The sequence below is a fragment of the Elgaria multicarinata genome, chromosome 23 (genome assembly GCF_023053635.1).
Source record: "Elgaria multicarinata webbii isolate HBS135686 ecotype San Diego chromosome 23, rElgMul1.1.pri, whole genome shotgun sequence".
NCBI lineage: Eukaryota > Metazoa > Chordata > Lepidosauria > Squamata > Anguidae > Elgaria > Elgaria multicarinata.
In genome coordinates this window covers 2,824,297-2,965,468 of record NC_086193.1, presented here as the reverse complement: position 1 = coordinate 2,965,468, position 141,172 = coordinate 2,824,297, and the positions used below count along the sequence as shown (strand labels likewise).

At 48.8% G+C, this 141,172-nt stretch overlaps 4 protein-coding genes across 6 annotated transcripts; 2 read left to right on the top strand and 2 right to left on the bottom strand.

Annotated features, from left to right (window-relative positions):
- Positions 1-1,686: 1,686 nt before the first annotated feature.
- On the bottom strand, positions 1,687-25,745 carry STAP2 (signal transducing adaptor family member 2). Of its 2 annotated transcripts, XM_063147075.1 has the most exons (13): positions 25,625-25,745; positions 23,196-23,267; positions 19,757-19,888; positions 15,806-15,862; positions 14,032-14,162; positions 11,605-11,736; positions 10,464-10,533; positions 8,172-8,274; positions 7,259-7,342; positions 6,308-6,481; positions 5,839-5,874; positions 5,155-5,271; positions 1,687-3,879 (listed from the first exon to the last, which is right to left on the bottom strand). In XM_063147075.1, exons 1-13 carry the CDS (start codon positions 25,718-25,720, stop codon positions 3,821-3,823), a joined length of 1,263 nt encoding a protein of 420 aa, XP_063003145.1. In that variant the 5' UTR covers positions 25,721-25,745; the 3' UTR covers positions 1,687-3,820. The 2 variants fall into 2 exon arrangements, with proteins under 2 accessions (XP_063003145.1, XP_063003146.1); XM_063147076.1 differs by lacking the exon at positions 5,155-5,271.
- A 6,696-nt stretch (positions 25,746-32,441) lies between these two features.
- Positions 32,442-49,294, top strand: MPND (MPN domain containing). The gene is made up of 13 exons (XM_063147308.1): positions 32,442-32,484; positions 34,495-34,706; positions 36,269-36,499; positions 37,395-37,515; positions 38,824-38,899; positions 40,158-40,254; positions 41,189-41,261; positions 43,401-43,477; positions 44,078-44,246; positions 44,655-44,725; positions 47,066-47,155; positions 48,356-48,448; positions 49,208-49,294. The coding sequence occupies exons 1-13, from the start codon at positions 32,475-32,477 to the stop codon at positions 49,292-49,294; spliced, it is 1,407 nt and encodes a 468-aa protein (XP_063003378.1). The 5' UTR covers positions 32,442-32,474.
- A 3,258-nt stretch (positions 49,295-52,552) lies between these two features.
- On the bottom strand, positions 52,553-99,655 carry SH3GL1 (SH3 domain containing GRB2 like 1, endophilin A2). 2 transcript variants are annotated; one of them, XM_063146927.1, is made up of 10 exons: positions 99,036-99,652; positions 69,912-69,980; positions 68,270-68,342; positions 65,168-65,311; positions 64,326-64,459; positions 63,142-63,300; positions 61,646-61,749; positions 59,081-59,205; positions 55,274-55,327; positions 52,553-54,410 (listed from the first exon to the last, which is right to left on the bottom strand). In XM_063146927.1, exons 1-10 carry the CDS (start codon positions 99,078-99,080, stop codon positions 54,214-54,216), a joined length of 1,104 nt encoding a protein of 367 aa, XP_063002997.1. In that variant the 5' UTR covers positions 99,081-99,652; the 3' UTR covers positions 52,553-54,213. The 2 variants fall into 2 exon arrangements, with proteins under 2 accessions (XP_063002997.1, XP_063002998.1); XM_063146928.1 differs by lacking the exon at positions 55,274-55,327 and having other exon boundaries at positions 99,036-99,655.
- Positions 99,656-103,440: 3,785 nt separating this feature from the next.
- CHAF1A (chromatin assembly factor 1 subunit A) lies at positions 103,441-139,361 on the top strand. The gene is made up of 15 exons (XM_063147054.1): positions 103,441-103,488; positions 105,575-105,625; positions 108,651-109,426; positions 118,381-118,437; positions 121,154-121,383; positions 123,116-123,176; positions 124,367-124,435; positions 125,699-125,925; positions 129,831-129,999; positions 131,601-131,681; positions 132,625-132,717; positions 135,051-135,312; positions 136,958-137,445; positions 138,095-138,185; positions 139,024-139,361. The coding sequence occupies exons 2-15, from the start codon at positions 105,577-105,579 to the stop codon at positions 139,092-139,094; spliced, it is 2,724 nt and encodes a 907-aa protein (XP_063003124.1). The 5' UTR covers positions 103,441-103,488; positions 105,575-105,576; the 3' UTR covers positions 139,095-139,361.
- Positions 139,362-141,172: the final 1,811 nt, after the last annotated feature.

Here is a 141,172-nt window from a genome sequence, read left to right as displayed (position 1 = left end):
TTGCGGCAACCCTACGGTCCTTTACCAAGGAGCAATCCCTGTTTACTTGTGAGTAAACCTGCTTCGGGGTGGACCTCTGCTTTCATCTTCACCTCCATCTTTGGAGATGGCAGTAGGACCCTTGCTCTTCCTCTGGCCGTATTTTCCCAACCATTAGGGATAGAAGTGTACATTTTATTTTACACGAAACACTGAGATGTTCAGGAGGTCGCAATTGGTGCCTGGTTCTGCATTCTGCCTGTTTGGAGGGATACACACAGCCCTGCTTTGACACAGGACCTGCAACACTGGGACCACGGCTCAAGCAGTTTTCTTTCTCTTCTTTCTCTTTGCTCTCGGGGCAGTAATGCAAGAAACCGGCAAGGTCCCAAGAAGTCTCCGCTCTTTTTCGTCAACATTGAGATAACGTTGCCAAGATCTGCTTGTAGAATTGGGCGTTGCTGTCCTTTAATGTCTCACCACTTCGCAGCCAGCTTCCGGCCTTAATAATAAATTTTAGGTTTCTGCAAAACCCTCACAACATCTGTGTCTGTCTGAAGATTTCTTAGGTGGGAATTGGGAGCAAGCTAAAACACGAGTTTAGGTGAATTTTTGTTTTATTTATGTGTTTATTACATTTCTCTACTAGGGCTGTGCACTGCCTCAGACCGAATCCCCTGAATCTGAGGCTCCCGAGGCCGAAGCAGACTGGCGCCCAAGGAGGACATGCTGCAATGCACAAGGCTGGCCGTGAGTGCTGGTGAGCCCTTTGGACTCACTGGACTCGCTACCCTCCCCCTTCCAACCCTCCCCAGTCTCCTGACACCAAGATGTACCTGCAACCGCGTCGTCCTCCTGAGATCCAGGCCGCGATTTCAAGTTATTGAGGGGGCTCTTTACTTTTAGTATATCTATGCTCACGAACTATGGAGGCTGTAAAGGGGAAGTGTCATGTGTGATCCTCTCCTCCTCTCCACTTTCTCCTCACAACAGCCCTGCAAGGTAGGTCAGTCTGAGTATTGGTGGGGTCTAGAACCCATATCGCCCAAGTCCCAGTCCACCACTTGAACCACTACACCAGACCAGCTGTCTTATGACGGCTCAGTGGAACCTCATTGCCTTAGATATCTTAGAATTGTGGAGCTGGAGGGGTCTTAGAGGGCATCTAGTCCAACCCCCTGCTCAGTGCAGGAAATCCAAAGCTAGCACAGCCCCAACAGAAGGCTGTCCGTCCTCTCCTTGAATATTTCCAACCTTCTATGTAACGGGTCCCTCAGTCAAGCGGCTGTGGCCACCATGACGCTTCTCCTAATGTCCAACCGAAATCTGCCCTCCTGTAACTTCAGGCCCTTCCTTTCAATTCGTTTTTGATTGGGATTTTACCCACTTCGCACCTTCCGGACCGAACCGGGACTCGGGGGCGAATCTGCGGTCGAAGTCCATGCATTTTCACGCTTGAAGCGCATTTCGCAAACCAAGGACAAAGGCATTCTATGGCAGCGTGCCTCCCGTTGTAAAATGGGCACGATTCCACTTTAAACAGTGGGAGAAGAATGGGTACATTTCAAAGGTCAGAACAAGTTCTGAAATGGAATTCAGAGAACAGATTCGCACACCTCTACCTCTCTCCCCCCATTCTAAAAAAATTGAACGCCTCTTCAAAGGTTTAGTTCATGACAGTAAGAACTTGTTTTGTTGTTCGTTTTTTATTATTTATTAAAAGGTTTTTTTATTTTATGTTTAACAACAGAAGAAACCCTCTTCCTTCCTTCCTTATTTATTTATTTACAGAATTTATATACCGCTCCACATCTAAACAAATTCCGGAGCAGCGAATAACAACAGATAAAATGATAGAAAGATCAAAGCAGTAAAACACCATCTTAAAAATTGATATATTTTTTTTTAAAAAAACAGCGTAACAATAAAAAAAAATGTGGCAGGTCAGTCAAGGAAGGCTTCAAAAAATGTCTTCAAGAGGCACCGGGAATAGCACAGTGTTGGGCAAACCTGCCTGACCTCCAGTGGTAGGGAGTTCCATAGAGAAATGGGGCCACCACGGTGTAGGCAATTCTCCTGGTGGACTCTTAATTGTTCCATAGGTCCACTAATGACCTCAGTAACCAGGCAGGTTGGTAAGGGAGAAGGCACTCCTTCAGGTATCCTAATCCCAAATTTTATTTATTTATTTATTTATTACATTTTTATACCGCCCAATAGCCGAAGCTCTCTGGGCGGTTCACAGAAATTATGAAATTTTATGGCTTTATACACTAGTACCAAAACCTTAAATCTGCCCTCGAGGCGAATAGGCAGTCCCTTCCTTCCCAAGTTCAGAATATTACAATTTTAAACTGTTTACAATTATCGCTTTCCTTTCGGCTCATTTGCCTACGACGGTATTGCTTTTTTGCATATATATATATATATGTTTTTCGAAAAAGGAGGAAAATAAAAAATGAAGGAAAGGAAGGATCTGAAAAGAAAGAAGAAGAGAAGAAAATGATGTTCAATGCGCGGAAAAGTGGGCCGTGCGTGAGGAGGGGGAACGTATCCCCCGCCCCCTCGGTCTGCCGTTACATGGCGGGTTTTATCTCCTTCTTTTGACGTCCAGGGTTGGCCCATGAGCAGTGAAGAGGTATTTTGCCCATCGGGGTACAACGTTGTGGCTTTCCATCTCTGCGGTACGATGCATTTGGCGGTGAGTTTAGACCCTGGAAAACCAGGCCCGTTCTTCGACAGATATGTCCAGGGTGCAGGTTCTGGAGGGCCCTTGATCAAGACAGCCTCAGTGGACTCCCTTGAGTCTACATTCTCATCGCCATGGTCAACAGCTCCTCTTCCTCCTCCTCCTCTTCTTCCTCCTCATGGCTCCCATGTGCTTGCTGGACATGCAGGGAGCAAGTAGGCCTCAACGTCTCCTGTGCTTCCGTCTGACCACCAGAGCGAGAACTCTTACGCCTGGAAAAAACAGCTGTCTACATCCTTCTTCAACTCCAGTGCCCAGAACTGGACACTGGCCCGTCCGCCTTCCCTTGGCCCTTCATATCCAGAGGCTGTCTACTTCTGAAGCCTGTTTGGGAGGGGGCAACAGCAGAGTAGGACTCGCTGTCCTCCCAGTGGGCTTCTTGCTTTGGCATCCGGCAGGGCACTGTCAGAAACAGTACTTTGGGTTTCACTGGCCTTTAATTTGATCCTGAGTTCCTTCTGGCCTGACACAACGAAGCTGGGCACCCCGTCGCCCAGGCTCGGGGCCGCCATTTTGCGACAAACGGTGAGACAACCGTCTCTGGGATCTCCCATTTCTCTCCACTTCAGGGCCGTGTTGGTCATCTGTGTTCCCCAAGTCAGTCGGAGAACAAGAGGGGATAACCTTCAGTCAGACTCTTCTCTCTTCCGGGCACTAGGTAGGATGAGGTGATGGCCTCAGGCGGCAGATGCTGGGGACGGCTGTTTCCTCCTCAACTTCCTGTCTGTTGGAGGAGAGAGCTATATATGTCACACAGCCTGTCCTGGGTCCTCTAAACTGGCCTTTTGGCTTGGTTGTGGTGGAGGATGCTATCCCATAATCACGATTGAAATGAGCTTCAACTGCCATCACAACACGGGACGGACCCATCTTGGCTGTCAACTCAGGCGGCAAACAATCTTGATTCAGCCCTTTGAGTGGGAAGAGGAGCCCTTTTGAAATATAAAGTCGTAATGGTGTCACTGAAGATGGGCAGGGGAGACTGGCTGGCGGGAATTCCAGGTGAAGTTTTGGCCAGCAACGTTCCGCTGGGCCACTTAAACCAGCCTTCCCTTACTCTTGGTCAGTGTTTTGGTGAAGGACGCGGCCTCCTCAGTCTTCCAGTGTAGCTCTCCGTTCTTGCAGCTTCCGTTTCAGTTCCTCAGTCATCCCTGCAAGGGGAACATCAACAGAGCTGCTGTGAAATTTCGCACCCAGATTCAAGTACAGCTTTTAGAAAATGGCAGTGATTTGCCCCTCAAAAACGTTATTTTCAGGGTTACTTAAAAACAACAACACAACTCTCAATGCATTAAGTTCAAAATTTGTTCCAGTTCTAGATTTCTTATAGCTCTAGATCAGGAAGTTCTGAGTTCGAATCTCACCTCAACCATAGAGTCACTACGTGGCCTTTTTCTCTGCCTCATTCCTTGGCCACCCACCCACCATCTGCAATATGGGGAATAATAATATTGACTTTCATGTTGCAGGGTTGTTTGTAAGATTTACGGCTAGATAATGTATGTTAAATACTTTGTATACTTGAAAGCACTATACAAGTGAATTATTATTATCCTTCTTTTCTCTCATGGTGGTTTTTCTAGATGGACGTGATGGGCTTTGACGACTCATGCTGTCCTTTACTGACTCAGAAACTTCTTTACTATTGAACATTTTTGAGTATGACTGCTTTCTGGATGTTGGTGCGGATGTATTTTCATAGAATCATAGAATCATAGAATAGCAGAGTTGGAAGGGGCCTACAAGGCCATCGAGTCCAACCCCCTGCTCAATGCAGGAATCCACCCTAAAGCATCCCTGACAGATGGTTGTCCAGCTGCCTCTTGAAGGCCTCTAGGGTGGGAGAGCCCACCACCTCCCTAGGTAACTGGTTCCATTGTTGTACTGCTCTAACAGTCAGGAAGTTTTTCCTGATGTCCATTTTGGTAGGACCAGTTTCTGAAGGTTTTCTGTATAGTTTTTTGATGTGATGCCTGTGACTGATGTGACTAAGGGAATAATTGTGACCTTTTCCAGTTTCTATAGTTCTTTAATTTCCATGGCCAGTGGCATATATTTTTCACTCTTTTCCTCTTCCTTTTCTACAACATTTTTGTCATTAGGTATTGCTATGTCGATGAGGTAAGTGTTTCCCCCACTTTTTGTCTATAACTGTTATGTTTGGTCAATTGCAAGGTATTTCTTGTCTGTTGATGTTGTTATTATTATTATTATTGTTATTATTATTAACAAGTCAGGCATCCACAAAATCTTCAGCTTTTATTTGAATAGAACCAACCCTACTGAATATTATTATTATTAACAAGTCAGGCATCCATAAAATCTTCAGCTTTTATTTGAATAGGACCAACCCTATTGAATAGGACCAACCCTATAGGACCAACAAGTCAGGCATCCTTAAAATCTTCAGCTTTTGGCTGACTTACCACTGCAATGGTTTCTGGGTAAAGACATCGCTAGGCGGGTGGGGGCACCATCCGTCTTTTTCCGGAGGCCAAAACCGCTGGCAGGCTTGCTAGGGGGTGTAGGGACGCCTTTAAATTCTGGAAAGCGAGAAATGCAAAGATGGATCCACTGAGGACTGGATGGCGCTGGGACAGCCCTTGCCCATATGGGGACAGGTTTGACCGAGTGAATTTGAAAAAATATAGTGTGACCCGCGACAAATCTCCCCAACCCAAAGAAGAAGCTCATGGAGGCATCAGCCACGGCCATACGAATGGCTCACTTCTGGGGAAGAACATTGGAAGAATGGCTGGCTATCGCTAACACTTCATTATAAGGAGAGGCAGTATGGTAGAATGGTTGGAACGTTGGAACGGGACTGGAGAGATCTGGGTTTTGGTCCCAACTCATCCATTGAGCTCATTGGGGGACTTTTTCAATGACAAAATTTGTGTAAAGTTCCGGAAAGTAAAATCAAAAAACAGACTGTAAGTCCGTGGAACCCCCGAGATTCATGAAAAAACAATCAGCTACCAATTCCCTGAGTTGGATTCATAGACATCCAAACCCATTTGATTCCATGGCAGATTCCTCGCACTCGTGGCCTGGCCGTTTCGCAGCGGCTTGATTCTGCGCAGCGCCCCCAACCTGCACTCGCTGCTTACCTCTGGATGGCCTGGTCTGTCTCATCTCCGCCACGTCTGAAAGAAAAGCAAGCGAGAACATCAAAGACACGGAGAGACGAAGAGGGGATCTCTGTTCGCCTGTAGCCTTGAAAAACGGGGGACCAAAATCCTGGCAGCTAAGTGTGAAAACCGGGTTTCCAACATAGGCGTGAGCAGCACATTCCATTAGGGCAGCCTTCCTCAACTTGGGGCGCTCCAGATGTGTTGGACTGCATCTCCCAGAATTAAAAAATGATTAGAGAATTGGATTTCTCTTCAAATCCTTGCTCAGCCGCAATACTTGTGGAGTGATTTGGGGCTAGTCTCTCTGTCTCTCTGTCTGTCTCAGCCTAGCCTACCTCGTAGGGTTGTTGTGCAGACAACTGAGGGAGGTTGAACCCAAAGCTTTTTTTAAAAAAAGGAGGTTAATGACATTGCAAGTCAGATCAATATGCCTCCCTCAACGTACCTTCGTCGTTCACATATGTCTGTTCCAGGACATCCTCCTCTTCGTAGACTCTCTCGGGTGTGGCGGTGGCTGATCCCGGGACTGGGGGCTTAACCGGAAAAATTGGCGGAAGACGAGCAGGGGGCTTTTGACCCCTAGGGCTCACGAAGGGCTTCTCTCCCCGGGGGGCAGTTGCTATGCAGATAGAAGGGCAAAATTGGGACAGAGAGCTGATTCAAGCCAAATCAAGGTGACGAATTTTGGGGGCGGGGTTCAAAGAAAAGCTCCTGTAGAGTTTTGGCTGGTTCTCAGTGAACCCCAGAATTTATTTATTTATTTATTTATTTATTTTATTACATTTATATACCGCCCCACAGCCGAAGCTCTCTGGGCGGTTTACAACAATTAAAAATAGTAAACATTAAAAGTATACAAAATTTTTTAAAAAAACATTAAAACAGTATAAAAACAACAGTATCCATTTAAAAACAACAATTCTGGGGTCCATTAAAAACAAATTCATGGATTCGTGCCCCCCCCACCGAAATTGGAGCCACCAGCTGCCACTGGGTGCCATGACCAAAAAGTCCTTCTCCTTAGCTCTGGAACTCCCTGCCGAGAGAGGCTGGGTCAGTCCTCCTCTGCTATCTTTCTGCTGGCAGGGAAAGACCTTTATATTCAGGCAAACTGGAATATAAGTTCACGTGTGTTTTTAATGGCTTGCGTTCGTTCTATTTCTTTCATCGTTTTGTGTTTTTAATTGGTTTTTACGTCAGGTATTAATTCAGGTTTGGCGTCAATCTCTATTTTATGATCGTTGGCACTACTTGGGGGTATAAAAGGAGGGATGTAAGTTAAACAAACGAATAAAACTGGGTGGTAGCATTCTAAGCTTCTGTCCCTCAGTGAGTCAGATGAAGGAAAGTTAGCACAAATTCAGCCTCGGAATTTAGCACTAGCGAAATAAAGTACCTTTTGGAGGCCACCGGGATTCAGCGGACATCTGGGTGGGTATTGAGGTACTCTCTCCACTTTCTTTATCTGTCTCCATGATCTCTGCAAAATAAAGGAGGCCTCCCGATTAGAATTAGCATATGCAGATATTATGCAAACATGATGAAACGTGGGTTGTTGTTGAAACATGGGTTATCGTGTTGTCTGAACCCAACCGCAAGCAGCCCATGAACGGAACCCACGGTTTGCTGTTGGGTTGTGAACCGTGGGTTGTCCGTGCTTAACAAACCATGGTTTGTTAGCGTGGCTGGGCTCAGATGTCACAATAACACATGCGTTAGCGTTCGTGAAGAACAATGGGTTTACCTTTCAAGGTAAGGGACCGCATTGTTCTAAGTCACTTTTCCCCCTGGTTTATTGCGAAAAGTATTATTATTTTTTTGCATTTCTATACCGCCCACTAGCCAAAGCTATTATGGGTTCGAAATCCTTTCGCATTTAATTTGGACTCTAGGGGTGGTGCTGATATGCAAAAAGACGACCTTATTGAGTTGCAGAGCAAAGCCTTGGTCAAGCAAAATTCCTTCCATCAAAATCTTGATGAATTTTGGTGCTCTCAAATGGATGCATATCCTGTTCTGACAAAGAAAGCTATTTCATTATTAATTGTGGGCTCTCCCACACTAGAGGCCTTCAAGAGGCAGCTGGACAACCCTCTGTCAGGGATGCTTTAGAGTGGATTCCTGCACTGAGCAGGGGGTTGGACTAGATGGCCTTGTAGGCCCCTTCCAACTCTGCTATTCTATGATTCTATGATTCTAAACGCAACAGACCCAAGCAAAGGTGTAGACCAGGAAAGGAGCAATTTTAACACGTTGAAATAACTGTGCCTTTCTGCATCCTCACTACCGCAACGGAGTCACAGACTTACCCAAAGTCATGGCGTAGCTCTCGTCAAGAGCGAGCGGGACGAGGACGCGCTTGCTGTTGGTGACGAAAAATTCCACCACGTCCGCAAGTGAACAGCAGCGGTACTGGTGAGGAGGGAAAGCGGAGGGGGAATAATTGGGAAAGGTGCATTGTTCAGGCTTTTATGTTGAGCCCCAAATTCTTCAAGTCCCTCACCACAGTACTAACCTGGTGCCCTCTAGATGCCTCAGACTACAGCTCCCATCGTCCCCATCCAACATGGCTGATGCACAGCCCGACGCATCTGGAAGGCTGGGTTACGCCAACGTCAACCCCCCCCCCCCAAAAAAAACATTGCCAATATGGGAAAGGCAACAACTTTTCTAGCGTAGTCCTTGCTGCAGGTGATAGACGCGCTGGTCCTTTCCTTCCAGGAAAAGTAAGTTTCTAGTCCTCATGGCTCAAAATAAAGGGCTGGTTGGGATAGGAAGATGGAGACCTGCTTCAACTGAGTCACGTTTGTCCCCAATACTGTCTACTCCGTATGGTAGAATCCATGACCATGTCTATATGGGTACAGAAACCCATATCCAGCCCTCTGGGGTTTCTGAGATGGCCCCTCCCCTTTTCTTTGGCTCCTCCCCTTTCACTGAAAACCAATCATTTCATGTTTTCCCGGCTTCCGTGTGGTTTTCCCCTCCCATTCTAAAATGACTTCCCTAAGGATTGGTGAGAGCCCCAAGCGCTTTGATCCCCAAACAGGCTGATATGGCTCCGCCCACCTTCGAAATGCGGCCCCTGAGAATTCCTCCAAGATAATAATAATAATAATAATAATAATAATAATAATAATAATTTCTTACCCGCCTCTCCCTTTGGATCGAGGCGGGGAACAACATTAGAACAGGAGTCAATACATCTTTAAAATTCTTGATTTTACATTGATCTGGATAGGCCGGCCGGAAAAGGCTAGTCTTTAAAGCGGCCTTAAAATCACACAGAGAGTTAATTTTACGAATCTCCTCCTGCAGGCCATTCCACGATCTGGGGGCAACAGAAGAAAAGGTCCTCTGGGAAACTGATGTCAACCTAGTTTTAGCTGACTGAAGTAAGTTCACCCCAGAGGACCTGAGTGTGCGGGGCAGACTATATGGGAGAAGGCGATCCCGCAGGTAACCTGGACCCAAACCATTTAGGGCTTTAAAGGTAATGACCCACACTTTGTACTTTGCCCGGAAACTAATCGGCAGCCAGTGGAGTGAGTTTAATGTCGGGGTAATATGCTCACCCCTAGATGTACCGGTGACCAACCTGGCTGCCGTATTTTGAACTAGTTGAAGTTTCTGAACTAGGTACAACGGCAGCCCTATGTGGAGCGCATTGCAGAAGTCAAGCCTTGAAGTTACCAGCGCATGCACGACCATCTTTAGGTCTTCTGACTCTAGGAAGGGGCGCAGCTGGCGTATCAGCCGAAGCAGATAGTAGGCACCCTTGGCTGTCGTGTTTATCCGGGCTGTCATTTGGAGCGACGGATCCAGGAGCATCCCCCAAACTGCGAACCCAGTCTTTCAGGGGGAGTGTAGCCCCATCCAGAACTGGCTGACACACCTCCAAACCTACGTCAGAGCCCTTGACAGCAAGCACCTCTGTTTTGTCTGGGTTCAGCTTCAGTTTGCTTTTCCTCCTCCAGCCCATTACCGCCTCCAAGCATCCATTCAGAGGAGACACACTGTCCTTTGCTGATGCTGTTGTCGAAGGCATAGAGAATATATATTTGGGTGTCATCAGCATACTGGTAGCACCCCACCCCATGCCTCCGGATGACCTCTCCCAGCGGTTGGAATTGGAATTGGGCCCTCGGGCTTAAAGAGTTTCCCCACCCCTGTTCTGTGACAACCAGCAGCGGCTTTTCCCTTTGCCTTTTCAAACTGGAGACGCCCAGGAATTGAACCCAGGACTTTCTCCATGCAATAAGGGTGTTCGTCAATTGGAAGTCCGGTCCTTTGGGGGCTCGACAGACTTCCGCTGCCCACCCGACTCAGCTTGCGTCTGTGAGTCAAGCTGTGGGTTTTCCCTGAACCCCGGGGACCTTTCCCATTTGCAGTTGGTGCAAATGGAGATTAGCGCAAATTGTGGGCAAAGTCTGCGCAAATTGCAACAGGACTTTGCACGCATGCTGCAAATTGGCGCAAAAGTTGTTCGTGCAAATAAAAGACCGGGGAAGATCCGCTAACCGACATCCCTGCTATGCAAAGAGTGAACTTGATCACCGAACGAAATCCCTGCCACGGCAGTCTGAGCGCATCCACTTTACCGGCTCTTCCACGTCAATGACGTATTCTCCACCAACCACATAGATTTTGTAGTGTTTTGTAGCCACGGTTCTGCAGTGGAGAAGAAAATGGAATTATAAGCACAGGCTTTTATTCCTTTGATATAAAGACTAGAAATATTGTGGCTATGGATTCTTCTTTGGGCGTGGCCATGGATTCTCCTTGGGGGCAAGGCCATGGATTCTCTGTGGGGAAAGGTGGCCATGGATTCTCCTGGGGGCATGGTCATGGATTCTCTTGGGGGCATGGCCATGGAATTTCCTGGGGGCATGGTCATAGATTCCCCTGAGGCCACGGCCATAGATTTTCCTGGGGGCATGGTCATGGATTCTCCTGGGGGCATGGTCATGGATTCTCCTGGGGACATGGTCATGGATTCTCCTGGGGGCATGGCCATAGATTTTCCGGGGGCATGGTCATGGATTCTCCTGGGGGCATGGCCATGGATTTTCCTGGGGACGTGACCACAGATTCTCCTTGTGGAAGGGTGGCCATGAATTCTCCTGGGCTGTGTGGCCGTAGATTCTCTTGGAGGACACAGCCATGGGTTCTCGGAGTGTATGACCATCGGTTCTCCTCATGGGGGCATGGTCTTGGATATTCCTTGGGGGCCATGGTCATAGATTTTCCTGGGGGTATGGTCATGGATTCTCCTGGAGATGTGGCCATGGATTTTCCTGGGGGCGTGACCACAGATTCTCCTTGGGGAAGGGTGGCCATGGATTCTCCTGGGCTGTGTGGCCGTAGATTCTCTTGGAGAGCACAGCCATGGGTTCTCGGAGTGTATGACCTTCGGTTCTCCTCGTGGGGGCATGGTCTTGGATAGTCCTTGGGGGCTATGGCCATGCACCCCCCTTGGGGACGTAGCCATGGGTTCTGGCTGGCCTTGGTTACCAGTTCAACCTGGTATTCTCAGGCAGTTGCTGGGGATCAATCGCCCCAGCAGAACGCTGCCTTTTTACTTTCCCAGGATTCCTTGGACTTATTCCTCATCAGTGGATAACGGGAAATTGAAATGGCAGCTGCCAGGTTCCAGCTGAAGCAGTGTCACCGCCAAGGAAGTCCACCAGGCCTTGGAGGGACCTTGCAACTCACGCCCGGCTCCGGCTGTGCCAAACTCACCCGTTCACCTTCTGCCGCGTGGTCACCGATACACTCTTGCCGTCCCCTCCTGGCCGGAGTAACATATTGCCACAGTTTTCGTTCTTCTCTAGCAATACCTCTGCTTCAGTCCTGGAGACCCTGAAGAAACAGCTGGGGCACAAATAAAGCAGAGATTTGGGTTTTTCTCTTAACAAGCCTCTTTAACATGGGTTTCACCTTGTGCAACACTGCAAGGTTGTTGGTTGGCGGACTGTCCTGCTCCTTCACCTGTGTAAATACCCCCCTCGCTTCACCCAACCTCCCCCGCCCCCAAAAGAGCCTCCTCCAAGGGAAGCTCAGAAGGTGACAACAAGGGACAGGGCCTTCTTCATGGTGCCCCCCCAATTATGCAATGACCTCAGCGATGAAGCCCCCCTGGTGCCAATATTGTTATCTTTTCGGGGCCAGGTTAAAATTGTCCTCTTCTCTCAGCAGCATAGAAGGAATTTTTAATCTGTTCCTGGATCGTCTTGGGTTGGTTGATTGAAAATCGTTTTTAAGTCTCTGTTGTCTCTGTGTGTGTCCTGAAGTAAATGCTTTTGTACTTTGCGTAACGTATTTTTAATGGTTTTCAATTTTTGTGAACCGCCCAGAGAGATTGGGCTATGCGGCTGTGTAGAAATAGAATGAATGAATGAATTGTTCTTAATTATGTCAGACTGCAACTGCTGCTGCCTTTGAACTGGATATTTATTATTTACTGATCTATTACGTTGCCTGTGGATTTTGCAACTAGGGATGTACAGCTTTTATAAAAAACCCATTCTGTCTATATTTTGCAGATTGTTAGATGCCTTTCATGCCATCATCTGCATATTGGTGGGATCATATTTTCCCCCAATACCCTAAATTTGCGCAAATTCGCATTTATATAAATTTGCATTTGTGCAAATTCGCATTTATATAAATTCGCATTTGCGCAAATGCTAAAATCTTTCCTATGCTGCGTAAATCCCCCCCCCCAATGTGCATTTTTAAAATTTAGCCTACGGGGGAATGCACATTTAGGGCCAGTGATTTTAAATTTTTTTTTACATAGGACTGAATTTCATAAAATGCCGAAAAGAAAAAGAAAAAATGGTCCGCAAGTCCGTGGAATCCGTGTGACTCGGGAAAAGCTGGTCTGTTGTGGAATCAGAGGGTTGGATTAATAAAAATCCAAACTCATAGAATCATAGAATAGTAGAGTTGGAAGGGACCTATAAGGCCATCCAGTCCAACCCCCTGCTCAGTGCCGGAATCCACCCTAAAGCATACTTAATGATTGTTGGCATAGTTTCTATTGGGTCTATGACTACATAATAAAATGTATGTATGTATGTATGTAACTCCATGCTCAGGGTGAAAGAGATTTGACGCTCCTGCCTTCAATGGTCAGGGGACAGAATATTTCATGTGCTAGTGGACTTCAACTGGTCCAGACCCATGACCCACCTCGGATTCCCAACCTGCGGCATGGGACCCACTTTCCCAATTTTACTAACTATGCCTATATATTTTAAATACGTGTATGTTTTAAATAACTCTTTTTGCCTGTTCATATAATGAACACATGACTGTGATTTTATGGTTTTAAATTAATGATTGTTGGAGTTGTTTCTATTGGGTCTGTGACCACATAATAATAAAAATCTATCTATCTAAAAATACTTGACAGACGGCTGTCCAGCTGCCTCTAGTGTGGGAGAGCCCACAACCTCCCTAGGTAACTGGTTCTATTGTCGTACTGCTCTAACAGTCAGGAAGTTTTTCCTGATGTCCAGCCGGAATCTGGCTTCCTTTAACTTGATCCCGTTATTCCGTGTCCTGCACTCTGGGAGGATCGAGAAGAGATCCTGGCCCTCCTCTGTGTGGCAACCTTTCAAGTATTTCAAGAGTGCTCTCATGTCTCCCCTCAGTCTTCTCTTCTCTAGGCTAAACATGCCCAGTTCTTTCAGTCTCTCTTCATAGGGCTTTGTTTCCAGACCCCTGATCATCCTGGTTGCCCTCCTCTGATCATGCTCCAGCTTGTCTGCGTCCTTCTTGAATTGTGGAGCCCAGAACTGTACACAATACTTTAGATGAGGCCTAACCAGGGCCGAATAGAGAGGAACCAGGACCTCACGCGATTTGGAAGCTATACTTCTATTAATGCAGCCCAAAATAGCATTTGTTTTTTTGCAGCCACATCACACTGTTGGCTCATATTCAGTTTGTGATCTACAACGATTCCAAGATCCTCCAAGATTTCATCACTCCAGGCACCACAGGCACTCCATCATGGGGGCTATGCACGAGTATCCCATATTTGTGGTTCTTCTTGCTGTTGTTCTTGTGATATACGCTGCCACTGATGAACGTAGCACTTCATTTCCATTGGCAAATACAAGCAAATCTCTGCCCACAAGGATCTTACAATCTACTCACTCAGGAAGGTCCTTCTCTGCTTTCGGGTCAGGCTGGTTCATTTTGCATCGTCTTTGTTTTTCTTTCTCGAGGGCTTCAGAAAGCATGTAGACATGGCCCGGAAGCAAAGACAGGGTCAAAGGGATTTTCATCTAGCAGGGAGAGGAGAGACCAGGGTGTTGGTTATCAAGAGTCCAAGAAGCCCCACAAACTCAACGCAATGGACTTTTTTCCAGCTGGACATCAGGAAAAACTTCCCGACTGTTAGAGCAGTGCGACAATGGAACCAGTGACCTCGGGAGGTTTTGGGCTCTCCCATACTAGAGGCCTTCAAGAGGCAGCTGGACAAGCATCTGTCAGGGATGCTCTAGGGTGGATTCCTGCATTGAGCAGGGGGTTGGACTAGATGGCCTTGTAGGCCCCTTCCAACTCTGCTATTCTATGATTCTATGATCTAAGACAGATTCTTTCGCTCCTTTTTCATAGAATTATTATTATTATTATTATTATTATTATTATTATTATTATTTACATTTATATACCGCCCCACAGCCAAAGCTCTCTGGGCGGTTTACAAAAGTTAAAAACAGTGAATATTAAAAAGAAATATACAAAATTTTAAACCATAAAAGCATGAAATACAAACAAAAACAGACAATATCCTTTTAAAAACAACTATTGTGAGCCCAGTTAAGAAACTCAGCATATGCTGTTAAAGGCTGTTAAATGCCTGGGAGAAGAGAAATGTCTTGATCTGGAGCCGAAAAGATAACAGCGTTGGAGCCAGGTGGGCCTTGTTGCGAGATCGTTCCATAATTGGGGGCCACCACTGAAAAGGCCCTCTCCCTTGTTGCCGTGCTCCAAGCTTCCCTCGGAGTAGGCACTCGGAGGAGGACCTTAGATGTTGAGCGCAGTGAGCAGGTAGGTTCATGTCAGGAGATGCGTTCCATCAGGTATTGTGGTCCTACTTCTATTCTATGAAGGGGCTTCATAGAAGGGGCTTCATAGAATAGAAGTGTTGAAGGGGCCTATGAGGCCATCAAGTCTAACCTCCTGCTCAATGCAGCAATCCTATAATTTGTGAGAGCCCACAACCTCCCTAGGTCACTGGTTCCATTGTCGTACTGCTCTAACAGTCAGGAAGTTTTTCCTGATGTCCAGCCGGAATCTGGCTTCCTTTAACTTGAGCCCGTTATTCCGTGTCCTGCACTCTGGGAGTATCGAGAAGAGATCCCGGCCCTCCTCTGTGGGACAGCCTTTCAAGTATTTGAAGAGCTGTTGTGCCCATGGGATAAAATTATTTCCAAAAGCAAATCATACCAACTTCAGAAGAAGAAAGGGTTAAATTGCCCTGAAACCTTGTCTGGGATCACCCCAAATTGATTTTCAAAACCTGCCTACTTTTGACCCTAATTCTAACCGGGGGGGGGGGGGGGGGATGTCCTACCTGCAGGTTTAGAGGAGACGTGTCTACTCCAAAGTAAGTCCTATCGAGCTCAATGGGCTTGCTCACAAGAAACCCAATATAGGATTGCACTTTACACCTATTTTATTGCTTCCTGTTGATCCGTGTGGAAAATGGTTTCGTCTTTATCTCTTAACTTGCCTCTCTGAATTCCCCCAATGTCAGTTCCTCTTCCCACAAGAAAAGTCGGTGGGAGAGGCTTCAGTTTCTGATTTACGGCCATTATATTGTCTCTTTTAAAAAAGGGTGGGGTGGGGAGGTCCAAAAAGCACCACAGCACTGTTTTCTTTTAAAGGGTAAAAGGGGAATTAGAAAAGAAAAGAAACCCACCTCTACCATAGTGAGAATAAAACCTTTCCACATCTCCCGAGAATCGAGGCTCTCCATCTGAAAAACAGAACACACAAACTGAACTTTGAACCCTGAATCCCTAAATGCGTCTTCACACACTAGTAAATCTGCTCAGGTTTCCTTCTCAGTAAAGCAGAGCTGAGCAAACTGCAACTCTAGGGTAGGGTGACCCTGTGGAAAGGAGGACAGGGCTCCTGCATCTTTAAAAGTTGCACAGAAAAGGGAATTTCGGCAGGTGTCCTTTGTATGCATGCAGCACCTGGTAAAATCCCCTCTTCATCGCAACAGTTAAAGCTGCAGGAGCCCTGCCCTCTTTAGCTAGATTGTCCAGGTACAAAGGAGAGCAGGGCTCCTGCAGAAGCGCTGTCCTCCTTTCCATAGGGTCACCCTACTCTAGGGCCATGTATGACCCTCAACCTTAGTTCAAAAGAGAGAGAAGGAGGTGACAGGGAAAGAGAGAGGGGGGGTGGCACAGAGAGAGAGAGAGAGAGAAGGAGGTGCCAGAGGGAGGGGGAGAGAGAGAGAGAGAAGGGGGTGCCAGAGAGAGAGAGAGAGGGTGGCAGAGAGAGAGAGAAGGGGTGCCAGAGAGAGAGAGAGAGAGAGAGAGAGAGAGAGAGAGAGAAGGAGGTGCCAGAGAGAGAGAGAGAGAGAGAGAGAGAGAGAGAGAGAGAGAGAAGGGGGTGCCAGAGAGAGAGAGAGAGAGAGAGAGAGAGGGTGGCAGAGAGAGAGAGAAGGGGTGCCAGAGAGAGAGAGAGAGAGAGAGAGAGAGAGAGAGAGAGAGAGAGAGAGAGGAGGTGCCAGAGAGAGAGAGAGAGAGAGAGAGAGGGGGGGGGGGGGTGCCAGAGAGAGAGAGAGAGAGAGAGAGGGTGGCAGAGAGAGAGAGAGAGAGAGAAAGAGAGAGAAGGGGTTTTAGAAAGAGAAAGAAGAGGTGGAAGAAAGAGGAGAGAGAAAAAGGAAATGGTAGAAAGAAAAAGGGGGGTAGAAAAAGAGAGGAAAGGGGCATGCAGAGAGAGAGAGAGAGAGAGAGAGAAAAGGGAGTTTCAGAAAGAGAGGGGGGTTCAGAAAAAGAGAGAGAGAAGGAAAGAGAGAGAGAAGGAAAGAGAGAGAGAGAGAGAGAGAGAGAGAAGACAGTAAGAGAGAGAGAATGACTGACTAGGGAATGCCTGGAGGTGAAGCGCTGTTTCCTGTTTAAACATGTATAGGGTTGGCCCCTACATGAATTAAATACATATCTGTATCGGTGATATTGTAAAGGAACAGATTCTAGGGTGACCCTATGGCAAAGAGGACTGGGCGCCTGTTTCTTTAACAGTTGTATAGAAAAGGGAATTTCAGCAGGTGTCATTTGTATGCAGCACCGAGTGAAATTCCCTCTTCATCACAGCAGTTAAAGCTGCAGGAGCCCTGCCCCTCTTAACTGTTGCGATGAAGATTGAATTCCACCAGGTGCTGCATGCCTACCAATGACACCTGCTGAAATTCCCTTTAAATAGAATCATAGAATAGCAGAGTTGGAAGGGGCCTACAAGGCCATCGAGTCCAACCCCCTGCTCAATGCAGGAATCCACCCTAAAGCATCCCTGACAGATGCTTGTCCAGCTGCCTCTTGAAGGCCTCTAGTGTGGGAGAGCCCACCACCTCCCTAGGTCACTGATTCCATTGTCGTACTGCTCTAACAGTCAGGAAGTTTTTCCTGATGTCCAGCTGGAATCTGACTTCCTTTAACTTGAGCCCGTTATTCCGTGTCCTGCACTCTGGGAGGATCGAGAAGAGATCCTGGCCCTCCTCTGTGGGACAACCTTTCAAGTATTTGAAGAGTGCTCTCATGTCTCCCCTCAGTCTTCTCTTCTCCAGGCTAAACACGCCCAGTTCTTTCAGTCTCTCTTCATAGGGCTTTGTTTCCAGACCCCTGATCATCCTGGTTGCCCTCCTCTGAACACGCTCCAGCTTGTCTGCGTCCTTCTTGAATTGTGGAGCCCAGAACTGGACGCAATACTCTAGATGAGGCCTAACCAGGGCCGAATAGAGAGGAACCAGGACCTCGCGTGATTTGGAAGCTCTACTTCTATTAATGCAGCCTAAAATAGCATTTGCCTTTCTTGCAGCCATATCGCACTGTTGGCTCCTATTCAGCTTGCGATCTACAACAATTCCAAGCTCCTTCTTGTTTGTAGTATTGCTGAGCCAAGTATCCCCCGTCTTGTAACTGTGCATTTGGTTTCTATTTCCTACATGTAGAACTTGGCATTTATCCCTATTAAATTTCATTCTGTAGTTTTCAGCCCAGCACTCCAGCCTATCAAGATCACTTTGAAGTTTGTTTCTGTCTTCCAGAAGACAGAAACACTTTTAACACTTTTAACTCTTTTCTATGCATGTGTTAAAGATACGGGAGCCTGCTCCTCTTTTCCATAGGGTCACCCTAGCACGGAGCCCTGCTTCGTAGGTCTGTTCGACCTAAAGACTCACGGGTCGCTCTATGCGTTGATCCCTATCTTGTATTTACTGAGTCGCATGAGGTCTGAGTCGCGAAAGATCTGCAGATCATTCTGTTCTGCTCTGGTGACTGCCCGGTTTTTGTTTGCGCAACACTGAAAAGCAAACCGGGCAGAAGCAGAACGGATCAATAGAACTCGGGAACAATTGGCTGCAGTCACACCGACGCCTGTCCAAAAATAACAGGATGTACAGCACCCATGTTATAACATAGGTGATGAACAACTCCAAAAGACGCTTTGGGGCAACTCAGTCCTGATTGGGCTGGGGTTTGGGGGAGGGGGCACAGGTGACCCGTTTGGATTTCTCCCACCCACCCCGCAAACAGGTACCGCTGAGCATGGCGGGGCCTCCCTCTTGTTGGCCCCGTTTCAGTTGCCATCCTAACAGGACTCACTACATGAGTTTGCCATTGGAGGGAATGACGATGGAGAAATGCCCCCTTCCTATGAATCAGTTTTATCCAAGTCAGGTTATTGGAAAATTTACTCTGCAGGTAAATTTTCAGAGGGAGGTTCTTCTTTTTTTAAACTCACCTGAGATCCATTTAATGTTGCAATTCTGGGCCCTGGATTTGGTCTGTGTCCCCCACGGTCAGGGTAGGGTGTCCTTACAGAAAAGAGGACCAGACTCCTGCATCTTTAACAGTTGCACAGAAAAGGGAATTTCAGCAGGTGTCGTTGGTATGCAGGCAGCCCCCGGTGAAATTCCTTTTTGTATCTGGTCACACTGGCTAAAGAGGGCAGGGCTCCTGCAGCTTTCACTGTTGCGATGAAGAGGGAATTTCACCAGGTTTTCCATATATACAAATGACACCTGCTGAAATTCCCTTTTCGATGCAACTGTTAAAGATACAGGAGCCCGGTCCTCCTTTTCCTACGGTCACCCTAGGTTAAGCAGCATGGTTTAGTTAGGGTGACCATATGTAAAGGAGGACAAGGCTCCTGTATCTTTAACAGTTGCATAGAAAAGGGAATTTCGGCAGGTGTAGGGTGACCATAGGAAAAGGAGGACAGGGCTCCTGTATCTTTAACAGTTGCATAGAAAAGGGAATTTCAGCAGGTGTCGTTGGTATGCAGGCAGCCCCCGGTGAAATTCCTTTTTTTTTATCTGGTCACTCTGGCTAAAGAGGGCAGGGCTCCTGCAGCTTTCACTGTTGTGATGAAGAGGGGATTTCATCTAGGTGCTGCATGCGTACAAATGACACCCGCTGAAATTCCTTTTTCGATGTAACTGGTAAAGATACAGGAGCTCGGTCCTCCTTTCCGTATGGTCACCCTAGTTCAGAGGCAATCCATCCCTGGATATCCAATCCTATTTGTGAATACCTAGATACCCAGCCTACCTCTGATGAGAAAATCTAATCCATCAATTTTGCCTCTTTATGTGCAGAGATGCTTGTACTTCACAGGGTGAGGGGGGGGGAGAGATTACCTTCAGTTTCACTTCTTGGCTTCTCATCTTTAGATTCAGCCTTGCCCCATCCAAGGGCCAGGTAGCCACGACGCTTGGGGTGTCCTCATCAGCAAGGGAGACGAAGTCCGCCAGGTCGATTTTCTCCACATACTAAGGAGGAAGAGCAGGCAGGATCAGCTCCCAAGATTTTAGTCCTCATCATTAAAATTCCAGGTCGCTCAGCTCACAGCGAAGTTCCCCCATGAATTTGTCCCTAGGGCTGAAAGACATCCCACCCACCCCCATGATAGGTCAATATTGTCTGCTTTGACCTGCAGGGTCTTTCTAGAATTTCACCAGCAGAGAGAGGTTTTCTTCGTCACCTGCGACGTCAGATCCTTTTCTCTGCAGATGGCTGGAATTTGAACCCGGGACCTTCTAAAATTGCAAAGCAAAACAATTCCAAAACTCCTGTGGAACTCCCTGCCTCTGGAGGTCAGGCAGGTGCCAACTTTGTACTCCTTTCGGCGCCTCCTGACAACATCATTATTCCAGGAAGCCTTTTCCTTAATGTCCAGCCAGGAATCACTGTATTTGCTTCTTTTAAGACCTGTTTTAAGTGTTCCATTCAGTTTTTCTTTTCATTTCATCTTGTACACTGCTCCGAAATTTTCAATGGGGAGTGGTAGATAAATATTGTATATAAATAAATAAAGCAAATGCTTTACTGCCAAGCCATGGACTCCCATACTGGTTTCTTTACTCACACTGTTCCATTTACCGGGAACAGTATCCCCACATCATTATTAGAAAATACAAATATACAAATGAATTTATAAATTAAATTATAATCCCTCCCCCTCCCCATATAAATCACCATCTTATCCTTAACTCAAAATATTATATAAAGCAACCTTGCTTTATATAATATAACAAATATTATATAAAGCAATCTATGAAGAGACACTGAAAGAACTGGGCATGTTTAGCCTGGAGAAGAGAAGATTGAGGGGAGACATGAGAGCACTCTTCAAATACTTAAAAGGTTGTCACACAGAGGAGGGCCAGGATCTCTTCTCGATCCTCCCAGAGTGCAGGACATGGAATAACGGGCTCAAGTTACAGGAAGTCAGATTCCGGCTGGACATCAGGAAAAAATTCCTGACTGTTAGAGCAGTACGACAATGGAACCAGTGACCTAGGGAGGTGGTGGGCTCTCCCACACTAGAGGCCTTCAAGAGGCAGCTGGACAAGCATCTGTTGAAGATGCTTTAGGGTGGATTCCTGCATCGAGCAGGGGGTTGGACTCGATGGCCTTGTAGGCCCCTTCCAACTCTGCTATTCTATGATTCTATGATTCTATGAACCTTGTGCCTTCCAGATGGCTTGGACTACATTTCCCATCATTCTGAGACTGCACAATCAGTTGCGTTCATCTGGCGGCCGCCATGTTGGAGAAGGCTGTTATAAAGTATAAACAAAAGTGGCACCAAGGAGACTTTACAGAACCCAAGCTGGAAATAATATATACAGTTAAATTTTGACTTGGTATTTTGTGTTCTAATTATTTATCAATAAATTCCACCTTTCAACCCAAAAATTCCTTGACATTTTTCCTTAACATAAAAGAGTTAATCTTATAAAAGACAGAAGCCTTTAATAATATGTAATTATATATATATATATATATGGAGAGAGAGAGAGAGATTAAAATTAATAAAATAAATAACTATTAACCCTACTCCCAGCGGAAGCTGGTTTCAGGCAGCCGGCTCGGGTCGACTCAGCCTTCCATCCTCCCGAGGTCGGTAAAATGAGTTCGCAGTTAGCTGGGGGGAAGGTAATCACGGCCGGGGAAGGCAACAGCGAACCACCCCGCTATAAGGCCTGCCAAGAAAACGTCAGCGAAAGCTGGCGTCCCTCCAAGAGTCAGTAATGACTCAGTGCTTGCACGAGAGGTTCCTTTCCTTTCCTTCAGACAAAAGGGCTCCCAGGGCACCTTACATGCAATCAGTAAAAACAAGACTGTACCTTGACGACTTACCATGTAAAAGACGTGATGCAAAAGGAAAAAGTGCGGAGGAGGGAAGAGGAAACCAAGGCACTGATTTTTAAAGTTCAACAGTACTTTCCCAACTCAGTGCCCTAGGATGGCTGCCAATGGAGCTTTGTCAAAAATGCAACAGTCAAAAAACGCTCAGACCAGCTTGATCGCAAGTGATCTCGGGGATTTCCACATTTATACAATAATCTGTCTTGTTACAGTAAGTAAATGAGTCACACCGATTCTAAATCCTCCTCCAAAATGAGGATCTTTTAAATATTCAGGAAGTGCTCCGTTATTTTTTTTGTTTTGTTATTTTTTGGAGACTGAAAAGGTTCCCACGTCCAGAAATAACTTTGTACGACTTCCGTACCCTCTTGCCAAAACGGAGGGTGAGGAACAGAATACAGTCATTCAACCTGCCTCATCTTTATTTGGCAAAGGCGCGTCCCTCATCCTTTGAGTGCTGCCTCTCTTCACATTGTAGTGGAACTCTCTGGAAGACTTGTGAAGTCGAGGAGAATAACAAGGGTGTTTTACAAGAAGTCCTCTCCGTAAGAAGAGCCCTGCTGGATCAGACCAAGGGTCTGGATACTGGAGGTAGCACATAGCCATCAGGGCTTGTAGCCATTGATCGCCTTCTCCTCTTCCAGGAATTTATCCAACCCCTTTTTAAAGCCATCCAAGTGGGTGGCCATCACCACATCCTGTGGTAGTGAGTTCCATAGTTTAACGATGTATGAAGAAGTATTTCTTTCTATCTGTCCCGAATTTCCCATCCATCAGCTTCATGGGATGACCCCATTGGGTTCTAATGTTATGGGAGAGGGAGAAAAATGCCTCCCTCTCTACATTCTCTGCATTCTCAGGCATCATTTTGTACACCTCTATCACGTCTCCCTTTACCCTCCTTGTTTCCAAGCTAAACAAATCCCAGTTGTTGTAACCTTCCCTCACAGGGGAGATGCTCCAGCCCCTAGATCATAGAATCATAGAATCATGGAATAGCAGAGTTGGAAGAGGCCTACAAGGCCATCCAGTCCAACCCCCTGCTCAATGCAGGAATCCACCCTAAAGCATCCCTGACAGATGGTTGTCCAGATGCCTCTTGAATGCCTCTAGTGTGGGAGAGCCCACAACCTCCCTAGGTAACTGATTCCATTGTCATACTGCTCTAACTGTCAGGAAGTTTTTCCTGATGTCCAGCTGGAATCTAGCTTCCTTTAACTTGAGCCCGTTATTCCGTGTCCTGCACTCTGGGAGGATTGAGAAGAGATCCTGGCCCTCCTCTGTGGGACAACCTTTTAAGTATTTGAAGAGTGCTCTCATGTCTCCCCCTCAGTCTTCTCTTCTCCAGACTAAACATGCCCAGTTGCTTCAGTCTCTCTTCATAGGGCTTTGTTTCCAGTGTACACTACCGTCAGTGTACCTCACCTGGACGTCTCTGCTGGTGTTGTAGAAATAGAGCGTGAGCCCTCGGAGTCCTGCCCAGTATTTCTTGTAATCCTGGTAGGGCGAAAGAAGGAAGAAAGAGTGAAGAACGTTGGCGTGTTGGAAAATGTCGTTGCTGAAGGAGGGTTTCCTTCCAGTGCAAATGACACCGTCAGAGGAAGGTTGTTTTTCAGGACACAGACACCCCATCAACACACACACACACACATCGTTTTGGTCTCTCCTTTCTGCTCCTTTTCCAGCTTTACGGTTGCCGTGTTTCTCAGAACACTCCTGCTTTCGATGGGAGGCAAATGACGAGGCTTGCTAAACAATCCACAAAGCTTTTATTAAGCAACAAACGTCTCTTCAACCTGAAGAGAGTCTAACCTCTTGGAAACGTCCCCCTAGGCGAAACTATGCAAACTAAGCAAGACAATTGTCTGCACAAGAAGAATAGGAAACCGCTTCCCAAACCCCCGCCCGTAACTTCAGGGAGCCTGGTGCGGAGGCAGGTTCTGGAGTAATCGAACTGACTTTCTCACACCTACCTTCCGCCCCGTGCATTTGAGCTTCTGGCGGACCCTAGCACCAGCTAGCTTGTTCGGATGCTCACCTCCGGAAGAAAGCTCACTTCCCACTAAGTGTGTAGGATTTGGCCTTGAGGAGATAAGCTCTGGAGAGGGCTGACTCCCAGCTGGGGAATCGCCCGCGAGAGCTTCCTCCCCCACTGGTACAGGCTGGCTGTGTCTGGCGCTGCGTCTTCTCGTTCTGAATCTGATTCTGACTGATTACCGGAAACATCTTCTCCCAAGACAGGAGCAGTAGAGTTAGACATGGCACCGGTATCCTTTTTGAGATGCGGCCCAGTGCGCCTGTACCGTAGGTTTGTACAGGGGAGCATCATGAAACTTATTGCTTGTTTAGAAGATCTATAGCCCACCTTTCCTCAAGGTTTGCAATTGATTGTTAGAATACACACATTGGTACCCCAGATCCGAATGCAGCAGCCCCCTGGCCTGGCCGATAGCATCACATTTGCATATTCTAATTTATACCATTATATGCAGTCTTTAAAAGAATTAAGAACGTAAGAACATCAGAAGAGCCCTAAGGCTGGATCAGACCAAGGGTCCATCTACGCCAGCTCTCTGTTCACACGGTGGCCAACCAGCCGTCGGCCAGCGATGAAAAAGCAGGACATGGTGCAACAGCACCCTCCTACCCATGTTCCCCAGCAACTGGGGCACACAAGTTTATTGCCTCGAATACTGGAGATAGCACACAACCATCAGGGCTAGTAGCCATGGATAGCCTTCGCCTCCGGGAATTGATCCAACCCCCTTTTAAATAGGGTGACCCCATGAAAAGGAGGACCGGGCTCCTGTATCTTTAACAGTTGCATAGGAAAGTGAATTTCGGCAGGTGTCATTTGTATATATGGGGAACCTGGTGAAATTTCCTCTTCATCACAACAGTGAAAGCTGCAGGTGCCCTGCCCTCTTTTAAATCTGGTCACTCTCGTATAGCTCCTGCACTTTAATTGTGGTGGCGAAGAGGGAATTTCACCAGCTTCTCCATATATACCAATGACACCTGCTGAACTTCCCTTTTCTATGCAGCTGTGAAAGATACAGGAGCCCGGTCCTCCTTTTCATAGGGTCACCCTACTTTCAAAGCCATCCAGATTGGCGGCCATCACTACATCTTACCGGGGTTCATTTCATTACCAGGGTTCGTTTAAATTTCACGGAAGGCCAAGCCAGGCTTGACCCTAATTTTAAAATCAACAAATAAATAAAATAATATCCAAATCGCATCCATTAAAATAAATCCATCCCTTCCTTTGCACACTGCCCAAATCATCCCAGATCTGTAGTTCCCGGTCAATTACAATCTGTCACGGGGTCCCCAACATCTCTTTCTCTCACTCCCCTCTCAGAGGAAAATTGCCCCCCACACACACACACACACCACACACCCCTTGCAATTCAGTTTAGAAGAAATGCTTCTGTCGGCACCGCTAGAATTTCTCTCCCACCCCGCTAAGTTTCATTGCCATGCGGTGCTGCGGCGTTCCAGCCTGTGGGAAGGGAAGGGTTAACTGCAAACCGCCCCCCCCCCGAAAACTGCCCGCTGTGTAGCAATGAAGGGGGAAAGAAAAATAAATTGTCCATCAGCACCCATAAGACGCTCAGGGCTGCGTAGCACAGATCCAGGGCCCCGGGAATTTGTTTCAGTGCCCGTGCCCCAGGGGCCCATACCTCCTAACGCCCTTGGCCTTTGCCTTGGTGATTTTCCTGGAAGGCAGCAGGCTACAGCTACCCAGCGTCCCTCATCCTGCAGCTGGAACACGCTTGCCTCCAGCCCCCCAGTGCCAAAGCCACCAGCATTTGGAGCGGCTTCTCTCCATCAGCCCTGCAGGCTCCTACCTTGTCCCGGGGACTCTTCTTCTCCAAGAAGCCCTCAAAATAGTGGGGCGGCAGGGTGGGCTTCAGTTTGCCAGCCGAGCTGCGCGGTACGGCCATCCCTCCACCGTGCCGCGGAAAGTATCTGTCCACAAATAGACTCTCAGCGAGAGTTCAGAGTCCTCTACCAGGAAGCAAAGAGCAATAAATTAAACAAGGTCGTGTTTACCTCTTTCTCTCTTCATTCCTTTCTGTTTCCAGCTCATTCCTCCCCCCTCTAGGTCACCCAAAATTCCCGCAAAGGCGCCTCCTTTGGGCCAGTACAATTGGGCAGTTGGACTTTGGATAAGAGCACCCACTGGCAGACCGGCAACGATTTCATTTGCGCCGGCCAGGACAAAAATAAAAGCGGACTTAATCTCATCAGCCTGGTATCTGCCCCCCGCCCGGCAAAGTATGGAAGGAAAGAGGGAAAAAAAGCAAGAAGAAGAGCGTGTCTCTGAGCGGGTGCAGAGCGCCTACCTTCGCCGGTCCGTTTATGGGTGGATGGATTGCATTTTTATACCGCCCAATAGCCGGAGCTCTCTGGGCGGTTCACAAGAATCCAAACCGTTCAAAGCATCAAACAAACCGTATAAAAACGTGATCTCAAACACAATATGATAAAATCAGCAGCAGGGCAGAAATGCAATTTTAAAATACAAATTTAAAACGGCCAAGTTAAAATTAAACTTGTAGGCTGTTCAAATGCTGAGAGAATAAAAAGGTCTTCACTTGGGGACTGAAAGAAGATAGTGTAGGTGCCGGGCGAACCTCCTTAGGGAGCTCATTCCACAGCCCCGGTGCCACAGCAGAGAAGGCCCTGCTCCTGGGAGCCACGACGGAAAGTTTACAGCTCCTAGGCAGGATTAAACCTAGCACCCCTCTATCGCATGTGTTCCTCTGCCCTGGGGCTTGTTCATCCCTGTGGAACTGGGACAGTGATGACAAAAAATAGCTCCTGAGCACGTACAGAGAGTGTTGTGTGCACATCCGTCACGGCTGATTCCAGCTTCTGCGTGCGAAACCCCTCGTGGGCCTGTTTGAGCCCCAATTTAGGCTTTGTGATATCGCTTGGCACTGATCCATTTATGCACGGCGCTATCTCACACACACACACACACACCCCATCACAGCAGCTCCAATCCGGCTCAGCGGCTTTGGAACCCTGTCTCTTTAAGGGGAATTTCACCTGCAGGAATTGGCAAGCGACCCCGTTTGACTCCGTGCCAGGAAAAGAAAAAAAATACCTCAGGAACAAATGTTTCTGCGTCGAAACCCCTGCAAAAGGCAGAAAAGCAGAACAGAACCGGTTGTTCCTGGGCGGTTGGCGACCGTGGACTCCGATCACACGCCTCGGCGCGTCAGAAGGAGATTTTTTGTTAAAAAACCCCAAGAACCACGACTTCAACGTTGTGGTCGCACTTTCGTTGCTGCTGAATGAAGTGACCTGGCTTTCGTACCTCAATGAATATTTATTTGAAGATTAATGGGAGATAGAAGCAGAGCGGGGTGTGGTGGTAGAAGCAGCCCTTTCGTCAGTCAAGTAACATTTTCTGCCGTGGTCCCAGGTTTTGGAGGGCCCTTGGGCGAGGTATCTTCAAGGCCAGCATCACAGGTCGGCACGTTGGGGCGTGTGACCGGGCCCCACGCTCCTCGCCTTCTCCGTTGCAACCTGCAAAGACGGACGCTCTCTGTGGCTGGCTTACTGACAATGATTAAAAACATTAAACACCATTTGCGAAATTTAAAAACGCAACGGACACAACAGACGCCGTAAAACAAATCCAGGGTGCGTTAAAACTCGTTGCACGCTGCCCAACGCCTGGGACAAGAGAACAGTTTTGACCTGGAGCTGAAAACATAGCAGTGGTGGCACCGGGGTGGGTGGGTGGCGTGTCTGGGAGATTGTTCCAGAGTTGGGGAGCCACCACCAAAAAGGCCCTCTCCCTTGTTGTCGCCTTCCCAGCCTCCTTCAGAGGTGGCGCCCAGAGGAGGACTTTAGATGTTGACCACAGCGTAGGGGGCAGGTTCCATTAGGAGCTTTATAGGTTAAAACCTTGAATCAGGCTCAGAAACATACAGGCAGACAACGTAAGAGGGCCAAAGTGGGTGGCTCCATTTCTATCAGCGCTGGCCACCCGAGTTCACGCCCATCAATGGAAGGGGGGGGGCACCCAGGCCTTTCATATTGTCAGTGGAAGTCATTTCCTTATTAATATTTGGGGGGGCGAACCTTTTGCAGGCTACTCTCTGGACTAATGGGGTCCCCACGTCTCCCCTCCCCACCCCACCCCAGCCAGGCTCCATTAACAGCAACATCGGCTTGTAACTGGAGTCCCTTTTCATCGGTCCGAAATTTGAATTTTCCAGCGCTCTCCTCCCCGGCGTTCGGCTTTTGCATGAAATCTAAAACCTTTTTTGCAAAGCAGAGGAAAATCATTTTTCCGCCAGCCTTTCTTACTAATCAGGAACGCAGCACATGTGTTTCAGCCAGCCAGCCAGCCAGCCAGCCATAATCTCTTTTGGGGTATTCCATTCCATCCCCCTCCCACAGGTCTTCCTTCCCAACATTCCACGACCAATGAGGATGCTCAGTCGTCATTGGGCAGTTTTGGGACTCATCCCACCCCCCTGAAAGAATCCCACGCACACTTTTGCAGACCTTGCAGTTTTCCCAAGCGTGCTGATACCTCGCTCCTCTGTGTCTGCGCTATGAACAGCACTCACCCCTTGGACATTAGAAATAGAGGGACTGATAACTGTGGATTAGTTCTATGGCGGCTGAATTGTCATTGCTTGGCTGCTAATCCTGATGGCGACGTGCTCCCACCAGCATCAGAGGCAGTCAGCCTGTATGCACCAGTTGCTGGGGAACATGGGCGAGAGAGTGCTGTTGCAGTTATGTTCTCCTTGTTGGTCCCTTATATATATATAAAAAATACCAGCCTCTTAAAGAGCTTAAAGCTCTTACTTCCAGTAACTACGAGAGGTGATTCAGCCTTCAAAAACGGTGAGAAAACTGCACCTCAAAAGGATTGGTGGGTGAGGGAAAGGGGGCGGAGCTGGAAGAAGGGGCGTGGCTATCCGGAGAAACCCGGAGTCTTGGGATCTCGAGGCTGACCTTCCCCAGCCCTGTTCTAAGGAGAGGGCTATACCATCTCCGCCCAAGTGATTCAATTGTGATTTAACCTGTAGTTTCTTGGGGAACGAATGAGGTCTCAAGATAGAAATGTAGTAATAAAGAAAGAAACAGATGGGGGGAAACCGGCAGATCCGTCTATACCTGGTTGCGTCTCTACATCTCTCTTCGTAAAGTTGCTGATCTTTAAAACCTGTTGTGGCATCCTGGTTAAAACTCAGCTTTTTTTCTCAAAGCCTTTGATGGCTGAAGCTGCACATAGTTTTAATTGCCTTTATTGCTTCTACAATCCCAACTGGTTTTAGCTTGTTAACGGTTTAATATGACGTACGTTGAAGATACCGTGTGCTGACCGAATGGCAAGACAGGACGTTCTGCTTAGGGTAAACAAAGAAACGGAATTAATAAATACCATCCAAAGAAGAAAATGACAATATCTTGGTCGTGTTGTTCGAGGAGAAAAATACACCGTACTCCAACTTATTACACAAGGGAAAATTGAACGGAAAAGATCAGTGAGGAGAAGATGAAAACCTTGGCTGAAGATCTTGAGGGACGTTGTATATCATTTTTAATGTTTTGATCTTTTGTAAACAGCCCAGAGAGCTTTGGCTATGGGGCGGTATAGAAATGTGAATAATAATAATAATAATAATAATAATCAGACACAATACAGCTGCAAAAATAATTCACCAACAACCGGCCATCGAATTTAATCTCAACGAACAACCTACACCACGATACACATACTCACCCGAAACAATCTTGGAAAATGCAGGTCATAAAATATACTGAGACAGAACAATTCAGACGGAAAAGACAATGCCTTGCAACCAACCGGACATAAGAGTTATAGACAAAAAAAGGAAAACGCACCTACCTCATCGACATAGCAATACCGAATGACAAAAATGTTGTAGAAAAGGAAGAGGAAAAGAGAGGGAAATATATGCCACCGGCTATGGAAGATACAGAACTATGCCAACAGGAAAAGATCACAACTATTCCGTTAGTTAGCATCACATCAAATGACTGGCATCACATCAAAAAACTATACAGAAAACCTTCAGAAACTGGGTCTACCAAAATACACCCACACCAACATCCAGAAAGCGGTCATACAACCACCCAGGGAGCTTTGGCTATTGGGCGGTATAAAAATACAATAAATAAATAAATAAATAGGTAAGCAAAGCCTGGATCAGACAGGCGTTTCAACTACAGGATGCCATCAAATGAAGAGAACTCTCCAGTGTGAAGTAGGAGACAACGGCGTCCCAATTTCCCACCAGGTCCACATGACAGGTTTATTGATTATTTCCCCCCACGAAACGGCACCCATAGAGTCCACGGCTGACGCATCGCTTCACGCTTCATTTTCCCAGGAGGAAGTGCCACACGCTCGATGCTGGCAAACCCTCGTTCGAAAACTGCCAATGGAATGAGGAACTTGGCCTGTTGCATAAATTATGCCAAATCCGAGTGCACCGAAGTCCAATATCAAAACACCCGCGAAAGATCACAGGCAAGGCGTTGGGCACCAAACGTTTATTCTCGAGAATAGGGTGATGACGTGGCGCTCCCACAGCAAAGGCAGGGTCACACGGAGCTGGGGCAGGACAATAGCTTATATACTTCCATGGAGTGGTCAGAAGGGGAATTGCAGCTGAGACTGCCATGTGCTTTGCGTCTGTAGCCCCTCCCCTTCTGGTGATGTGGCAAGGGGGCAGTCCTAAGGACTTGGCTGGGTTTGGCTGGTCAGTTTCATTTGAAACTGACCTATGGTGTTGTCCCGGCAGTTAATCAGTGGAGTGGATTCGGCAGGATTAACTCAATCACTATATTCTGGCAAGAAAGGGGCTTGGAAGTCACCTACGTGCCACTTGCACGGGGGTAAATGGAGTTTATACTGAGGAACATCTTGCTACTCCACACAACCCGGCTTATGCACCCATTCACCTTTTCCAGGTGTCCTTGGGCGGGCTCTTGGTGGGGTGTCCTAGAGAGGGTGCGGTATTGCTATGTCATTCAGTATTGCTATGTCAATGACGTAAGTGAGTTTTTCTTTTTTGTGCCTGCGTGTCAGGGGAAATGGATGTTCTAGTTTTTACATCAGGCCCGTCAGCGATCATGTCGGAGGCTTTGCAAGGGATTTTATGTTTCTGTCAGATGTTTTGGACTACGACTCCCAGGTGCCCCAGCCATTCTGGCCAATGAGCGGGGGGCATTGTGGTCCAGCAACGCCCTGAGGACACCACACCTACAGCATAGAAGCACAGAAGACTATCTTATACTCAGTCAACCTCTAATATTTACACTGACATATTTACATCGTCATGGTTCTGGCTCCGGCGTTTGCCATTTGGAGGTTGACTGGGGAACATGGGTGGGAGGGTGCTGCTGCACCATGTCCTGCTTTTATGGTCCCTGGTCGGCAGCTGGTTGGCCACTGTGGGAACCAAATGCTGAACTAGATGGACCCTTGGTCTGATCCATCCTCAGGGCTCTTCTGATGTTCTTCTAAAGGGCCAGCCTTCCTCAACCTGGGGCACTCCAGATGTGTTGGACTACAACTCCTAGAATGCCCCAGCCAGCTGGCTGGGGCATTCTGGGAGATGCAGTCCAACACATCTGGAGTGCCCCAGGTTGAGGAAGGCTGTGATAGCATCATTGTGTTGTTACAAATGTAGCTCACGGGGGTAGGTAGGGGGGGAGCCAAAGCAAACAGATACGTTCTCAATAAACGCCTAAACCTGGCCGGTCATATCACAGAAGGGAAACTGTACACAGCAGGGTGACCCTATGGAAAGGAGGACCGGGCTCCTGCATCATTAACAGTTGTATAGAAAAGGGAATTTCAGCAGGTGTCATTTGCATGCATGCAGCCCCTGGTGAAATCCCCTCTTCATCGCCACAGTGAAAGCTGCAGGAGCCCTGCCCTCTTATGTATCTGGTCACGCCAGGCAGGGCTCCTGCAGCTTTCACTGTGGCGATGAAGAGGGGATTTCACCAGGGGCTGCATGCCTACAAGGGACACCTGCTGAAATTCCCTTTTCTACACAACTGTTAAAGATGCAGGAGCTCTGCCCTCCTCTTCATAGGGTCACCCTAGGGGTGCCCCCACAGAGAAGGCCCTGTCTCCATGCCGTTGCCAAGCGGAACTGGCTGGGTATGATAGGGGGCACAGCCTGACACATCCAGAGAGCGCCAGGTTGGGAAAGGGTAGCCTGGACCCCCAGACACAAACGGGTGTGCATGGGGGAGGGAGTTTTTCTTCCTCCCTTCTTCTTTCTTCCTTCTCTCCCTCTTTTCCTCCCTTTTTTCTTTTCTTCCCTTCTTCTTTTCTTCCTCCCTTTTTTCTTTTCTTCCCTCCATCTTTTCTTCCTCTCCTTTCTTCTTCCCTTCCCTCCCTCTTTTGCCTTTTCTTCCTCCCTCTTCTCTCTCCCTCTTTTGTTTCCTCTTGTCCTCCCTCCCTCCCTCTCCTCCCTCCCTCTCTCCTCCCTCCCCTCCCCTCTCCCTTTGTCTCCCGTCCTTCCCCGCCCTCCCCTCCCCTCCCTCCCCTCCCCCGCGGCTCTGGTGGCAACCCGGCAGGGGAGCCAGGCGCGGCGGCGGCGGTGAGAGGTCCGGCCGGCAAGGCGCCGCCGCGGGGATGGAGCCGCCCGGGCCGGGGTGAAGCAAGCGCAGGCGCCCGCCATGGCCGCAGGTACCGGCGCGGGGGGGGGGCGGGCTGACCCACCGGGGCGGGGAGAGAGAGGGAGGGAGGCGCCCCCCAGCCCGGATCGCACAGCCCCGGGACCCTGCAGCTCCCAAATCCTGGGGCGGGGAAGCGGAGAGTGCCTCTGAGCACGTGCAGATGGCCGAAAGACGCGGGGGAGGCGGAACGGGTGGGAAGGAGGAAGGGGGAGTCGCTGCGGGGTCGCTGCGGAGCCAGGTCCACCACCCACCGACTGATGTATCATGTATCTTGCATCTCTCTCTCTCTCTCTCTCTCCCCTCCCTCTCTCTCTCCCTCTCTCCCTCCCTCCCTCTCTCCCTCGCTCTCTCCCTCCCTCCCTCTCTCTCTCCCTTTCTCCCTCCCTCTCTCTCTCTCTCCCTCTCTCCCTCCCTCCCTCTCTCTCTCTTTCTCTCCATCCTGCATCTGACATCCGTCCATCCATCCATCTGTCAATCTATCTCCCACATCCATCCCGCACATCCCTCCATTTCTCCCCTGCACATCAGTCTATCTGAACATCTGTCTGTCTTTTATTTCTCTGCATCCTCCATCCATCGAAGAACATCAGAAGAGCCCGGATGCTGGATCAGAACCAGCGTCCGTCTAGTCCAGCGCTCTGTTCACACAGTGGCCAACAGCTGTCAACCAGGGACCCACAAGCAGGACACGATGCAACAGCACCCTCCCACCCATGTTCCCCAGCAACGGGTGCACACAGGCTTACTGCCTCAAATACTGGAGATAGCACACAACCATCAGGGCTAGTAACCAGCCCTTGATCGCCTTCTCCTCCTCCAGGAATTCATCCAACCCCCTTTTAAAGCCATCCAAATTGGTGGCCATCGCTACATCTTGTGGTAGTGAGTTCCATAAGTTAGCTAGTATCTGTCTATCTATCTCCTGCATCTGTCTTCTATCTCTCTGTCTATCTATCTATCCATCCATGGCCAGATCTACACCGTGTGTCAAATCATCACGAATGTGGAATAAAAAGCGGGAAATAACACCATGGAAGTGGTATAAGGAATGTCAATTCTGCCCCAACAGTTATCAGACCACTTCAATCCCGCTATAAAGCAGTTGTGTAGATCTAGACATGGATCTATTCATCTGTTTCTCCCCTTCTCTCTCTCTCTCTCTCTTCTACAAGGATCCATCCATTCTCTACGGCGTCTCCATCTGTCTGTTTATATTTCCAAATCTCTGCATTTGAAAGCTTTAAAAATTTAAAATGTTAAAACTTTGGAATTTTAAATCTATTAAAATTATTATTATTATTATTATTATTAATAATAATAATAATAATAATAATAATAATGTAATTATTTCTTACCTTCCCCTCCCTTTGGATCAAGGCAGGGAACAACATTAGTACAACAACACAATATAAATCAAATGCATAAAATTTCTTAATTTTGGCTGCCAGTCCAGGTCCGGGCCCAATTCAAAATGCTGGTATTAACATTAAATGGCGTAGGGCCAGGTTATCTGAAGGAACGCCTCCTCCCATATGTACCTGCCCGGACCCTAAGGTCATCCTCAGGGGTCCTTCTCCGTGAGCCCCTGCCAAAGGAAGTGAGGCAGGGGGCTACCAGGAGCAGGGCCTTCTCCGCTGTGGCACCCCGGCTGTGGAATGAGCTCCCTAAGGAGGTTCGCTTGGCATCTACACTATATTCTTTCAGACGCCAGGTGAAGACTTTTTCTTTATTTTCTCAGAGCTCCGGCTATTGAGCGGTATAAAAATGCAATTAATAAATACATATATATATACAACCAAAACAATATCAAAAGAACGATCAAGGCATCTTAAAATCATCAACTTGGAAGTACTACTTGCGGTCGTTCATTTCGTCGTTGGAGGGCTGCGTCGTGCGCGGCGCGGCGCCTGCGTTTTGGTTGATCCGGAGAAATAATGTAACCGCCCCACCTTTTCTGCCCCACGTCCCCCCCCCCCCATCCCAGGTCCAGTTCACTCTGTTTTTTTGTTCACCTTATCAGCTCTGGATGCCGAAACCTTCGGCGGCGAGGAGTGCATGGAAGAGGAGGAGGAAGAACTGGAGACGGGCCTGGAGGATGTGGAGAGCGTGACGAAATTCATCCCGGGCGGACGAGGCTGCTGCATCCTGACCCGCCGAGGCATCACTCTGAGGGTGCTTCTGAAGGATGGGTTGATTGACCCGGGAGAAGGGGTGCTCTCCATCTATTACCTGGTAAGAGAGAGATTCCTCCCCACCCCGCTCCTCCGGTCTCCATTTGGTGCTTTGCGTATCCGGTCCCCGTGGGATTTGGGAGAGCCGTGGCGTTTTGTAATTGTAGACACCGGACTTCGTGACTTTTGGGGAGACAGAAAAGCCCTGCTGGATCAGACCGAGGGTCCGTCAAGTCCAGCCTTCCTCAACCTGGGGCGCTCCAGATGTGTTGGACTGCATCTCCCAGAATGCCCCAGCAGCTGGCTGGGGCATTCTGGGAGTTGTAGTCCAACACATCTGGAGCGCCCCAGGTTGAGGAAGGCTGGTCTAGTCCAACACTCTGTTCACACAATGGCCAACCAGCTATCGACTAGGGACCCACAAGCAGGACACGGTGCAACAGGACTCTCCTGCCCATGTTCCCCAGCAACTAGTGTATATAGACTTACTGCCTCTGATCCTAGAGGTAGCACATAACCATCAGGTCTAGTAGCCGTTGATCGCCTTCTCCTCCTCCAGGAATTTCTCCAACCCCCTTTTAAAGCCATCCAAATGGGTGGCCATCACCACATCTTGTGGGAGTGAGTTCCATAGCTTTAATCTGCGCTGCGTGAATCGCAGAATCATAGAATAGCAGAGTTGGAAGGGGCCTACAAGGCCATCGAGTCCAACCCCCTGCTCAGTGCAGGAATCCACCCTAAAGCATCCCGGACAGAGGGTTGTCCAGCTGCCTCTTGAAGACCTCCAGTGTGGGAGAGCCCACCACCTCCCTAGGTAACTGATTCCATTGTCGTACCGCTCTAACAGTCAGGAAGTTTTTCCTGATGTCCAGCCGGAATCTGGCTTCCTTTAACTTGAGCCCATTATTCTGTGTCCTGCACTCTGGGAGGATCGAGAAGAGATCTTGGCCCTCCTCTGTGTGACAACCTTTTAAGTATTTGAAGAGTGCTCTCATGTCTCCCCTCAATCTTCTCTTCTCCAGGCTAAACATGCCCAGTTCTTTCAGTCTCTCTTCCTAGGGCTTTGTTTCTAGACCTCTGATCATCCTGGTTGCCCTCTTCTGAACACGCTCCAGCTTGTCTGCGTCCTTCTTGAATTGTGGAGCCCAGAACTGGACACAATACTCTAGATGAGGCCTAACCAGGGCCGAATAGAGAGGAACCAGGACCTCACGTGATTTGGAAGCTCTACTTCTATTAATGCAGCCCAAAATAGCATTTGCCTTTCTTGCAGCCACATCACACTGTTGGCTCCTATTCAGCTTGTGATCTACAACAATTCCAAGATCCTTCTCGTTTGTAGTATTGCTGAGCCAAGTGTCCCCCATCTTGTAACTGTGCATTTGGTTTCTATTCCCTAAATGTAGATTGTGATTCGTCGGCCAAGATCCCAGGGTAGCCTACCACGCTCCCCTCTTCCCTCCCTCCCCCCACATCCTGAAGAGAAGGAAGGGGAATTATAACTGGGGTAGACCCAAATGTGAAGGTGCTATAGAGAATAGAGACCTCTCTCTCTCTCTCTCACACACACACACACACATACACACACACTTAGTTTTGCCTCGTTTCTCTCATCTGCTGCAGGGGAAGAAGTTCTTGGGCGATCTGCTGACGGACGGGAAGATCATTTGGCAAGAGACGGGGCAGGTCTTCAACTCGCCCAGCGCCTGGGCTACGTACTGCAAAAAGCTGGTCAACCCGGCCAAGAAGTCGGGCTGTGGGTGGGCCTCGGTCAAGTACAAAGGCCAGAAGTTGGACCAGTATAAAGCCGTCTGGTTGAAGAAGTACCAGCCCAACGCTCCCCCTGCGGAGGAGGTGAGTTCCCCTGGATTCTTGCTTCGCACATTCCGGTTCTTTTAGGCAGGAGAAATCTACGCTTGGACTGGTTGTGTGTGTGTTTCTCTCCTCCCCACCACGAGGAGTCAGCGGTAGACATTGGCATGTGTTTGTTTATTTATTTGTTTATTTATTTACAATATTTATATACTGCTCCCCGTTCAAAATTTCGGAGCGGTGTAAAAATGAAAACAGAATAAAACACCTTAAAATAGATTTTTAGAAGACGCAAAATGAAAAGTGAACCGTGGCTGGTCATTAAAGGAAGGCTTCCTGGAACGACGACGTTTTCAGGAGGTGCCGAAAGGAATACAAAGTTGGCGCCTGTCTGACCTCCAGAGGCAGGGAATTTTCATTGAGCAGGGGGTTGGACTTGATGGCCTTTTAGGCCCCTTCCAACTCTACTATTCTATGATAGGTGGGGGCCACCACGCTGAAGGCTCTTCCCCTGGTGGACTCCAGTCGGAGGATGGGTCTATGTTACTTCAGTTGTCCTCGCAACAGCCCTCTCAGGTGGGCTGGCATTATGGTGAAGTGGTTAGAGCACTGCGACCCGGGTTCGAATCCCTGCTCAGCCACAGACCAGGCTGGGTTACTTGGGGCCAGTCCCTGACTCTCCGCTTGGCCTACCTCGCAGGGTTGTTGTGAGGGCAAAATGGAGAGGAGGAACAACACGTCAGCCAGCGGCATCGGCTTGCAAGAGGGGGAAGAGGCGGGGATCAAAATGTAATAAAAACAAAATAAACATCCCAGCCTTCCAGGCAGCTTCCGTGGCCGGACCCGACAGAGGTTTGCACAAACGACGCCCTCGCCGGCAACGGAGAAATCTCAGCTCTGACGGCTTTTGTGTGTGCCTGTCTTTCCCCCGCCGCAGAGTTTGGTGAGCGAAGGAGAAGAGGAAGACTTGGTGGAAGAGGAGGAAGAGGAACCCAAGAAACTGGAGGAGAAAGCCAGGAGGCATCAAGCCAAAGGTCTGGTGGAGCTGCACGCTGCAGGTAATCGTGGGACGCCGTTTGGCTTCATGCGGTCTGGATCGATCCGGATTCTTTTGGCCCTTTCACTACAGATTGATTTATTTAGTATTACATTTCTACCCCGCTTTTTCCTCCCTCTTGCAAGGAAATAATAATAATAATAATAATAATAATAATAATAATAATAATAATAATAATAATAATATTTCTTACCCGCCTCCATTTTGATCGAGGCGGGGAAGAAGAATAAGCAATAAAATACGTGTTCCTCATTTTATCCTCACAACAGCCATTTGCATTGGCTGCCTGTATGTTTCCGAGCCCAATTCAAGGTGCTGGTTTTGACCTATAAAGCCTTCCACGGCTTGGGACCACCATACCTGACGGAACGCCTCTCCCGACGTGAATATACCCGGTCACTACGTTCAACATCTAAGGTCCTCCTCCGGGTGCCTACGCCGAGAGAGGCTCAGAGGGTGGCAACGAGGGGCGGGGCCTTTTCGGTGGTGGCAAGAACCCAAGACCTAGGGAGGTTGTGGGCTCTCCCATCTGGAGACAGCTGGTCAACTGAATTACTGTTCTGTTTCATTAAGGGTTGTTTTTCTTAATGTGTCCTTCCATGACATAGGTCACAGCTAGACCTAAGGTTTATCCTGGGATCACCCAGGGTTCGCCCCTGCCTGAGCACTGGATCCCCTGTGTGTCACCTAGATGAACAGGTTTGACCCCTGGACGATCCAGGGATAAACCTGAGATCTAGCTACGGCCATAGTTTCGTCTTTCGGAAGATAAAGCGGGATCTAGATACATTTCTCAAAGAGGAGGGCCAGGATCTCTTCTCGATCCTCCCAGAGTGCAGGACGCGGAATAACGGGCTCAAGTTAAAGGAAGCCAGATTCCGGCTGGACATCAGGAAAAACTTCCTGACTGTTAGAGCAGTATGACTCTAAATGTTGTAAACCGCCCAGAGAGCTTCGGCTGTGGGGCGGTATATAAATGTAATTAAATAAATAAATAAATAAATAAATAAATAAATATGACGATGGAACCAGTGACCTAGGGAGGTTGTGGGCTCTCCCACACTAGAGGCAGCTGGACAACCATCTGTCAGGGATGCTGTAGGGTGGATTCCTGCATTGAGCAGGGGGTTGGACTAGATGGCCTTGTAGGCCCCTTCCAACTCTACTTTTCTATGATTCTGTGATTCTTGAAATCAATAAAAAGTGCAAGCAGTGAACAAACCTGTTAATTTGGGATTTTGGTTTTTTTGCTGTTCATGGATCCATTTTTCTCAGTGCTGATGGGTGGATCTTTTTATTTCCCTTCCAGATAACAGCAAGAAACTGGACTGCAGGAATCGCGTCCCGGTCCGCTATTGTAGCTTGGGCAGTCATGATTCCTCCAGGTATTGTTTTATGGGTCTGTGTTTTAATTAAATATGAAGCAAGGAGGAGGGGGGATCACCCTGAATATGAAATACCAACCAAAAACATTAATGGACCCACAAGTGATGAATATCCCCCAAAAAGCAAAATTATACGCTCGGAATTAATATAAATATATATATAAATCTTTTACTGCAAATGTGTGGGTTACGTGCACCCAAAAGAAGTCGCTTCTGCATGTAAATACACAAAATTTTGTCTCTTTTTTTGCTGTAAATACACAAGATTTTGCCTCTTTTTGCAAGGAAATAACTGGATTTTGCTCCCCTTTGCATGGAAATATACAGGATTTTGCACTCTTCCGAGTGCCTACTCTGAGGGAAGCTCGGAGGATGGCAACAAGGGACAGGGCCTTTTCAGTGGTGGCCCCCCAATTTTGGAATGATCTCCCCGATGAGAATCGCCTGGTGCCAACGTTGTTATCTTTTCAGCGCCAGGTCAAGACTTTTCTTTTCTCCCGGGCATTTAACAACATATCCTAAGTTTGTTTGTTTTTAATGGACCCCAGAACTGTTGTTGATTAAATGGATACAGTTGTTTTATAAAGTTGTTTTTATATTTTTGATGGTTTAAAATTTTATATACTTTTTAACGTTCACTGCTTTTAACTTTTGTAAACCGCCCAGAGAGCTTCGGCTATGGGGCGGTATATAAATTTAATAAATAAATAAATAAATATTTTGCAAGTAAGTAGCCGGATTTGGCCCCCTTTTGCATGTAAATGCATAGGATTTTGCCTGTTTCGCAAGTAAATAACCAAATTTTGCTCCCCTTTGCTTGTATATACACAAGACTTTTCAACTGCCGAGGATTTCTTGTGAACCACTGAGGGATTTTAATGATATTTACCGGTCTATGAGTGTCACAAATAAATACATCAATTAGATCTCTAATTAAAATTGGACCAGTGGCATTCTTATGAATGCAATAAGGCAGCCTTCCTCAACCTGGGGCGCTCCAGATGTGTTGGACTGCATCTCCCAGAATGCCCCAGACACCAGAGCTTCCTTCCTTTCGTTTGCTTCAGTCTCCTTTCAGGTCGGGGGATTTTCAACACCGACGGAGCAACTCCCCGAAGTCACGATTCGTTTATGGGATTCGCTCGCTCCGAATGTTTTAAAACGTCTTCAAGGGCTGTTCGTTTTATTCGTCGTGTTTTGTTTTGTTAATGCTTCTAGTCCTCATGAGTGCAGGATATTTTTTCCACCCCGTGTTTAGGAATCCTCACACCTTGGTGGAAGTGACGTCTTTCGCAGCCCTGAACAAATTCCAGCCTTTTAATGTCGCCATCTCCAGCAACGTTCTCCTGCTCCTGGTAAGTAGCGCTTAAGTTTTCTTTTCCTCCACCACCACTCAGTAATCCCATAAGCTTCCTTCCCACCCCATCTCTGCCGTTAGCCCTAGAGCAGCCTTCCTCAACTTGGGGCGCTCCAGATGTGTTGGACTGCATCTCCCAGAATGCCCCAGCCAGCTGGCTGGGGCATTCTGGGAGTTGTAGTCCAACACATCTGGAGCGCCCCAGGTTGAGGAAGGCTGCCCTTGAGCCTAATAAGTGGTAGCGTGCTCTTGGAGATGGAGGTTCCACACAGCCGTGGTGACTAAGAGCCGTGGACGGAGCTTTCCTCCCTCATGTTTAATCCGGAGGTGGGCGGAGCCAGAGGTGGAAGTGGGCGGGGCCCAAAGACCTAAACAGACCAGCCTATTTTCCCTTCAAGCTCTTCGGCGAAGCGTTTAAATTTTTTAGGATGGGGTGGAAACTGCAGGAAAGCTGAGAACTCCACCAAAGCGTTAGTGGTTTGGGGGAAGCGCCTGGATTGATACCTCAGGTGGGCCAGATCTGGGCCTCTTTTGCACATCTGGAGTCTCTTTCACGCCCTCTAAACATCTGGCCCTGAACACATCTTGCTGGTGTGTTCAGCAGAGATCCCGTCTTCTTTTAAACCTGGAGAGTCCAAATAATAAGAACCGGGTCAGGCGGAATTCCCAACCATGGGTTGGCAGCGTTGCTGATGTCAAGCGCTGTCAGGAGCCACCACTAAAAAGGCCCTGAGCCAGGCGGCTGGGTCTGTGAGCAGCCCGCCCTCTTCGTTCCCCATAACCCCCTGCAGCGACACTCGTGGGGCATTGTGGGTAGTCAAAATGGAGGCTGGCTTGCAGGGAGGGCAGTAAAGTATGTTGGCTGGGAAGAGATCTTTGCTGGGACTTCTGAACTCTGAATGAAGTTGCAAACGCCTTTTCTTTCCTCTTAGGACTTCCACAGTCACTTGACCAAAAGTGAGGTGGTCGGATACCTGGGTGGCAGATGGGACATCAACAGCCAACGTAAGTTCTGTTGGGGTAACTACAGCTGAGCTGGAAAGGTGTAAGTTTCGTGTGTGTGTGTGGTTGTCACAGTTCAAGGAAAGACTTGGCGGTTAAACCGGTTTGCAAATCGTGAAAAAAAGCAAAATGAAACGTCTTTCCTTCTTTTTTATCCATGTCCTGGATATAAAAACATCTCATAGAGAGCTGGGTAGGGAGACCCAAAGAGTTCTTTTTGTGGTTTGTTTTTCTTGTTCCTTTTGAAGGCTCTAGTCCACAAAGAGGAAATTTGGGGAAATTCCTGCTGTTGTCTTTTTAAAGGTTCTAGTCCACAAGGAGGAAGTTTGGGGAAACTCCTGCGTTCTTCTTTTAGAGGTTCTAGTCCACAAAGAGGAAATTGGGGGAAATTCGTGCTGTCGTCTTTTTAAAGGTTCTAGTCCACAAGGAGGAAGTTTGGGGAAACTCCTGCGTTCTTCTTTTAGAGGTTCTAGTCCACAAAGAGGAAATTGGGGGAAATTCGTGCTGTCGTCTTTTTAAAGGTTCTAGTCCACAAGGAGGAAGTTTGGGGAAACTCCTGCGTTCTTCTTTTAGAGGTTCTAGTCCACAAAGAGGAAATTGGGGGAAATTCGTGCTGTCGTCTTTTTAAAGGTTCTAGTCCACAAGGAGGAAGTTTGGGGAAACTCCTGTGTTCTTCTTTTAGAGGTTCTAGTCCACAAAGAGGAAATTTGGGGAAATTCGTGCTGTCGTCTTTTTAAAGGTTCTAGTCCACAAGGAGGAAGTTTGGGGAAACTCCTGTGTTCTTCTTTTAGAGGTTCTAGTCCACAAAGAGGAAATTGGGGGAAATTCGTGCTGTCGTCTTTTTAAAGGTTCTAGTCCACAAGGAGGAAGTTTGGGGAAACTCCTGCGTTCTTCTTTTAGAGGTTCTAGTCCACAAAGAGGAAATTGGGGGAAATTCGTGCTGTCGTCTTTTTAAAGGTTCTAGTCCACAAGGAGGAAGTTTGGGGAAACTCCTGTGTTCTTCTTTTAGAGGTTCTAGTCCACAAAGAGGAAATTTGGGGAAATTCGTGCTGTCGTCTTTTTAAAGGTTCTAGTCCACAAGGAGGAAGTTTGGGGAAACTCCTGCGTTCTTCTTTTAGAGGTTCTAGTCCACAAAGAGGAAATTGGGGGAAATTCGTGCTGTCGTCTTTTTAAAGGTTCTAGTCCACAAGGAGGAAGTTTGGGGAAACTCCTGCGTTCTTCTTTTAGAGGTTCTAGTCCACAAAGAGGAAATTTGGGGAAATTCGTGCTGTCGTCTTTTTAAAGGTTCTAGTCCACAAGGAGGAAGTTTGGGGAAACTCCTGCGTTCTTCTTTTAGAGGTTCTAGTCCACAAAGAGGAAATTGGGGGAAATTCGTGCTGTCATTTTTTTAAAGGTTCTAGTCCACAAGGAAGAAGTTTGGGGAAAACTCCTGCGTTCTTCTTTTATTTATTTATTTATTACATTTATATACCACCCTGTAGCCAGAGCTCTCTGGGCGGTTTACAAAAGTTAAAACCCATAAACATTAAAAAAAAGTATACAAAATTTTAAAACCATCAGAAACATAAAAACAACAGTATCCGTTTAAAAACAACAGTTCTGGGGTCCATTCGAAAACAAAATTAGCGTTGTTAAATGGTGTTCAATGCCTGGGAGAAGAGAAAAGTCTTGACCTGGCGCCTGAAAGATAACAGTGCGAGCCTCATCGGGGAGATCATTCCACAGTTGGGGGGCCACCACCGAAAAGACCCACTCCCTTGTTGCCATCTTCCGAGCTTCCGAAGTTAAAGGTTCTAGTCCACAAGGAATACGTTTGAGGAAGCTCTGGATTATTATTATTTTTATTATTAAAGTCTCTAGACCACAAGGACTAAAGTTTGGGGGAAATCCTGGTTTCTTTTTCAAAAAGTTCTAGTCCACAAAGACTACATTTGGGGAAGCTCCCTGTGATCCTATTTGAACTGCTGCAGTCCAGAAGGATTAAGTTTGGGGATGTTGGCGAAGAATGGGGCGGGGCCAAGGAAAGGGGCGGAGCTATTTGCCCAACCCTGACTTCAAAACTCGTTATAAACAAATAAACCAACCAACAAGGGCGAAAAGCCATCCAGGACGTCTTTCTCATCCCCGTGCTCTGTGTTTCAGTGCTAACGGTGCTGAGGGCCTTTCCGTGCCGGTCCCGCCTCGGAGATGGAGAGCTGGCGGCGGCTGTGGAGGAGGAGGTGAGGAGGCCACGGAGGTGGCAGAGGATGGCTAGCCCAATGCATTGTTGGAAGGAAGAGGCATTCCCCGGCCCTGTCGCAATTGAGCTTCTTTTTAGGCATAAGATCAAGCGGTAAAATAAGACCAGCTTACAATTAAAAAAAAGACGCACGACACACAAGGAAAAGGGGGTGGGGAGGGAGAAGGAAAAAATGAAGTAGATTTTCGGCGGGCTGGTAAAATGGCCACCGTAATGAATAATCATCATCAGCGTTTGTCTAGCGTTTTCGAGTAAACCCTGGGGGCCGGCAGGCCTCCAGATGTTGGAGTCCTTCCCCGCCAAATTCTAACCTGGGACCAAAATGTGGTGATTCCCATCTTTAAGGCTACACACAAGTAAGAGGGGCAAGGCTTCGGCATGTCTGCTCAGAAGTAAGGAGGACTGGATCCCTCAGCAGCATTTTCAAATAGCATCCCAAAGACCAAGCTTTGGGGGAGGTGTGGCTATAGATGTCGTTTGGAGGCGTGGCTATGGGTGCCAGTTGGGAGCGCGGCTACGGAAGTTGCTTGGGGCAAGTTGCTTCCCGTTCCAGGCATGGTTTTTCTCTCCTCCTCTCCAGATCTGCCAGAATCTCTTCATGCGCGGCCTGTCCCTGGTGGGCTGGTATCACAGCCACCCCTTCACCCACCCGCTCCCATCCCTGCAAGACATCGATACGCAGATGGACTACCAGCTGAAGCTGCAGGGCACCTGTAACAGCTTCCAGCCCTGCCTGGCTCTCATCTGCGGTAATACTGCCTCTTCTCTCCCCTCCCGCCCTGCACCCATGAGGACTAGAAACCTGCGGGTGCTTCTCCCAACAAGCAGGCTCCAGATTTAGCCATACTTAGAGCAGGCCCGTGGAAACCAATCCAGAGGGGTCACGGCGAACTCCAGTATTGTTCATTGCAATGGGCCTACTCTTAAGTCGGGCTACATCTGGATCCAACCCATAGTTTCTTCTGGATAGCTCAAATGCCAACGCTGCGGCTTTTTCCAGTCCATTTGGGGCAAGGGTGTGTCCCGTGGGGCGGGCACTTATTTATTCATTTAATGAATTGTCCCGGTGGAGAAAGGAGGATTTGGGTTTTCTGCTACGGGCACCGAAATGACTCTCCAGGGACTCAAGGGAGCGTCTGTCTCTTGCTCTCTCTCAGGACCGTACTTCCACGGGAACCAAGGCGTGGAGTCAAAAATCTCACCGTTCTGGGTGATGCCCCCGCCAGAGGTAAGGTCCCACAAACGCCCACCAAGAGGAAGAGGAAGACAGGAACATCTATTTCTGTATTTATTCCATTTCTATCCCGCCATTCCCCCCCCCCTCCAAGATGACGTACGTGTTAAACCTCTCCGTTTTATCCTACGCCTCTTCTTTTGTATCCTCACAACCCTGTGAGGTAGGTTAGGCGGAGAGGCAGGGACTAGCCCAGAGTTTCGCGGCTGAGGGAGGATTTGAACCCAACATTTGAACCCTAGTTAATCCACTAGGCCAGCCTTCCTCAACCTGGGGCGCTCCAGATGTGTTGGACTACAACTCTCAGAATGCCCCAGCCAGCTGGCTGGGGCATTCTGGGAGATGCAGTCCAACACATCTGGAGCGCCCCAGGTTGAGGAAGGCTGCACTAGGCTGAATAAAAATGTATTTGCAGGGCAAAACTGCCTCCTCTTGGTAGAGGACTATGCAAGCTTTTGAGCCGCACAGAAGTCTTGAATTGCCCGATGAAGAATTCTGCCTCATGCCAATACTGGCGCTCGCTTAATGTCAAGAGAAGGCTTTCAAGCATCGTTCAAAAGGTTTGACCGGTACTGAGATTCCAATTAGCACAACGTGCCGAGGACTGTAGCGATTTCCCGAAGGAAAAGGCTGAAATCCCTTTATCGGCCAAGTCAGAGCTGGCAAAATTCTGCGTAGGCTTTCAAGATACTCAGAGCTCTTTGTGTGGCAAGATGGTAAACCGAGCAAAAAGTGGGAGGTGGAGAGGGAAGACGTTCAAGCCAGGAAGTCGGGACTTGGTTACAGCCCCTGGCTTTTGGGTTGGTTTACTGTCGCGGCCTGCTGAAGAGTTCTGAACATCGCCAAAGCTTGCACGGGATTTGGTGACCTTTGGGTTGGCTTAGGAAAGATACTTTGTCTTGGAATTTGTCTTTTGGCCAGTATGTCCACCTTTGCTTTTTCGTACCCCATGCTACGCAGTTCCTCGCTGGTGCCACCAGGGGGAGCTTTGCAACTGCATCCTGTTCCTAGATGCTGCTTCCTCTTTGATGATCTCAGATTGTTCAACCTCCATAAAAATCATAGAATTGGAAGGTGCCTCTAAGGCCATCAAGTCCAACCCCCTGCTCAATGCAGGAATCCACCCTAAAGCATCCCTGACAGAAGGTTGTCCAGCTGCCTCTTGAAGGCCTCTAGTGTGGGAGAGCCCACAACCTCCCTAAGTCATGGGTTCCATTGTCGTACCGCTCTAACAGTCAGGATGTTTTTCCTGACATCCAGCTGGAATCTGGCTTCCTGTCACTAGAGCCTATTATTCCGTGTCCTGCACTCTGAGAGGATCGAGAAGAGATCCTGGCCCTCCTCTGTGTGACAACCTGTCAAGTCCTTGAAGAGTGCTGTCATGTTTCTCCTCCATCTTCTCTAAATGCTAAATGCTATTTTTGGCTGCATTAATAGAAGTATAGCTTCCAAATGGCATGAGTTACTGGTTCCTCTCTATTTGGCCCTGGTTAGGCCTCATCTAGAGTATTGCATCCAGTTCTGGGCTCCACAATTCAAGAAGGATGCAGACAAGCTGGAGCGTGTTCAGAGGAGGGTAACCAGGATGATCAGGGGTCTGGAAACAAAGCCCTAGGAAGAGAGACTGAAAGAACTGGGCATGTTTAGCCTGGAGAAGAGAAGATGGAGGGGAGACATGATAGCACTCTTCAAGGACTTAAAAGGTCGTCACACAGAGGAGGGCCAGGATCTCTTTTTGATCCTCCCAGAGTGCAGGACACAGAATTACGGGCTCACGTTACAGGAAGCCAGATTCCAGCTGGACATCAGGAAAAACTTCCCGACTGTTAGAGCAGTTTGACAATGGAATCAGTGACCTAGGGAGATTGTGGGCTCTCCCACACTAGAGGCCTTCAAGAGGCAGCTGGACAACCTTCTGTCAGGGATGCTTTAGGGTGGATTCCTGCATTGAGCAGGGGGTTGGACTAGATGGCCTTGTAGGCCCCTTCCAACTCTGCTATTCTATGATTCTCCAGGCTAAACATGCCCAGTTTGTTCAGCCTCTCCTCACAGGGCTTTGTTTCCAGACCCCTGACCATCCTTTTTGCCCTCCTCTGAACCCCCTCCAGCTTGTCTGAATCCTTCTTGAAGTGTGGTGCCCAGAACTGGACGTGATACTCAAGCTGAGGCCTAACCAGGTCTGAATAGAGAGGAACCAGTACCTTTCGTGATTTGGAAGCTATCCTTCTATTAATGCAGCCCCAAATAGCATTTGCTTTTTTTGCAGCTGCATCACACTGTTGGCTCAAGTAGGACCCCAAATCTCTGTTTCTCTCTCTCGCTCTCCTCCCTCAGCAAAGACCGTACGATTACGGCATCCCCATGGAAGTGGAGGTCACATATGTCCAAGATGGCTTTCTAACCAACGACGTTCTCCATGAAATGGTACTTGTTCCTCTTTTTTTTATTTTTTTATTTTTGCAGGGAAAACCGCCGTCTGATTGCACCATTGAAATAGACTTTTGCCCCCATGTTCCAATTAAAAAACAAGTCCCTGGATCAGTCCACAAAAATATCTCCAGGGGTGGTAAAATAAAACTTTTCTTTTGAGTCCTACCGGTGTTCGCAATGCAATAGTGTGCAAGCTTTTGAGTTATACTGCATTCTTCTTTCAGGTGCATTTTTTTTAAAAAAAAAGTTTGGGGGAGTTTTGGGACGTGGGCATTTCCTTATATCGTGTCCACAGTTTAAGATGGGCATAATAACCCTGTTGGATCCAAAAGCCTAGCCTTATTTATTTATTTAGTTTATTACATTTATATACCGCCCCATAGCTGAAGCTCTCTGGACGGTTTACAAAAGTTAAAAACAGGAAACATTAAAAGTATACAAAATACTTTTGAGGTACCCTTCCCGTTACCTCGACCCGGATGCCCCTAGGAAACCCATAACAGGGCTTAAAAAAGATAATAATAATAATAATAATAATAATAATAATAATAATAATAATAATAATAATATATTTATTTCTTACCCGCCTCTCCCTTTGGATCGAGGCGGGGAACAACATTAGAACAGGAATGAATACATCTTAAAAATTCATGATTTAACATTGATCTGGATAGGCCTGCCGGAAAAGGCTAGTCTTTAAAGCTGCCTTAAAATCACACAGAGAGTTAATTTTACGAATCTCCTCCTTCCACAATCTGGGGGCGACAGAAGAAAAGGTCCTTTGGGAAACTGATGTCAACCTAGTTTTAGCTGACTGAAGTAAGTTCACCCCAGAGGACCTGAGTGTGGGGGGCGGACTGTATGGGAGAAAGCGATCCCGCAGGTAACCTGGACCCAAACCATTTAGGGCTTTAAAGGTAATGACCAACACTTTGTACTTTGCCCGGAAACTAATTGGCAGCCAGCGGAGTGAGTTTAATGTTGGGGTAATATGCTCACCCCTAGATGTACCGGTGACAAACCTGGCTGCCATGCTAGTTTTTCATAGGATTTAGGGATACATTGCCTCTGGATAGGGAAGTTCTATTTCGCCATCATGGCTGATGGTCTTTGACAGACCTCACTTCCTCGGATTGGTCCTAATTCACTTTTAAAGGCGTCTCCCGTTGATGGCTTCCTGTCTCCCCCCTTCAGATGCTGCTGCTGGAGTTTTACAAAGGGGCCCCGGACGTGGTGAAGTTTCAAGAGACGTGGAGTCAGGAGCAGACGTACTTGGATAAGCTCAAGGTAAGGCGTCACTCGAACTCACCGCCTCGTCCCCAAGGCTACCCCCTGCCTCCTTCCACCGTGGCCTTGCTCAGCCAATCGGATTTTGGCATGCAAATGAACTGCAGCAGGAAGGCTACGGGTTGGCCCTCTACCTCTTGACGTCATAATGGCCCTTCCCTCTAGGGAGGACATTTTGCTGCTGGTGTATCACTGCCCAGCAGCAGGAGGCGCTGTGAGTGACAGCTGCCTGTCAGGATGGGAGGTGCTGCCGAGGAGGCAGTGGGCGGAGCAAAGTTGTGAGAAGGCTGGGACTTATTTGTGCCACATGGGTCTCGCCATTTGCGACTGAAGGCGCAATCCTATGCAAGTTTAGATGGAGGGGTGGGGAGTCCTACAGTTCCCAGTATTCCCCAGAATGCTGGGAATTGTAGGACTTTTTTTCTGTCTAAACATAAAGAACTTTTTTTATATATATACTAAAGACTCCACAAGGACACACACACACACACACACACACACACACACACACAATCTCCCTCTTCCCCTTCAATGCTGCTGCTCCCAACTGTGTTTCTATATCCTGTTGCTTAGCAACACAAAGTTCTTCTCATAGCTCAGAACCTCCAGCGTACGAAGTTCTTCACATAGCTCGGAACCTCCAGCGTTCCATGCATTTCCCGTAGCGAGATATATTGGGATATAAAATACATATGAAATAAATAGCATCACTTTCGCCATGGCTGTTGAGATGACCCGTGCGGGCTTCTTCTTTTGCAGGGCTCCTTAGCTTCCAGAACACCCAAGGACCAGGGCTTTGGACATATCTTGGAACAGGTGTACAGCATCCTCAAACACAACGGATAGAGCAAAACTCTAAAAGGAACGCCTGCTTGTTTGCTAGGCGCAGAGGTTTGGGGTGAGAAGCTCCCCATCACGATAGCGTGAACGCAATGCGATCGAAGTGGTTCTTTTTGGTGTTTTAATTTTGTCATTGTTGTTGACAAACAAGATTCTCTTGAATCTAGGGAGGGACTCTGGTCTCGCTCAGAGTAGCTCTACCAGAAAGGCAGGAGTCATTGAAGGGTGCTGTTGCACGCATGTCCTGCTTGTGGGCAACTGCTGGTCTAAAGACGTGTTGGGCCAGATCCGCCACAGCTCTTATACGTATATATTTTTACATCACCCTCTCTGCCTTGGTACGGTGGGATGTTATAGAGAAGGTCAAATGTTCCCATTTTGCAGAGGGGCAAACCGAGCCCAAGAGCTGAAGGATCTTGGTCTGAGGACCCCTGGAGAGGAGCCCGTGGCAGGACTTGGGAACCCAATCCACGCAAGATTCGAAACAGGGTCTTTTCACCGGTTCGCACAGCTCAGTCGCTCTGCTGCTTTTCGGAGAAGTCAAACAATGGTTTGGATGTCCTGTTAGCTTCACCCGGAACAGTTACGCTGCTGGCTGATATTGGGGGGTGGCGGGGGGCGGGGACAACTTACCTGCAACCTGTGACTTATGGGGCCCAAAGTGTTGAGAAAGAGGGCAGGGGAGGAAACCGGATCTTTGACCGTTATCGTAAGTGGGAACGGAGCAGAAAGGAAAAACGAGCGTGCAAGGGAAGCGGAGATTTCTTTTAAAGCCTCCACTTCTAAAATAAATTAATAAAAAATAGCTGAGTAAAGACAGGGAGAACCGGGTGCGAAAAAGCCTTATTCCAAACCCGGCGGCGTTAGACTTCAGCTCCTAACAGCCCCAGCCGGCACCCTGCTTGGGGACGATGGAGACGGGCAGTCTAACGCTGACGAAGGGTACCAAGTTAGAGCCATGGGCGAGAGCTTCCGCTGAAACGCAAACCGTGGCTTTGGATGGGTGGTTTTTGGCGGGAGATGAAAGTGCCCAGCAGTGGGCGGGGCCAGTGCCCAAAGTGGGCGGGGCCAGTGGCCAAAGTGGGCGGGGCCACCCTTTTCTCACTTTCTGCCACCCTCTTCGATCTCTCCTCGTGCCTCAACACCCAGGAGGGACAAATCGCTTCGGCCAGAGGACTGAACTGCCCCATAGCTTCCAAACGGCTTTTGAAATTCCCCCCCTCCCCACACGCCCGGGCTGCACGCAGCCCTGCATTCGCAAGTTGCCTCCCCTCTCCCCTCCGGTTTTAGAACGGTAACAAACCAACGCTGCTTTCAGACATTTAATACTTTTTATTTCAAAGATACAAGGTTTTTCTTTTATTCCAAAACAAAACAAAAAATGGGGGGGGGGGATAAATCCATATACAAGGACAAAAGGAGGGTTCGTTTTTTTGTTTCTGTTTAACTTTCCAATAAATTGTCCAGAATAAGAAAAAGAGACTCGTTTCACTCCATCCAACGGAAACGACGCTAGATGTTAGCGTGACATAGCTACAGATCAGACAGCCATATTTACAAAGGTCCGACCGACCGACCGACCGACCACCCCCCCGGGGATAATTTTTGTTCATGTGGCCCTGTGGGATGGGGATTTGGGCGGAGGAAGGGAAGAAAAGAGACAGGGTGGAATTGCTCAAAATCGGAAAAGCAGCCTGGTGCAGTTGTAACAATCCCTCGATGAGCCGCCCTCTCTCCAAAACACACAAGGCCACACGCAGAGGCGTACGCACAAACAGAAGTTAGTTCTTTGTGAGTTCGGGGTGTGTGCCGGGGAAACGGGGCTGGAAACACACAACTACCGAACGCCCCGGGGGTCACGTCAGGGATGGGATACCCAAAGACCTATCCAAAGAAGAGAACGCAGGGGGGTTTCACCGGAAGGTGTGGCATTAAGGCAGCGAGGAGAGGGTCAAAATATAAGCTGCTAGAATGGGACGGTTACGGAAGAAACCCATTCTCCGCCGGCCGGCCGGCCGCCCCCCGAGCAAGGAGGAGAAAGTTAGCTACAAAATAAATGGGTTGAGATATAGATATATAGATATACATGGATATAAATATTACGTGTATGTCAAATACAGGAACCGCTGCTGGAAGGGGTGGGTGGGAATGTCAACGGGGAAAGGAGAGAGGCATCACCGCCAGAAATCGCGGAGAGGTGGTTTTATGCCGCCGCTTCGGAGGGAAGGTGGCGGAATTCGGGTCCGGCAACGCTCCGGCTCCGAAACCGAACCGGGGTTCCGTCGGGGAAGGCGAGGGAACGAAGGGCAACGTTGCCAGGAAAAAAAAAATGGCCCCGGGGGAAAAAAAAAGAGAATCGGTCCCGGCTTTATTTAGTCCCACTGCCTGCAGTGAGAGAGTGGCATCGTAAAAACGCTACACCGGGGAGAAGCGTCACTCCTCTTCCGCTGAAATCGAATTCTCTGCAGAACGGCATCCGGTGGCAGTAAAACAAACGGGGAAATTGGCAACCCTGCTTTGGGCGTTGGAGCGGGAGGAGGATTTCTGGGGAGCAAAGTTAAGAGTTAAGTGCAAGCTCCCCCCCCCTCCATTGATGTCACCCTGCGCTGTGCCGAAGCCGGGTGCGAATCCCAAGTGAAACATTTCGTATTTGAAGGCCGAAAGGGAATTCAGATCCTGGTTATCGCTTTGGGGGAGGGTTTCTGCTCCTCCCCCACCGCTGGAAAGCGCCGTGTACGGTGCGTATCCTCACCCAAAGTTCACCGGTCCTGTAACTCCCGCAAGCTCTTGGCCCGGGGCCCTCCCAGGTGTAAAACAAACTGATCGGCAGCGACGAAAAGGTGGAAGGGAACGGCAGCAAACCGGCGAGAGGTACATCCAGGGCAGCAAATTAAGATCATACACACGTTCGGGCTTCCCTCTGAGACGTTATGCAGAATGGAGGGGAATTCTGGACTTTTGACCGCCAATTCGTTGATTATTTTTTTTAAGCAGTTCTGACCACTATAAAAACCTCCCCGCAGGTGGAAAGCTAGCGCCGGGCCTGTCCCGATCAGTGATTTTCTTTCCTTGTTAAAAAAAAAACACAAAAAAAACCTCGTCCCCCTACTGCAGGGGCACTCCAGAACTAAATCAGCCTTCCTCAACCTGGGGCGCTCCAGATGTGTTGGACTACAACTCCCAGAATGCCCCAGCCAGCTGGCTGGGGCATTCTGGGAGGTGCAGTCCAACACATCTGGAGCGCTCCAGGTTGAGGAAGGCTGACTTACTGCTTACAATTTTGCTGCCTCGTTGTGTGAATGTGTGCGGCGATCGGTTCTTAATGTGGGGATTTCTGGGGAGGTCCGCTGGGTCAGCCTTGCCGTAATGACGGGGGTCTGTGTGGGCGCCCGCCGCTCCAGAATGGGATTTGCTGGTTCCCAGTTAAGTCCGACCCCTGAATTAACATTGGTGGGAGCCGCGGCGGGCAAAGCCCATTCCCACTTGTAGTGTTGACATCCCGGCAGAAATTAACGGAACGGCAGCTCTGAAGGCGGAGGACCAGGAGGGGGTGGTGGACGTCAAATATGAATACGGCGGTGGCAGCGTGCATGTGGGGATGGGACAAGGAGGGATTTTCGAACTGGACCCTGGGCTTTGAAAGGCACGTAGAGAAGGGACGGAGGAAAGCACTTCTGGGGCCTTCCTGAAGAAGGCCCCGCAAACGTTTCCGGTGTGGGAAGAAGCCGCCGCTGCCGCCGCACAAAATATCTAGGGTGAAACCAGTTCAGCGTGGCGGCACGGGGAGGGCACTGACCCAGTTTTTCTCAGCGCCGGTGCCGATGTGGGCCCTCCTATCCTTTAAAAAGCGGGTCAGCCCAATCATGGGACCCTACTGCTGGACCACACGCATAGTGTGCTACGTGAACGACGGCGGCCCAAACAGGAGCAGCGGCGAAGATGCAGGTGCGACGGCTCAAGGCAGATTTTGGGGGAGCATGTGCGGCGTAATATTGGGGGAGGGGGACGGTCACGGCCTCAGCGTTCGTTTCAGGGAAACTTAAAGGGGGCGTACGCGTGTGCCTTAAAGTCTGCATCTTCTCGCACCTAACGTTGCCGCACAGGTACGTTTAGGATTTCCCAACGAGCAAAGTCACGAGAAGAACCAGTAATCACAACATAAAAAGGGTGTGTGTGTGTGTGTGCGGGGTGCAAAGGAGAGACGCCCAAGATGGCTTAACTTCGAGGGGGTCAGAAGTGCTTCCATTTCAGGCCTGAGCAAAGCGAGACGAGCCCTTTCGTAGTGTTTAAATACAAGCCGTCCCCACGGAAAGGGCCGGAGCCTTAGTTACGGGGCCGTTTTGTGCCTCCACCACACACCCGCATACACCTCACATGGATGGGGGGGAAAGACCCCGGACAATCGCAGCTGTGAGCCCCCGACCCCCACCCCCTATAAACACTCCGGGTGGTGAGCTCGACGAGGAGAAAGAACAGAAACGCAGAGCAACGCGACGGAGCGGAGGAGAGCTCGTCCACAATCCAAGAACGAGAAGCACACGAACGTTCAAACACGGGCCCACCGCTCGGCTCAAAAAGATCAAGCGCCACAAGAGGAGATAGGGGAAACGGGAGCGGGGGTGTCAGTATGAACCTCGCTTTGTGCTTTGCTGCCCAGCCACCCCCTCCCAGTGGCTTGGTTCCTCCCCCATCCCCCCCCCCCAATCCGTGATTCCATCGCCTGCTTTCCCCGGGAAGGTTCCCACTCGCCGGACGGGGAATTAGTGTCGGGTGTACCGCGCGGAATGTAAGGAAAGAAGAGCACCCTCCAGCCGCCCCGGTCCCCGACGTCTGTTTCGCTCCCTCTCGGGGCACGCCCGCTAGTGTGTACGGGTGGCAAGGTGCTGCGGAGGAGAGGAGGCGGGAAGCCGGGAGAGCGGCCCGTTTCACTGAGGTAGCGGGACCAAGACTTCCACGTAGTTGAGGGGGAAGAAGCCCGACTGGCCGTTGATCATGCCCTCGTACCAGTTCTCGTCGATCTGATTGGTCAGCGTGATGATGTCGCCCTCCTTGAAGCCTAGCTCACCGTCATTCTCCGGCTCGAAGTCGTACAGGGCCTTGCAGCAGGGCTGGTCCAGGTGAGCTGCGGGGAGGAAGCCCAGGCGAGGCGGTTAGGGGGCGCGGGGTCTCGGGGGCGTCAGCCTCCAGCTGCCCCTGCGGACCCGAAACTCGGGGCAGGCTCCGGCTCCTCCGGATGTGGTTGGACTCAGACTCCCATCAGCCCCAGGCAATGGTCAGGAGTGATGGGAACTGTAGTCCGGCAACACTGGGAGGGCCACAGGTTCCCCGTCCCCGAGCCAGAAAACGGCACCAAGCTTTATGGCAGAGGAGAAACAGCAGGCTTATCTCGAGACAGACCCTTGGTCCATCTGGCTTAGGGGTGTCGGCACAGACTAGCAACGGATTGCTACCAGATCTTTTTTTTTTTAACGGGAAATACCGGGGCCTAAATTTGGGCTCTGTTACTGAGATAGGACAACAACCCCTGTCTGCCACTTCTACTTCCTGAGATTTCAAATGGAGTTGCCTTTTTCATGAGGGCTAGGAACTTGCTTCTTCAGAAGAATACTGCAGCCGTTATTAAAATCCAGGCGTGCCTGTGCGTGTTCTGTATGTCAGCTGCGACTCTTTGCGTCTGGCCCTTGAAATGTTTTGGCCTACAACTCCCATCGGCCCCCGTTGGCCTGGTCCATGGTGAAGGATGCAGTATAACAGGGGCTGAAGTGGAGAAGTTCCGAACGCAACACACAGCCCTGACTGCAAGGCACATGTCCGGGGGTGGGTGGGAATGGTTAACCTCAGGACAGGAATATCAGCAACTCAAAACCGGGAAAAGAATCAGAGGAGGAGAGAGGGTCATGCCATGCCCATGCGGGGGGAATTGAGGGGTGGGGAAAAAGAGAGAGAGAGAGAGAGAGAGGAGTCAAGGCAGGTCAGGGCACTCACAAAAATTCCTGCTCGGGGTCCGGGATGGTTTTTCGGATCGGAAAGAGGAGGAAGCTGCTTTCAAAAAAAAGAGGAAAAATAAAAATAAAAACAAGGCATGCTTAGGAAAAAAATAATAACCCATGAACATCGATAACCAAATGCAACTTGAAAATCAAATTGGGGAGGGGGGGAGCGAGGAGGTCTGTTAGTGAGGAGGCAGCGCAGGAGACTCAAAATTAGCCTTTTTAAAAAGCAAAACAAAACCATCTTGGGTCAGCAGGGGGGGGGGGAAGCTGGGAGAGAAGACGGGCAACCTTCTTTACCCTGACCCCGTAACGGGAAGGAGACCACAGCCACAAGGGACGTTTTGTGAGGGGTCCTGGACGCATGCCTGAAGTTGCTGTAGAGGCAGTCATCCATCCCCCCGTCCACACACACAATTTTTCAGGCCACATCAAGCTATCCTTTAGGAGTGTCTCTCTGTCAGGTTAACCCAGCCTTCCTCAACCTGGGGCGCTCCAGATGTGTTGGACTGCACCTCCCAGAATGCCCCAGCCAGCTGGCTGGGGCATTCTGGGAGGTGCAGTCCAACACATCTGGAGCGCCCCAGGTTGAGGAAGGCTGGGTTAACGGAAGAAGCACCTTAAAAACAAAGACATTTCTTTTTTAAAATAAAATTGCCATGTGTTTGGATTTCTATGAATGCGACCCACGGATCTGCGAAGTGGGTTAACTTTTTCCAAGTCGCATAGATTCGGCGGGCCTGCAGCCCGGTTGTTTTACCGTCTGGGATTTTACACAACTTTAGCTGTAGAAAAATACGTAAACTTTAAAAACGACACTGGCGGAAAATGTGCACTTCGCCCAGTAGCTTGAAGCATGAAAACACACTTTTGGGGGGGCATTTTGCGGATTCGCGCAAAAGCGGATTTGCGCGAATTCGGGTATGTGGAAAAAAAAATCCAATTTTGTCAATGAATGGACAATGGAATGAAAAGCATCTGACAATTCAGGGAATGCCGGTGGAACGGATTTTTACAAAATCCGCACGTCCTCATTGCAATGTCCTTCTAGGTGTTATCTGGGAGAGGGCCTTTTTCAGCCGCCAAACATTTCCCCCTGGGACGTTGCTGTTGCGCTGGACTCCTTTGCAAACGCTGCAGCTCTGCGCATGTGCAGGCTCCGGTCGCTGGCTTACCTGTTCTTGTTGCGGAGAAGAGAAAGAGGAGGGGCTCTCGTGCAGCCCCCACCCCACAATCTACCTACTCTGAAGGGTCTCCTCCTACATCTCAGAATTGCGGGATGTTTATCAAAGAAGCTAAAATCCAATATGGAAGAACAATATTGGGGGGGGGGGGGAAACCCAAATACAAATGATGCTTTTGGGGGCGAGGAGTGGGGTGTTGGGTCTCGGGGGCCCTTCCTTCTGATGACCTTAGTACTGGCTGTTCCTACCTGGAGGAAGAGAGGAGAGGGCTTCACAGAACTAAACCAGTCGCAGTGAAATCACAGAATCTGGGAAAAGGGTGGTAGTGGTCTTGAAGGCCATGTAAATCAACCCCCACCTCGAAAAGAAGGCCATGTAAATCAACCCCCACCTCGAAAAAATCAACTCCCACCTCGTCTAGGAGTGGGCAACCTGTGCTCCTTCAGTTGTTTTTGGTCTGCAACTCTCATCGCCTTCGCCAATGGTTGTGCCCCCCTGTTTGAGGCCGTAAGTGGCCAGCCCCTGATCTAATTCACCCCCACTGTTTGAAGCTGTAAGTGGCCAGCCCCTTATCTAATTCGCCCCCACTGTTTGAAGCTGTAAGTGGCCAGCCCCTTATCTAATTCGCCCCCACTGTTTGAAGCTGTAAGTGGCCAGCCCCTGATCTAATTCACCCTCCCCCCTGTTTGAGGCCGTAAGTGGCCAGCCCCTGATCTAATTCACCCCCACTGTTTGAAGCTGTAAGTGGCCAGCCCCTGATCTAATTCACCCCCACTGTTAGAAGCTGTAAGTGGCCAGCCCCTGATCTAATTCACCCCCACTGTTAGAAGCTGTAAGTGGCCAGCCCCTTATCTAATTCGCCCCCACTGTTTGAAGCTGTAAGTGGCCAGCCCCTGATCTAATTCACCCTCCCCCCTGTTTGAGGCCGTAAGTGGCCAGCCCCTGATCTAATTCACCCCCACTGTTTGAAGCTGTAAGTGGCCAGCCCCTGATCTAATTCACCCCCACTGTTAGAAGCTGTAAGTGGCCAGCCCCTTATCTAATTCGCCCCCACTGTTTGAAGCTGTAAGTGGCCAGCCCCTGATCTAATTCACCCTCCCCCCTGTTTGAGGCCGTAAGTGGCCAGCCCCTGATCTAATTCACCCCCACTGTTTGAAGCTGTAAGTGGCCAGCCCCTGATCTAATTCACCCTCCCCCCTGTTTGAGGCCGTAAGTGGCCAGCCCCTGATCTAATTCACCCCCACTGTTTGAAGCTGTAAGTGGCCAGCCCCTGATCTAATTCACCCTCCCCCCTGTTTGAGGCCGTAAGTGGCCAGCCCCTAATCTAACTCACCCCCACTGTTTGAAGCTGTAAGTGGCCAGCCCCCGATCTAATTCACCCTCCCCCCTGTTTGAGGCCGTAAGTGGCCAGCCCCTGATCTAATTCACCCCCACTGTTTGAGGCTGTAAGTGGCCAGCCCCCCATCTAATTCACCCCCACTGTTTGAGGCTGTAAGTGGCCAGCCCCGATCTAATTCACCCTCCCCCCTGTTTGAGGCTGTAAGTGGCCAGACCCCGATTGAATTCACCCCCAGTTTGAGGCCGTAAGTGGCCAGCCCCCGATCTAATTCACCCCCAGTTTGAGGCCGTAAGTGGCCAGGCCCCGATCTAATTCACCCTCCCCCCTGTTTGAGGCCATAAGTGGCCAGCCTGATCTAATTCACCCCACTGTTTGAGGCCGTAAGTGGCCAGCCCCTGATCTATTTTGCCCCCACTGTTTGAGGCCGTTAAGTGGCCAGCACCCAATCTAATTCACACACACCCATGTTTGGGGCCGTAAGTGGCCAGCCGCCCCTGCTTGGAAGCCTCCAAGCAAAGAAGAGGCCACCCACCCTTTTAGGAGAACGGCTCCGGGGTTGAACCGCTCGGATCATCAAGAGTTTTTACATAATGTTCACCCGAAATCCAACCTCCGATATTATAAATTCTAGGGTTGCTGCCCTCCACGGTGCCAGCAGAGAACAAGGCTTTGCACTCGAGGGTGCGGCAGCACGGCAGGGACTTGCAGAGCGCTGTCACATCTCCCTCCTCCGTCCTCTCGCTCCCAGGCTCAACAACGCTCAGCCCCTCCGATCCCGCCTCGTGGGACTCGTTTTCCGTTCTGCTGGCCACCTTCATTCCCCTCCTCTGCGCCCCTTCCAGTGAGCGGACCTGCTCCTTAAAAGCGCAGCGCCCAGACAGGGCTCAAAGACTGCAGCCTTGAATCACATTCGCCTTTTCTGCAGCGGCGTCACTCTGCAGGCTGGCTTTCCACACCCTTCCTCTGTACCTGCCCCAATTTTTCCAAATTCTTCTTAAAAATGCAGCACCAAGAATTGGACATAGTACACCATGCTGTTGCCTCCCGGGGCACGCTGACCGACACCCCCCACACATACTTTAAAAGAAAGAAAGACCTCAACATCTCCTGGAAAGGGGCCCCTGCTTAGCTGTGGAGGTGAGGATCCTGAAAGGGAAAACCTTCCTCTCCTTTCTATACATTTTACGCCGCCCCGAAGCCCTCTGGAGGGTCCCCCTTGCTAACTTCCAAGCTGCTCCCCTCCCTTCTGACTAAGGGATGCACCTGAGCCACCCTTTACCTGAGACTTTGGGGGCGGGGTTGCAGGAAAAGCCTCCGTTGGACTGGTCGCTCTCTCCAAATTCGTAGGTCTCTCTGGGCTTCGGTTTGTATTCCCGCTTGGGCCGCGAGGACGCCTCCCTCACTCTGGGAAGAAGGAAAAAGAGAGAACGCCCGTCAGCGGAGGCCACTGCCCGGCCAATTACTCCGATGTACGGCGGTGCCGGTTGGGGATGATGGGAGTGGAAACCCCCACCCACCCCACCTTGAGGAACGGCTTCACATTTTAGCGACTCACCATCCCCGATTCAAACCGGCAACAGGTTTTAAATACGTCCCAGCTTTCCCAAGGATCACGCCTTGTTGGTTTAGAACGTTTTCTTTGAAACCCCGTTCTCCGCTGGAACTTTTGGGTTTTTGCACGGCTGCCTCTGAATTTATTTCAGACGCTGCCGCTTCGTTTTGGCTCTTTAATTTGGTGCGGCGGATCTAAGTTTCCTTCCTGGAGTTATTTTCCCCCCCTTGCGTCTTTCCCCAAGTGCACTGGGCTACATCACTCAGAATCCTCTCGCCGGCCAAGCGAGGAAGGAATATTAAGCGAGACAGAAAAGGGACGGAACGGAACAAAAAGGGCGGACGCTGGGTCAGAGAAACGGCGTGTCGATGTTGACTTGTCTACGCCTCCTAGGAGACGCATCAAGCCAGGGTTTTCGTTACCCCCAGACCTATCTAGCGATAGCGGGCGTTCAACCGGGCAACGTCAACATGAAACCCATGTGCTTTATTTACGACTGAGCTTTGGCTCTCCAGGGCTACTAGCCCTGATGGTTGGGTGCTATCTCCAGTATTTGAGGCAGTACCCCTGTGTGCACCAGTTGCTGGGGAACATGGGTGGGAGAGTGCTGTGGCACCGTGTCCTGTTTGTGGGCTCCTGGTTGAAAGCTGGTCAGCCACGGTGCGAACAGAGTGTTGGATTAAATGGAGCCCTGGTCTGATCCAGCAGGGCTCATGTTCTTATGGGCTTGGGACCACAATACCTGACGGAACGCCTCTACCGACATGAACCTCCCCGCTCACTGCGCTCAGCATCTAAGGTCCTCCTCCGCGTGCCTACTCCGAGGGAAGCTCGGAGGATGGCAACCAGAGACAGGGCCTTTTCAGTGGTGGCCCCACAATTATGGAACAATCTCCCTGACGACCACATTGTTGTCTTTTCGGCGCCAGGTCAAGAATTTTCTCTTCTCCCAGGCATTTAACAGCATTTTAACAGCATATGCTAAGTTTGTCTGTTTTTTAATGGAACCCGGAACTGTCGTTTAAAATGTTGTTCCCCGCCTCTATCCAGAGGGAGAGGCGGGTAAGAAATAATTATATATATATATATATTGTTTTAATTTGGTTCATGGTTTAATTTGTTTTTAGCTGTGTATATTCATTGTTTTATACTGTATGCTTTTATCTACAACGCCCTATGATCTTAATGATATAGGGTGGGATATAAATGATTTAAATAAATAAAAAATAGTAATAATAATAATAATAATAATAATAATTGCCCCTCATGTGCAATGGTGATGCACCTTTTAAGCTGCCTGCAGCATTGAAGTTGATGGAGGATTTTGGAAGCTGATTTTGTTCTGACTTTTATACTGTTAGTTTTACCCTAACCAGTGCCTGTTTACCCTACCCTGTGCCTGTTTGCATTCTCTTCCCCTCCTTATTGTTTTATTAGCTCAGCTAAAAACTTTTCTTTTTCCTAAAGCTTTTAAAACTTGATTTTGTTCTGACTTTATACTGTTAGTTTTACCCTACCCTGTGCCTGTTTGCATTCTCTTCCCCTCCTTATTGTTTTATTAGCTCAGCTAAAAACTTTTCTTTTTCCTAAAGCTTTTAAAACTTGATTTTGTTCTGACTTTATACTGTTAGTTTTACCCTACCCAGTGCCTGTTTACCCTACCCTGTGCCTGTTTGCATTCTCTTCCCCTCCTCATTGTTTTATTATGATTTTATTAGAATGTAAGCCTATGCGGCAGGGCCTTGCTATTTACTGTTTTACTCTGTACAGCACCATGTACATTGATGGCGCTATATAAATAAATAAACAATAAATAAATAAAATGGATACTGTTTTACACTGCTGTTTTTATATTTTTGGTGGTTTTAAATTTGTATACTTTTTAATGTTCACGGTTTTAACTTTTGTAAACTGGGGCGGTATATAAATGCAATAAATAAATAAATAAATAAATTCTGATGTCCGTCCTTGGAAAACCAAGAGGGATTCCGCTCTTCACAGCTCCAGCCCTCACGGCTTTAAATGAGGAGCCGGCGACATGGCGCCCGTGGGCGCAGGGCTGCCCAACAAGGCCCCCGGCCGTCTCGCATCAACCTCACCCCCAACGCCCGTATTTCAGCCCCCCCACAGCCTCCTCCCTCTACCTGCCTCATCTCCCCAGCCACGATGCCCTAAATAAATATGGGGGCAGTGAGTCACCCCTTTACCTGCGTCCCGTTTCGTGGTATTACAGTGATGTGCTGGATGTCAAAATGGCACGTCATGCAACACATGCAAAGGTTATTGTTTTACCTGCGCTTCAGTTTATCTGCAAGCTCATCCAGGATCTGCACTGCTTGCCGGTGATAATCCAGCTGTGCGTCCACCAGGGCCGACAGTTGGCTGACCTGTTCAATCTGCAGGGAAGCACAGAGCCAGATGTTGCGAGCGTAGAACACCAATTCTGCCTGTGCGTTTTCAGGTCCAACTCAACTCAAGGTGCTCGCTTTGACCTATACAGCCTTTTCATGGTTTGCCACCACGGTACCACCCGGGACGCCTCTCCCCACGTGATCGACATCTGACTGTCTCCTCCGAGGGAGTCGTGGAGAAATACAAGGGAGAAAGGTCTTTTCAGTGGTGGCCCCCTGATAGTGGAATCCAATGAGGTCTGCCTGGCGGCAACTCCTCCTCCTCCCTCCCAATCCCCTTTCCTTTTGTGTCGTGTCTTTTAGATTGTAAGCCTGTGGGTAGGGACTGTCAAGAAATACTTTTGTAAGCCGCCGTGAGAGCCTTTTTTTGGCTGAATGGCGGCATAAAAATCCTTAAATAAAAAAAATAAAAAATAAATCTTTTCGGCACCAGGGTAAGGCTTTACTCCCAGGTGAACAAATTATTAGAGGAGACACCTTATTGCTAGAGGAAAATCTGCAGACATCTTCTAATAACCCCTAGCAGAAGATCTTTAATAGGACACAGGCCGAAATGCATTGGGCTTCATACAAATGAATTCTTTTGCATCCTAGAATCATAGAATAGCAGAGTTGGAAGGGGCCTCTTAAGGCCATCGAGTCCAACCCCCTGCTCAATGCAGGAATCCACCTCAAAGCATCCCTGACTGATGGCTGTCCAGCTGCCTCTTGAAGGCCTCCAGTGTGGGAGAGCCCACCACCTCCCTAGGTCACTGGTTCCATTGTCGCACTGCTCTAACACTCAGGAAGCTTTTCCTGATGTCCAGCTGGAATCTGACTTCCTGTAACTTGAGCCCCTTATTCCGTGTCCTGGACTCTGGGAGGATCAAGAAGAGACCCTGGCTCTCCTCTGTTTGACAATCTTTTAAGTCTTTGAAGAGTGCTATCGTGGCTCCCCTCAGCCATCTCTTCTCCAAGCTAAACATGCCCAGTTTTTTCCGTCTCTCCTCATAGGGCTTTGTTTCCAGACCCCTGATCATCCTCTGAACACGCTCCAGCTTGTCTGCGTCCTTCTTGAAGTGTGGAGCCCAGAACTGGACGCAATACTCCAGATGAGGCCTAACCAGGGCCGAATAGAGGGGAACCAATACCTCATGCAATTTGGAAGCTCTACTTCTATTAATGCAGCCCCCAAATAGCATTGGCCTTTCTTGCAGCCGCATCACACAGCTGGCTCATATTCAGCTTGCAATCTGCAACAATTCCTGAGGACTTATTGGGCGGTATAGAAATATCATGAAATATAGAAATATAATCTAAAACAATCCCAACTTCTATTGGGCGGTATAGAAATATCATGATGGGAGAGCCGCTAGTGGAGAGGTTCGGCACACTCACGTCCGTCTCAAGGAGGTTGTGCATACTCGTCTCTGCGACTTCCTTCGACTCTTCGAACTTCTCCAAGGCTTGACGGAGCTCCTCGTCCGGGATTTTCCCCTGGCGTTTCTTTTTGTAGTCAAAGTCCAAGCGCCGGCCTTCCAGTTTCCTTAGGTGGTGCTTTTCATTATAATTGGGGTGCGTGGGGGAGGAATGAGGAGAGAAAGGAGTGAAGAAGTAAACCCTTAGAAAAATCACAGGAGGGGCGAGTTCTGGTCGCGAATCAGACACCCTCCCACCATTTCACAGCCTGTGCGATACAGTTATTATTATTATTATTATTATTATTATTATTATTATTATTATTATTATTATTTATATAGCACCATCAATGTACATGGTGCTGTACAGAGTAAAACAGTAAATAGCAAGACCCTGCCGCATAGGCTTACATTCTAATAAAATCATAATAAAACAATAAGGAGGGGAAGAGAATGCACCAAACAGGCAGTATAAAAGTCAGAACAAAATCAAGTTTTAAAAGCTTTAGGAAAAAGAAAAGTTTTTAGCCGAGCTTTAAAAGCTGCGATTGAACTTGTAGTTCTCAAATGTTCTGGAAGAGCGTTCCAGGCATAAGGGGCAGCAGAAGAAAATGGACGAAGCCGAGCAGGGGAAGTAGAGACCCTTGGGCAGGCGAGAAACATGGCATCAGAGGAGCGAAGAGCACGAGCGGGGCAATGGTGTGAGATGAGAGAGGAAAGATAGGAAGGAGCTAGACAGTGAAAAGCTTTGTAGGTCAACAGGAGAAGTTTATATTGGATTCTGGAGTGAATTGGAAGCCAATGAAGAGATTTCAGAAGTGGAGTAACATGGTCAGAGCGGCGAGCCAAGAAGATGATCTTAGCAGCAGAGTGGTGAACAGAAACCAACGGACTGATGTGAGAAGAAGGAAGGCCAGTGAGAAGAAGGTTGCAGTAGTCCAACCGAGAAATAACCAATGCATGAACAAGAGTCTTGGCAGAAGAGACAGACAAAAACTATGGGTTGTTCACATCCCAGGAAAAGAAACCATACTTTGTTGTTGAGTTGTGAACTCTAGGCTGTTTGTGGTTAAAAATGCAATCTTGGCTTAACGCCTCCAAGCGAACGGGAGACCACCATCACCCCAGGATGGCCTGTATACCTGGCCCGCCCCCAAGGATTACCTGGATCTCTTTCAGGTCCTTGTCACACAAGTTCTGAAGGGGATCGATGAAGTTCTGCTTGACTTCGATGTCCAGGGAGTCCTTGACTTCGGCCAAGCGCTTCATCGACTCGCCAGCGTCCAGCAGAGCGTCGCCTTTGCATGTGGGGGAGAAAGAAACAGATTGGAGGGGGCAGGTGCTATGGGAGGGTCGGGGGCCTCGCCCATTCCTAAAATGGCTGCCATTCCTCCCCGACATCTGAGACGAACCTATTTATTACATTTTTATATCGCCCAATAGCCGAAGCTCTCTGGGCGGTTCACAAAAATTAAAACCATAATAAAGAGGTCTGCCAATACGCAAAGCTTTATTCAGGCAATAAACATCTCTTCCCACCTGAGGAGAGTCTAACATCTAAGGTCCTCCTCCGGGTGCCTACTCCGAGAGAGGCTCGGAGGGTGGCAACGAGGGACAGGGCCTTTTCGGTGGCGGCCCCCAGACTGTGGAACGATCTCCCTGGCGAGGCTCGCCTGGCGCCAACGCTGCTATCTTTCCGGCGCCAGGTTAAGACTTTCCTCTTTGCCCAGGCATATGGCGGCACATCCTAATTGCCCACATGTTTAGTTTTTAAATCGGTTTTTAATGTTTTATGTGTGTATGTTCTGTGTTTTAGAGTTTTAAATTTTGTACACTTGTTTTTACCTCAATTTTAGAATTTCTGTAAACCGCCCAGAGAGCCCTGGCTATGGGAGCTGTATATAAGTTTAATAAATAATAATAATAATAATAATAATAATAATAATAACCTCTAGAACCCACGACAATGTCATCTAGAAGTAAAAAAGCAGGACAAGGTAGCTCACCAAAGTTGGAGTCGTCGCCTAGCTCCTTGCCATAGCGGATCATGGACTCGCCGAGGAGGCCTTCCGACTGCGGGTATCCCGGGTTCTTCACCTGCCCTCGGATCTTGGACACCGTGTTCAGCATCGTCAGCTTGGCCCGGGATGCTGGTATGGGTTTGTGCGGGGAAAGAAAACAGGCACCCACATCTGAGTTTCCATTCCATCAGCTCGCCAACGGCGAGGCGATTGCCAACGAAAACATAACAATGGTTAACGGGCCAAGAAAACCTATTGTCTTCGCTGCCCCGAAACGTCCTTTGCTTTTGTTTACCGAGCAGAAAATAGTTCAGTGTGAAGTTTGCCAAAAATGGAAGCGGGGAAGAGGGAGAGGATTTAAGAATTCCCCGGCCTACTGGCCAGCAATCGATTAATCCCCAGAGTGCTCTTTTCAGTAACGGTGCCGGGAAGCAATTCCAAGAAGCGATAACAGGACACAAGGATCACCTGGCTGGCTCAGTAGACGAAACGTCCCTAATTGAGGAAACTCACGAATGGAGCGCAGCAGAGAATGGAACCCGTTTGGTCCCGTCTGCTCAGCGTCAGGGGATTCAAGGGTCTCAGGGTACATTTTGGGGAACCTTTTAAGCTTAATCAGGGATTCCCTCCTGCTAAGATCAAATGCTATGCATGTAGCCAGGTTCGATCCCCATGGTCTGGGTCAAACTCCATCCACAGCTGGGAGGGACGGGGCCTTCTAAGCGTTGGCCCCGTGGTTCTAACCGAGTTACGTTTAGCCCCTTCCTCTAAGCTCCTTTTGCAAACATCAGAAACCCGTTCAGCTCAGCAGGCTTCTGACCCGCAACTCGAAGGGTTCTGGTCAGTAAGGCTATAAATGCCAAACCATTTGGGGGCCAGGTTGGCAAAACATCTCTTCTTGCCCGGGCCACAGACCCTCAAAGAAACCACATTTTCAGACTGCCCTAGTTTTAAACTCTTTGGGGGAGGCTCTTTTTGCAGCCCCACAGCCATCGGGGACACGTTTGGTGAGGATGTGAAACAGGGCCTTCTCGGTGGCTGCTCCTGGGCTCTAGAACCCCCTGCCGAGGGAGGCTAGGTTGACACCACCACCCCCGTTCCGTTCTGCCGGCAGGTAAGTATGTTTTTATTCAGCCAGGCCTTTGGCATGAAAACTGAACTGCTTCTGAAGGGGTTTTTAATTGGTTGGCTGCTGCTACTTGGTTCTTTTATTATTGCGCTTTTAATTGTGTTTGAATGGATCCATTTTTTTTCTGTTTTAATTAAGGTTTTATTTTTAATCTGCATTTTATTACCTGTTGGAGAATAGGAACAACTCTTCCAGACACTAGGGGGGCGATAGAGAATCTATTATCTCAACAACCTCTTGTCTTGCTCACCCCTGGTTCCTTTTTCCTGTTCTCTCCTCGTCCTCCGCCATGCTAGGACGCCACTAACTATATTCCATGCCTTTGCTCACTTACACTCATGCACCAACTTTACGGGGTGTTTTGTAGTTGAACAGTGTTAGATAGCCTTCTCTGACGATGCGTATAAAAGCACTAATAAAGTCAGTCGGTTCGAATTTCTTCTGAACTGCCCCTAGCCTGCGTTTATTGCCAATACTAAATACTGTGTTGCCACGCTTTCTCCGTATAAGGCAACTCTGCTGTAAGTCACACCAGACTTTCCAACGGTTAGCTGCCTGGAGCGCCATTTTTGATGGAAAGGCAATATATAATTTTTTTAAAAAATAAATCATAAACACAGCACCGGGGTTGACTTCTTTATTTATTACATTTCTACACCGCCCACAGCTCTCCGCACAGTTCAAAAAATTGTGGAATACTCTTTCATGGGGGCGGTCTGCTTCGTTTCCTCGCTTTTAACCTTTAGGCAAACGTTGAAAACTTTTATTATTATTTAGCCGGGCGTTGGGGTCGATTTCATTTCCTCTTTGCTATGATGGGAGGTTTTAAGTGCTGCCTCTGGGTTTGTTTTTCATTCGCTCCCAGTTTCTCCCCGTTTTTATGGTTTGATTTTAATTGTGCTTTGTGTTTTGTTTTAATTGCGTGCTGTAAGCTGCCTCGGGGGGGTGGGGGCGTCTTGTAGCCGGTAGGCGGGATACACATTTCTAAAAAGGCAATGTTTTGCTGCTATTGCCACCTCCATTTTTTAAAAAACTGCTTATTATCGACTGCATTTGAACTGGTTTTCTGGGGGGGGGGGGGGGACAGGACGACTGCTTTAAATAGTATCGCAGGAATGTTGCGGGGTTACTTTTCTGGAAGCCGCTCCGAATGCAACTTCAGAAGGGCAGGAAACAGAGAAGCAGGCCCCCGCAGCTCTTACTGCTAGGAACTCTGTCCAAATATTCAGCCGGAATTTGCTTCCTTCCAATTTCCGCCCAGGGGTTTTAAAGCCCTGCTTGTAGAAGCAACAGAGAAAAAGTCTGCACGCCTTGAACAATGTTGACCAGTAACCTGCCCCCATCTAGCCCTTGAAAAAGAAAAAGGGGGGAAGGAGGAAAAAGCCATGTTCCACGGAAAATCAGAGGGTGCATATCACTTGAAAACAAGCCAAATTTGTCCAGGGTAAGCCTCCGTAGCGGTTACAGAAGCTTAGAATGGACAAATTTAACTCGTTTCTCATTTTTTAAAAGCCCTTTTTTGAGACTCTGGGAAACAGCGGTACAGAAATATTTTAGATAAACACATCAATTGGGGGGAAATGTTCCTTGAATTAAGCTCGTCCTGACTGGCACAGTACCAATGGTTTACGACCGACGTTGTGAAGCTGTTGGCTGACAAAATGGCCCTTGGTGGGAATTCCTATGGGCTCCACGAATCGTCTCTGTCAATTTTCCCGTTAGAGTTAAACCCCAGACTTTCTGGTACTGATGTTCGGTTTCCAAACCACATTTATTTTCTTCCGCTGGAGTGTTATCGCTCATCCGAAAGAAAAGTGCAACCAGGCAATGTGCTCTTTTTGTTAGAGACCTCCACGTTTTGACTGAATTCGTTTGGGGAGAAACAGCCACTACACTGCTTTTTGTTTTTAAAAAAAGATAATTAAACAAAATAAAATGCTTAAAAGCGTGGAATTTACCAGGATTCGGCTGGAGGTATTCCGTTGTCCTCGCCAACACTTCTGTGACAGCCTTGCTGGTGAGGTCCACTTTCTGCAGAAAGGGAAGCAATGTAAGATAAAAGAGCAAATAGCATCATGAACTCTAATAGCTGGAGATAAAACCAAGCAGGAGAAAACCATTATCATCTATATATGAAAAATGCTATGGGAAATGCGTGGCACGCTCGACTCTCCGAGCTATGAGAAGATCTTTGTACGCTGAAGGTTCCAAACTATGAGAAGAACTTTGCACGCTGAAGGTTCCAAGCTATGAGAAGAACTTTGTACGCTGAAGGTTCCGAGCTATGAGAAGAACTTTGTATGCTGAAGGTTCCAAGCTATGAGAAGAACTTTGTACGCTGAAGGTTCCGAGCTATGAGAAGAACTTTGTATGCTGAAGGTTCCGAGCTATGAGAACTTTGTATGCTGAAGGTTCCGAGCTATGAGAACTTTGTACGCTGAAGGTTCCGAGCCATGAGAAGAACTTTGTACGCTGAAGGTTCCGAGCTATGGGAAGAACTTTGTATGCTGAAGGTTCCGAGCTATGAGAAGAACTTTGTACGCTGAAGGTTCCAAGCTATGAGAAGAACTTTGCATTGGTAAGCAACAGGATATATAAACACAGCTGGGAGTGGGTGGGAATGGCTTGGAGGGAGTGCGGAGGAGCGGCAGCATTGAAACATATCATTGCTGAAGCGGTTCATGCAGAGCTCTCAGTGAGCAGGTGAATGGTGGTGGTGGGGAGAGTGGCTGGGAGGAGGGTGCCCAGAGAGGAGGCCGGATGACTCACCGGCATGAACAGAGGCCTCAGGTAAGTCTGGCAGGTCGGCGGGCAGACAAAGGGGGGAGGGGGCTAGGAGGGGGTGGGATGAAACTACCCCAAAACTATCAGAGATTTGTAATGTGAAGTTCTCTTAGTCCTGTTAACTAAGCCTTCGGGGAGGCATGTCAACCTTTTAGAAAGGGTGTGTGTGTGTGTGTGTGAGCCAGAAAACCTGCAAATGATCAGTGGTTGGAAGAAGAAGGTGGGCCTTCTTGAGACCCCTAGAGAGGCGGATTGGGACCCCAGATTTGAGGTTGCCCAACCCTGGTGTACACTGGTTTTTCCCAAGCCAACTTGGACGTACCAAACATACAGAACAGGTGCTCCCCTACAGAATCATAGAACTTAGAATAGTAGATTTGGAAGGGTCCTCTAAGGCCATCAAGTCCAACCCCTTGCTCAGTGCAGAAATCCACCTTAAAGCATCCCTGACAGATGGCTGTCCAGGTGACTCTTGAAGGCCTCTAGTATGGGAGAGCCCACCACCTCCCTAGGTCATATGTTCCATTGTCGTACTGCTCTAACAGTCAGGAAGCTTTTCCTGACGTTTTGTCGTACTGCTTTAACAGTCAGGGAGTTTTTCCTGATGTCTAGCTGGAATCTGGCTTCCTGTAACTTGAGCCCATGATTCCGTGTCCTGCACTCTGGGAGGATCGAGGAGAGATCCTGGCCCTCCTCTGCGTGACAACTTTTTAAGTCCTTACCCTCCATCTTCTCTCCTCCAGGCTAAACATGCCCAAAGGTATGGCCCTCAACGAATCCTAGACTGTGTCAACCCAGTTGTTTTTCTGCACTTACCTTCTCCATTTCTTTGAAGTCTTCATCTAGCTTCGTTCCCTCGGCCCCGCCGACCTTCTCGCTGACCAGCTGGAAAAAACAAAAAGAACCCACATGGAACGTTTCGGTAGGGAGTTAAGACTTAGCGACAGGCAACCCCTCGTCGTACGATATGCTACAGTTGAGGCTTGACTGAAATGGAAATGTTTCACTGGCGTACACTAGCGATTCTATTTGGGAAGGATAAAAAAACAGCCAGCCCCACTTGATAACCGTTTTTGTTTTTGACACAAAGAAGCCTAGATTTTGGGCCCCTGAAGAGGACCTCCTGGTCGAAACGTGTCCGGCCATTAGAAAAAAGAGAGCACTTTTTATCAAATCGTTGGATGTTCAATTTCGAAATGCAAGCGCTCTTATGTGAAAATATTGCCAAGTTTAATTCATTTGCTTTGTATTAAATTTTGTACTTTTCACGATCCTTAACTTTGTTTTCTAACAACAGGAAAGGCTTTGTCACCATTTGTCACCGCCGAGATTCCCCCATCGGCGCTCGTAAAACTTGGCCGCGTCTCTCAGAGAGAATGAGAGAGAGGAAGGTTGGGACATGGATGAACTGAGTCAGCTGAAAACGCTCTCTCTCTCTCTTGCTGTCTCTCTCTCTCTCTCTCTCCGGACGGCACTTATGCGCTGGAAAAACTTGGCCCAGTTGCGGCTCAGAGGCGCTGATGTAATGCAAGTGAGCATGGATGAAATAATAAAACGAAACGGCGCCAATACAGGCGTTAAAAGGAGATGTGCAGGGACGACAAAACCCAGTAGTTTGTTTAGTGCAGTGGTTCCCAAACTTTTTCTGGTAACCGCCCCCTTGGTTCCACAAACTCATGCCCAGTGCCCCCTGCGTGCGGCCCCTTTAAATGGGAAGCACCCGCCCCAGGCTTGCCGAGGGAGGGAGGGAAAAGAGAGCGAACGCCTCTGTTTTGCAGCCGGCGTGGCGGGGCACACCAAGCAGGGTCTGTCTCTTCATTAGCATTTTGGTGCTTTTGAAACATTTCAATTCACCGTTAAAAGGACTCTTCGTAAACGGTATTAATACATGTGTGGATTCTTCCGCTATATGGCTTGGGACCAAACTACCTTCTCCCATTAAAATGTCCCTGAGTTTTAAGACCTTCTGGAGAGGCACTTCTCGGAAAAGTCTACCAGGTATTGCGGTCCTACATGGCTTGGGACCGCAATACCTGACGGAACGCCTCTCCCGACATGAACCTACCCGTACACTGCGCTCAACATCTAAGGTCCTCCTCCGAGTGCCTACTCCAAGGGAAGCTCGGAGGCTGGCAACAAGGGAGAGGGCCTTCTCGGTGGTGGCTCCCTGACTGTGGAACGATCTTCCCGATGAGGCTCGCCTGGCGCCAACGTTGTTATCTTTTCGGCGCCAGGTCAAGACTTTTCTCTTCTCCCAGGCATTTTAACAGCATTTAACAACGTTAAGTTTGTTTTTAATGGACCCCAGAACTGTTGTTTTTATACTGTTTTTATGTTTTTTAGATTTTTGTATACTTTTAATGTTTACTATTTTTAATTGTTGTAAACCGCCCAGAGAGCTTCGGCTGTGGGGCGGTATATAAATGTAATAAATAAATAAATAAATAAACTGAGCGCCCCCCTGCTGCCCCCTTGCTTCTTAACGCCCCCCTATGCAATCCCACCGCCCACTTTGGGAACCACTGGTTTAGTGCATCATCATTATTATTATTATTATTATTATTATTATTATTATTTTAAAAGGAAGGAATGAGATGTATTTAGTGGGGAGGCAATTCTGCTCAGGCGTTTTGGAATAATTCCTTTTATTTGGAAGGCGGGACAACGGCAGGGAGACGCGAGGGAGGAAACAGATGTCTCAAGATGGAATGGGAACAAAGCCGCCTGTGCCAATTCAGGCACAGGATGAGGAGAGAGAGAGAGAGAGAGAGAGAGAGAGAGAAAGTCCTGGCAAATAGGAAAGGGTTAATGCATTCATATTTCTCTTCAGCTCGTCCTGCAAAGCTCATCTGCTATAGGAGCTGCTGCGATGGTGCGGCCATGCAAAAATCACAGCTACTCGAAAATCGCAGCTTCTCCTTTTAAAAAAGAGCACGTTTCTAGTCCTCATGGCACGAATGCCTGCCAGAATCTCAGAAGCCCAGTTTTTTAATCTAATCTCTTCAATCTTTGTAAACCGCCCAGAGAGCTTCGGCTATGGGGATGTATATAAATGTAATATATATATAAAATAAATAAATTGGCGGGCCAACGTTTCCTGTGGGCTTCAGTGTCCTAATTAAGTCTTTGACCCTGATCCTCGAATAACTAGCAAAACTGTATCACTGGGTGCCCTTTGGGGACAGACACGGACTCTCAGGCTAACCTACCTCACAGGGTTGTTGTGAGGACAATAAAAGAAGGACCCTGTAAGTTGCCTTCAGTTCCTTCCGAAAAAAGGATGTCATTCGGTATTGCTATGTCAATGAGGTATGTGTGTTTTTCTTTTTTTTTTTGTCTATGACCGTTATGTCTGGTTGGTTGCAAGGTATTGTTTTGTGGGCATGAATTATTATTATTATTATTATTATTATTATTATTATTATTATTATTGAGAACTGTGCAAAACAAGAGAAATTATGTTTTATAAAGTTGTATGATTTATTTCACGAGAAAATAAATCATGCACAAGTATTATTTATTTAGTTATAATTTTATTATCAGGTCACAGAATTCTGTCCCTTTTCCCGCTGCTGCAGAATTTGGATCGCCTTTGCTGGCCCTATAAATGTGTTTAGTTTGAGCACAGAATCAACCCAGCTTTGAGGACAAGGTTAATTCCCCCTCCTATCATAGAATCATAGAACAGCAGAGTTGGAAGGGTCCTACAAGGCCATCTAGTCCAACCCCCTCTCCTTCTCCGCTTCATTTCATCCTCCCAACAGCTCCTCGCCTGTCTCCTCCATCACACCATCAAGTTTCTAGTCCTTACTATTTATTTAAACATTGATTGATTGATTTTCTACAGGCCACCTTTCGATATAAGCGTATATCAAAAGGATGGGTGACGAATAAACACAGGCGAAATATTGTCAAAGAAACACAAGAAATCTGTTTTAGATCTGTTGTTGCGTTTCAAACCTCTGCGTCGCTGCGAAGTTTTACATCGGTTTTAATTTTATACTGCAGTTTTAAACTTTTAAAAATGTTATACTGTATTTCAGGCTGTGTTCTGTGGCGTTAGCCGTTGTAAACCGCCCAGAGAGGCTCAGCTACTGCGCAGCATAGAAATGTCAAAAACAAACACACGTCACAGCAGGTAACAACGTGCAGCCCTTAAAATATCACCACGCTACGTGTTATGTTTACAGTTACATTTTTAAAGGGCCTTTGCTTGCAGCTGAAAAAGCAAAGTAGGCGCCACCCGGGTTGCCAATTTCAGAGGATTCCATAAAAAGGGGCCAGCACTGAGAAGGCACTGTTCTCAGTCCCATGGATATGCGCCTCCCCAAGGGACCCTAGCTTTCACCCTCAATACCGGGGGGGGGGGTGTCTGGTCTCCTGGGAAAGCGATCCGTGCCTTGGGAGTCACCTGAGTCACCACCAAAAACAAACACGCACACACCACGCCCTGCCTCTTATCAAGGGCACTGGGCCAGTAGTTACATAAGTGAATCATTCGCGCAGACGGTGCACCGCGTGTCGCAGATAAGACAAGGCATATCTGCCTGGATTCGGGCAGGTGCGCTGTTGTCCTCCTGGCCTTTGGCTTGCCAGCAAAGCACTCCAGCTTTTTCCAAATGGTTCAAAGACCTGCAGCCAGAGTGTTGACCGGGGCTGGTTACAGGGAGCAGGCAACTCCCCTGTGAAAACAGCTCCACCGGCTTCCGGTTTGTTTCCGGGCACAATTCAAAGTGCTGGTTATGACCAATAAAGCCCTCTACGGCTTGGGTCCCGGTTATCTGAAGGACCGTATTCTCCCTTACGAGCCTGCCCATGCTTTGAGATCTTCTGGGGAAGCCCTTCTTTCAGTCCCACCACCATCATAGGCACACCTGGTGGGAACACAGGGGAGGGCCTTCTCCGTGGCCTGCTCCAGTGCTATGGAACTCCCTTCCCAGGGAAGCCGGACCGGCTCCCTCCTTGATGTTTTGCTCCACAATTCAAGAAGGACGCAGACAAACTGGAGTGTGTTCAGAGGAGGGCAACCAGGATGATCAGGGGTCTGGAAACAAAGCCCTATGAGGAGAGACTGAAAGAACTGGGCATGTTTAGCCTGGAGAAGAGAAGATTGAGGGGAGACATGAGAGCACTCTTCAAATACTTCAAAGGTTGTCACACAGAGGAGGGCCAGGATCTCTTCTCGATCCTCCCAGAGTGCAGGACACGGAATAATGGTCTGTAGTTACAGGAAGCCAGATTCCGGCTGGACATCAGGAAAAACTTCCTGACTGTTAGAGCAGTGCGACAATGGAACCAGTGACCTAGGGAGGTTGTGGGCTCTCCCACACTAGAGGCCTTCAAGAGGCAGCTGGACAAGCATCTGTCGGGGATGCTTCAGGGTGGATTCCTGCTTTGAGCAGGGGGGTGGACTCGATGGCCTTGTAGGCCTCTTCCTACATTGTACATCAATGTACATTGATGGTGCTATATAAATAAATAATAATTAATAATAATAATCTTCCAACTCTGCTATTCTGTGATTCTATGTGCTTTAGGATGCAAGCAAAGACAAAAACAAGGTGGCGATTCGGGGTCCGGCGGCGATTCGGAGTCCGGCGGCGATTCGGGGTCTCGCCCCAAACCCATGGGGAAAAGGGAAAGGGCTTGCTGCGTTCCCAGTTGTATCACAGCACAAAGCCAGGCCTCGCTTGCGCTCAGGCGGCCACACATCCATTCCTCCTTGGCCACCATTGCAAACTCCCTCCCGCCTCCCTGGCCTGGGGACGGTCCAAGTATGTCAAGGGGGAACTCCCACCAGCCCCCCCCCCCCCGCCTGCATTCCAGGCCCTGTGTAGCTTGGCTCACTCCGTGCTGGAGTGCAGCCGGCGAGGGCGGGCCTGAGCACTGCACGTCTCAACCATTCATCAGAAAAACCATCGCGACGCAACGCGGCTAGCAGCAGCACAGGGAGCGAGGCGGCCCCGACCCGAGAACCTCAGAAGCTGCCCCATAGCAGGCTTGGCTCCCCAGGGTCTTGCAGGGAGAAGGGGCTTGTCCCCTGTCCTCTTCGACCAACTCCTTTCAACCGGCGACCCTGCGGATGGTGCCGGGAGTCTTTCTACGGCCTTGTAAATAAACCCCCCAAAAGCTAGCAGCCTGCAAAGAGTGTCACTCTTATTTATTTATTTATTTATTTATTTATTTATTTTATTACACTTATATACCGCTCCCATAGCCAGGGCTCTCTGGGCGTTTTACAGAAATTCTAAAATTAAGATTAAAACGAGCATACAAAATTTAAAATTCTAAAACGCAGAACATATATACATAAAGCATTAAAAACCGTTAAAAAACTAAACATGTGGGTGATTAAGATGTGCCGCCATATGCCTGGGCAAAGAGGAAAGTCTTAACCTGGCGCCGGAAAGATAGCAGAAAGATATATTAATCCGGAGACCTGTCCGCTGTTGACCGCCCAGAGAGCTCCGGCTATTGGGCGGTATAGAAATATAATAAATAAATAAATAGTGGAGTGTGGTCTCGGCGAATGGGGAGCAGCTCTGCAGGGTTTCAAACAGGGCTCTTTCTCAGCCTTTCCTGGAGAATATGGGAACTGGGCCTGGGATTTTTGCCATGCAAAGCAGGTGTGATCCTGTGCACGTTCGAGACTGAGAAAAGTCCTACAACTCCCAGCATTCCCCAGCCAGAATGCTGGGAGTCGTAGGACTTTTCTCCGTCTCGACAGGATCGCACCCTTCATCTTTTAAAAAACACGGCGCTCCGCAGTGGGTCAGGATCCAGGAAAAGGGCGCGCTGGTCCTCTGCACCTCGGCCCCCGCTCCCGGACCTGTCCGCTTCCTGTCAACAAGAGCCAACCTCCAAGAAGTGCTGGGCTTGCAGTTTGGTGGGATGCGGTGAAGGAAACAGTACGGGGAAAAGAGGATGTGCGTGTGCATTTTTAAAAATTACTCAGCTGCAGAAAGAGAGAGGGAGGGAGAGAGAGAGAGAGAGAAGAGGGGGCACGCAAAGACTGGGAACGGGGTCGTGTTTATAGCAAAAACAAGCGGAAAGCAGAGCACAGGAGGTTCCTGGAGGCCGCTGGGAACTTGTAGGGTTTACAAGTTGGCCATCGTGTGAACAGAATGTGGGATTAGATGGGCCCTTGGTCTGATCCGGCTCCACAATTCAAGAAGGACGCAGACAAGGTGGAGCGTGTTCAGAGGAGGGCAACCAGGATGATCAGGGGTCTGGAAACAAAGCCCTATGAAGAGAGACTGAAAGAACTGGGCAGGTTTAGCCTGGAGAAGAGAAGATTGAGGGGAGACATGAGAGCACTCTTCAAATACTTGAAAGGTTGTCACACAGAGGAGGGCCGGGATCTCTTCTCGATCCTCCCAGAGTGCAGGACACGGAATAACAGGCTCAAGTTAAAGGAAGCCAGATTCCGGCTGGACATCAGGAAAAACTTCCTGACTGTTAGAGCAGTACGACAATAGAATCAGTGACCTAGGGAGGTTGTGGGCTCTCCCACACTAGAGGCTTTCAAGAGGCAGCTGGACAAGCATCTGTCAGGGATGCTTTAGGGTGGATTCCTGCATTGAGCAGGGGGTTGGACTAGATGGCCTTGTAGGCCCCTTCCAACTCTGCTATTCTATGATTCTATGATCTTTTTGGACGGCTTTCCCTGGGCTGTAACTTATTTTGGTTATGGCGTTTTTTAAAACTTTTAAAGCTTTATGTTATGGTTTTAACTTGTTGAACTTTAAAAGGGGGTTGGATAAATTCCGGGAGGAGAAGGCTATCCATGGCTACTAGCCCTGATGGTTGTGTGCTAGCTCCAGTATTTGAGGCAGTAAGCCTGTGTGCACCAGTTGCTGGGGAACATGGGTGGGAGGGTGCTGTTGCACCATGTCCTGCTTGTTCATCCGTGGCCGATGGCTGGTTGGCCACTGTGTGAACAGAGCGTTGAGCTCTGGTCTGATCCAACGGGGCTCTTCTGACGTTCAGCCGTTCACATGCCACGGTAGAGGGATCCCCTCCGTGAAATCAGGCAAGAAAGCCATCCTGAAACGAACACCTGGCTCTAGCAAAGCCCAGCCACACAGCCAGGGACAATGATTTCATTTCCACGAACCCTTAACCAAGGCCTTGTGGGAGGTCGCGTCGTCATTCACACACTCAAAGCGTTTTGTGGAGGCGAGGCTGCTGGACCTCCGTACCAACGATGCTGTAAGGAAGGTCAGTGTTGCACCCTCCTCTGAGACAGGATCAGAAGGCAGCAACAAGGGAGAGGGTCTTTTCGGTGGTGGCCCCCCAATTATAGAACGATCTCCCTGCCAATGCCCGCCTGCTATTTTTTTGGCCTCTAGTGTGGGAGAGCCCACAACCTCCCTAGGTCACTGGTTCCATTGTCGCACTGCTCTAACAGTCAGGAGGTTTTTCCTGATGTCCAGCCAGAATCTGGCTTCCTCTAACTTGAGCCCATTATTCTGTGTCCTGCACTCTGGGAGGATCGAGAAGAGATCCTGGCCCTCCTCTGTGTGACAACCTTTTAAGTCTTTGAAGAGTGCTATCATGTCTCCCCTCCATCTTCTCTTCTCCAGGCTAAACAGGCCCAGTTCTTTCAGTCTCTCTTCATAGGGCTTTGTTTCCAGACCCCTGATCATCCTGGTTGCCCTCCTCTGAACACGCTCCAGCTTGTCTGCGTCCTTCTTGAATTGTGGAGCCCAGAACTGGACACAATACTCTAGATGAGGCCTAACCAGGGCCGAATAGAGAGGAACCAGTACCTCACGTGATTTGGACACCGCTCTCCCAGCTTGGAGAGATCCCTTCGGAGCTCTTCACAATCCCTTTGCATTTTAACCACCTAAAATAATTTGGAGTTGTCGCCAACCTTGGCCACTTCACTGCTCACTCCTAATTCCAGATCGTTTATGAACAAGTTGAAAAGAATCGGTCCTTTGCGAATTCGGGGATTCAGATGACGCCAATTTTAGCCGCAGCGTTGCGCACCTCACGCGCAATTTGCTTTCTCCTCCTCGCCTCCACCAGCTGGATGAAGGCTGATGACTCACAAGGAAGCTTTCCACAGATGCAGGACGAGAACACCCACTCCGGCAGGCCAAGAGCCCCGGAGGGAATAGCTTGAAATTTACACTGGGAGAGATGGAGAGCGGCGGATTTAATTAGGTGGAGTCGTTAGTCATGTGCGAAGGGGACGAGGTTGCAGGCTCTGTTTGCCTTATTAATCATTAACAGCTGGAATTCAGGAGAAGCTGCTACGGAATGAACACATGCGGGCAAACGCAAAGCGATACGCAAGGCCAGGCTTGTGAACAGTTATTGGACCGGTCGCCTGTGGCGATTAGAAGATTACCGCTAGGCGAGCAAAAGCAAAAGATAAAACAAAACAAATCAACCCAAACGGTTGTTCTTATCCATTCACGCCATAAAAGAAGAATGTACGAGGAGGTGGGGGCGGTAACGTAAGGGGGGGAAACGAACCTGACGGGATTTGGTGGCTGCAGAATCTCAGTTTTCAAGGGCTGTTTGTTAAGTCTCTAAACCTCATGGTGCAGAGAGAGGCTTGGGCTACGAGGGCCTTGTCTGGCAATGCCACAAAAACTGGGGATGAGATTCAATATGATCCATAGAGTCATAGAATAGCAGAGTTGGAAGGGGCCTACAAGGCCATCAAGTCCAACCCCCTGCTCAATGCAGGAATCCACCCATAACCCCTCTGCCACACCATACGCAGAAATACCATTAAGTATATAAAAAGAGAGAGGTAAAATTCCATGCCAGAGTTAAGCCAGAGTTCACAAACAAGAACCACCAGTCTGGGCTGTCGTTCTGTGTTTAACCGGGGTCAAAGCATGGGTTTCGCAGCAGAGGATGCAGAAGCTCTTGAGCACGGCCACACCGACGGCCTACTTTTAAGGGGAGACCATCGCTCAGGTTGATTTATGTAGGGTGACCTTATGAAAAGGAGGACAGGGCTCCTGTACCTTTGACAGTTGCATAGAAAAGGGAATTTCAGCAGGTGTCCTTTGTATATATGGAGAACCTGGGGAAATTCCCTCTTCATCACCACAGTGAAAGCTGCAGGAGCTATGCTAGAGTGACCAGATACAAGAGGGCAGGGCTCCTGCAGTTTTAACTGTGGTGATGAAGAGGGAATTTCAACAGGTTCTCTATATATTTAGGGTGGATTCCTGCATTGAGCAGGGGGTTGACTCGATGGCCTTGTAGGCCCCTTCCAACTCTGCTATTCTATGATTCTATGATATACCAATGACACCTGCTGAAATCCCCTTTTCTATGCAACTGTTAAAGGTACAGGAGCCCTGTCCTCCTTTTCATAGGGTCACCCTAATTTATGCCCGCGGAAGATCCCAGCTCCGGTCCCCGGGGCCTGCAGGGAGGGCTGGAAAAACTCCTGTTTGAAAACCCTGGAGACCCTGTTGCTGCTGTTGCCAGTCTGTGTCGGCAATATTTGGCTAGATAGACCACAGATCTGACTCAGTATAAGAGAGGTCACCGGGGTTAAAAAGCTGGCGGTCTGGCACATCTTTCAGAAACCGGGGACAGAGACGGGACGCCTTCTACCTGAGCGGTGAACGAGGAGTGGGGTGGGGTGGGGTGTCCAGCGAAACTCGGATCACAGGGCGGAGGTCAACACTGACCAAGAAAGAAACAACGCCATGCTAGTTACACCGGATTCTGAGAAAAAACACACTTTGCAACTGGCTTATTCAGGTCAAGCCTGTTTTTTAAAAAAACAGGACATTCGATCGGACGCCTTCGTAGAGCCCTTGTTTGTCCCTGGCAATGACGGATCCTGGCCTCTCCCCCCACTCTTCTGACCGCCCCTTCTTATGTAACCCAGGTGTCCTCGCCGGCTAGGATTCCACCCCGGGGAAGGCGATCCTGTGTCGATTCGCCCCCCTGGAATCCCACGCTCTCGGGCCAACCGCTTCTTGTGCCTCCCTGCCTCTGGAAACCGGCTTCTCTCGACCCTGCTGCACGGAAGGCTAGCAGCTCCTGTTTCGGTGGGTCAATGCATCCGCTCTGGGTTTCGGTCGTGGCTTTTAAAGGAGTTCTACGAAGGGTGGATTGTTCCTTCCCCAAAAATGGGTTCAGAGATCTTTTAGAGTTCCGGCTGGTTCTGGCTGAAGCCCAGAGAGAATCGCCGCCCGACTGAAATCAGACCCACCAGCCCTGACTGCCCTGCGCTAGCTTTTCCCTCTTATCGCTGCTCAACATTTCCCTGAAGACGTAACCGCAGTGAGCAGTTTCACCAATTTTCCATGACGTCCTGACCAATGGAGGGGGGAAAGCCACTGGTAGCCGGCGGCCCTATTACAAACGCCGTGACTTTTCCGTATAGTTTCTGTCTCGACTCCTTCCAATACCAAACTCAGGCCCTGAGCGCAGCGACGCGCAGGAGTAAGGTGCCGGCATGCTCTGGGGAAACGCCAAAGTTTACAGTTGGGCAAATATTATTTAGCGGTGGGGAGAAGCTAATCTAATTGAGGAGGGGGGGGGGAAAGGGATGAAAATGGCTTAAGCTGACATATCAGCTACGTCCTTACCTGGACAGAGATCGCCTAGCTACAGTTATCCCTGCTCCCGTAACAGAAATAAACGGAATGTCGCCATGCAGAACCTCAATGACGGAGCCTTCTTTGTGGCGGCACCCGAAACCTGGAAAACCCTCCCTCGTGTGGGTCCGGAAGCGGAAAATGTAACATCCCTTAAACGTATCTTTTTGGACAGGCTTTCCCTGGGCTGTAACTTATTTTGGTTTTATATGGTGTGTGTTTTTTCAACTTTTAAAGCTTTATGTTATGTTTTTAACGTGTTGAACTTTAAAAGAGGGGGTTGGATCAATTCCGGGAGGAGAAGGCTATCCATGGCTACTAGCCCTGATGGTTGTGTGTTTATCTCTAGTATTTGAGGCGGTAAGCCTGTGCGCACCAGTTGCTGGGGAACATGGGTGGGAGGGTGCTGTTGCACCGTGTCCTGCTTTTTCATTGCTGGTCAATGGCTGGTTGGCCACTGAGTGAACAGAGTGATGGACTAGATGGTCTAGTCCATCACTAGACCTTGGTCTGATCCAGCAGGGCCCTTCTGATGTTCTTACGTAACTTTATTTGTGAACAGACTAGAGAGCCCAGGCTATTGGGCAGCATAAAAATACAATAAATAAATAAATAATCTCTCGTCTGGATTACTGCAATATGTTATACGTGGGGCTGCCTTCAAAAACAGGACGGAAACTTCAGCCGGTCCAAAACAGGGCAGCAAGATTGCTAACAAGGTGATGATAACACCCTAGTCCTTTTCCAAATTTCACTGCCTGCCAGTCCAGATCCGGACCCAATTCAAAGTGCTGGTATTAACATTGAAAGCTCTAAATGGTTTGGGGCCAGGCTGTCTGAAGAGGAGGGCAACCAGGATGATCAGGGGTCTGGAAACAAAGCCCTATGAAGAGAGACTGAAAGAGCTGGGCATGTTTAGCCTGGAGAAGAGAAGATTGAGGGGAGACATGAGAGCACTCTTCAAATGCTTAAAAGGTTGTCACACAGAGGAGGGCCAGGATCTCTTCTCGATCCTCCCAGAGTGCAGGACACGGAATAACGGGCTCAAGTTAAAGGAAGCCAGATTCCAGCTGGACATCAGGAAAAACGCCCTGACTGTTAGAGCAGTACGACAATAGAATCAGTTACATAGGGAGGTTGTGGGCTCTCCCACACTCGAGGCCTTCAAGAGGCAGCTGGACAACCCTCTGTCAGGGATGCTTTAGGGTGGATTCCTACATTGAGCAGGGGGTTGGACTCCATGGCCTTGTAGGCCCCTTCCAACTCTGCTATTCTATGATTCTATGAACGCCTCCTCCCCTATGTACCTGCCCAGACCCTAATATTGTCTTCAGCAATCTTTCTCCAGGAGACCCTGCCAAAAGGAAGTGAGGTGGGTGGCTACCAAGAACAGGGCCTTTTCTGCTGTGGCACCCCGGCTGTGGAATGAGCTTCCCAGAGCTCCTACGTTGTGCTGTTCCCGGCACCAAGTGAAGACCTCTTCAACTTCCCAGGAATATTCGCATTTTAGCACTCTAGTCTTTTAACTCTGCTGTTTCAAATTTCATTATCATTATTATTATCACCACCATAGTGTGTTTTAAATCTCTGCATTGTCGGTTGGCTTTATTCTGGTTGTATTTCAATACTGTTGTTTTGAGCTTTGATGTTTTATATTGCTGAGATGCTGCGCTTGAGGTTTTAATTTTTGTGAACAGCCTGTTAGGTGGCGCACAAGAGATTCCACGCCGCAGGCACGCGCACACGCACAAGATTCCACCCCGCAGGTGCGCGCACACGCACAAGAGATTCCACGCCGCAGGCGCGCGCACACACACAAGAGATTCCACCCTGCAGGCGCGCACACACACAAGAGATTCCACCCTGCAGGCACGCGCACACACACAAGAGATTCCACCCTGCAGGCGCGCACACACACAAGAGATTCCACCCCGCAGGCGCGCACGTACAGGAGATTCCACCCCGCAGGCGCGCACACACGCACAAGAGATTCCATGGAACTCGGGTCTAAGAGGAAAACAGCGCCGCCTCTCACTCACACCTCGGATCGGGACTTAGCACAGCCTTGCCCAGACTTGGTGCCCTCCGGCTGCTGGGAACTGTAGTCCAACCCACCTGTGGGGAAGGCTGCCTGAACACTTCTGAGAAATGGGCTAATCCAGCTCCCACAGGTGCCAGGACCAATCACCTGATGTGCAAGCCAACCTCTCGAATGTGGAGCATCAAGATGGGATGAGCCGATACCAGCGGCACACCCGAGCAGGCTCCAGAGCCGCCGCCACCCTGAATCCCAGGGAAAAGCTCCGCCCGGACAAGGCCCGGGAACTGCGGGCCTCCCAGGGCAAACCATTCCCCGTCTCTCCTTGCCAAGGGAAACGCAACACCCAGCAGTCAGCCAACAGAATTCTGATTATTTATTGCATTTTTATACCACCCCATAGCCGAAGCTCTCTGGGCGGTTTACGTAGGATAAAAACACTTAAAAACTATATGCAAAAAACTAAACCCGCAAAAACATACAATTTAAAACCGCAAAAACACGCAACAACAAACCCAGGCTCATTACATATTGCTAAAAGCCTAGGACAAGAGAAAAGTCTTGACCTGGCGCAGAAAAGCTAACAATGTCGGCGCCAGGCGGGCCTCGTCAGGGAGATTGTTCCACAATCGGGGGGCCACCACAGTAAAGGCCCTCTCTCCTGTTGCTGCTCACTTTGCCTGGCTCACTCCCCTGGCTGTGTTTTTGGAACAGGAGGCAGGCCTGCCTCCACAGACGCCCGGCCCCACGCTCACTTGCTTTGGCCACCAAATGCATGTGGCAACGGCGATGCGTAGGGGGGGGGCTTGAAACTCGGAGCCGCGCCGAGGAGAGAGATCTAAGCGCTCCCCTGCAGAACGGAAGCAGACAAAGGAGCAACAGCCGTGTTGAATTTCACCTCTGGACTTCAGCTGAACCAGCGCGTAACGGGGGGTGTTTTTTTAACCCACTTCCATGAAAACAGGGCGGAGACAGAGGCTGAAAACGCACCGCACGAAAGGAGAACTGTTTACGCTCCTTTGAAAGCTCCGGTTTCTTTCGGCGCTTCCTCTTTTAAGGCCGCCCCGGAGAATTTTTCTGCATGCTTCTTGGGGAGGCGCGCCGGTTTCTCCGGAGGAGGAAAGGGAACCGACAACGCAGCCCTGGTTTCGGCCTTCCCACTCGCTCCCAGGGAGGCTGAGGACGGTCACAGGAAACAGGGGCAGGGCGGGGGCGGAGGAGAGGGAAGAATGGGGAGAACGCAACCCTACCCAGTCGAATTATGAAATGTCTTAAAAGGCTTCAGGATTCTAATAGTGTATTGGTTTTATGTTTCTAATCAGTTACGTAGGTTTTATATTTTTGTATTCAACGTTGTTCCCCGCTTCGATGCAGAGGGAGAGGCGGGTAAGAAATAAATACATTTATTATTATTATTATTATTACTACACATTACAGAATTCCTACACAGCATCACCCCGGGTTTTTTTTTCTCTTCCTCTCGTTTGGGATCCTTAAGGAGCCGGATTTCTTTCCAGGGGGTGTCCAGTTGCTGATCCCCTTTGGCAGCTAGGAACGAGCCCGGAAAAGGGTTCCTTGCCAACGAAGGAGCGTCAGTCGCTGGCCGTCCCTCACCTACCTATATCGTGTCATTTGTGGCCTCAGAAACGCATGCAGGCTTCTCCGACTAGTCGCCCGGCGGCCATTCCTGCTCGCCGCAAGCGATCAGACCGAGTGGGTGTTAAAGGAACACTCCACATCTAAATTGCCACAAGGGCTGCACGCGCACAAATTTATTTATTTTATTTGTTGCATTTATAACCCGCCTTTTTTCCTGCAAGGAACCCAAGGCAACGTACATAACCCTCCTCCTCTCCATGTTATCCTCACAACAACAACCCTGTGAGGTAGGTTGGGCTGAGAGTCTGTGACTGGCCCAAAGTCACCCAGTGGGTTTCCATGGCCATGTGAGGACTAGAACCCGGATCTCCCAACTCCCAGTCCAACACTTTAGCCACTACACCACACTGGTACCACACAATCACACTTGCAGCCTTCCTCTCCTCCTAGGAACCAAAAAAGAGCACACATTGTTCTTTGGCCTCCTCCCATCTATCCTCACAACAACCTTGCAAGGTAGATTCAGCTGAGAAAGTCTCCCTCTCTCTCTCGCCCTCAAGACCCAACGAGGTTCATGGCTGAACGGTGACATTTGAACTTCCCCAATCTCAGTCCAATGCATCCTTCTGCAGTGCCGGACTACGACTTCCATTAGCCCCAGGTAGCTGGGGCTGATGGGAGTTGCAGTCCGACACATCCCCGCCCCCCCGTGAGGGCGCTCGGTTGACGACGGCTGTTCTAACCACTGCACCTCGTTGGGTCTACGCCCCTTCTGTGTGGGGAATTAAATTAAAATTTCATCTTTTGTAATTGCACAACGAGCCGGCGAGTGCAATAGGAAAGAAGTTTTCCTCGCATCTCTCAAGGTTTTCATCAAAGCTCTCTACGAACTCGAGGAAAGAGGAAGGGGGGGGAGGCGGAGGAAGGAAGAGCGTTCATTGCATAACCGCTTTTAAAAGCAAACCGCAGTCATAAGCAATCGCTTCGCGGGATGCAACCGATGGGTGTCAACCTGAGACCCGTGATCCTTTCCCACAGCGCAAACCCGCTGCTGCGTAGTTTACACTCTCCATTGAAAAAGTCCGCATGTTATCGGCTCCTCAATCCCTGCTACCACCAGAGCTACTTAGAAGAATAACTTCCGACTTCCTTCCCTGCGATTCCTCCATTTCCTGCAAGGCGAGATGGAAGAAAACGAAAACCGGAGTTGCAGCGCACCGCAACTCCGCAGCACACCCGATCTGCCTCCAGGGATTTCCGCGACAGCCACAGTAGCTTCTCCCTCTCCAACCAGTTCTCTGTACCATCAGTTTATTTGTGGGTAAAAAATAATAATCTTTAAAACAAATTTCTGTCGCGATGTCAAGCTTGCGCAAGCCACCCGGAGTGCTGTGTTTATTTACAGCGTTGTGTAACCCTGCTCGTTGGCAGGGGGAAACGCTCCCAGAGCAGCTAAGGTAAGATTAATAGCCAACGAGGCTTTGCCTCTCTCTCCCTGTGACGTGACAGCCTAAGACGTGATGCAAAAGGAGGAGGGAAGAGGAAAACGTGCAAATTCCGGCACCGAATCTTAGAATTCCATCAATTGTAGACACTTCTGCCACCTCCCTAGGTCATGGGTTCCATTGTCATACAGCTCTAACAGTCAGGAAGTTTTTCCTGATCTCCAGACATCAGAGGAGAAACCTCTCCCCGGCTCCCTTTGGCTACTTCTTCTCTGAACTATGCGGCCACCCCGTCCTCCACTCCCGGGCCGCAAACACCCACACGTCCTTCCCGCGGCCCTCCAAAGAGTCCTCGCCCCTCTGCTTTGAGAAGACGAGTTCCTGCGAAGGCGCAGACGGGCTAGCTGAGTTTCAAACAGGAGCGATTTGAAGTTCCCAGCAAGGAGAGAACAAACAGATGGCTCCTCATAGACGCGGCAAACCAGCCAAGCTTGCTATCAATGCTGAAGGCTACAGAGGAGGAGGAGGAGGAGGAGGAGGAAGATGGAGCGAAAACAAAAACGGCCATCTGCTCAAAGCAACCCCCTCGCAAATTTCCTCGCTTCACACGGTGGGAAGAGAAGCGAAGCGGTGAATCAGGTGCTTGGATAGGGACTAATCCTGCTTCCCGTGCAGGAGGTGCCCGGAGCTTCGATCCCCGGCCTCTCCAGTTAGGATCAGGAAAGAACCCTGCCCAGAAACTGAAACAGACGCTGCCGGTCAGTGTCGACAATACTGCGCTAGGTGTGCCCAATGTACGGCAGCTTCCTCTGTCCCTGAGAGCACGGGGTGGGGTGGGGTTTGTCCATCTGTGGCCAGAGGTGATGAGCCGAAAACAAACCTCTGCTTGCAGTCCCAGCAGGGCGAGGATTTGAACCCAGGACCGCTCAGGCGTTGCCCTTATACAAGGCCTCTCCGGCCCAGTATTGCCCGCTCTGGCTAGCAGTGGCTCTCCAGGGACTTAAACAGAGAAGGATCTTTCGCTAATCTTTCCAACAGGAGTTGAACCTTCTGCACTGAGCGACAGTGCTTTCCCCAAACACTGGAAGTTGCTCCGGACCAAAGCGTCTTGGCCCACCCAGTTCAGGATTGTTTACACGGACTGCCAACTCAGACAGATCTTTCGGAGCCCAAACTGGAAATGCTGGGAATGAACCTGGGTTCTTCAGCATGGAAAGCAAGGACTCTTGTCAATGAGCTAAAGTCTTCTCTCTGACAGTAAAATAAGGCCCGAGTCCTCATGGTGATGAATAAAACGGCAGATTTAAATAAGAACAGAGGAAGCCCCTTCTATTGACTCAAATCCTTGATCCGTCTGATTTGTCCCTGCTGATCGGAGGCGGCTCTGAGGTTTTCAGACAGGGGTCTTTCGGAGATGCCAGGCGGGGTGGATGGGTGGGGAATTGAACACGGGGCATACGAAGCACGACTCATTATGCAGGGATCGTAAAACGCATGGCAGGTCACACCGGACGTGGCCCTGGCCTGTGCTAAATGCGGAGGATTGCGCCGGCGTCTGGAGGGCATTTCGGCCTGCTCCTGCTGGCATTGGCCTGTGTGGAGGTGACCGATAATAAATCTGGGACTTTCTAAGAACTTAAGATGCGTCCTGGACTAGATGGACCCTCGGACTGATCCAGCATGGCGCTTCGTATGTTCTTAGGTCCAGCGCTCAGTTCACACAGTGGCCAACCAGCTGTTGACCAGGGACCAACAAAGCAGGACACGGTGCAACAGCACCTTCCAACCCATGTTCCCCAGCAACTGGTGCACACAGGCTTACTGCCTTGGATACTGGAGGTAGCGCATAGCCATCAGGGCTAGTAGCCATTGAGAGCCTTCTCCTCTTCCAGGAATGGATCCAACCCCCTTTTAACGCCATCCAAACGGGTGGCCGTCGCTACATCCCGTGGCAGTGAGTTCCATAGTTGTGCTGTGCGAAGAAGTCCTTCCTTTTATCTGCCCTGAATCTCCCACCCATCAGCTTCATGGGATGACACCAGGTTCTAGTATTTTGAGAGAGGGAGAAAAATGTGTCCCTCTCCACATTCTTCACCCCAGGCATCATTTTGGACACCTCTATCATGTCGCCCAAGGGTCCATCTAGCCCAGCACTCTGCGCACGCAGTGCCCAACCAGCTGTCAACCAGGGACCAACAAAGCAGGACACAGTGCAACAGCACCCTCCCACCCATGTTCCCCAGCAACTGGTGCACACAGGCTTACTGCCTTGGATACTGGAGGTAGCCATCAGGGCTAGTAGCCATTGAGAGCCTTCTCCTCCAGGAGAAGGCAGGAGCTCTGGTCCTTCTCCCAAAGATAAAGCAAGACTCTGGTCCTCAAGGTTTGGAATGGAGGCCCGATTAAAAGAAAAAAGCACAGCTTGATACAGAGGTCCCTCAGTCTGTCCAGTTCAGCCTTCTCATTGACTGATGGCAACTCCTAGGTTTCCAAGGAGGCTGGACATCAGGAAAACCTTCCTGACTGTTAGAGCAGTGCGACGGTGGAATCAGTTACCTAGGGAGGTGGTGGGCTCTCCCACCCTAGAGGCCTTCAAGAGGCAGCTGGACAAGCATCTGTCAGGGATGCTTTAGGGTGGATTCCTGCATTGAGCAGGGGGTTGGACTAGATGGCCTTGTAGGACCCTTCCAACTCTGCTGTTCTTTGATTCTATGATAAATACCTCCTGCACCATGAAGAGAGACTGAAAGAACTGGGCAGGTTTAGCCTGGAGAAGAGAGGATTGAGGGGAGACATGAGAGCACTCCTCAAATACTTAAAAGGTTGTCCCACAGAGGAGGGCCAGGATCTCTTCTCGATCCTCCCAGAGTGCAGGACACGGAATACCGGGCTCAAGTTAAAGGAAGCCAGATTCCGGCTGGACATCAGGAAAAACTTCCTGACTGTTAGAGCAGCGCGACGGTGGAATCAGTTACCTAGGGAGGTTGTGGGCTCTCCCACACTAGAGGCCTTCAAGAGGCAGCTGGACATCTATCAGGGATGCTTTAGGGTGGATTCCTGCATTGAGCAGGGGGTTGGACTAGATGGCCTTGTAGGTTCCTTCCAACTCTGCTATTCTATGATTCTATGATCTTTCTCAGACTGGCCTGGGGAGGTGTTGCAGATTGGCCTGGGACATTTGGCACATCATGCAGGGGTCCTACCACTGGGCGGCGTTCCCTGCCTAATTCTCAGCCCCACCAGACTTCATGATCCAGGCCAAACAACGCACTATTTGTGCCCCGCTGACTTCTAAGCAAAAAGCATTATTATACGACTCCTGGGTACTTGACTTGGGCACTGGTAAAAAGGGTGGGGTGTGTGTGAACTGCAAACCCAGTCTTCACCGGTAACTCTGCAATTAAACCGCGGGTTAAATTACGCAGGGGACGAAGCGCCTTTGTTATGAATCAGATCTGAGACCGAAATAGCTGGTGACATTTTGGTGCTGGCGGTGGGGTGGGGTGGAGGGACGATAAAGGTGAGGTGCGGGAATCTTTTAAAAAAATTAACACGAGGAGTGGGAGATGGGCTAGAGAAACATTCATTTCTCTCATCTAATAAATAAATAAATCTGCAATGACTCAACCGCCTCCTGAAATTAACCAACAGCGCGTTTAAGACAAAAATAATAATAATAAGGAGGTATTTCTTTACTGCTCATAGACAGGGCGGGGGACAAAACAGCCAACAGTCACATAAGACACTGCGAAGGCCACAACTTCATGCAGGACCATGAACAGATCTGGGGAGACTCCGTTTCGGTTCTGAATTCCCAGCCAGGAAGGGAGCTTAAATACAATCAAAAGGCCACGTAGGGAGAACTTGTTTCCTCAACAGGGAGGGGAAGAGCGCGCTGGGTGGGATCAGAGTCCCTTTTCGCTTCTGCCAGGGTGGCTATTGCGACACAAACAAACGTGGACACTGGGCCACGTCCTCAATCTAGAGCAGTTCTCCCGCAACCTGGATTCCTTCCCTCCCCACTCAGATACGCAGAACCGCAATGCCCATCATTCCACGACAGCATGGCCGTGAAGTTTCCCCCCCGCCCCACATACCTTCACCATTCCAGCCGGCTGCCCTAAGGGAGAGGAGGGCGGAAATGGGGCCCTTCTACCAGCCCTACTGAAAGACTTAAATTTTTTCCTCTTCCCTCTGCTTCCCTTCTTCCTTTTGTGCCGTGCCTTTTCAGATTGTCAGCATGTAGGCAGAGGATGGCTTCATTTACTGATTGTGTGTTAAGTTGCTCCAGGACTTTTTTTTGGGGGGGGGGCTGAGGAACAGGATAAAAACACCCTTCATAAATCATAGAATAGCAGAGTTGGAAGGGGCCTACAAGGCCATCCAGTCTAACCCCCTGCTCAATGCAGGAATCCACCCTAAAGCATCCCTGACAGATGGTTGCCCAGCTGCCTCTTGAAGGCCTCCAGTGTGGGAGAGCCCACAACCTCCCTAGGGAACTGGTTCCATTGTTGTACTGCTCTAACAGTCAGGAAGTTTTTCCTGATGTCCAGCTGGAATCTGGCTTCCTTTAACTTGAGCCTGTTATTCCGTGTCCTGCACTCTGGGAGGATCGAGAAGAGATCCTGGCCCTCCTCTGTGTGACAACCTTTTAAGTATTTGAAGAGTGCTCTCATGTCTCCCCTCAATCTTCTCTTCTCCAGGCTAAACATGCCCAGTTCTTTCAGTCTCTCTTCATAGGGCTTTGTTTCCAGACCCCTGATCATCCTGGTTGCCCTCCTCTGAACACGCTCCAGCTTGTCTGCGTCCTTCTTGAACTGTGGAGCCCAGAACTGGACGCAATACTCTAGATGAGGCCTAACCAGGGCTGAACAGAGAGGAACCAGTACCTCATGCAATTTGGAAGCTATACTTCTATTAATGCAGCCCAAAAGAGCATTTCCCTTTCTTGCAGCCCTATCGCACTGTTGGCTCCTATTCAGCTTGTGATCCACAACAATTCCAAGATCCTTCTCGTTTGTAGTATTGCTGAGCCAAGTTTCCCCCGTCTTGTAACTGTGCATTTGGTTTCTAGTTCCTAAATGTAGAACTTGGCATTTATCCCTATTAAATTTCATTCTGTAGTTTTCAGCCCAGCACTCCAGCCTATCAAGATCCCTTGATAATACAGGGTATTAGCTATCCCACCCAATTTTGATAATAATGATAGATGTTGGCTGGGAATTCTGGGAGCTGCAGTCCAACCCATCCGGAGGGGACGCAGATTGGGGACGGAGGCCTTAAGGCATCAACGTCAAGCTGCGACCGAATCACCTCTTGAAAGTATACCATATTCCCCACCCCATGTTTTGAGGGGTGCTGTTGTTCTTTCCCCCCGAGTTGTGCGGCTTCCTGGCGACACGCGGAGAGCCAGATTCTCCGTCTTGCGGTTCTGTCTTTACGCCGTCGTTGCACAAAACGGGCAGAGGCATTTAATTAAAACCTCGCCCTTCTTGCCGTCGCCAGGGCCCGGCTCAGCCAGATGCAATTTTTAGCCGACAGGCTTGCCCAACACGACACGGCCCGCCCACTCTCAAAATTAAGCCTGCTTAGAATAAGAACCTAAGAACATAAGACGCGCCCTGACGCTGGATCAGACCCCGGGGTCCGTCTAGTCCGGCATTCTGTACACACAGGGACCAGCCAGATGTGCTGAGAAGCCCACAATCAGGACAGGAGCGCAAAAGCAATACCTAAATAAACGCCGGCATCAACCAGGTTGCAAAACGAAATGACACACGCCCAATACATTCCAAAAATAATGTCCCGATAAATCTGGATAAAAATCTTCCCATGGGTGTTGCTGGTTTGGTGCTGCAGAGCAGGGGCGGGCGGAAGGCAGAGCTCCAGATGTTTTGGACTTGGGTTCCCAGAAGCCCTCATCGAGGACGGCGGGAGCTGAAGTCCAAAACATCTGGAGAAAACCTTCCTGCTCTAAAGCATAAACCGGGAGGAGCCCTGGGAGGAGGAAGGACTGCAAAGAGTTCTCTTCAGTCACGTCGCCTAACGTTGAAAGCTCTCGCCAGAGGTCCTTCCTAATTTTGTGGTTGCGTGTGCAAAAAAAACGTGCAACTCCGGTTGAGTCTAAATCAGACTCACCCGGCCTCTCGCGCTGCTGTGGGGTCCCGTACCACAATCGGAGAACCTTAAGGACTAGAAACGTGGGTGGGGAGACAAACCCTGCGTTTCTAGTTTCTAGTCCTCTTTCCTCTGTAGGAAAGAGACAAACCCCTCTCTTTCCTACAGAGAGACGGTAGGATTTGTCTGTTCTCCTCTGGCTGTGGGTATTTTAGCATCAAGACGGGCTTCCCCAGTTCCTCTACCCCGGAATTAAAATTCTCTAGAAGTGAAATCGTAAGAACACCAGAGCCACTGCACTGGGTCAGACCAAAGACGGCTCTATTCTAACGTTTTCTCTCCACGCTCCTCAGCAAACCGCTATTGGAAGACAAAAATCCTATCACAAGGAACGTTACTAGGCCTGGGACCAACCCCACACCTCTGAATCTATTCCAAAGTGATACCATTGCTACCACTGGAGCCTTCCCCCCCCCTCCTCTTAATTGCCACGCAAGGGGCAATTTTCATCCGGACTTCTGTCTGTGCCAAGGACTTTTAACACTGACATTTTCAACGATGACATGTTTTAATATTGGAATATATTTAAATATACTTTCAACGTTGTATATTTCTGTTTATAGGTTGTTAATGTAAGCCTATGCGGCAGGGTCTTGCTATTTACTGTTTTACTCTGTACAGCACCATGTACACTGATGGTGCTATATAAATAAATAATAATAATAATAATAATAATTCTGTAACGCTGCCTTGAGGCCCAACATTGGACAAAAGGAGGAATAATAATAATAATAATAATAATAATAATAATAATAATAATATTCAAGGGCGATTGCAGCTGGGTTCTTTCCTAATTGCTGTAATGACCCCCCCACCTCTCCCTACATAGTAATTCAGCTAAGGGGGGGGGAACTTTTCCATTGGTTTGGGATAATTTGGGTCAGGGGAAACATTAGCTGGATAACCTATTATATTTGAGGCAATTTGCATGAGAAATTCATTTGCTGACTTGGCCCTCCTGTGAAATATAAATGAACCCTGGTGATTATTTCTAGATTTGCCTATATAGATCTAAAACCATTGCAAAGGGGCAGTTTTACACCTAAGAGCCTTTGACGTGCCTAGCAACACACCTGGCCTCTGATCCTGGAAGGAACATATAGTCATAAAATCATAGAAGAGTCGAGTTGGAAGGGGCCTACGAGGTAGGGTGACCCTATGAAAAGGAGGACAGGGCTCCTGTATTTTTAACAGTTGCAAAGAAAAGGGAATTTCAGCAGGGGTCATTTGTATATATGGGGAACCTGGTGAAATTTCCTCTGCATCACAATGGTTAAAGCTGCAGGAGCGATACTAGAGTGACCAGATTTAAAAGAGGGCAGCTTTAACGGTTGTGATGAAGAGGGAATTTCACCAGGTTCCCCATATATACAAATGACACCTGCTGAAATTCCCTTTTCAATACAACTGTTAAAGGTACAGGAGCCCTGTCCTCCTTTTCATAGGGTCACCTTACTATAAGGCCATTGAGTCCAACCCCCTGCTCAATGCAGGAATCCACCTTAAGGCATCCCTGACAGGTGGTTGTCCAGCTGCCTCTTGAAGGCCTCTAGTGTGGGAGAGCCCACAACCTCCCTAGGTAGCTGATTCCATTGTCGTACTGCTCTAACAGTCAGGACGTTTTTCCTGATGTCCAGCCGGAATCTGGCTTCCTTTAACTTGAGCCCATTATTCCGTGTCCTGCACTCTGGGAGGATTGAGAAGAGATCCTGGCCCTCCTCTGTGTGACAACCATTCAAGGACTTGAAGAGTGCTATCATGTCTCCCCTCAATCTGCTCTTCTCATAGAAACATAGAATAGCAGAGTTGGAAGGGGCCTACAAGGCCATCGAGTCCAACCCCCTGCTCAATGCAGGAATCCACCCTAAAGCATCCCCGATAGATGCTTGTCCAGCTGCCTCTTGAAGGCCTCTAGTGTGGGAGAGCCCACCACCTCCCTAGGTACTCAGCCATCTGAGCCGGGGACTTGTCCATAGCCACGCCCCCACGAGCAGCCATTTTGTGCTGGCACCCAAGACCGTTTTTCAAATTGCCGGATGTGCCCAGTGTCCCAAAAGTTTGCCCGCCTCCGTTTTACACCTTATTAGCTCTGCCTTAAAAGCGAACAGCGGCTTGGAGCAGGATGCGGCTAGCCAGGACCTGGAGTAGCGGCGCTCCTACTAGGATACACTGCGGATCCCAGTTGTAATATACGTCCTGTTCAGCTCACTGCTTCTACACACTGAGTGATTATTGTTATAAATAATTGAATGGGCCCTGTGTACTACATCTGTAGATGGGGGTGAGAGGGAATAATAACACCCCATTGTCCTGTGCTTGGCGACGTTCCGATAGTTACTGTGATAAAATGGTGCGATATAAGAAACGGGCACTCTTAAAAAGTGCATTTTTAAAGCCTGTTGGAGGATGTAAAGCCGAGCCCAGCGGGGAAACACAACCTCCTTTCGATGTGACAGTTCATAACACTCGTCCCCACGCTGCAGCTGGATCGGAAATCTATTACTCTGTTCAGGGCAGAAAATCCCTCTTTTTCTCTCCCTTGCCCAATTATTGACTGATGTGGTTCCGTTCAGACTTGGAACAGCGAGCCCTGGGTTCAAATCCAGCCCATAGTGCCTGCTGATTAGCCCAACCTACCTCACAGGGGTGTTACGAGCGCAGCAGTGGGCGAGACAAGGATAAAGTTGAAATGATTCCTTCTATTTCCGGTGTTTAGGCACGAGCGCAGTTGCTTGGGAAGGCAAAATGGCTCCAGCCACAGAAAAGGGGGAGACATTTCCAAGCTTGGAGGACCCCGAAGACTGCAGGTGTACAAAAATTATTGCTGCAGTCCGCCTTCAGGGGGGCTTCTGCCCCAAAAGTAGGCCAAGAAATATTTTAAATAAAATAAATAAAGTTGTGAAAAACACACAGCCTAAGGGGTGTGTGTGGGGGTACCCCAGTACTGAGCATGCTTAGAGGTCACAGGACACTCTCTGAGTCTTGGGGCGAGAGGAAGAGAAAACGGAAACCCAGGAAGAAGGGGGAATGGAATGGAGTATCTAAGAAAAGGGCCTGGCTGGCTGAATGGAGGTTCTTCGAAAAGGGTCTGTCTGGCTGGCACAATGAAAAGCAGCATTCCACGCTGCAGCATTTTATCGCAGGTAGGTCGTAGAATCAATGTGCTTTGTATCGCTGCTTTTTATACCTGAGTCGATAGCTCCCGGCTATAATATTCTGCCATCAGCCCTGATCTGTGGCCAGGCTGGCCCGTATTGCTGGGAGTCCACCAACTTCTAGAAGAGCCACGGTTTCCCCACCCTAGTCTACGGGCAGCACCACGCCTACAGCTCTCCAGCTCCTGGGGAGCAGTGTTGGAAGGGGGTGTGGAGTTCAAGTGGTGCTTAAGGGCTTCCTGGAGGTGTGCGTAGGGGCCACAGGGGGGAACAAGACGCTAGACAAGGTGGACGTGGGGTCTTGACCCAGCAGGGCTCGCCTCACGTTACACCTGCCTCAAATGGTGTCGCCCAGGGGCCTGAACTGAAATTATGTGGCCTTAGGCAAGCCACTCACTCTCGGCCTCCCCCCCCCCTACAACTTTTCAATATGGGGATAACAACACCCAGTTTTCTGGTGGGGCTGCCGGAAGGATTACCACGGGAACTTATGGTGAGCTTCGAACGCTCTGAGGGTGCAATCCTATGCACGTCTACGTAGAAATACATCCTGAGCTGGCTGAGGGATGCACAGGGAGTTGCAGGACTTATTTCTGTGTTGACACACACAGGACTTTAACCACGTTAAAGCAGACGTGGGAGACTAGCAGGCCTCCAGATGGTGTTTATTTATTTATCACAGCACTTTTATCCTGCCCTTTAGCCAAAAAAGGCAGCCCCTGCCCACGGGTTTACAATCTAAAAAAACACGACACAAAAGGAAAGGGGATTGGGAGGGAGGAGGAAAAAAAAGGGAGCAAGTTTAGGCACTAGATTCTTAGTTACAAAGCTCAGCAGGTCATGGGCACTGTGGACAGGCTGCCGCTTCCTCTCCTAGCTTCATACAGACCCAGGCATGATGGAAGGATGCCAGACTGCTGCTTCCTTTCACTCTAATGGCCTCAGCAGCAACAGGTATAAGGGGGAAGAAGGACTCTCAGCTGGATCTGGACCCAGGCACGCATTAGATATTTTCCACTTCTCTTTTACACACTAACGACTCCTTTCCCACGCGACACAATCCCTCCAGCTATTCCCTAGCTGTTTCTTTGGCAGGTCATAGAATCACAGAATAGTAGAATTGGAAGGGGCCAATAAGGCCATCCAGTCCAACCCCCCTGGTTGACATTTATCAAAAAGAAATGTCCGTCAGGGGAATGCCTAGCCGGACACCCCTCACAAAGGGTGTTACGTACATATCCTTCTGGGCTCCAGTTGGAATATCAACGAAGACACTTTCTGAATAAAAGAGTATCCCGGCTATTGTCCTCAATGATACCCCCAAAATGCATTGATTCAGACAAAGAACAACAATTCCAACTCTCCTAGTCCACCACCTTCCATTGTCTAAAGGTCTCCTGCTCGTTCAAAAGACTCCAGCCTTTCTCTTTTGCGATATCCCTTCCCGCAAATGTGATGCGGACACACCAAAAGTTGCATTACTATCACTATTTGAAGATTTAAAATGTAAAAAAGAAATTAGGAAACTGATAACGAATTTGCTGACTGCAGCAAGATTGATTGTAGCAAGGAACTGGAAGATTCAAGGGGATTATTGTATTGAAGAATGGTACAAAGAAGTTTGGGATATAGCTATTAGTGATAAATTGACTTGTAATATTAAATTGAGAGGAGGTATAGCTAAAACAAATGATTTTGAAGGAATCTGGAAACAGTTCCTAATATTTGTGTTTTCTAAGGGAAGTGGGAAACCGCCAGCAGAAGAAAGTATGAGATTTTGAAATCAGGAATGAGATCCCGAGGTGGGGGGTGCACTTATATGTTAAGTTTGATAGATACGATATTAATGTTAATCAACATTTATGTAGTATGTCGTTTTCTTTAATTGTAATGGTGCATGTTTAAGTATTGTAGAAAATAAAATTTTAAAAAAAGTGATGCGGACACTGTGAGTACATTGATGGTGCTATATAAATAAATAAATAAATAAATAAATAATAATAATAATAACTAGGTACCCTTTAAAAGAGGAGGAAACATTTCAGGCTTGGAACTATGGAACTCCGCGCCACTTTTTTAAAAATAAAGTTTCCAAACAGACCCTGCTGTTTGGCCAAAAACTCCCATCTGCCCTCGTGAGAGCCAACAAGCGTTGGAGTGGGAATGTGGGTGGGAGGGTGCTGTGGCACCCTGTCCTGCTTTGTTGCTCCCTGGTCGACAGCCACTGGGTGAACAGAGTGCTGGACTGGATGGACCCTCAGTCTGATCCAGCATCAGGGCTCTTCTTAAGTTCTTATAGAATTGGCTACCACAAGATGTAATGATGGCCACCAATTTGGATGCCTTCAGAGGCAGTATGCCTAAGCATTCCAGTTGCTGGGGAACATGGGCAGGAGGGTGCTGTTGCACTCCTGTCCTGCTTGTGGGTCCCTGGTTGGCCACTGGGTGAACAGGGGGCTGGACGAGATGGACCCTTGGGTTCTCCCACACTAGAGGCCTTCAAGAAGCATCTGGACAACCATCTGTCAGGGATGCTTTAGGGTGGATTCCTGCCTTGAGCAGGGGTTGGACTGGATGGCCTTGTAGGCCCCTTCCAACTCTTCTATTCTATGATTCTATGATTTAGGGAGGTTGTGGTCTCTCCCCTACTAGAGGCCTTCGAGAAGCAGCTGGACAACCATCTGTCAGGGATGCTTTAGGGTGGATTCCTGCATTGAGCAGGGGTTGGACTAGATGGCCTTGTAGGCCCCTTCCAACTCTGCTATTCTATAATTCTATGATTTAGGGAGGTTGTGGTCTCTCCCCTACTAGAGGTCTTCGAGAGGCAGCTGGACAACCCTCTGTCAGGGATGCTTTAGGGTGGATTCCTGCATTGAGCAGGGGTTGGACTAGATGGCCTTTTAGGCCCCTTCCAACTCTACTGTTCTAGGATTCTATGACCCAGCATCAAGGCTCTTCTTACGTACTTATGTTAGTCGTCCAGATGTTTGAGCCTACGACCTGCCCTCCCTGGCTGTCGCAACCATCTCGCAATCCAATTTCAGAACCTGCGTAGCTAGACCAGCAGGATTTCAGCCGGATGCATTCGTCGTCAGGATTGAGGAACCGAGGCAGGAAGAACGGGGCTGGCGCAAGCTTCCACAGGGCCCCCAAAAGCCAACACCGAGCAGGGCTGCTCCTGCTAATGGGATCCCCAACACAACCCTGCGGGTGATCCCCCAAAACCTGCCCCCACAAATTTGTCACACCACGGGCAAAAAACACTCCTTTATAAAACAACCACAGGCTACCACGTTTATATTCAAAAAAAGGGAACACAGCTTAGAAGCTCGCCCAGTTCTCATGAACTCAACCACCTCATTCTTTCGTTTCGAAGAATTGACCAACCTTGCCTAGCGCGTTCCACAGAAGTTTGGTAACTTTATAAAAGTTACCCGGCCGTAGTCGCCTACAGGAGATGGTTGTTCGCCATGGCGATCAAGCCAGCGGATGCAAAGAGGGGACTTTGAGACAATTTTGACACCTCAACCCACCCACCCCCCGTTTCTGCTGTCGTAGCACAAACCAGTTAACTTGTGGGGTGTGGGGGGGGTTTGGGGGATTTCTTGGTCAATTGCACTGTCAATTGCAATGCTACCTCAGTGGCCAAAGCCAACGGGCCACTCTTGATCCGCTTTTCCCCTTCCAGAACAATCCTCCGGGCCACAACACAGGAAACACATCCAACAGTTGCTGTTGTCGATACCAACCAGACGGTTAGCAATCTCTTGAAAGGCCAATAGCTGGAAAATGGCTGACTCTTCTGATGTTGAAAGGAAGGATGTTCTCGAGAACCAGGCTGAAGTTCCTCGGAGCACGGTGGTACCTAGACGTGCCTGGTCCCGGTCCCGTCCCCCCTCCCCGCCCCCCTCGAAAGAACACATATCCTCTTGTCTCACCTGGCTGGCTTTGTAGAACTGCTTCTTTAGACCTGCCACAGACATGACGGCTTCTCGTGGGTACCGAAACTAGATCCCGGAGACCGAGAGAAAAGGACGGAGGCCGGCAAATGGATCTGGGGGTAGGCACGAGTCTAAACCGAGGAGGAACGGAGCCAAGTTGTGGTGTGGGAGACCAGGGGAAGGGGATAAAGTGGGGTGGAAATGGGGTGGGAAAAGGGCAAAGCCCAGCTGTTGAGATAAGGAGCAGACAGGTAGATAGGTGGGAGATTTAAGAGATTAAAGAGGGGAGGAGGGGGGGAAGACACACAGGACCTGTGTGTAATAGAAAAGGAGAAAGGAAGACACAGGTGAGTGTTTTGGAGTTGCAGAAGGACAGGAAAGTATCACAGAAGGACAGGAAAGAATCACAGGTATCACAGAAGGACAGGAAAGTATCACAGAAGGACTGGAAAGTATCACAGGAGGACAGGAAAGTATCACAGGAGGACAGGAAAGTATCACAGGTATCACAGGAGGACAGGAAAGTATCACAGGTATCACAGGAGGACAGGAAAGTATCACAGGAGGACAGGAAAGTATCACAGGTATCACAGGAGGACGGGAAAGTATCACAGGTATCACAGGAGGACGGGAAAGTATCACAGGTATCACAGATGGACGGGAAAGTATCACAGGTATCACAGGAGGACAGGAAAGTATCACAGGAGGACAGGAAAGTATCACAGGAGGACAGGAAAGTATCACAGGTATCACAGGAGGACAGGAAAGTATCACAGGAGGACAGGAAAGTATCACAGGTATCACAGGAGGACAGGAAAGTATCACAGAAGGATGGGAAAGTATCACAGGTATCACAGGAGGACAGGAAAGTATCACAGATATCACAGAAGGACGGGAAAGTATCACAGAAGGATGGGAAAGTATCACAGGAGGACAGGAGGACAGGAAAGTATCACAGAAGGACAGGAAAGTATCACAGGTATCACAGAAAGGCAGAGAGGAAGAGACAGAGCAAGATCCCACCAAAAACGACCAGAGGGACAAGCAGAGTTCTCTTTCCAGAAAACACAGACAGAGAGTGAATAACACAGGGCAGAGCAGCCAAGGCAAGCTGAGAGGAGGCAGGTTAGTTTCTAGTTCAGTATATAGGGCTGTAGAGACACACAGACACACACACACACCCCAAAAAAGACAGACAGACCCCCTCCCCACCCCCAAACTCACACAGAGCCCTGTGGGTGGGTCTATAAGGGCAGCAAACCCTGTAAGAGCAGCCCAGAGCTGGTGAGAGGCTGAGAGGCAGTTTTGAAAGGCTAAAGAGACTAGTCCTCAGTGAGGCAGGTAAAATAGTCCCCTGAGAGGGAGTGGGAGGGAGAGAGCCAGGCTGGCTGAAGAGGAATGTGGACAGACAGGTAGACAGATGTTGCTTTTTTAAAATATATAGAGAGAGGGGTGGACAGACAGGAGGGAGGACAAGGACAGACTGACAGGGGGGGGCGCGGAGGGACACGCGAAGTAGGCCCAGGCCCAGAGAAGCGGAGAGGGGGGAGAGGCGGACGAAACCAGCCGGGCTCGCTGCCCAGCGCAGAGCTCAGCCCCGCTCGCTCTCCACGTCCCCTCAGGATGGTTACACGAACTCGCTCCGGCCACTTCCGCCCTCTCACTCCTCCCTCGCCCCACTGCGCAGGCGCGGCGGCCCTCTCACCAGGCGGAGGGATACTGCGCCGCGCGTCTTAAGAAGGGAGGGAGGGAGGGAAGGAGGTCCGGGCTCCACGCTTCCAACCATAGATACGCGCCGGGGAGAGCGTCGCCCTGCACGTCGAACACCGCGCCCGCTTCTTTTTTTTTAGAGGAAGCATAGAGAACGGAGCCAGAGCGCCCCCTGTCGCCTTTGCTAGGGAACCACACCCACACAGGCAAAAGGGTTTGTCAGGTTGCACAGATAACGTTTAAACACACACACACGTGTATGTTGTGAATACACGTGTCTGTTTCTTAAAGAATAGGAACAACATTTAAAATACACATGTCTCTTAAAGAATAGGAATAACATTTAAACACACACACACACAAACACACACACGTGTATGTTGTGATTATTTTAAGAACAGGAACAAGATTTAATCATACATGCGTTCTATTGTTTTTCGTGAGAATGGGGATAACATTTGAAATATACGTGTCTGTTTCTTAATGTTTTAGGATAACATTTGAAATACACGTGTCTGCTTCTTAAAGAATAGGAATAACATTTAAACACACACACACAAACACACGTGTATGTTGTGATTATTTTAAGAACATGAACAAGATTTAATCATATATGCGTTCTATTATTTTTTATTTTATTTTATTTTTATTTTATTTTTATTTTATTTTATTTTATTTATTACATTTTTATACCGCCCAATAGCCGAAGCTCTCTGGGCGGTTTTCGTGAGAATGGGAATAACATTTGAAATACACGTGTCTGTTTCTTAAAGAATAGGAACAACATTTAAAATACAAGTGTCTTTATTTCTTAAAGAATAGGAATAACATTTAAAATACACATGTCTCTTAAAGAATAGGAATAACATTTAAAATACACATGTCTCTTAAAGAATAGGAATAACATTCACACACACAAACACACACACGTGTATGTTGTGATTATTTTAAGAACATGAACAAGATTTAATCATACATGCATTCTATTATTTTTTGTGAGAATGGGAATAACATTTGAAATACACGAGTCTGTTTCTTAATGTACGGGGATAACATTTGAAATACACGTGTCCGTTTCTTAAAGAATAGGAATAACATTTAAAATACAAGTGTCTTTATTTCTTAAAGAATAGGAATAACATTTAAAATACACGTCTCTTAAAGAATAGGAATAACATTTAAAATACACATCTCTTAAAGAATAGGAATAACATTTAAACACACACACACACGTGTATGTTGTGATTATTTTAAGAACATGAACAAGATTTAATCATACATGCGTTCTATTATTTTTCGTGAGAATGGGATTAACATTTGAAATACACGAGTCTGTTTCTTAAGGAATGGGACATTAATTAATTAAGGAATGTTAATTAACATAAGGAATGTTAATTAACTTTCCTTAATTAACATTAAGGGTAGGGTAGGGGGCGCTGGGCATGAGTTTGTGGAACCAAGGGGGCGGTGACCTGAAAAAGTTTGGGAACCACTGATCTATCCCTATCTAACGTGAGTATTCCTGCATTGAGCAGGGGGTTGGACTCGATGGCCTTGAGGCCCCTTCCAACTCTGCTATTCTAGGATTCTGTGATCTTACATTTCTCCTTTCTCTTATTCATTTGTTTATTACTTCTTCACTTTATATCCCACCTGGCCTCCAAAAATTGTGTGCTCAAATAGTCTGCCTATAGTTGCCTGCCTATCTAACTTCTTTTCCCTTTTCTCTTGCGTGTTTCTCTCTTTTCTTCCTATCTCTTTCCCATCCCAACATCACCTCCTTTCCCCACTGGTGGCTGGTGGCTCTGATTCAAGTGGGGGCTCTGAATCCCTCCTGGGGTTTAATCAGGACCAGCCAGGACTCCAAAGAAGCCTTCCAAAGTGATGAACTTTATACTGTTAGTTTTACCCTACCCTGTGCCTGTTTGGTGCATTCTCTTCCCCTCCTTATTGTTTTATTATGATTTTAATAGAATGTAAGCCTATGCGGCAGGGTCTTGCTATTTACTGTTTTACTCTGTACAGCACCATGTACATTGATGGTGCTAAATATAATAATAATAATAATAATAATAATAATAATAATAATAATAATAATAATAATAATAATGAACATCCCTCACCATCCCCTCTAAAATGGGTTCAGCACCTCTGTCTGGTTCTGCTTGGAACCCAGAACGGGTTCATAGCCCCACCTGAATGCGCGCCACCAGCCTCCACTGCCTCCCCCTTTCGTGGAAACTCTCTTTTTTCTTTTTAATCCTCACCGCATCTCTAGGGGCGGGGCTGGCAAAGGAAACGCGGGCTGCGCATGCGCGGACTCCTTCTCGTCCCGTCGTTCTCGCGAGAAGAGCCGCTCTTCCCCTTACAGACGCAATAGGCGCAGGGCGGGCGAGTGGGTCACGTGGCCCAGGCGTCCCGCCCTATCAGGGCGCCGGAGCGCGAAGGTCGCGCGAACTCCCGCCAAATACGAGCGCAGAGGCGGCCGGAGCGACGGCGAGCGCGAGGGACAAAAGGCGAAGCCGCGGGGGGCGAGGAAGCGGGAGGCACGGCACGGCGGGGGCGGGAGGGCCCACCGGGGACGCGCCTCGGGCACGCGCGGGGACGGGGATGTGAGGGCGGTGGGGGCTTCTGTCAGCCCCGGTCGGTCGGTCGGTCGGTCTGTCAGCGGAGCGCCCTGAGGCGGCGGCGGCGGCAGCGGCCTCTTCTTCCCCGGCGGCCAGGGAGGCTTCCCGAGCAGGTATGAGGCGTCTGAGGGGAAACTGAGGCAGGGAGCATCGGGGGGGGGTCGTCTGAGGGGAGGGGTTTTAGGTGGGGGGGTCTGAGGCGTTTGGTGTAAAGTGGGGGGGTGGGGGAGTGAGGGGGAAGGACGCTGAGGCAGGGAGAGGGTTGGTGCTAAGGGAAACTGAGGCAGGGAGCATGGGGGAGGAGGGGGTTGGGGGGAGAGGGGGTCTGAGGCAGTGGGGGGAAGGACACAGGCGAGGGGAGGATTGGTGCTAAGGGAAACTGAGGCAGGGGGGAGTGGGTGGGTGGGTGGGGGTCTGAGACCAGGCTTTTGGGGGGTCTGAATGTTTGATGTTAGGTGGGGGGAAGGAAACAGGCGAGGAGAGGATTGGTGCTAAGGGAAACTGAGGCAGGGACGGGGCAATGAGGGGAGGGGTCGTGGGTGGGTGTCTAAGGACTGGGGGGGAAGGACACAGTTGAGGGGAGGATTGGTGCTAAGGGAAACTGAGGCAGGGAGCGTGGGGGAGGAGGGGGTTGGGGTGGGTGGGGGTCTGAATGTTTGATATTAGGTGGGGGAAGGAAACAGGTAAAGAGATGATTGGTGTTGGGGGAAACTGAGGCAGGGAGCATGGGGGAGGAGAGGGTTGGGGGGAGAGGGGGTCTGAATGTTTGATATTAGGTGGGGGGAAAGAAACAGGCAAGGAGAGGATTGATGTTAGGGGAAACTGAGGCAGGGAAAGGGGCAATGAGGGGAGGGGTTGTGGGTGGGTGTCTAAGGACTGAGGGGGGGAAGGAAACAGGCGAGGAGAGGATTGGTGTTAGGGGAAATTGAGGCAGGGAGCATGGGGGAGGGGTTTTGGAGTGGGTGGGGGTCTGAGGCAGCGGGGGGGGGGAAGGAAACAGGCAAGGAGAGGATTGGTGTTAGGGGAAACTGAGGCAGGGAGCGTGGGGGAGGAGGGGGTGGGTGGTTGGGTGGGGGTCTGAGACAAGGCTTTTGGGGGAGTCTGAATGATATTAGGTGGGTGGAAGGAAACAGGCAAGGAGAGGATTGGTGTTAGGGGAAACTGAGGCAGGGTGCATGGGGGAGGCAGTGAGGAGAGGGTTTTGTGGTGGTTGGCAAGAGGGGGTGATATTATTCTGGTGGGGGTGGAGGACTGAGGAGGGAGGAAACTGAGGCAGGGGATGTGGTTGGTGCTGTGGGAAACTGAGGCAGGGGCATTGATATCATGATCTTTGGAGTTGCGGGGGCTGAGGAGGGAGGAAACTGAGGCCGGGAGAGGAAGGGGATACAGTGGTGCTGTGGGGAGGGGGGAAATAAGGCAAGGTGTGGAGAAACGGAGGGGGAGCTTTTGTGGTGCCTGCAGGTAACAGAGGTTGGTATTGTGGTCCTGGGGGCAGTGAGGCGGTGAGAGGAAGGCTTATTGTGGGGTTGGCTAATGTGGGGGTGTGGAGAGGTGGGGGCCAGGAGGGGGGAGGTGACACCAGGGGGCTGGGGGGGGGGCTGAGGCAGTGGGGAGATGCTGTGCTAGAGGGGCATAATTGAGCCAGGTATTGTGTCCCTGAGGACAAACGGGGACAAAGAGAAATCCTATTAATTACGTATTGGTGCACAGGCTGTTAAAACTTTACAATTGTAAGCTGACATGCGTGCTGTGCGTTTGGTTAACCTGGGAGTGGGAAGTGCGTAAATATATCCGAGTATGGTCGACACGTCAAGGGTGTGTGTACATGGGTGACCTTGGTAGAGGTGATAGGATTTGGGTTTGTTAACAGCAGATCGCTCTGGAACAGTAGCCTTCAACCTTTTCAGACCCTGCATCCATCATTAGCCCAGATACATATGTGGGGGGCCCAATTCCTACCCCGCCCCATCTGCTTCTTCGTATGGCAGTAGCATTGCCGTTATAAGCCGCCTTGGGTTCAGTGTGCCACCCAGTAGTGGCCACCTCTAGAGGAGCAAAGGAACATAGGGTCAGTTGAAGGCAGAGTGACGAAAGCTTGCGGGGGCTGAAAGGCTGGGAGACGGCTGAATTACATCCGCTCAATGTCTGTAAATTTCTTTTTCTTAAACCTTGAGTTCTAATTTGTACATCTGTTGGCAGCTATGGAGTGTCGAGATAAATCCGCAGCCCCAGCCCGGAAGCTCATACAAGGTAACTTGCTTCATGTGAAGACAGATACTTGCTTTCAATCCGACTTGTTGTTTCACATGCTGTCCACGTGGCGTAGACTTGCTAAATTCTTTACCTTCAGGCTCGTATTTCTGTATCCCAGGCCTTCTGTGTATTGTATTCGGACAAGGAACAAGCCCTTTCCCATCCTTTTCACCTTTCAGGGTGAGGTGGAGGAGTATCACTCCACGTTGGTTCAACTTCAGGGTTCAAGGACTTCAGGGCGCCCACATAGGCAGCGAGGGCAGGCTTCATCGTAGCAATTCTAAACATAATGCATCTATTTATTTTATTTATTTATTTATTTATTACATTTTTATACCGCCCAATAGCCGAAGCTCTCTGGGCGGTTCACAGAAATTAAAACCATCATAAAACAACCAACAGGTTAAAAACACAAATACAAAATACAGTATAAAAAGCAGAACCAGGATAAAAACCATGCAGCAAAATTGATATAAGTTTGAAATACAGAGTTAAAACAGTAAGATTTTAAATTTAGGTTAAAATTAAGTGTTAAAATACTGAGTGAATAAAAAGGTCTTCAGCTTATACGATGCAGTCGGTGTCCATGAAGGCTTGTGCCAGAATAAATGTCTCTTTACAGTGCCAGAAGACTATTTGTTGCTTAAGCATAACCCAGTGTGTGAATTCAACCTTTCCCAACATGACTCTTAACTCAAAACCGTTAATCTGGCTGCAAAACAAAAGCCCAGAGTCCTTTTTTAACTGCATGGACAGACCTGGGTTGTAGTATAGAGGTGGTTGTTTTTTAATTACTTATGAATTTGCAGGCAGGTCAGTCCTGACTTTGTCGTTCTGTAGTCTTTCGAGATTTCAGGCGCTTTATGAAGAATAAATACTGTTGCTTTTGTGTGGGAGTGTGTGGGTGTGTGGGTGTTCCTTGAGAAACAGCAAACCAGAAATGGGTATATGCATCCATTTCTACTGGCCAGCCAGATGTCTATGGGAAGGCGTCAAATGGGACATGAGAGCAACAGCGCCCTCATAAAAAGGAGAACCCTGCTGGATCAGACCAAGGGTCCATCTAGTCCAAAATTCTGTTCACACAGTGGCCAACCAGCTGTCAACCAGGTACCCACAAAGCAGGGCATGGTGCAACAGCACCCTCCCACCCATGTTCCCCAGCAACTGCTGCACCTCGCCTACAGGAGGTAGCACATAACCATCATGGCTAGTAGCCATTGATAGCCCTCCTGTGCATGTTTGCTGTGCAGCAAATGGTGCCCATAGCCATACTTCCTCCAAAGCTGGAGGTAGCATACAGCCTTTAGGACTAATTGCCATCCATAAATAGCCTTATCTTCCATGAATTAGGCTAATCCCATTTTCAAGCTGTCCCAAGTTGGTGGCCCACATTCCTGCGGCAGCATATTTGTTTATTTTGAAGTATTTTTATGCTCCTCCTCCACCAGAAACAGCTCCTAGAACGACTTACATGTAATCAGTTAAATGAGACAGTCCCTGCCCCTGCAGGCTTACAATCTAAAAAGAGACGTCACACAAGGAAAAAAAACGGGGAGGGGAGAAATGAATTCTTTCAACAAGGCCTGTGGAACGGCCCTGTTCTCCCTCTCATTCCTCTCCTTATAGCCTGCTGGAATGGTGCTGATGGAGACACTAGTTGGATATTATTTATGACATCTATATGATTGCTCATTCTTCTCTGGATGGAGCAAAAAAAAAGCCAAACAAGATAAAATATTGAACATGGTTTAACTTCTAGCAGGGACAGAATGAAACAATTGGCAACTCAGGTGGAGAAACCGCACTAAAATGGTGAGAGCCCAAGGCTTGTTTGGAACACAAGCACGTTTAAAATGCCTGGGTGAAGCCCTAACTTGTGGATAAAAAGGCCTTCAGCTATGTGCTGTAAGGAAAAAACACTTCCTTTTTGTCTCTTCCGCCATTCACGATCCTTCGTTACATGACTCTGGGTTCTAGTAAAAGACGAGTGGGCCACGTTTTAATTTAATGATTGATTGCATTCTTACCCTACTCTTCCTCTAAGGCAGGGGTTCTTAACCTGGGGTCCATGGACCCCCAAGGGGTCCATGGATGGGCTTCAGGGGGTCTGCGAAAGTCAAATTTATTCATACTTTGTGTCTGTCATACACTGAGGCAATCAATTTTCAATAAAATTAAGTATATTCATTGCATGCAAAGTTGTGTTTATCTGCTTATGTACATTTTTCTAGGGAGGAGGGGGTCCATAGCTTTCACCAGATTTTCAAAGGGGTCCGTGACTCAGAAAAGGTTAAGAACCACTGCTCTAAGGTGTGGGGGATGGAGGATGGAGTTCAGTTTTGGAGAAGTGCTTGGGAGCTGAGTTCTAGTGCTGGGCAGGGCCAAAAATAGCAGTAAAGCTCTTATTGTCTGCAACTAAGCCTTTGGAGGAACTTTAGGATTGGGGAGGGGGAGAACAGCACAAAAGCTGGCAACCCCCACACTGATCTGGGGCTGAGGGAGATTGAATAGGGCCAAAGGGAAGGGGACATGGCCATCTGGGAACCCCAGAGTTCCAGATCAGCATCCTAGGAGGGCCTGATTTGCTCCATGGACCTTAATTCCCCACCCCTCCTCTAAGGAGCTCAGGATGGTATTCGTGTGGATGATGACCACACAACAACCTTGTGAGGTAGGTACGGTGCAGAGAGAGACGTTTAAGGTCACCGAGTGACATCTCTGGCTGTAGTGTCACTGCAATCTTGTTCTCCTCGGTCCTTAAGTGCACCACATTTTCTCATAGGTGGCAAACGCTTAAGATATGCTGGATAGAGGCCATTTTTCCCCAGTGTTTTTTATTTAACAAGCTTGGGTGCATCTTGTCAGGGCTTGGTAAAGCCCCATCACATCCAGCATCTTTTTTAAAAATGTATTTTTTTAAGGGGGGGAATGCATTCATATATTTGGATCATTTGAGATACTGTTGCTGCGTTTTCTTTTCCTTGCACAACTTTCATCTTCTTAATTTTAACTGTTCCAGCTCGACTGCCTTTCAAACGTTTGAATCCCATACCAAAGGAAACGCTTGACACAAACTCAGGAGTCAAAAAAGCTAGGAACTCTCAAAACGTCCTCGATCAAAACACGCCGTGCCCCGATTTGTCGGATCCGTTACCGGACAACGCGGAGAACAGCTGCCAGCTGGAAACGGAAACGCCGTGTGTTCCAAAACTGGTGAACGGCAAGGGTCCGTTAGATAACTTTGTGCAGAAAAGTCCAAAAAATAACACGAGTCAGCCTTTGTGCGTGATAGGTTTGACAGGGGATTCTTACCACAGACTAAGCGATAACATAGACCATGACAAATCGAACAACGTCGCCGCGTCTGTGGAGAAAGCGCATAAGGAGGTAGGAAGCCAGTCTGGTTTGCAAAAGTCCGAGTGTAACGCCCAGGCGGATGCCCCGATGGAAACGTGTCCAGCCGCAGCAGAGAGGGGTGAATTACCGAGTACGGGGTCAGCTGAGATGGAAACCAATAGCCCCAAAGAGAGCAAACTCCAGAATGTCATATTTGAAAGGAAAATGCCTGTCGTCGTCCTGGAGGACATCATGGTGGCCAGATCACCCCAACCCACACCCCTGGAAAGGAGCCTGCCTTCTGGAAACGAGACATTTGAGTCTTGTCCTGAAGAGGACACGGCGTGTACAAATTCCTCCTTAAGCTCCCTCTCCCTCGCCAGCTCACCGGAGTCTCTGCCCGCCCAGGAGCGTCACGACGCTGTTAGCCCAGTCTGTGCTTCGACCCCGGTTCGAAAGGTTAGTATCTGTTTTGGCAAAGCGACAAAGAGGGTCGAAGTTGCTTGCTTTGCTAACGTAACGTTTATTTCTGACTCGCCTGATCTTACTTTATTTAGTTGCTAACTTAATTTCTGTCCCGACTTTCTATCAAGGGAGCTATCAATAAAAAAAAACCACAAGTTAAAACCTAGCATAAAAACACAATTAGGACATAAGAACAATCAGAGACAAGTAGCACCAGCCAATTAATGAGAAGCCTTCTGTAGCCGATCAGCTTCTATGCCAAAGACGTGCCTGAGTAAAAAGTTATTTGCCTGCCAGGGCAACAGAGCAGGGGCCAATCAAACCTCCTTTGGTAGGGAGTTCCAGAGGTTGGGAGCAGCCACCAAGAAGGCCTGAAAACTCTGGTTCTCATCCCAGTTTCCCTCTGCTGTCTGTCCCTCAGGTGTTTTCTTCCTCTTCCATCCAGGGTCTCTTCTTCCCTGTGGCCCGTCGCACTGCTCTAACAGTCAGGAAGTTTTTCCTGATGTCCAGCCGGAATCTGGCTTCCTTTAACTTGAGCCCGTTATTCCGTGTCCTGCACTCTGGGAGGATCGAGAAGAGATCCTGGCCCTCCTCTGTGTGACAACCTTTTGTGTGACAAATTTTGTCAGCCTCTAGTGTGGGAGAGCCCACCACCTCCCTAGGTCACTGGTTCCATTGTTGTACTGCTCTAACAGTCAGGAAGTTTTTCCTGATGTCCAGCTGGAATCTAGCTTCCTTTAACTTGAGCCCGTTATTCCATGTCCTGCACTCTGGGAGGATCGAGAAGAGATCCTGGCCCTCCTCTGTGTGACGACCTTTCAAGTGCTTGAAGAGTAGTATCATGTCTCCCCTCAATCTGCTCTTGTCATAAAATCATAGAATAGTAGAGTTGGAAGGGGCCTATAAGGCCATCGAGTCCAACCCCCTGCTCAATGCAGGAATCCACCCTAAAGCATCCCTGACAGATGGCTGTCCAGCTGCCTCTTGAAGGCCTCTAGTGTGAGAGAGCCCACAACCTCCCTAGGTCACTGGTTCCATTGTTGTACTGCTCTAACAGTCAGGAAGTTTTTCCTGATATCCAGCCAAAATCTGGCTTCCTGTAACTTGAGCCTACTATTCCACGTCCTGCACTCTGGGAGGATCGAGAAGAGATCCTGGCCCTCCTCTGTGGGACAACCTTTTGTGTGACAAATTTTGTCAACCTCTGTGTGACAAATGAAAGTTGTCTTCACACAGCACATAGTTAAATACGAAATATGCTACCACAAGGCGTAGTGATGGCCACTAGTTTGGATGGCTTTAAATGGGGGGGTGGATAAATTCCTGGAGGAGAAGACAATCCGTGGCTACTAGCCCTGATGGCCAATATCAGAAGCAGTAGGCCTGTGTACACCAGTTGCTGGGGAACATGGGTGGGAGGGTGCTGTAGCACTCCTGTCTTGCTTGTGATGTTCCTGTGGATAGCAGGAACATCTGCTGTTACTTTCTACTGTTAGTTTTACCCTACCCTGTGCCTGCTTACCCTACCCTGTACCTGTTTGCATTCTCTTCCCCTCCTTATTGTTTTACTATGATTTTATTAGATTGTAAGCCTATGCGGCAGGGTCTTGCTGTTTACTGCTTTACTCTGTACAGCACCATGTACACTGATGGTGCTATATAAATAAATAATAATAATAATAATAATAATAATAATAATAATAATAATAGCAGAGAGCCAGGGTGGTGTAGTGGCTAAAGTGTTGGATTGGGAGTCGGGTGACCTGGGTTCTAGTCCCCACTCGGCCATGGAAGCCCACTGGGTGACTTTGGGCCAGTCACAGACTCTCAGCCCAACCAACCTCACAGGGTTGTTGTTGTGAGGATAAAATGGAGAGGAGGAGAATTTTGTATGCCACTTTGGGGTTCCTTAAGAGGAAAAAAGGCAGGATATAAATGCTATAATGACAACAACAACTGCTGGCCACTGTGTGAACAGAATGCTGGACTAGATGGACCCATGGTCTGATCCAGTAGGGGGTCTTCTTATGTTGCAATGCATAGACCCCATTTGTGAAAAATGCATTGTGCGTGTGTAGGGCTACACTGTACTGTTCTTAGTTTAGCTGTGCATCCGTGCGATTCAGGCCTGCGTGCGTTGTGCTTTCCTTCGCCATGCAGGCAAACGTGTTGCGAACATACCAACGAATGCCTTGTGAGTCTGGAGACAAGGCAGGCGCGCTCACTGGACAGCCCATGCAGGACCGTTCCTGCTCCCTCGGGGTGCGTAGGCAAGCTTTTCAGAACTGGCCCTTTGTCACAGTGTAGGCCAGACACGGCCACCATTTGTTTTCTAACGTGCCAATTTGTTTTCTTCCTGTTGGCCTATGAGCCGGTTCTGTTCTATAGCCCATCCTTTGGGCTTATAAAGTTGGTTCCCTCTTGGAATAAGGACTCGAGATTTAAGGAGCAAAACTAGTGATGGCTGAGCATATTTTACTCAACATTGATGCTCTATACCAGCGGTTCTCAACCTTTGGGGGTCGAATGACCCTTTCACAGGGGTCGCCTAAGACCATCGGAAAACACATATTTCCGATGGTCTTAGGAAACTGTATTGACTGAACTATGTCATGTATCTTTTGTATTATTAAAGCTATTGTTAAGTGTTATTTTCATTCGCAAACCATCCCATGACAATGGATCGTGTAGAGAAGAACGAAAATAATTTTATGGTTGGGGGTCACCACAACATGAGGAACTGTATTAAAGGGTCGCGGCATTAGGAAGATTGAGAACCACTGCTCTATACCATGCTGTAAAAAAAGCGTGGAATGTATGATGCTGTAGACTTCTCAGAAACAGTCTTCCTGTCCTTAAATGAAGCATCTCAGCAAACCTTTTGCGTGGCTTAAAATCTGGCGAAGCCACGTGCGATTGCTTCGTGGCCTGCTAGTTAGTCGGCCAGCCCTAGTGTTTCTCAGCGATGGTTTTAGAACTCCACGGTAGAGTTTTTACACCACCATTGAATCATAGAATCATAGAATAGTAGAGTTGGAAGGGACCTACAAGGCCATCCAGTCCAACCCCCTGCTCAATGCAGGAATCCACCCTAAAGAAACGTGTTGTCTGGTGGGAAAACTCCACGCAACAGCAGAGGGGTTTTTTGGGGGGTGGGTGGGGTGGAAACACTCCATGCAGAATGTCCACACTGTACAGAGGAGAGTTCCTACACAACTGTTGTGTTGTGTGGAGGGCTCTGTGGAGTTTCCCATTGCGTGGACTTTTCTCACTGGTTACAGAGTTCTGTGGCAAGAGCGGCGAAAGAAGCGAGTGCCGCTCTAGGAGAGCCACCAGGATTTTTTTTGTTTATTTCTTTTAGCAGCAATGGCTGATGGGATACCATCAGGAGGACTGGGGAAGGAGAGGGCGGAGGAACTGTCAATCAAATGTCACGATGGATTTTACTCAGCTCCATGGAAGCCCACAGCCACACAACGGTGGAGTTTATTTATTTAAAACATTTGTATCCCGTCCTATATCATTAAGATCTCAGGGCGGCGTACAGATAAAAGCATACAATATACAACAATAAATATGCACAGTTAAAAACAAATTAAGCCATGAACCAAGTTAAAACAATATATAATTTAAAAGCAGTTAGGACATGTTGTGTGTTAGAACAACTGCTGAGTGGAGTTTTCACACTGCGTTGTCTGAACTGAGCTACTGTTTCCTTGGTTCCAAGTGAGAATGCAGGACTTTTCCGAGAATTTGCTGGGCAATGCGAGCTGTTCAAAAGAATCGGGGAGGGGGTAATAGATGTCTTTTTAAATTTTGTTGTTAGAGTTTGAGGTTTAGATGCTTGGGTAACTTCACCCGCAGGTTTTTCGGCGTGAAGTTTGCTAGGTCAGAGAGAGAAGGGTTTGCTTTGGGTTTTTGGCTGTGACTTAAAGGATTGATCAAATGATGGCATCATTGGGGAAACGAACGGGCTTTTCTTCTTCTTTTTTGAGAGCCTGCTGGCTCAGATACAAACAGGAATCTTTCGTCCGAGGCTTACAGAGATGTGAAGAATACTAAATAAAAGTCTGATCTAATGCAGTTTCTGTTGGGGCTGCTTTTCAGCTTTACAGGGCTGGCTGGGCTTTTCGCAATTGTGTGCCTGAGACCTCCAAAATAAAATGGCCTTCTGACTGCAGCATCGTGGATCCTGATTTAGTATGCCACCACAAATGCTTTTTTAAAAAATCCACCCTTTCTCACACATGGGAGGGATTTTATTCCTCTTATGAACCGTTCTTCATCCGTAAGGGTTATAATTCTTATTACATTGTATTATAATTATATTATAATGAGCATAATATTATAAAACTGCAAATACAATACAAGTCGAACGTTACGATTATAAGAGGCATCAAAACTATTCAGCCAGGAAACAAATGAATCACTCCATTAAAAAAAAAAATGCTGGTTCTATCTTGGTTTTATCCTCCTTGTTTTAATGTTCTTATTTATGTTTTTAATGTCTCCAGAGTATTTCAGTTGTTGGGCAGTTTAAAACTGCAGTAACTAAAATACGGTTCTTAGATAGTGTCTGAGAGGCCATCAGATATCACAGATTCAGAGCTGCGAGGTTGAATTTATTTATTTATTACATTTCTATACCACCCAATAGCCGAAGCTCTCTGGGCGGTTCACAAAAACAGAGACAGTGCTCTGACTTCAGAGCTGGGAACTGGTGCTTCAGCCTCTCACCTCTGCCCCCTCACAGCCGGCATGGAAAGAACCACGCTGGCTGCTCTCGGTGGTTGGGATCTTGACCTCGGAGGACAGGGGAAAGGGGGCATTTTGGTAGGCAGGGAGCAGTGGCGAATGGAGGGGCCAGGATACGAGCTATCCAGGTGTCGTAAATCGCAGAAGTTGCAAGATAAGCTGCAACTGGAATCGTCAGTTAAACAGTCCAAGGTCTGTATGCTAGAAATATCTGTCAGGAGCCAAGTTAAGCCGTACAGGTTTCAGGGACACTCGGACGAGAAGTTGAGGTCTTTCCAGGGTCCGATATCGTTCAAACAAAGTAAAGGAGCTGTTAGGCAAGCGATTGGGATGGAGCACAAAACAAAGACAATTTCTTCCAGCTTGCGTTATATTAGGGTGCTGATGATGGAGTGAGACCAGCTGCGTTGGCCTGCAGGTAGCTTCTCTCTGCTTGCGTGAAGGGCCCTTCCCCAAACACTCCCAGTTTCAGCTGTTCAGCCTTTCTCTTCTATCCCAAGCGGAGACAATCAGAGACACAACACCGGGAACCTCTCCAGCTTCCTTCCCTCGCCGCTCCGGCTAGATGGGCGAAAAGCCCATCTACTGGAAACGCAGAGCGGGAGGAGGGCGGAGGCGAAGATCACCTCCACCGTTCCTCCTGCTCTGCATTGGACGACCCTAAGCCTCTGAATTCAGGGCTCGTGAAAGGATTGCACCTTTAATAAATGAGTTCATGGCGCCTTTGCAAAAAAGAAGGTTTTAATTCGGCCTCCTAAAGGAAGCGAGGTGGCGCCAATCTGAAGGGCGTTAAGTCGGGGCACAGATGGCCATGCCCCCTCCCAAGGTGTCACCTGCTCTGGCACGTGACTTATCTCTTGGCTTAGTCTGCCTCGCAGTTGGGAAGTTTAAAATGGGATAATCTCTGCTCTGAGCAGCTTGGGAAGAGGGCAGGATGAAATTGTGATTAACAGCAAGGGAGCAGGGCAGAGATCTCTTCCGGCGGCGGCAGGTCCAAAGATAACTGAACCTTCCTGTTCTCGCATTGCTTAATTATCTGGTCTGGGGCAGGGAACAGACTGCATTCAAGAAAAACACACACACACCAGGGAACGTTTCAAGAGAACAATCTTGTGCACACTTGGATTTCAACCCACGTCACCTATTTATTCCGCCCAGATATTTATGCAGCGAAAGACGTAGCTTGCGCTCAGTCGCTGCTGCTATTTCTGCACAGTCTCTTCCAGCCCAGCTGAAATGTAACGCACTTTGCTCTAACAGTGTTTGGAGGCAGGGAAGCTTTCTGCTGAATGATGCCCCCGGGGAGCAGCCGTCTAACGTTGCAAAACAGTCCTATTGGACTTTCAGCATCGCCGTTATAAGCGGCATTATTAACTTCTTAACCTCCCACAACTCCGTGCTTTCATCAGCCTCCAAGATCATAAAATGAAAATGTATCCGAGTATAAAAGAACCCTGCATTTTCATTTTATGATATGTTTACTTTACTGGATGCTTACTTGCAGACTCTGCTATTACTATTTGAATTCTAAGAAGTTACTCTCCCACAAAACCTTTTGCTAAGTCTGCCTAGTTACCTGCCTGTGGAACCCGCGATGGACTCCCGATACACTCTGTGTCGGTTTTTGCCAGCACAACTTCCCGGGTCCCGAAACCAAATTTCACACTGTTGTCCGTTTCGCGTGGTCGCCTTTATTAAAAACTCGAATCGCCCGCGGACCACCAACGTGCGTTACATTTTACGCAGAATGAAGAATGGCCGACTGCGATCTATGTGACATGTATAATCCAGCATTAAGCCTGGGTTGGATTGGGAGGGGAACAGAAATTTGGCGGGTACTGACAAATCTTGATAAAATAGTTAAGAGCAGAGACTCCACACTGACAACAAAGGTCCGCATAGTTAAAGCAATGGTATTCCCCGTAGTAACCTATGGCTGCGAGCGCTGGACCATAAGGAAGGCTGAGCGAAGGAAGAGAGATGCTTTTGAACTGGGGTGTTGGAGGAAAATTCTGAGAGTGCCTCGGACTGCAAGAAGATCAAACCAGTCCATACTCCAGGAAATAAAGCCAGACTGCTCACTTGAGGGAATGGTATTAAAGGCAAAACTGAAGTACTTTGGCCACATAAGGAGAAGACAGGAGACCCTGGAGAAGAGGCTGATGCTAGGGAAAGTGGAAGGCAAAAGGAAGAGGGGCCGACCAAGGGCAAGATGGATGGAGGATATTCTGGAGGTGACAGGCTTGACCTTGGGGAAGCGAGGGGTGTCGACGGCCGACAGAAAGCTCTGGCGTGGGCTGGTCCATGAAGTCACGAAGAGTTGGAAGCGACTGAATGAATAAACAACAACTGAAAAATACGCAGTATTTTAAACACGAACACCATTTGTACAGCATAACAATTGGGTATATTTATAAAAATTTAAAAGTACAGGCGTTTTATCTTTAATAAAACAGATCTACCCGGTGTTCAAGAGGAAGTTGCACTTTTGAGTACCCATCTTAGTTCTTGCTAGAAAGTAAGAAAAGAAAATAGAGGAACCAGCATTGTAGTATACAAAAGGAAGGTTTTATTTCTTTACTACGTGTATATCCTGCCGTTTTAACTGCTACAAGCATCCCAAGGTGACTTAACATGATCTTTCCCCTCTTTGTTTGATCCGGTTACGAACAGGGTTTAAAAACTGCACGTACACCCCAGCGTTACCACGCAGAAAGAGAAGAAGGTTGTATTTTTAGAGGAAAAGCTCAGAAAATTAACATCCCTATAATGTAGCTAAGAAGCAATGGAGCCGGATGTTCACTTAACACTTTTTTTATATATAATATTGAAGAGTTCAGTGTAACTTTATCACATACAATAAACGTCACAGTTCCTGCAAATGGACAAAATTGGGCCGTCCTTTTATTAGATGTTTATATCTTGCTCCATCCCAGTCAATAATACATCCTTTGAAATATGATAAGTGTGTTCCTTTAATAAGAATCAATTTATGTGAGATTTATTTATTTTTATTTATTTGGTTGCTTCTGAACTTCTACTTTTTTGAGCTTTAGCAGCTCCGGGGTAAGTAGAAGTTTTCCATGAACTGAAATTAACCGGTTCGCCCTTTTTCGTACATTAAAGTAGTTGCTTGATTGTGTGTTTTGCGTTTCTTTCGAATGTGCCCCGAGTGAAAGAAATGGATGTATCACAAAATGGAGGATCTTGAGAAGCAACAGATGATTGAGGGCTTTGTTGTTCAGAGGCGTCCCCACCATGTTGCAGGAACGAAATAATAATAAGAAATTTATTATCTGCCTCTTCCCCTGGATCGAGACAGGGAACATCATAGAATACAAAAATACTATAAAACACATAAAACTGATTGAAACATAAAAACGAATACATTATTGAAATAACAGCCAGATATCTTAAAATTCGACTGGGTAGGCCTGCCGGAAGAGATACGTCTTTATTGCTTTTTTAAATTCAGAAAGACTGTTGAGTTGGCGGATCTCTCTCGGCAGGCCGTTCCAGAGTCTGGGAGCGGCAGAAGAGAAGGTCCGCTGGGTAACGGTTGTCAGCCTAGTTTTGTCTGACTGGAGAAGACCCTTCCCAGAGGACCTGAGTGTGCGGGGCGGATTGTACGGGAGAAGGCGATCCCACAGGTAACCTGGACCCAAACCATGTAGGGCTTTAAAGGTGATAACCAACACTTTATACTTCGCTCGGAAACTAATGGGCAGCCAGTGAAGAGATTTTAAAACTGGTGTAATGTGGTCACCTCTAGGTGTACCGGTGACCAACCTGGCTGCCCTGTTTTGCACTAGTTGACGTTTCTGGACTAGGCACAAAGGCAGCCTTATGTAGAGGTAACACATAGCTATCAGAACTAGTAGCCATGGATAACCTCCTCCAGGAATTTGTCTAAACCCGTTTTAGAGCCATCCAAATGGGTGGCCATCACTGCATCTTGTAGCCAATTCCATAGGTCCCACTTGTGCACTTGTATTTACAGGGTGCTTTGGCGGCATTTTTTCTTGAACTGCCACACTCCTTTTGATACCCCGTGTTTCCTTAAAAGTTGTATCAGGAATTCGGTTTCTCGAGCCACAGTACACTTCATGGTCATTTTGTGTCAGTTTCTGAAAAGGCGTGCGACACCCACAGGCGTGCGACACCCACACAAACCTTTGTCTTCTCAATTCCAGGTATCTCAGAAAACCCACCAGAACTCTGAGGAGAAGGAGAAACAGAGGCTGCAGAGGGTAAGACGTTTTCACAGACTTAGGGAAGCTTATTTGCTGTGCTTTGGGCAAAGTTGTGAACACAGGTAGCCCTTCTCACCTTTTTGGGGGGGAGCATAGCCATTGGCCTGTGGGAAGGGTTTTCTGGGACTTGCCGTCCAGCACATCTGGAGAGCACCAGGTTGGAGAAGTCTGTTCTAGAGGCCCGAAGGGCTGGCAACTTATTTGCCAGGTCTCCTTGTTAGACAAGTTCTTTGCCCTTAGGGACGAGATCCAATTCAGCCCCCAAGCACGACTCCACACTTTCAGAGGCCAGCAGGTACGGCAAGAGCAGAGAACCTCTTTACCTTCAAGACAAAAAAAAAAAATCACACGCAGATACCACACTGCCCAATCACTTAGGTTTTTCCTCTTCCATTTTCATTTCAGCACTAACTACGGGGTGTTTTGCGGATCATAGTTGGCAGCAAACCACAGTTTGAGGGGGAACTCCCCATAACCAACCATGGTTAGGTTGGACAGCGCTTCACCTGCACCAGGCCCAGTTGGATATATTTGCAGGGTTTACAATGTTGTGGTTATCCTGGGGATATAGATGTGGCCGTCTAGGATGAGAAAACTATTCTTTTTCGCTCGTCAACTCTTAGAGGCCGTTCACACAAGGCTGTTGAGTGTCAGTTGCTTTGAACCATGGGTTGCTTATCGGAACGTGGGTGATGGTGTTGCCTGAACGCAGCCCTTTTCCTGCAGGGTGGGTCACTGTGTCTGAACGCAGCCCAGGTGGCTTGTAAACCATGCAGTGGGCCCGTCCAGATGACACTTCAGGGACTGTGGCTAGCGAAACTGTGGTTCCCTGGAGTTAGCACTAACCGCAAGGCATGCTGTCGCACACGACCCCTCTAACCCTGCTGCAGACGGTCCAACCGGGGTTAGAAAGTGACCAGGGTTTAGCAAAACGCACCACACAAGTCACCTTAAACCCTGTCGCTTAACCAAAAGCCTTAGCCAGGAGGGTTTGCAGCCTTCCTCAACCTGGGGCGCTCCAGATGTGTTGGACTGCATCTCCCAGAATGCCCCGGCTGGGGCATTCTGGGAGTTGTAGTCCAACACATCTGGAGCGCCCCAGGTTGAGGAAGGCTGGTTTAAGGTGTCTTCTGAACAGGCCCACTGTGGCTTGTTAACCACCCTGAACAACCCCAAAACAAGCCATGGGCTCTCAAGCTGGCTTGTTTGAGAAAATAGGCTGCAACCTCCTGTTGCAAAAAGGTTGGGGAACCCAAGATAGACAACTAGCCCATCTAGTGATAGTAAACTTTCCAAGGTCTTGAGCATTTATCTATTTATTTATTTATTTATTTATTACATTTATATACCGCCCCATAGCCGAAGCTCTCTGGGCGGTTCACAAAAGTTAAAAACAGTATAAAACAACAGTATCCATTTAAACAACAACAGTTCTGGGGTCCATTTAAAAAAAAAAAAAAAAAAAAAGTTAGCATATGTTGTTAAATGCTGTTAAATGCCTGGGAGAAAAGAAAAGTCTTGACCTGGCGCCGAAAGGATAACAATGTTGGCACCAGGCAGGCCTCGTCGGGGAGATCGTTCCATAATTGGGGGGCCACCACCGAAAAGGCCCTGTCCCTTGTTGCCGTCCCCCGAGCTTCCCTCGGAACAGGCACCCGGAGGAGGACCTTAGATGTTGAGCGCAGTGTACGGGTACATTCACGTCGGGAGAGGCGTTCCGTTAGGTATTGTGGTCCCAAGCTGTGGAAGGCTTTATAGGTTAAAACCAGCACCTTGAATTGGGCTCGGAAACGTACAGGCAGCCAATGCAAGCGGGCCAGAATCGGTGTTATATGTTTGAACCTTCTGGCTCCAGTTATCAATCTGGCCGCCGCATTTTGCACAAGCTGCAGCTTCCGAACTGTCTTCAAAGGCTGCCCCACGTAGAGGGCATTGCAGTAGTCTAATTTGGAGGTTACCAGAGTATGGACGACTGGAGCTTGGTTATCCCTGTCCAGATAGGGGCGTAGCTGGGCCACCAACCGGAGTTGGTAGAAAGCGCTCCGTGCCACCGAGGCCACCTGGACACATCTTTTTTTTAAGTTAGGTTAAGCCACGGGTTGAACCTCACGTCCGCAAAGCGTGCGTTCCACCACCGAGCGATGGCCCGTGCCTATGCTTAGCCAGTCCTTGGCTCTTGCGGGGCGCTGGGGATCTAAGGCTGGGTGAGCCTCCCAAGAGGAACACACGAAAAGGGGAGAAAAAGTCTCAGGACGCTGTAGACGAATTTATTGCGGAGAAGACAGAAGATTTTCCACAATAAAATTGGTCTTGTGGAACCTGTGGGGCAGGAGTGCTGATCTCACGCTTGGTTGGGGGCGGGGGGGAGCAAGTCCACCCCCCACAGTTCCCAGGTTGCTACGTCCCCTTTCTCCTGATTACTGATGGTTGAGTAGTTTCCCGGTTTTCTACTCCCCCCCCCCCCCCGCGAAAAGGCTGAATGATTCTCCTGAGGGTTAGTTATTGGCAGGAAGAGATTTCGGCTCAGATAGGCTGGCATTTTGGGGATTTTGGCTCCCATGTTTGCCTTTGGTCCCGTCCCCGTCCCCGTCCCCCTTTTGCCGCCACGCACCGCTGGAACGCAGCCTCCAAGAGCTTCTCCGAAATGAATTTGGCCTTTAATGAACTTCGGGGCCTTGTTCGGGTTTTTGTTTTGTTGTTTCGGGCAACCCAGAAACAAGAACGTGCCGACAAACTTCAGAAGCAGCAGGCCGAACGGGAGGAGAAGGAGAGGCTGAAGGCCGCGAAGGAACGCGCCCGGGAGGAGGCGAGGAGGAAGAAAAAAGAGGAGAAGGGGCTGAAGGAGAAGGAGAAGAGGGAGAAGAAGGAGAAAGAAGAGAAAGAGAAGGCCGAGAAGCTGCGAGTGAAGGAAGAGAAACGGAAGGAGAGGCAGGAAGCCCTGGAGTAAGTCGGCCTCCCTTTGTGTAAGGCGCGCATTCACGTGGGCTCCGCTTTCGGTGGGTCTGTTTCAGACTCGGCGTCTTCCTCGATGCGAGCCCTGGTGACTCCCAAAGGTGGTCTTAATCTCTCTGCATTCTGTTGGAGGTCGCTTTGGGTTTCTGAGACATAGCCTGATCCTGCCTGGCCGGGCATGATAGGACTTGTATTCTGAGACATATGGAGGCCACCAGGTTGGGAAAAGTTGCTCTTAAAGCTTGGATAAGGCGTGAGAGTGGCAGGGAGAAGAAGGTTTGTTCTGAGGAGGCAGCCTTAATTAATTAATTACATTTACATTCCGCCTTTACCTCCAAGGAGCCCCAGGGCGGATTATGTGATCCTCCTCTCCACTTTTACACTCGCGATAACCTTGTGAGGAAGGTTAGGTTGAGAGTCAAGGACTGGCCCCGAGTCACCCGGCGATCTTCCATGGCCGAGTGGGGCCTAGAACCAAGCTCTCCGGAATCCCAGTCCATCACTAACCACTACACCACACTCTCTCTCCTAGATGCCAGCCATATAACCACCTAGGTCCTCTCATGGTTTGTCCCGTCAGCAGGAATATTTCCCTCTGGCACCTGACATTGAAACCGGGACCTTTTTGCATACAAAGTTACAGCCACAGAAATAGAATACACTCAGTCATAACCACTACACCACACTGGTGCGCTTTCCAGTTCTGGATAGGTGTTTTATAGAATCATAGAATAGTAGAGTTGGAAGGGGCCTACAAGGCCATGGAGTCCAACCCCCTGCTCAATGAAGGAATCCACCCTAAAGCATCCCTGACAGATGGTTGTCCAGCTGCCTCTTGAAGGCCTCCAGTGTGGGAGAGCCCACAACCTCCCTAGGTAAACTGATTCCATTGTCGTACTGCTCTAACAGTCAGGAAGTTTTTCCTGATGTCCAGCCGGAATCTGGCTTCCTGTCACTTGAGCCCATTATTCCCTGTCCTGCACTCTGGGAGGATCGAGAAGAGATCCTGGCCCTCCTCTGTGTGACAACCTTTTAAGAATATGAAGAGCGCTATCATGTCTCCCCTCAGTCTTCTCTTCTCCAAGCTAAACATGCCCAGTTCTTTCAGTCTCTCTTCATAGGGCTTTGTTTCCAGATCCCTGATCATCCTGGTTGCCCTCCTCTGAACATGCTCCAGCTTGTCTGCGTCCTTCTAACAGTCAGGAAGTTTTTCCTGATGTCCAGCAGGAATCTGGCTTCCTGTAACTTCACATCCGTCTCTTGCTAAGAAACTCTTCCAGAGACTCACATGCACCCCCCCACACACACACATTTACAAAGAAAGGTGGCTTTTAGCACCTCTCCCCCCTTTTTTATTTTAAAAAGTGTAGCACTTCATAACCTCCTTTAGGCTTCCTGTTTGACCACTGTCGGAAAGCAGAGGTTGCACTAGACGGGCCCTTAGCCTGATCCGGCACGCCAGCCCTGAGGACTTCTTTCCAAGCTGCCCACCTCTATAAAGCCCACTTAATGACCACTAAGACCTCATTAGAAGTTAGCAAACTTTTGAGAAGATTCCAGCTGACATTTCTGGTTGTTGACTCTCCCTGCTGAAGCCATGGGTGGCCGCCCGTTTCCCCAGTCTGTTGGCTCTGCGATTCGTGCTTGAATATTATTTGTGTGTGTGGCACGCCCCCCACCCCCACCCCAACCTCACTCTGAAAGTGGGCTTTTATCCTTCAAGGGCAAAACTAGAAGAGAAAAAGAAGAAAGAAGAAGAGAAACGATTGAAAGAGGAAGAGAAGGTAATGCTGATGTGAATGTTTTTTAAACTTTGTGTACTGTATTTTCATGTTCTTTAAACTTATAAAACCTGCAGAGCTTTGGCTATGGGGCCGTACAGAAATGATGATGATGATGATGACGATGCTTGCTGCACTTTCCAGCTCTTTTTGCACAGAAAGGAAGCGTACTATTTATTATTAGTTATTTATTTATCATATTTATACCCTGCTCCTCAGCCAAAAAAGGCTGTCGGAGCGGCTTACACTTAGCAAAAAAGACAGTCCCTGCCCTCAGGTTTACAGTCTAATAAAGACATGACACACAAGGAAAAGGAGTTCAGGAGGGAAGAGGTAAAGAGAGAGAGAAATTAAGTGGACTGGGAAAAGGGCTGATGGGATTGTCCTGCTCCTGAAGGAGGGGAGTCCAACTGGAGCAGGCCCCGATGTTTCCTCGGCCTGCTCCTGTCCCCTCGGTCTTTCTTCTTCCCCACAGGGCCAAGATGGCAGTTTGCCCTGTGGGGGTGGGGGAAGAGTCCAACAGGAGCAGGCCCCGATGTTTCCTCGGCCTGCTCCTGTCCCCTCGGTCCTTCTTCTTCCCCACAGGGCCAAGATGGCAGTTTGCCCTGTGGGGGTGGGGGAAGAGTCCAACAGGAGCAGGCCCCGATGTTTCCTCGGCCTGCTCCTGTCCCCTCGGTCCTTCTTCTTCCCCACAGGGCCAAGATGGCAGTTTGCCCTGTGGGGGTGGGGGAAGAGTCCAACAGGAGCAGGCCCCGATGTTTCCTCGGCCTGCTCCTGTCCCCTCGGTCTTTCTTCTTCCCCACAGGGCCAAGAATCAGAACCTCTGCCATCATCTCTGGTTTTTAGAAGGCTGCACTTCCCTCTCACCCACCCCGCTTCCTGGGAAGAGTATCCCAACCTGGCCCTATCTATTAGCCAGAAAAGGAACATCTGCTCCATTGCTTGTTTTCCTCTTCCCTCCTCATTTCTCTTTCCTCTTGTATGCTATCTATTAAATTATGAGCCTGCAGGCAGGGGCTGACTTGTCTTTAATATCTGTACAATGCTTAGAAAACTTTGGGTAGGTGGTTCGCCTAGAGCTAGAGTTTGAAGTGGTGTAATTATTCAGGGTGGAGGAATTCTTTCGCAGGAATTTTCTTAAAACCAAAATGGTTGCACTTAATTTTGTCCACGCTTCAACTTTCCGATTCTAGCGCATCAAAGCAGAGAAGGCAGAAATCACCAGGTTCTTCCAAAAGCCAAAGTCCCAGCCTGCTCCGAAGGTGAGATTTTTGTGTGTTACACGGTTATATAACCTTCAGTAACGTTTATATCCAAGACAAGTTTCCTTAGGTCCCATCTTTCAGCTTGCTTTTCAAGCACAAGATCGCTAGCGCTAAAATAGCCAAATCAACTCTAACGTGGACATTTCACTTGGAATGCGTGTTCTTTATTGTCAAAAGATTTTCCTCCTGCCTTTCCATCAAACTGAAGGTGGCATGCAAAGATTAAAAACAAGGTTTAGACAGATGGCATGCCACATACTGAACGAATATGGGTTGAGTTTTTATTTATTTTATTTATTTATTTATCATATTTATTATTATTATTATTATTATTATTATTATTATTATTATTATTATTATATTTATTTGTATCCCGCCTTTTGCCCAATGCTGGGCCTCAAGGTGGCCTTACAAGATTTAAAACATATATATTTTAAACCTAGGGAAAGAAATGTACAGCATTTTTTTTAAAAAAATTACAATATTAAAACATTAAACATTTAAAATACACAACAATTTTACAAGTCCTTATCATAGATAGAGGACCAAATTATTCTCCAAAGGCCTGCCGGAACAAACAAGTTTTTGACTGTTTCCGAAAGCCCATCAAGGAGGGAGCCAGTCTAGCTTCCCCGGGAAGAGAGTTCCAGAGCACCGGAGCAGCCACCGAGAAGGCCCTGTCTCCCGTGTTCCCACCAAGCGCGCCTGTGAAGATGGCGGGACTGAAAGAAGGGCTTCTCTAGATCTCAAAGCACAGGCAGGCTCATAAGGGAGAATAAATGGCCTTGGGTTGCAAATAGCCACCTGCCGCTTTCTTGTAGTAAGGTAATAATCCCCTGTGGGCAGCAGGGAACGTCTGCAAGTCAGAAAAGTAAATGGTTCTTGCTGCACGAGAGACGCCACTGGAGCAGCCACCGAGAAGGCCCTCTCCCATGTTCCCATCAAGCACGCCTGTGAAGATGGTGGGACTGAAAGAAGGGCTTCTCCAGAAGATCTCAAAGCACGGGCAGGCTCATAAGTCTTCAGCCTGGCAGGGCAGAGGAAACTCCGGAGCCTCCGAGTTCCGAGTGGTGAGGGTGCAGTCGATAGGATTGTGCCCTTAAATTATAATATTTTTACCCTGCTCCCTTTCTGTTCAACCGAACCCGTCACTGGAGAGAGCTTCTTTGAAACTGAGGTCAATCCTCTGACTGAACAAGGTCCCCCGTCCCTGTGAAAAGCCACCAAGAACTCACGCACAATTCTTCCTCTTGATTTCAGATTCTTGCCGGCTGGTGTGGGAAATTTGCTCCCTTTGAAATCAAGGAGAACATGGTCCTTTCGCCTCTCTGCCGCGTCCCTGTCGATCAGGAACTCTTAGAACAACTTGACTGGCTACTGCAAGCTCAGGACTACGGCGCGTCTCTCCTGGAAGAACTGAAGAGCCAAGAGGCCCGTAAATCTGGGCCCACCCTCGATTACGGCACCGGGGAGGATGATATCAACAGGTTAGTGGCTTCTCTCGGGACCGGGAGGCCGGCCGGCATTTACTCCCCTGTGCCGGTAACCCTCCAGAGCGTGCGATGGCCTGCATTAGAAGACGACTTGAGCCAGACTGGCTACCGTGACAAAATTCTGAAGCCCCATCAAACATTTTCAAAGGAACAACGCCAAATATCTCACATGCAAGTCCATTTCTTTACAGTCTTTCTGATAGTGCAGGGTGGCGGTGGTGTCTCTATTTCGCACAAGCAAGATTATCTGATAAATTTTATTTATTTATTTATTTATTTATTATTATCTATTTATATAGCACCATCAATGTACATGGTGCTGTACAGAGTAAAACAGTAAATAGCAAGGCCCTGCCGCATAGGCTTACAATCTAATAAAATCATAGTAAAACAATAAGGAGGGGAAGAGAATGCAAACAGGCACAGGGTAGGGTAAGCAGGCACAGGGTAGGGAAAAACTAACAGTATAAAGTCCGCACAACATCAAGTTTTAAAAGCTTTAGGAAAAAGAAAAGATTTTAGCTGAGCTTTAAAAGCTGCGATTGAACTTGTAGTTCTCAAATGTTCTGGAAGAGCGTTCCAGGCGTAAGGGGCAGCAGAAGAAAATGGACGGAGCCGAGCAAGGGAAGTAGAGGCCCTTGGGCAGGCGAGAAACATGGCATCAGAGGAGCGAAGAGCACGAGCGGGGCAATAGTGTGAGATGAGAGAGGAGAGATAGGAAGGAGCTAGACAGTGAAAAGCTTTGAAGGTTAACAGGAGAAGTTTATATTGGATTCTGAAGTGAATTGGAAGCCAATGAAGCCAATTTATTACACTTATATACCGCTTCCATAGCCAGGGCTCTCTGGGCGGTTTACAGAAATTCTAAAAATTGAGGTAAAAACAAGTATACAAAATTTAAAACTCTAAAACACAGAACATACACGCATAAAGCATTAAAAACCGATTAAAAAAACTAAACATGTGGGTAATTAGGATGTGCCGCCATATGCCTGGGCAAAGAGGAAAGTCTTAACCTGGCGCCGGAAAGATAGCAGCGTTGCCGCCAGGCGAGCCTCGTCAGGGAGATCGTTCCATAGTCTGGGGGCCACCACCGAAAAGGCCTTGTCCCTCGTTGCCACCCTCCGAGTCTCTCTCGGAGTAGGCACCCGGAGGAGGACCTTAGATGTTGAACGCAGTGACCGGGTATATTCACGTCGGGAGAGGCGTTCCGACAGGTATTGTGGTCCCAAGCCGTGGAAGGCTTTATAGGTCAAAACCAGCGCCTTGAATTGGGCTCGGAAACATACAGGCAGCCAGTGCAAGCGGACCAGAGCAGGTGTTATATGGTCAAACCTTCTGGTTCCCGAAATCAATCTGGCCGCTGCATTTTGCACGAGCTGCAGCTTCCGAACCGTCTTCAAAGGCAGGCCCACATAGAGCGCATTGCAGTAATCTAACTTGGAGGTTACCAGAGCATGGACAACTGAAGCCAGGTTATCCCTGTCCAGATAGGGGCGTAGCTGGGCCACCAACCGGAGTTTGTAGAAGGCACTCCGTGCCACTGAGGTCACATGAGCCTCTAGTGACAATGATGGATCTATTATCACCCATCGTCCTAAAAGATGATGCCGTAGAGTTCTGTGTGGCTTAGGAGGCTGTGGTGCATTCTTCTCGGTATCAGCGGATTCAGTAGATAGATGCCGTATTCCGTGAAAAAGTGTCGAGTTCTGCTTGGCCTCTTTGCACCTGAAGATGTTTAGCGAGTTTCTATGTTGATGCAAGGTTCAAAATGTCCTGCTTCCATAGGATAATTGAAAGTTCATTTTCTGATTTTCACTTAGCAGCTTTGACCAATCGGACGGCTGTCCAGAAAATAGTCACGAGGCCTTTAGGTCTTCTTTGTATATTAGAGTCCGTATAAAGAAACGGCAGTCCCCAGTTTTCCAGGTAGCATTTTATCTTGTTCTGTTAATCTGGTTGAGGGTTGGTTGAGGAGGCATTCAAAAGAAGTTAGGGTTCTTTTTCTTCCTTTTCTTAATTGGAAGAGGTTTATATATTTTTTGCAATGGATGTTTTTCTTAAAAGCAGAACATATGCTAAATAACAGCCTTCCTGACATGAACCTCCCCATGCACTACGCTCAATATCTAAGGTCCTCCTCTGGGTGCCTTGTTGTTTATTCATTCAGTCGCTTCCGACTCTTCGTAACTTCATGGACCAGCCCACGCCAGAGCTTTCTGTCGGCCGTCGCCACCCCCAGAATATCATCCATCCCTCTTGCCCTCGGTCGGCCCCTCTTCCTTTTGCCTTCCACTTTCCCTCTTCTCCAGGGTGTCCTGTCTTCTCATTATGTGGCCAAAGTACTTCAGTTTTGCCTTTAATACCATTCCCTCAAGTGAGCAGTCTGGCTTTATTTCCTGGAGTATGGACTGGTTTGATCTTCTTGCAGTCCAGGGCACTCTCAGAAGCTTGGAGGACGGCAAGGAGGGAGAGGGCCTTTTCGGTGGGAGCCCCCCAATTATGGAACGATTTCCCCGATGAAGCCTGCCTGGCACCAACGTTGTTATCTTTTCGGCGCCGGGTCAAGACTTTTTCTCTTCTCCCAGGTGTTTAACAGCATATGCTGAGTTTTTAACTGACCCAGAATAGTTGTTTTAAATGGACATTGTATCTAATCTGTTTTTTATGGTTTAACATTTTGTATATCGGGTTGAATGTTCAGTGTTTTAATCTTTGTAAACTGCCCAGAGAGCTTTGGCTGTGGGGCGGTATATAAATTCTAATAATAATAATAATAATAATAATAATAATAATAATAATAATAATAATATAATTCCTCAGCCTCCAGAGTGTTGGCTGTGCTGCCCAGGGGATTCTGGGAGTTGTAGTCCCACACATCCGGAGCGCACTCAGTGATATATGCTGTCAACCAGAGCTATTTTGATGTAGAAAAGAGGGTGTTTTCTAATGGCAAATAAGTCCACCAAGATGGCGAAACTGAACTTGCATGTGCCTCTGAATGCCAGTTGCTGCGGAGCAAGAATGGGAGAGGTGTGTTGACCTTCTGTCCTCCTTGTAGACCTGCCTGAGGGTCTGTCTAGCCAGCCACTGTAGGACACAGGATGTTCAACTAGACAGACTCATTTGGGTCCGACCCAGCAGGGCCGCTGTCCAGACAGTCCATAACTTTGCTAAGTAAATAAATAAAGCGCTGCATTCAAGCTTGCTTAAAGCTTTTCCAAATGTTAGTGGGTCGGGCGAGGGTTACTCAGCGGCAGGGGAAATGCCCCTCTGCTCGTGCTCAGAAGCACCGGCCTTGATCTACCGCTTCAGGTATGACCTCCGGTGCTGAAACCGGATTCTGGGACTTCTCTGTCGCTGAGACTTAAGGCCCATCTCATCGCGACCGCTAAGAAAGGAACTGTGTTCTCCTTGTTAACTTTCCTCCATGTGGGAGACTGTGCACTGTGATGCATTAATCCACGGCCCTCCTCCTCCTCCTCCTCCTCAAAGCCCTCCTCTGCAGGGTGCCCGGCTTTTTTGAGCGTCCTGCGATGTAGAAAGCTCTTGATTTATTCTCTCTTGCCACCTCCACCTCCCCGCCTCTTTCATCTGGCATGAGGGTGCCTCGTCAAGACCGCAGGACACCCGTTTCCTTAAGTTTCTCTCACATTTGCTTTCACGGCCTCGTAACTCTGGTTGGTTTAGCTTTAATTGAAGGCCTTAGCGAAGGGGACAAAAGGCTTTTTCTTCTTAGCCCAGCGTTGCCATCTTTAAGGGCCTTTTCTTCTTTTTAATTGAACGCGGGGAGGGCGTCTTTCACGCCTCCGGTGATGTGCCAGAAGCCTTTCTCTTGCTGTCTTGGAACCCCCGGTGGGCGGCATCAATGGCTGAGCGCAGCGGTTTTTGTTTCACAGCGACGTGGTCATCGTGGGCAGCAGCCAAGCAGGAGACGTGCCAGAAAGGAAGAAGTTTGGCAGGATGAAACTCCTGCAGTTCTGCGAGAACCACCGGCCTGCCTACTGGGGCACGTGGAACAAGAAATCCGCTGCGATAAGTCCCAGGAACCCTTGGTCGAAAGACGAGGTAAGGCGAGGGCGACACACCGCCTCTGTGCCTCGATTGTGGGAGTAAGCGAGCGGGCATCGGCCGGTGAACTGGCCTCGAAGGAGAGGAGGAGGCACCAAGTTGGCAAATAGTTAGGAGGGGCCTGGAGCATAGGGGATGTGCTTTGCGCCCTGAATGCCCCGGGTTCAATCCTCAGCATCTCCTGCTCAAAGGGTGAGGTCGCTGGGGGCAGGAAACACCTCTGCTGAAGAGCCACTTCCGGTTAAACGGTGCTGGGTTAGGCGGACAAATTTCCTCCCTTGGTAGAATCGTAGAATAGCAGAGTTGGAAGGGGCCTACAAGGCCATCGAGCATGTGGTATAAGGCAACTCCTTGTGCTCCTTTTTCCTCAGTTCCCTAGGGAGGTCATGGGCTCTCCCACACTAGAGGCCTTCAAGAGGCAGCTGGACCACCAACTGTCGGGGATGCTTTAGGGTGGATTCCTGCATTGAGCAGGGGGTTGGACTCGATGGCCTTGTAGGCCCCTTCCAACTCTGCTATTCTATGATTCTATGTTTAGCCTGGAGAAGAGCAGATTGAGGGGAGACATGATAGCACTCTTCAAGTACTTCAAAGGTTGTCCCACAGAGGAGGGCCAGGATCTCGTCTCGATCCTCCCAGAGTGCAGGACACGGAATAACGGGCTCAAGTTAAAGGAAGCCAGATTCCGGCTGGACATCAGGAAAAACTTCCTGACTGTTAGAGCAGTATGACAATGGAATCAGTTACCTAGGGAGGTTGTGGGCTCTTCCACACTAGAAGCCTTCAAGAGGCAGCTGGACAACCCTCTGTCAGGGATGCTTTAGGGTGGATTCTTGCATTGAGCAGGGGGTTGGACTCAATGGCCTTGTAGGCCCCTTCCAACTCTACTATTCTATGATTCTATGAGAAGAGCAGATTGAGGGGAGACAGGATAGCACTCTTCAAATACTTCAAAGGTTGTCCCACAGAGGAGGGCCAGGATCTCTTCTCGATCCTCCCAGAGTGCAGGACACGGAATAACGGGCTCAAGTTACAGGAAGCCAGATTCCAGCTGGACATCAGGAAAAACTTCCTGACTGTTAGAGCAGTACGACAATGGAACCAGTTACCTAGGGAGGTGGTGGGCTCTCCCACCCTAGAGGCAGCTGGACAACCATCTGTCAGGGATGCTTTAGGGTGGATTCCTGCACTCGATGGCCTTGTAGGCCCCTTCCAACTCTGCTATTCTATGATTCTTAGCTGCACATGCTGCAATCGTCCAGCCTCTTGCTACTTCTGCAGTAGCCTTTACACCAGGGGTGGGTAAAACGTCCCTGGCACCCATCTTTCGTTTTCCCGGCTTTTGTGCCATCCTCCCCTCTTCTTAAAAGGTCTGTCGATAAAAGACCTATGAAAAAAAGTCTCTCCTGTGGCTTTAGTGACAGGCAGGCAGAGCTTTCAGTGACAAAGCGCCTGAATTTCCTGTATTTTGGGACCCGCTCGGTTTTGCCTGCGGCTCCTCCCGCCGTCGGGATGTGGCTCCCCGTGAGCTTCTCCGGAATGAAATGCGCACCATGTTCAGTACTTTGGGGGGACCGAACAGTCTTCTTTCGTTGCAGAAACTCTTGGACTACGAAGTCGAGAGCGACGAGGAGTGGGAAGAGGAGGAACCGGGGGAGTCCCTCTCTCACAGCGAAGGGGTAAGTAAGGGCTGCGTTGTCGTCGTCGTCTTCTTCTCCCGAGGGAAGAGAATGCCTGTTTGGAGTAGGGGTGTGCTCTGCTCCGTTACGGATCCACGGTTCCGAAGTGGAGCGGGCCGATCCGGACCTCCAAAGTCCCGTTCTGGATCGGATCGGGGGAGGTCTGGATCGGCCCGAAGCGGTTCGGAATGGTCCGAAGCGATTCGCACCGTTCCGAAGCTTCAGAGCCAGGTAAGGGGAGAGGGGGCTTACTTGGCTTCGTCGCTGCCGCTTTCCGTGCGGCGACAACGGCGGAGCCAAGTAAGGGGGTTAGAGGGGCTTATTCAGCCCCCATTTTGTCCCCCCTTCCCCACTTACCTGCCTCCGCTGACCAAGGGGTGGCAAAATGGTGTCCGAATATCGATCTGGACCTCCAGAACTTGCTCCGGTTCTGGAGCGGATCGGGGGAGGTCCGGATCGAAGCGGTTCGGGGAGGGTGCGCACAGCCCTTGGGAGGAGGCAATTCTGAAGGCGCCCCAGGTCCTAAGAGCACCCTCCCTTGACTTGGTGCCCTCCAGGTGTTTTGGACAACAACCCCCAGCATCCCTGGCCACTGGCCAGGAATTATGGGAGTTGAAGTCCAAAACATCTGGAGAGGCAATGCCTCCACAACAGGCACCCCTCTCCCCATTTAAATTCCAGTAGCCTGAAGATCCGCAGGACTGGGGTTCTCTTACATCTGTGTTGCTGAGTGGTCCAGTTGGTAACTTTTGGACCAGCCCAGAGCTGAATTTGCATGCTTAACATACTTTGATGAACCGAGGGCATCTTTTCGCTCCCGTGTAGCCTGAGAGTGCTCTCTCTCTCCCTTTTTAAAGAGACCCTCATCTGGCTATTTTTTTTTTTAGAACTTCCCCCTCCCTTCCCAAAGTTTATCAAACGTCCTTTTGTTTGAATATCTCAGGATGACGATGAAGACGGGGGAGAGGAGGAAGATGACGACGACGGCTTTTTCGTGCCCCATGGGTACCTCTCAGAGGACGAAGGCGTGACTGAAGTAAGACATGGAATCAATAAGGGAAACTTCTTGGTCCTGGGAAGAGGCCGGCAGAAGGTCGCCTGTGTGGTAGACGTTGATCTGCTTAACACAGTGACAAGGTGCCGGTCCCTGCGACAGGAAGTACCATACCAATTGCAATCGATATCAGGAAGCTGTATTCAGATGAACCAGTTGTTCATAGAATCCTAGAAGAGTAGACTCGGAAGGGGCCTGTAAGGTCATTGAGTCCAACCCCCTGCTCAATGCAGGAATCCACCTTCAAGCATCCCTGACAGATGGTTGTCCAGCTGCCTCTTGAAGGCCTCTAGGGTGGGAGAGCCCACAACCTCCCTAGGTAACTGGTTCCATTGTCGTACTGCTCTAACAGGACGTTTTTCCTGATGTTTTTCCTGGCTTCCTGTAACTTGAGCCCATTATTCCGTGTCCTGCACTCTGGGAGGATCGAGAAGAGATCCTGGCCCTCCTCTGTGTGACAACCTTTTAAGTCTTTGAAGAGTGCTCTCAAGTCTCCCCTCCATCTTCTCTTCTCCAGGCTAAACCTGCCCAGTTCTTTCAGTCTCTCTTCATAGGGCTTTGTTTCCAGATCCCTGATCATCCTGGTTGCCCTCCTCTGAACACGCTCCAGCTTGTCTGCGTCCTCCTTGAATTGTGGAGCCCAGAACTGGACGCAGTACTCTAGATGAGGCCTAACCAGGGCCGAATAGAGAGGAACCAGGACCTCACGTGATTTGGGAGCTCTACTTCTATTAATGCAGCCCAAAATAGCATTTGCCTTTCTTGCAGCCACATCGCACTGTTGGCTCCTATTCAGCTTGTGATCTACAACAATTCCAAGATCCTTCTCGTTTGTAGTATTGCTGAGCCAAGTTTCCCCCATCTTGGAACTGTGCATGTGGTTTCTTTTTCCTTGGTGTAGAACTCGGCTTTTATCCCTATATTAAGTCCCTTCTCTTCTTTAAGAAGAGGCCACACCTGGCTTCTGTACTGTTTCTGCCTGATTGCCGGTGTTTTCTCACTTCTGCTCTGCAGCAAGAACAGCAGCTGGGACTGTTTAAATGACCAAACCATTTGGCTGTTCTTTTCATCACGACTTTTTTTTTAAAAAAGAAGAGGTTAACAAAATAAAGGCAACAAAAAGAAGAAGAAAGTACACTCCGTATTTCTTCGATTGTAAGACGCCATCGATTCTAAGACGCACACTAATTTCAGTACCACCAACAGAAAAAAAACCCTCTAAGACACACCCGCGGTTCTAAGACGCACCCTGTTTTTAGAGATGTTTATATGGGAGAAAAAAGTGTGTCTTAGAATTGAAGAAATATGGTAATCATAGAATCATAGAATAGCAGAGTTGGAAGGGGCCTACAAGGCCATCGAGTCCAACCCCCTGCTCAATGTTGTGCAGACTTTATACTGTTAGTTTTACCCTACCCTGTGCCTGCTTACCCTACCCTGTGCCTGTTTGCATTCTCTTCCCCTCCTTATTGTTTTATTATGATTTTATTAGAATGTAAGCCTATGCGGCAGGGTCTTGCTATTTACTGTTTTACTCTGTACAGCACCATGTACATTGATGGTGCTATATAAATAATAATAATAATAATAATAATAATAATAATAATAATAATAATAAGGAATCCACCCTAAAGCATCCCTGACAGATGGTTGTCCAGCTGCCTCTCGAAGGCCTCTAGTGTGGGAGAGCCCACAACCCCACCAAGCAACTGATTCCATTGTCGTACTGCTCTTACAGTCAGGAAGTTTTTCCTGATGTCCAGCTGGAATAAATCAAAATCACAAAAGCAACCAAGGAATTCACTCATTGTACATCTTAGTGTATAACTGATATTTTTATGGGACTCATTTTGGGCTAAAACGTTCCAATAAATAAATATGAAGGGTTTTATCAATTACATTTTATCAGACGTTTATTTGAATTATTATTATTATTATTATTATTATTATTATTATTATTTATATAGCACCATCAATGTACATGGTGCTGTACAGATAACACAGTAAATAGCAAGACCCTGCCGCATAGGCTTACAATCTAATAAGTTGTAGTAAACAATAAAGAGGGAAGGAGAATGCAAACAGGCACAGGCAAGTGTAAACAGGCACCGGGTAGGGTGAAGCTAACAGTATAGAGTCAGAACAAACTCAATATTTGAAGGCTATAGGGAAAAGAAAAGTTTTTAGCTGAGTTTTAAAAGCAGTGATTGAGTTTGAAGCAACAGCGGTGTCTGTAAAAGATTCGAAAGAACCGTTTGCTGTTCTTCGTAAGCCCAGGAAGAGGCCCCGTCACGCCCTTCTCCTTCCTCTTCCAGGAGTGCAACCCCGAGAACCAGAAAGCGCGTCAAAAGCTGAAAGCGAAGGAATGGGACGAGTTGCTCAGCAAGGGGACGAGGCTGCACACCCTGCAGCCCGTGAAGGTCGGCTGCGTCTGGGAAAGCAAGGAGGCGGCGGGTGACGGCCCCGGCCCGGAGCTGAGGCTCCTGCAGCAGTTCACAGCTTCCCTTTTGGACGCGAGTACGGCCGAGGAAGAGCAGCTAGAGAGAAGCAACAAGAAGAAAACGAAGGACCAGCAAGGTGAGCCTGTGGGGTTCGGACTACGACTCCCACCATCCCCGACCCGTGGGCGAGCTTGATAGGAGTTGTAGTTAAAAAAAACACAACCATCTGGAGCGGCCTGGGTTGGGGCAGGCTAATATGGATGGGTCGATAGACTCCCTCACGATAAGGTTGCATTCATGTTTAGATAAGCCCTTTGTTCAGCACCATGAGGACTGGAACCTTACTTTATGGTTACCTTGAAGGGCTTTAGCTTGGTGGCAGGGCCCTGGCTTCGCATGCCAAAGGTACCTGGTTCAATCTTTGCCATATCTGTTTAATCCTTGGCAGTGGGGTGGACAAGTCCTATGGTTGCAGTCGGGAACTAAATGCTAGTCTGTGCTCATATGTCTTTATGAGATATATATCTTTATCTCCCATGACCCTAACAAACCAACCCATGCCCTTCCTGGACTTTGGCCCACTCCCTCCCATAGAGACCAGCCCACCTCTTTTTCCCACCGCTGAATCCCGTTAGCTTGTCCACCGCTCTGATCTCTCGGTTGGACTACTGCAACCTTCTTCTCTCTGGCCTTCCTTCGTCTCACATCAGTCCGCTGGTCTCTGTCCACCACTCTGCCGCTAAGATCATCTTCTTGGCTCGCCGCTCTGACCATGTCACTCCACTTCTGAAATCTCTTCATTGGCTTCCAATTCACTCCAGAATCCAATATAAACTTCTCCTGTTGACCTTCAAAGCTCTTCACAGTCTAGCTCCTGCCTATCTCTCCTCTCTAATCTCACACTATTGCCCCGCTCGTGCTCTCCGCTCCTCTGATGCCATGCTTCTCGCCTGCCCCAGGACCTCCACTTCCCTTACTCGGCTTCGTCCTTTTTCTTCTGCTGCCCCTTACGCCTGGAACGCTCTTCCAGAACACTTGAGAACTACAAACTCAATCACAGCTTTTAAAACTCAGCTAAAAACTTTTCTTTTCCCTATAGCTTTTAAATATTGAGTTTGTTCTAACTCCATACTGTTAGCTTCACCCTACCCGGTGCCTGTTTGCATTCTCCTTCCCTCTTTATTGTTTACTACAACTTTATTAGATTGTAAGCCTATGCGGCAGGGTCTTGCTATCTACTGTGTTATCTGTACAGCACCATGTACATTGATGGTGCTATATAAATGAATAATAATAATAATAAGTGAGCCTGGTTCGAGGCAGGGATGACTTTGGCTGGCAGCCACCAACTTCCGCCTTCCCTGCCCAAGCCTGGCACAGCCAATTTGAAACAATAGGTCACAGATCATACGTAGGGGCAGATTTTACCACCCCATAGCAACAACAGGTTTAGAGGCACACGTTTGCACCCCTGTCCTTCACAGGGAGGAGGCGGAGCTGGGGTGGGGTGGGGTGGGGAGATGCGTGACCTTGTACGGAACCCCAGAAGGGCAGATTTGGTGTAGACATGACTGATCTAGATGCACGACTGTTCCGACTCCGTATATAGCTGTTTCCTGCATTCCTATGCTATCCGAATGTGTGTGTTTAAACGGGGCCCTTTTCTGACGCTTACTGCCAAATCGTCTCCGTCTGGTTTGACTTGTGCTCCAGCTGTAAGAGAGAAGCTCCCTAAAATTCTGTTCTTCGCCCCCCCCCTACCTACCACCCCTTCTTTTTAGTCCTGGGGCAGCTGCTCCCCCTGCTTCACGGCAACGTGAACGGCAGCAAAGCCATCATCCAAGAGTTCCAGGAGTGCTGTCGGATGGGGCTGCTTCCGAGCAACGACGGCTCCGTCCCCGCCGCCGCGGACAGCCGGGACGCCAGCCCCAGCGCCTCCCGGGCCCAGACCCCTGTGCACGCAGGGAGCGCCATCCCTTCCAAAGCCAGGCTGAAGCGGATCATCTCCGAGAACTCTGTGTACGAGAAGAGGCCCGAGAACCGGATGTGCTGGTACGTGCACCCTGAGGTGCTGAGGAGCTATGGTCAGGAGAACCTGCCTGTCCCTTGCCAGTGGAGTTACGTCACGCAGGTTCTTTCGGCGGCCAAGGACGACAGCGGCAACTCTCCGGCGGCGGCGACGCAGACCGCTCCCGCCTCTGCGAAATGGAAGTCAGCGGGGAGCATGTCGATCACCAAGTTCATGAGGAGACCTCCGGGGGCCGGGCAGGTGAGACCCTTTTGGATAATCCGTTTCCCCTCCGCACCTATCCTGACTTCCTCTCTGGGCGGCAGCGAATTCCACCGCTGTCCCCGTTTTCCTAGATTGGGCTACAGACAGGTTGCGTTGCTCTGCCTGTTAATCTCAACACCCGCAAGGTTTTGGACCCACCTGATGCTCTTCAGATGTATTGGACTGCAATGCCCATCATTCTCTGGCAGCTAATGATGGGGATTGCACTCCCAACACATCTGGAGGGCTCCGAGTTGGGGAAGTCCGGTCTAGCTAGTGTGTAGGTAGACTCCCAGTAGTAGATTGCTTTCGATTAGAACTTTCTGGCCTGGTTCAGCGTAATGCTAAACCGTAGTTTATTTAACCCATAGTTTGTTGCCCTAACCAGGGTTGTCCGGCAGGCAAACTGTGGTTTGTTTTCTCAGTCCCTGGGTTGTTTTCCTTCCTTCACTGCCCTTCCTGTATCCCAAATTCCTTTGGGGTGCTGCTGCCAAACTGAGCTGGGGGTTTTGACCGCTCTTGCCCACATAAGTCTGTAGCCTGGCCAAAATGCCCCCTGGTTCTGGGTTCCCACGTAACGACAACCCAGCGATTGAACAACCCAGTGATGCCTGACGATGGCGCCTCCTGTTGTTGTTCCACAAAGGCCGAAACCACAGAGATGGATGGATTTCAGGCCGACACGGAGGAAGAGGACGATGACGACTGTATACTCATGGACACGCAGCAAAACAAAGGTAAGAGAACCAATTCAGAGGCACCCTTGTGACAGCCCCCTTTAAGCGGCCCTGATGTCCCACCCACCACTTTTTTTTTTTAATGCAGCACCCTCGGGGGCTGCCCAGAGAACAACGTCAGAATCTTTGCTTTGTCCAATGAGTGAACAATGGAAGAACTTCCTTCAAACGCTAGAAACCAAGGTCCTGTGTTCTTTCTGCCGGCAATAATGATCAGAGGCAAGGAGGAAAATGGGGCAAAAGTTAAGGACGCAGGAGCCCTGCTGGGTCCAGCATTCTGTTCACAGTGGGAAAACCCACAAGCAGGACACGATGCAACAGCACCCTCCCACCCATGTTCCCCAGCAGAACCGCCCAGAGAGCTTTTTGTGAACCGCCCAGAGAGCTTCGGCTATTGGGCGGTATAAAAATGTAATAAATAAATAATAATAAACAAATAAACTGGTGCACACAGGCTTACTGCCTCTGATGCTAGAGGTAGCACATAGCCATCAGGGCTAGTAGCCATGGCTAGCCTCCTCCTCCTCCTCCAGGAATTGATCTAACCCCCCCCTTTTAAAGCCATGCAAATGGGTGGCCATCACTACATCTTGTGGCAGTGAGTTCCGTAGTTTAGCTTGTGCCTTGTGTGAAGCGCTTCCTTTTATCTGCCCTGAACCTCCCACCCATCAGCTTCGTGGGACGGCCCATTTGGGGTTCTGGGAGAGGGAGAAAAACAGCTCCCTGTCCATCCTCTTCACCCCAGGCATCATCGAGTGCACCTCTCTCATGCCTCGCCTTGGCTTGTAACAGTGGGAGCCATCCTTTTCCTTTTGAGTGAAATGTTGTGTTTTCACAGCACCTGCGTCGGGGACCCCCGAAATCGCTTCAAAGACGGAGCAAGCCGCCGACGCCTCTGACCCCATTTGATATACCTAGCCCCCTCCCCTCCTTTTACTTCTCTGTATGTATGTAGAATTGTTTTAGCATCTTGTAAAACATTGGCGTGTACCTTTTGTGGTTTTTGTATAAGATACTTGAACATAACTCTGTGTTCCTTGTAAAGAGAAGACAGCACTTTGTTCCGCTTCGGATCGCCGGAAGCTCAAGTCATTTATTTTTAGTGGGGTGGGTGGGTGGGTGGGGAGGTAGCTGAGGAAAATATACAACCTGTAATCTCTCTAATAAAAGCATTATTGAAATTTTGGGAGGAGGCTCTGCCCGTTGAGTTTTATCGGAATGGATCGCGAGGGAGCAGGAGGCCGAGATGGCCAGGACGCTTTAAAAAATATTTGCTTTCGCCAAAAAATAAGACGGCTCAAACGTGTTAAAAGATTCAGCCCCCTGTGTTTCACCCATTCCTTCCTGCCATGTTCCAGAGGCGGGCAGATGTTTTGGCTTATAACTTCCCCGTTGGTTTGGAGAAAGCTGTCTTCCTCCTCAAAACCTCAGCTAGTCTCCCTCTCACCTAATCTCACAAGCAGGTTCATAGAATCTTAGTGGAGTTGGAAGGGGCCTCTAAGGCCATCCAGTCCATCCCCCTTTTCAATGCAGGAATCCACCTTAAAGCATCCCTGACAGAGGGCTGTGCAGCTGCCTCTTAAAGGCCTCTAGGATGAGAGAGGGTTGTGAGATACCCTTCCCCTGTAAGCTATTACTGAGGAGGGAGGCTCCGTTTCGTGACTTATTAGGCCTTTAAACCCCAGCTGGTCAAGGGGTCATTCTCCCTCCTTGTTGAACAGAGACGGGCGTCAAGCGTCCGCTATGTCCGGGAGGAAGGCCCCCCCCCTTTTCTTTGGTGATAAGTGTGGGGCCCCCACTTTCAACCTTTGCCCAGCTTCCTCCATCAAAGACCAACTTTTAGAACCAAAGTTGGAAGGGGCCTACAAGGCCATCGAGTCCAACCCCCTGCTCAATGCAGGAATCCACCCTAAAGCATCCCTGACAGATGGTTGTCCATCTGCCTCTAGTGTGGGAGAGCTCACAACCTCCCTAGGGAACTGGTTCCATTGTCATACTGCTCTAACAGGAAGTTTTTCCTGATATTCCACCCCCACCTTTATCATCATAGGTGTGCACCAGGGGTCTGCCGGATGTGCCCAGGCACACCCTAATGTCTCAAGCATTAAGCATCTCCTCAATTCTCCCCTCACTTGCAATGGCCCTCCCAGTCAGGCAAGTCGAACGCATTGTAGGGCATCAGCGTCTACCGTGTTTAATGAATAAATGAACAAAAAAATGTCCTTTGGATAATCAATAAGTGTTCACCTCTACAAAAAAAAAAACCCCTGGGTGCACTCCCTAATGAAATGTGCTGCCCACGCCTATGCTTATCATACACGCCCATCCTTCTCCGTGTTCTCATTCCTCCAAAGCCCAAACCAGGGGACACATTTAACGGCAGGAGGTATTTATCATAGAATCAAAGAACAGCAGAGTTGGAAGGGGCCTACAAGGCCATCGAGTCCAACCCCCTGCTCAATGCAGGAATCCACCCTAAAGCATCCCTGACTGATGCTTGTCCAGCTGCCTCTAGTGTGGGAGAGCCCACAACCTCCCTAAGTCACTGATTCTATTGCCGTACTGCTCTAACAGTCAGGACGTTTTTCCTGATGTCCAGCTGGAATCTGGCTTCCTTTAACTTGAGCCCGTTATTCCGTGTCCTGCACTCTGGGAGGATCGGGAAGAGATCCTGGCCCTCCTCTGTGTGACGACCTTTCAAGTATCTGAAGAGTGCTCTCATGTCTCCCCTCAATCTTCTCTTCTCCAGGCTAAACATGCCCAGTTCTTTCAGTCTCTCGTCATATATATAAAATAGAGAATATTCATATTCTCTGTTTAAGTAGAGGCTGAATGTCCTATTTGTCAGGGATGCTGCAGCGGCTGCGTTGAGCAGTGGGCTGGACTCGATGGCTTCCAACTGCGTGATTCTGTAACGCGCCAGGGCTGTGACCCTCCTTAGCGATGGGGCGGGCCTAGGCAAGCCCTTATATCCTTTCCCTCTTTCT

Coding starts and splice junctions, on each gene's coding strand:
- SH3GL1 (XM_063146927.1), bottom strand. CDS start 99,080: ATGTCTGTGGCAGGTCTAAAGAAGCAGTTCTACAAAGCCAGCCAG. Junction 69,981..99,035: donor AGTTCTACAAAGCCAGCCAG/GTGAGACAAGAG, acceptor TGTTTTTTCCAG/CTGGTCAGCGAGAAGGTCGG. Junction 65,312..68,269: donor ATACCTCCAGCCGAATCCTG/GTAAATTCCACG, acceptor AACCCATACCAG/CATCCCGGGCCAAGCTGACG.
- CHAF1A (XM_063147054.1), top strand. CDS start 105,577: ATGGAGTGTCGAGATAAATCCGCAGCCCCAGCCCGGAAGCTCATACAA. Junction 118,438..121,153: donor AGAAACAGAGGCTGCAGAGG/GTAAGACGTTTT, acceptor CGGGCAACCCAG/AAACAAGAACGTGCCGACAA. Junction 132,718..135,050: donor AGGACGAAGGCGTGACTGAA/GTAAGACATGGA, acceptor TTCCTCTTCCAG/GAGTGCAACCCCGAGAACCA.
- MPND (XM_063147308.1), top strand. Junction 34,707..36,268: donor TGCTCTCCATCTATTACCTG/GTAAGAGAGAGA, acceptor CATCTGCTGCAG/GGGAAGAAGTTCTTGGGCGA. Junction 48,449..49,207: donor CGTACTTGGATAAGCTCAAG/GTAAGGCGTCAC, acceptor CTTCTTTTGCAG/GGCTCCTTAGCTTCCAGAAC.
- STAP2 (XM_063147075.1), bottom strand. CDS start 25,720: ATGGCCGTACCGCGCAGCTCGGCTGGCAAACTGAAGCCCACCCTGCCG. Junction 11,737..14,031: donor GCAGAGAAGGACCTTCCTGA/GTGAGTAGATTG, acceptor TTTGTGCCCCAG/CTGTTTCTTCAGGGTCTCCA. Junction 3,880..5,154: donor ACCCAGAAACCATTGCAGTG/GTAAGTCAGCCA, acceptor TTCCCCTTGCAG/GGATGACTGAGGAACTGAAA.